Below are 144,179 nucleotides of genomic sequence, written 5' to 3' on the forward strand. Positions count from 1 at the left end.
TGATCCGTTGGTCCAAATATTTTAATACCCACCATATTTTATAGTCACATTTATTATTAAATATATTAAATTTTAAATGAAAATATATTATATAATAATATATTTTTAAAATGACAAATGTTTGAGAGTATAAACATGCGACTTTTATTTACTATATGTTTCATAAGTTTTGTTTTCCTTTTTGTCAAAATATTATGTTTTATATTTTTCTTACTTTCTTATGTTAGACTTAAATGTAGACAAGTTATATTCTATTTGTTATGTTTTCTATGTTAAATGATAAGATGTTATATTTTTAATTAATATTATTTGTGTGATTATTTTTATAATTAATTTTAATATTAAAACACTTTTATTTTATTTTATTAGTTAGTAAAAAATAAAAACGTTAAAAATATATTTTATATGATTAAAGTTAGAGTTGTGAGTTTATATAAATATATATATTTTAAAATGTTTCTTTTTTAAAATAAGAATATGAGAACAAATACTTATCATTTTTCATATAGCTTACAGAAAATGCATTTGCCCATTTCCGACATGCTTCTGTTAACTTTTAGCCCCAAAATACAAAATTTGGTTTGTGCAAAGTTAGAATTCAAAACAAGTAAAAATATAGAAGCGTGTTTTCTAGTGGGTTGGTTATAATCTGGACCTAGTCTCCCTCGTGGTCCATGCACAACATAGTTTCACACTTTCACTTGACTTTATTTTGCTGTACAAAACCATAAGTGGAATGGTTTCTTTTGTATTGAAAGAGTTATTTGCTAATTAAATAAAATAAAAAACTATAGAAAGTAATTTTAATTTTTTAAAAGATAGAAAGCAATTTTAAAAAATATAGGGAAGCATTATTAGATCTTTTTGAGTTTATCTTCTTTGCATGATTTATCTCACTGCAGGGAACTTTTATTATGTTCAAGATGCCTAGCTATTGGATCATAATTTTATCACGTCTGATAGATGTACTTGAATTGATTCTTTGATGACAAGTTATATGATGCCTTGCTCAAATCATCTATTTTAACGTACCATTTTTATTTTATTTTATTTATCTATTTTAGGATGGTCTTGGTGCTGGAGGAATAACAAGGTAATGGACTAATGGGAAACTGGGAAAGAAAGCTTGTTACCAAAAGCATATATACGAATTTTTACTACAGAATCTTGAGTTTTGGGGCCTTCCCATCGAATATGTTGTAAGCTGAAGAAGCAGTTAGGAGAATTGGGTGAAACTTGATTTTAACGTTGATGGTTGTTGGAAACCAAATCTTGATAGTATGAGAGCAGGCAATGCTATCAAAGATTAATTGTCAAGGAACATGGCTTATTAATTGGCTCTGATGGCCAAGGAGATGAAGCTTCATTTGAACTTACTATTGTTCATATTGCTCTTAAATTGGCTTGACACTAGGTGGATTGTAAATTAATTAGATGCTTAATTTGGATGTCATTTATATAAGAAATGCCCACCCTTTTTACATCTATCCAAAATACTCAGTAAAATTAGATCTATTTTACAAATGGAATGTGAAGTTTGTAAAATGATACGTGTTTTATTGCAGAACTATAAGTTGTATGTTCTGGATGTGAGTCTTATGATTTTTGTGAGGGTTGATTACCTCTTGTACCCTTTATCCTCTTTATAAATGCATTCTCTTTGCTGATAAAAAAAATTGTATTTCCAGATCGATCCGACTTATAAATTCGAGTTCACTCATTGCAGGTTGATGAAAATATAAAAGGAACATCGGTTTAAATTAGACACACCTACATGGTCGATTTTCTTAGTACTTTGTAATTTCTTCACTTTTCTTTATTTTCATTCGCCCACTGTGCAAAGAAATGCACGTATACATTAAGAACATTTTTGTGCTCTATATTGATTCCATTGTGATGCCTATACATTGACATCTTTATTAAGTGATTTAAAGAAAATTATATGCAAATATCGCTATATGAAATAGAACTTCGCTCAACTAGCCGTATCTAAAATCATACCTCCATAAAAGAATTATATTTGAAAATACAAATTAACATATTTAAAATCAAATTATCACCACAATATATATTTAAATTCAAGATTTTGTTTAAGAAAATCAAATTCAACATCATTTCCGACGAACGATTATTGATATCTAAATGTGTTTTACTTTTAGCTTCATGAATTGAGTTGAGTATAATATGCTGATAGAAAAAAGTTGAGGGTACAAAATACTAAACTTGCAATTTATAGGAGTATAGTTGTGATTTTATTTTTGAGCAAATAGTTACTTAGGACGACCACTTTTCAAAAAAGAAAAGTAAGGCACTTACCCGAATGATGCGTGCACCGTGCACAAGACCCATGCATGCCTTTTTCATTATCTCTTGCTTCCCAACCAAGCGAGACGTAAAGGCTACGTAGAACCAAACCAACCCTTCTTCCTTCATTTCTCACACAATATTTTAACTAACGCTTCAACGCACGACAATGGCAACTGTTTTGATGTCAAGCTACAAGAACCAATATTGGTTTAAAGTGGCATGCCTTGCTATATATATGCTACTTTTGGAAGTTAATGTTTGTTTTAATTAGTTAAAATGTGCAAAATAACTTGTATATATACTTGGAAGATTTCTACTCCACCGAACCCACTCATGTGGCATTTTCGATGGGTATTTTTGTTGGTTTTTCTTTTCGTTGTTTTAACAATTAATTAGTACACTACTTTAATACAAGCTGGGTGCAAAAAATATTCTAAACTCACGAACATAACCCACTGGCGGACGCCGCCATTTTGAACAATAATTTTGATTGAGTTTAATTAGGATTTATTGGGGGCAGGTGATTCAGTTTAGGATTCATCATTTATAACTAATCATATAATTCAATAATAATACTTGACATATTATATTATCCACGTCATTCTCTTTAGATAGTGTATGGGACAATGTTTTCAACTTCTTCAACATTTCATACACTGCCTAAATTTTAGACATCCTTAATTTTTTTAATCTAGGATATCCTCAACTAAAAATTAGATTATATCTTGAGACACTGAACAGTATTTCCTATAGCACATCAAAATATTTAATTTATTTTTTATAGATATTTGTAAAAAAATATCAATAATAGAGAGGAAAATTTCTCATTAAATATGTGTCTAGGTTTGGATAAAAGTAGTTACATGTGTAAATTTATGAATATAAACAGGTATAGATACTTTTTAGTATACTCGATCTATCACATACATATACGAATATTATTTAATATATTAAACTTAAAATAAAAAATATTATAGTTATACATTAATAAACAAAATGAGTAGATAACAAATTATAGTTTTTATACAGATAGTGTATTCTTGTTTCAAAACTCTATGTCCTAGCTATTGTCCTAATTTTGCCATTTAATTTTACCTCTTAATTTATATTCGTCTAATTTCAGAAGCAAATCGATAGTTTTTCAATCTAACCCCCTAATATTTTTATTATCACCCTTTGTTTTGTTAATTTTTCATAGTTAATTTTTCTGTTAAAATAGTATTTTTAGTTTATTACATTAATTAGTTTGTAAGAAAGAAAGTAAATTAAAAGAAAGTATATCTCATTAAATAGAAATTTGGGTATAGGGTAATGTATGAATATAAGTACTTATTTTCTTCGTAACTCATTGTCCATAGGCTCTTCGTTATGCGAAAAGAGACTGTTTCCGGAATATAAGTACTTATAAATACTCTTAACTATACATGAAAATGTATGATATCATGCACTACGTAAACTCCACGCATTATCATCCCTGAAATGTCTGGGATCCTTCATAAATCATAATCTTGACTATTATACTGATCAATAATTAATTATGAATGATGTACGTTATTGTCCTAAAGGACGACGCCATCTGAACCTTGATAAGTTTGCCTCCGTTTAAGAAAACCTACTCCATTTCCAAAAACCAGCAATCATCCACAGTTCAGCTGATGGTTGGTAGCTTACCAAGTTTCACTTTAGAAGACTTATAAAATGATAAAAAAAACAGAAGATGTACTCAAATTATGATATTATATCCAATAATTTATGATAATATGACCAAGCTTTGTTCCTACCATGGTTGTATGACAAGTGATGTAAATATCATACTAACCTATATATTATAATTACGAACAATATTGACTTTGAAAAAAAAAAGGAAGGTGGGGGGTGGGGGGGGGGGGGGGGGGGAAGCAAGAATGAAAAATATAGAAGTAATTAATTACACGACCAAGAAAAAGTATAATGGGAAACCTTTAATTCATTTAAGGTTAGTCAAGTTCTTGAGAGAGAAAAAAAAATACTATTTTAACAGAAAAATAGTACTGTAAATATTTTCGTCTTAACGTGCCAACAAATTATCAAGCACTCAATTATTTTACCATTTATTTTAAGCTCTAATTTTCACTACAAGTTAACCATTTATAACCCGTTTTTGAGAGCCACAAATTAATTCTTTTGTTTCTCTTCTGTTTTGTCATTTCTTCCACAAAAACGTGTATTACGGTAAAAACATATCAAAGAATTTTGTGAGAAATGCACAAGACTTGGTCGTCCTAATAATGCTTTCCAGTTCATGGCTGCGGTGTGGGCCTATTGCTCCAAACTTCAAACAACAATTATTGACCAAAACTCATAAAAGTGAAGTATTTAAGAGTTAATGACCAACTGAAAAACGGATTGATCCTTTCAGCCGAAACTTAATTTATGGACTCCTAGTGTGTGGCACACATGCCATATTTTAAGAAGAAAATAATAAAACTATAATTTAAATTGCAAAAAACAAGTAAATATAAAAATAAAATTTGAGTGTGAATCCTTTCAAATTCATTTTAAAAAAAGAGAGAAACGTTGTTTTGAACAATTTTGAGTGTTTTTTTAGTTGTATTTTATTAGTATTATTCTTATTTATTCGTTTATTATTATGCTTTACTCACCATTCCGAACAGCAACTCTAACTTCTTCTTCTTTTTTTTTTTTTTTGAGAAAGCTCTAACTATTTTCTTAAAAATAAATTGAAGATGAAAAATTACAAATGATTAAATCGATGTAACAAAGAAAAAAATGAATGATTAAATTGACCGTCTCAAACTGTTATGTAACACTTTTTCTATTAAGTGTTCTTTAATTTCCGCGTATATCTATCTGTTGTTTTCCTTTTTCGTTACACATGGATACGAAGATCTATTTTGTTTATTTATAGTGAATTCAACAATGCTTTATATTATCATCATCGTTGAAGTCTTGAAGAAAATTACAAGGCAGATGCCAGATGGCCCATTCTTATACATTGATGGTTAAAGTGTTCAGTTCAAAGAAACAATAAAGCCTATAAAAACAATTGTTCAAAGAAAAAAAAATATAAAAATATTTAATTAATTAAGTTTTTATCCCATAAAAAGTTGTGATTTTTTCATTGCGTGTCCTACTTTTTATTTTTTTTCCAACAAGTCGTTTATATAATATTTTTTTACCAAACGATTTTTCTGTTAAGAGTAGTTCCTTTATTCCTTATTTAATTTCTCTAAATACTATCACAAGTTTCTCATTTAGTTCCTCCAAATATTGTGATTTTCATTATTTGATTCCTCTAAAATGAGCAATACAACAAAATCTCACAATATTTAGACAGACTAACTGAAAAAACGAAAATATAAACTGAAAAACCATATGGTGACGAAAAATAATTTAAGGAGGACCCATTCAAAAGACATTAAAACGGGAAACTAAATAAAAATAATCACAATTTTTAAGAGATAAAAAAACTACTCTAATTATGTCGCTTTAAGACTTTTTTAATCAGACGCTTTGAGACTTTTTCCATTCGTATTAAAAATATAAGACGCTAAAATTAGAAAAAGCCAATTACGGGTGTTAGGTTTAATAGAAGAAGTTAATTTCACACAAAGTGACAATTTAATTATATTGTATCAATAAGTGGCATGATTCGAATGATATTAGATTCAATTTTTTTGAATAAGTCTCAGATTTAAATTTTAAGAATAAAAGAATATGACTTAAAAGAAAATTCCAAAAAAAACAATTAGTTAAATTTCAAGTAAAAATTAATTATCAATAAAATTAGTGATACTTCGGATAACCACAAAAAAAATAATCAAATTATTTCTAAAAATAATATTAATTGCACTGTTTCAGTTCTCATTGAGACATATACTTATATTAAATTTAATAGTACATGTTAACAAATACTCTATTTAATAATACCTTTTAACAGAAAAATTTAATTTATTTTTTAAAACTAGAGTATTTCTCAATTGAATCAAAGATTAATATTCAACTTTGAGGTCCTCGGATTCATTTGAAAGCTATTTTTTCTAATATATATTTTTCCATACTTGTAGATCTAAAAATTGAATGCATGAAGAACAAGATTATGAAAAAAAATAGGAACAAGATAATGATATTTTTATAATTCTTTAAAAAATAAAATATAATAATAAAAATATTTTTTTCAAAACAAATAGGTTTAAATTAAATTAACCCTCTCAAATAACTTGATAATGCTATACAAGAATGAAAATAGTTTGAGAGGGAAATATTTCAGTCCATTTTCCCCCATCTTTTATCTCTTAACTGTCCATGAAGTCATGGATAAAAATGTAATCTGTGTTCACTCTGCCGACCTCATATGTATAGTGATGGTGTAATCCCGAAGGAACTGATATACTTTTTGTGCATCATGATTTGTGAATTTTCTTTTTCTTCTTTGACCTTATGAAATACGAAGCAATAGCAGCAAAAGAAAAATTCGGCATTCAGTCCATCGAACCTTTTAGAAGTGTAGAATCTGTATTTGGAATTTAATCCCATCGTTATCGAAGGCTAGAGACTAGAGTAATTTCTTAGTAGTTAGTATACAACCTACGTAATAAAATTTGAATAAAAAAAATATATTTTTTTTTGGAATTTTTTATACGTATTGTTTAGTTTTCCATTTATAAACATTTATCATCGTTTTAGTAATTTTTTATGAAATTTTATAAATTTCGAAACTTTAATTTAGATAAGAAATAAACAAGTTTCAATATGTAATTAATAAAAAAAAAATCAATTTGTTACAACCATAATTCTTTCAGACAATCATTACTAAGTAAGTTTAAAGGTTCGGAACTACTTTTTTACTTTAAAAAATACCGGCAACAGCTTAGCAAACATGTACATGTAAAAAAGTTCTATTACATTTATTTATTTATGAAATGATTTTAAATCAAAAGAGATAAAAAATACTTTTCATATTTAAGACAAAATAATAAAAGAAATAAATTAATGACTACAATAATATTACTCTTAACATGTGCATGCGTGTGTTACCTAAATCCTATTATTAATATTTTTTATTATTAATTATTGGTATAACAATGTAAGATGATATTTTTAAAGCTACATTCGCGGGTGTGGACTTTTTTAAGGTACTAAGTATTTTATCCTCAAAATTGGATAAAATCATTATATCAGAAGGAAATATGTTGTTGAAAAAAGAGGCTCCATTAAAATGTTTAACCAATTTTTTTATAGCAGAAATTACTTATTAATTGATATTTTATACTAATATTATGATTAAAAAAAAGACAAAGAATGAGAGGATTTCTTTAGTGTTACTTAGCCTCTATTTAGTACATATCCAAATAAGCAAAAACTAATTTAATTAGAAAATCAGCTTCTTTTCTTAACTGAAGTCATATTAAATTCGTTTTCTATGCAGATTTCTCTCAATTGATAATAATAATATAATATTGTGTGTCCTTTTTTTTTTTCTTGTAACATAGGTTTCTCCCAATTTATAAGATAGATCTTTTGTGATTTATTATGTGAGGGAGGTTCGAGTAAAGTTAAAAATAGTAAGAATTTCAAGTAAGATATCACTAAAAAGAGCTTCTATATATTACACAAGTAAGTTATATATTTACAAAACAATCGTGTTATGGGCTTTAGGGAACATATAAAGAGTATGCCTAAACATTGAAAGTGTATAACTTTTTTTGAATTAAATACATTTCAAGCAACTTGGAATGATAGCCATGCCATTTTCTCAAACATATGCCCCCTAGTAAACTCCTAAATGTTTAAAGTTAAATATATAGATTTTCTATTGAGTTTCTTTCTTAAAGTTTCACCTTCACCAAATCTCATTTACTTTTGTTCCTCTGACCAGACCTGAATTAAACCCCATAATAATTCCCTTTACATGTGCCCACCAAAAAATCTAGGAATTAATTGCCAAGAACCGAAACAGGAGTGAAACACCTTATCGCCAAAAGACCAGCACTGGATGAAATTAACTAGAAAGAAATAGCTGTCTAGAATGAGGTCAGTCATTAGCAACATCATAGAAAGTTACATAGCTTCTCTAACAACTTGTTCGTTTTATGGTCTGAACATCCAGAACAACTTATGTTGTCAACATTCAAAGTCAATTAGGATATATGGGACCACATAAACCAAATGATCTTGGAAGCCAATAACGTATTTCTTCCTACATCGAACAAGTGCTACGTGATTTCCATATCTTATTAACATAAATTATTGGCTGCTGACAGCTTCTTGTTGCCCCCGTTTCCTAAATTCTCTTCTAAATATATCTACCTTATCTATCACCAAGTGGGGTGCATTAACTGTGAATGAAAAAAAAAAAAATTATGCGTTAGTAAAATAGTTTTATATTATAATTATAAATTATTATATATAAAAATTTATTCATTTTTATGATAATTATTTTTAAAATTGTATTAATGATAATTTTTTATTAGTTAATAATGTAAATATTTTACATTAATAATGCTGAGTCATTAACCTCGTATTTAATTTGATGCAAGTAGTTTGAAATACCAGGTTCCACCTCAATGGCAACAACGGTTTCTGTATTCTAATTTTCAAACGTAAGATCGCTCATCTGTATATTGTTTATTTTCAGTACTCCAGCAAAGTACATCGGGGAATAATTAAATAAATGCAATTTCCTTTCATGAATTTTAAAAGGTAGCAACTAGCAATGAAGTTTCAGTTAATTTAATGTCTCAAAATAGTAGCTAGCCAGTGTGTTTAGTCATGTCAATCGGGCTCAGCGAGCTTCAGCGCAGTAGGTACATCCCATATTCATCTTAATAGGCATGTTTTCATTGACATTTACTCTGTTGGTAAATACATGCCTCAAAATATTTATGGATATTTACTAACAGAATTTATATTTTATTATTTGGGGAAACGATTTTTGAACAAAAGTGGACAACAGGCTGTTCTCCATTTTGATTTTGGAATTGAATTTTTAATATGCACATAAGAAAGAAATAGAGATAATTATATATTAGTCTTAATTTTTTATGTTTAAATAATGAAATTGATAGTGTTAACATGCCTCATCTCTACTAGAAAGCATAACTCAAAATACTCTTTACAAAAAACTAAAGCGATATTCCTTACAAATGAATCAGACTTGACTACAAAATCAAACTTAGAAAAGAACGAATTAATGTTGAAATTTTGTAAGGAATATTTTACTCATATTTTGCCTAGACTGGGGTTTCTGAATAAAATTTGTGATAGCTTATAACTGATAACCTAAACATGAGATTCGTGGTAGCAGTGCATGTTCATAGTCATGTAGTAGTAAGATTTGCGATGGAGAGTGTATAGTGCAACTAACAATATATGAATCAAGGTTGACGGCTTGGCTTGGCATCTTTGGAACCGCTTGTTCCATGGTATCTAGAATTAGGTTTGATTTGATTTGGTGAAGAAACAAACTAGCCATCAGGATTATTATTGAAGAAGCTTCTCCGGTGTTGTTATTTTCATAAATCAATTAACTATTTCTAATTTCCATCACATGGATGGAGAGTCCCTTAATAAATGTTTTATAGCACAAGGGAGAAAAAACATTGAAATCAAAAGCAAGTCCCTTAATACCGTTTACATTACTTTAGAAAGATGGATAAGTATTACTAAGACTTTATAATATAAGCCGAAGTCCTGCACCAAATGACATAAGATAAATTTTATCGATTACCCTGGCCTACACGGGAGAAAAAAAAAAATACAATGATAATGAAATGAAATGTGTTAGGTTACTTTATAAAAGTCTTTCAAAAGAATTAGCCCCCAAACCTTTAAGCCTTGGTTTTGTAACACCTATAAAAGCAGAACCATCTAACTTGATTTTAGCATCAACTGATAAAGCTATCAAACTCACTTAGCCGGCACAAAAACAACTTAATAGAAAATGCCTTCCAAGAGGCTTCAATGGAGATCCTTAGTACTTGGTTGTTTCAAGGCCACCAAGAACCAATCCTTGGAATCTCCAAACATAGTTTCCAAGAAGTCATCTTCAAGTAGAATCTTCCTTTCTGATTTAAGCCTAAGCGATTATTCATCAGTTTCTATCATGAGTGATTTATCCAATTCTCTTGTGGGATCAAATCTTCGTATTTTCACCTACCAGGAGCTCTCAGAGGTTACACACAACTTCAGCAAATCCAACTATCTTGGGGAAGGTGGGTTTGGGAAGGTTTTTAAAGGGTTTATTGATGACAATCTTAAGCCTGGATTGAAAGCTCAGACTGTGGCAGTTAAGGCCTTAAACTTGGATGGAAAACAAGGCCATAGAGAGTGGTTGGTAAGAATATGCTGAACCCTTCAAATTTCAATATCACCATCCATATTAATTCCTGTCTTTCAAGTGATGAATTTGACTGATTCTTTTTTTTTTTTTGTACTACATAGGCTGAAGTAGTCTTTCTGGGACAATTGAAACATAGGCATCTGGTTAACTTAATTGGCTACTGCTGTGAAGATGAGCATAGGCTTCTTGTGTATGAATACATGGAGAGGGGCAATCTAGAGGAAAAGCTTTTCAAAGGTACATCATACATGCATGCCTTTGCTCTCATTATGAAAGAAAAAAGTGACACAAAACAACAGTTAAAACATTTTCTCTATACAATTTCCTCTTCAATGATTTCTTACAAAATGGTAACCCTTTTAAAATGCAGGTTACTTAGCAGCCTTGCCTTGGCTAACAAGAATCAAAATAGCAATTGGGGCCGCAAAGGGACTTATGTTTCTTCATGAAGAAGAGAAACCAGTCATATATAGAGATATCAAGGCCTCAAACATTCTATTGGACGCTGTAAGTCCTCATTAGCCTTTTTTGTTCACTCAATCTAAAAAGATTATTATTTGTTAACCAATTAAAATTTACACAAATTGACATATATACACCCATTTTCTTCAGGATTACAATGCCAAGCTCTCTGATTTCGGTTTAGCAATAGATGGACCAGAAAAAGACCAAACACACATAACAACTCGTGTGATGGGTACGCATGGTTATGCTGCCCCTGAGTACATCATGACAGGTATTGTATTCCATTTCAAACCAACCCCTTTAATTTCATTAATCAAAGCCAACGTTTTAAATTGCGGGCACATTGGGTCCAAAAACTTTGATGTTGCGGCTGAAATCATGATCACAGACCATTTTTTAAAACCTTGATCAAAATCTTCAATTAATCGATTATTCTTATGCCTTCTTTTTTTTCCCTTCATTAGGCCATTTGACAACAATGAGTGATGTATATAGCTTTGGAGTTGTTCTCCTAGAGCTCCTCACAGGAAAGAAGTCTGTGGACAAGAAAAGACCCACCAGAGAGCAGGATTTGGTGGAATGGGCAAGGCCTTTGTTGAAAGATTCCCATAAACTAGAAAGAATAATGGACACAAGACTTGAGGATCAGTACTCAACAGAAGGGGCTAGAAAATTTGCAGCCTTGGCTTATCAATGTCTTAGCCATCATGCAAAGGCTAGGCCCACCATGAGAACCGTGGTTAGGACCCTAGAGCCTCTATTGGAACTGAAAGATATCCCAGTTGGCCCATTTGTGTATGTGGTACCCAGTGAAGAAGAATCAACCAAAGTGAATGAAAAAGTAACAGAAAATGAGCATGTTGAGATCAACCAAGGTGAGTTAAAAAACAAAGAAAAAGAAGAAGAAGAAAAGGGAGACAAAAAAGAAAAGGGTCACCACCGGCAACGAAAAAGTCGTCGCAATAGACGTCGTGTTAAGCCACTGAGGTCTCTTACTGCTTACTCTGACACTGCTCTGTATAAAACTCTTGGTACAAATCTGTACTCTCCAAAACAATCACAATAAAGAGATGGACATGAACCAGTGTTTGCATGATTCATCTTCAATTCTTGGTGATAATACAATCATAGCTATAGATAGGGAGATTAAAAACTTTGGTCAAATTCCTTGTATATTTTTACCTTAAAGTTCCCGAATTAAACAACATGTAGATAATGTTTTCAACTTTAAACAGCCCCGTTAAAAATGTGGCGGATTTTTTTTAAAAATAAATAAATCACGTGACAATATTTAATTTGAGAACTTGATGGTAAAAATATAAGGAATTTGATGTTTTGTTATGTAAACACAAACATCATAGGAGAAGATAGGGAAATGTATTATTGTATGTCATACAGCTCAAAGTTTTTTTGTTTTTTGTGTAGTTTGATTTTGATGTTTTTTTTACAGAAATTCCAACATGTTTTTTTAAGGACTGATGTTACATGCACGAAAATTTGCCCACGTACTTCTTTAAATTATTCTAATTATACGCACATACATAAATATCTTAGGGAGCTTAAATTTAACACATATCACATTCACACAATTGTGTATAGTTTAGCTTTGTGGTGGAGTGAAGTTTAAAGATTTGTCAAGGTTTTCTAACTTATCGTAACAAATTTGGCCTTTCTAGCTCGTTGAGACTTAGGTCTGAAGCGAGTTAAACTTGAACTGTTTTTGGAATTTTCCACCTTGTTATTGAGAAATGTGTCCTTTCTAATGGTGCCTTAAGTTTGAAGCAAATGAAGATTAAAGAACATAATTGAGCCCTTTACTCTGTTTCTGGCATTTCCTTTTTCTTTCTTTCTTCTCACCCTAAAAAGTCATAAACGTTCATTTGAAAAACTAGTGATTTTGAAAGTGAAATGGGCCAAATTATTTTTAGACTTGATCCGTTTACTTCTGCGGCGTGTTGACAAATGGCTGTTTTTTTAAAACCAAACTTGTGTTGTGGATTAGATTTTTCCAAAACTGTGGCACCTATGTTGTAACGGATATAGATTCATTTTGCTACGCAGATGGTTTTGTATTTCATAATAATTTTTTAAACCACTTTCATTTTGCGTGTGGAGAATGAAGTAAGTAAAATTAATGACTAAAAAATCTTGTCCCGAAGTTGGTTGGTGATAACCATGAAGTGAACCAACCAGTTAAGGAGAAGTTTGGTGTCTGCTAACTGTTATGGTCAACGAATTTCCCAATTTATTAGAATGATAACAGAGGGTTAAATTACTGACAAAATGCGATTAAATTGTCTATGGATTAGATAAATTCGTTCAATTTATTTTTCCTACCACCTTAGTTGATATTAGAATTAATGAGTCAATCTTTTAACTTGGATAATTCGGTAATTGGCTTATCCGTATTCATTCAATGTTCTAGAATTGCAAGAAAACAATTTGATATCAAATCACTCAGAGTTACTCTTTCATTTGGGCTTATATTCATATCACCTTCCTTTACCAACCCCAACCAGCCAATAGTGGGGTTAATGAAAATCACTTGCGGTAAGGCTAAAATCACAAATTAAGAATCTCCAACTATCTTCCGGTGACATGTCAACAATCAAAATAAAGACTAATACTAATCGAATCTAATACCACTAGATAAATATTGGCTCTCAAATTCAACAAAATTTATGGCATTTTCTGGAATGTTGTCATTTACAACCCTCCAAATAACACCATTAAAAAAAAATCTGAAATTCTTTATTTGCTTTAAATAAGTACATGATAAAACACATTCTAGAGTGAAACTGTATAATAATAATAATAATAATAATATATACAAGCAGACATGAAGTTGGTGGTCCAGCAGCCATAAATCTGCAAGCTAAAATAAAATAAGTTTGAAAATTAAACAAGTATTTTGGATTGTTTATAAAAATCAATTTCCACTAACATTTATGAGATAATAAATCATTTTCAAATTGTTAACTTTCCTAAAACCAAATATTGATCACAGAATATGCAAATATCTGAAGTCATATGGAATGACATAATTGTTTTACTTGTTTGTTTGTAAGCCAAATTGTTTATATATATATATATATATATATATATATATATATATATATATATATATATATATATATATATATATATATATATATATATATATATATATATCAGTGTTTTTATATCAATATGTTGAAGCTGCATTGTTCAACGCAGCAGAACAAAGTTAGGCATCATGCCACTTAGACGAATCAAAATTCTTATAGATATAATTATCTAGTCTAGACTGCGTGTATTCTATTCAAAAGTTGCAAAGGAAGGAAGGCCACATATATGATTCAACATGGGAGAGAAAGAGTTCATTTAACAGGTAGCAATAGCCGATGGACTGAAAATGAAACTGTGACTTGAATATTTGTTGCCAATAAGTTGGACTAGAATGTGTGATCAATTCAATTATCCACCAATCTATATTAATATTGTAATGTAAATGCTAATCAAAATTTTACTTCATTCTTCCATATTTTCGTCTTTCTCCCTGGTGGTAGCTGAACAACACATCCACAATGGGAACAAATCCTGCAGTATATAGTATGTTATGATTACAATGCAGAGCTTTTCTTCCATTTGAGGAACAATTCATTTCACATTAATTTGATATTTTGTTACAGCAAAGAAATAGTGTACGAGTTAGGTAAAGCCCACAATTTTATATCCACAATCCATTCATAAGACAAAGCCTTACAGAAACATTTGGGGGGGACTGGCTTCTCAATTTATTATAATTTAATAGGAGTATGAGTTTCAAATATTAAGCTGCTTTTCCTCATTAAAATTCAATTTTTTCTTTCTTATTCATTTCTTTTCATGGTTTTCTTACATTTTTTTTCTTCACCCCTAGCTACTATCATTCTCATCCAAGACTCTGTCGGCATGTAATACTCGTTTATCATATGTGAATGAAACTCTAATTAGCCTAAAGAAACGTTCACATTATTTTAGAGTAACGCTATTAGGCACAAAATAGTTTCTAGTAAAAGTTGTTATAAATAAACAATGAGAACTCACCAGGTGTTGAATTAGCATTCCTCAGTGGTTAATGTTTTAATTGTAACTGTCAAAATAAAGAAATGCTAACTAAGGTTTCATTCTTGCGTAACAAAAATTAATAGAAACTTGGAGGTGAAGATAGGGCATTTTGTCAATGAATAAAATAATATTATACGTTAGCGTGACAGAATGTACATCTGAATGGGGGAACTTATTGACGGTTATCATCACCACCGCAGCATCAATTTTAACATTTTTCACACCTAGAAAACTATTAACCATATTATAATAAGAAAATTATATTTTAAACTAAATTGCTTAATAGATTTTCAAATTAGCTTACAATATTAAGTTGTTAGCACGTCAATGTCACATGCAAATGACGCATAATAGTTAATTTTCTTCTCGTGTTGGTTTTAAACATTAGAAACTAATGCTAATTATAACACATTTTAGCATTAAAATAAAATTTGGCAACGATAGAGTAAACAAGTTCTAATTGCGTTTGCACCTCATCTCATTTTCAAACACGACGTCATTAATTTTTCCATTCAAAGCACCAATACATAGGAAGAACCCCTCCATACCACAAAATTGTGTTCCCCGTTGGAGCTACCACATCAACAAATGTACTCATTACAGCAGCTAAACATGACAAAAGAAAAGGTAATAATACTATACCGTACGAAACCATTCTGTTCAAAGTAGTACCAGATCCTCATGTTCATATATTGTACATTATTCAATAAATGTTAAATTAAAAAAAAAAAAAAAAAAACATCAGAAGTGGCTACCTTATGCAGAGTTGGTGTGACACGAATTCATAGTTTCTAGCATTTTCAAAAAAGCTCTCAAATACTCCGAGTATAATAATATTCTCTACGATTGATATTTGATTATTTTTTTTTACAGTATAATCCAATGAGATGTGTTCACAGGTTTCACATGACAAATACTGAAACCATTCAAAATTCTTAATTGGAATATTTAACGTGATTATATATTTAAGATTTAAATTTATTTGAATTCTAGACCAATTAAATTAAAACAACCTGCCTTGATTGATTCAGCAAATTAAATTAATCATAATATTAAAACTTATTATTTATTATGTGTAATATATGAATATTTTCTAATTTTAATAAAATTTTAAAATATAGAATGAAAATAAAAAAATAAAGTTACAAGATAAATATATATAACTAATTCAAACAAATAAATATAAAATATAACTAGCTTAAGTTTTTTTAAAAAAAAGGAGTAATTTTTTAAATTTTGAAAAGAATCACTTTAAAAATACAAGTGACTGAGATTCGAAATAAGAAAAAGATATCATAATATAAAAAGGTTAAAAGTGTATAAACATAAAGTTTGAAGAATAAAAAGAAGTTTCGATACAAAACATTTTAAACAATTAATAATTTGAAAATCAAAATTAGTTTGTAATTCAGCTACAGTGTAATGAAGACGACTAACATTGACATGCACTCTGGTCGGGCAATACTCTGAATTATTGCAATCTTCACATCCTTTTCATTTTTTATCTCATTTCACACCTCCATTTATTTTAGATTTTATAGGAATTAGTTTCTGTGATAACTTTTTTAATAAATTATGAAAACTAATTTTCGTAACATAAAAATTAGTTCTCGTAAAAGAGTATTTTTGTCACAAAAATTAACAAAAAGGCGAGTACGAATAGCATGACCTTGCTATTTTGAATCTGATATACAAACAAGCCCGTCTGATCCAAATTGGACACCCGTAAGGCCAAGCCCGTCTCAGTGTCTCAACAGTGTAAGTGACTCCATTTAAAACTTAAAAGATTAGCTGGGCGTGGAGCTAGTATGAGCCTAGAAGAAAAACCATGCTTTTATATTTACACCTCTCCTTTTTTTTTTGTCAGAGATTATGGGTGTTTTTTCACCCAATGAGTTAGAGACTAATCTTGCTCTCAATGTATGATAGTCGTTGACCCAAGTGAAATTTATAGAATGTGAGAATCGAATACGAATTCTCCCATTAAATTAATCATTTTTCATATGTAAATATAGCATAATCTTATACAATTACGTCATTCATTTGGATTAAACCTCTCCTTATTAATAATAAATATATCTCCCATTTTTATATTATAATATACCTTACATAAAAATAATATAAACCCTATTTTCACACACATATCTTAATTGTTCTTTACATCTTATTTGTACACTTCATCATCATTCTTGGTATGTTTGTTTCATGAATTAAAAGTTTATTTATAAGAATGTAAGCATTCTCATGTTGGTTACAAGTTTTAAAAAATTATTCCTAATTATTGTTGATTCCTAGGAATGTCATAACTTGTAGGATGTCCATGGGTCGAATCCGACCCAATCCAATCATATAATTAACTTTTTAATTATATATAAATTAATTATTAAATATAAAATATATTAATTTTAGCTCACATGACTTATTAAATTAAATCATTTATGATTTTTTTAAGTTGTTGATTTTATCTCTGTCTTTATTTTGTTTATATTTTTTCATGTTAATAAAATACTTTATTTCTATCTAAAATAAAAATATCATATTAGCATTAAAATTATTAATTTTATTAGTCAATTATTATCACAATTTGGTCTTTTTTGAATATATTTAATTATTATATACTTATAAAACTTTATGCAAAAATAAATTATTATTCTACAAAAAATTATTTTTTACAAATAAAAAATATTTTTTAAACATTCAAATCCGATTAACCTAACCCCTTTATTATTATTAACTCAAATAAAAAATTATTTTTTACAAATAAAATTTAATTATTTTTTAAATAATTAAATTTACTATTCTCTCTTTTAAAATGAATTCACTTGGAGTTGATGTTTCTTTAATAGATGAATCTCTCTTGAAAGGGTGGCTAAACAAATAAATGTTGGAACTTTTCTCAACTTATCAAACCACTAATTTTAGCCAATAGATAATCAATCCATTCTTAAACTTTTTAATTATTTATTATCTAATTTTATAAAAAAATGTAAAATAGAAACATTTATATTTTAAATTCAATAATTAAAAAAAAACAAAGGAAGCAAAAGTTTACCATAATTCCATACATTAAATGCATAGTATGAATAAATGTGTTAAAATCCATTTTTCACTGGTGATAATTTGCAATTTACAAAATAAGGTAGCATAAAATTGTGATTTACTTTTCCATCAGTGATACTTTTATTTCCAGTAATATTCCGTAAGTGATAGATGCTTTGTTCAACACGTTTCAGTTTGTGGTGGCCACTTTCTTCAACACGGGGTGGTCATTGGTTTTCAAGGTATCATTATTTTCTTCGATGTCGTGGCTATCGCGTTTTAACTTTTAAGGTACCATTCAATTTGTGATATTTTTAATGTTATCGGAAATTATTTTTCAGAATATGTATATATTTGTTCTGGGAATTACTTTTTACGTTTGTTTCATAAAGTAATTTCGGGTAGCCTTATTTAATTTTCTTTTTTCTCGTTACTCAAGACAATGGCACATCTTTGATAGAAGCTTACTTTCAAATATTTTAATTTAGCATTTAAATCATTTTTCCCATTTTTGAATCCACACATGTGATGTGATGCATGCAGCAAATACGTTCAATTTCCATTATAAAAAGTGCTCTCGTTGAGTGGTAGAGGAAGAGAGGTGAGTGACAGGAAAGGTTGAGCAGAAAAATTGTTTCAAGAAAAATCTCAACGTAAATAATTTGAAATTGGAGATATTTAGAAGTATATATATCAATTAGGGTTAGGAGATGTATAATTATTATTTGCCAAAATCAGAATTAGGAACCCAAAGCAATGAGAGAGAAAACGGACCATTGTAGATAGGCCCATATATTAGTCATTTGTGGGAGAGTGTTGATCCTGGGTATCACATCAGACTACTTGAAAAAAAAAATTATTAAGTATTATGAGCACAATTTTGCCTTCAGAGAGTTCAGACAAATTTGCCTCAATTTTGCTACTCTTCGTACTGAAAGCACATGTGTTGTCAGCTACTTAAAAAAAGAACTACTTTAAAAGAAGTGATATTTTTTTCATAAGTAATCCCAATTAAACATATACCAATTTGCCTTGTGCATCTAAGCTTATAAATGGATGAAATTAACATGACTTAAATAATAATAATTGTGCCATCCTTTTCGGGCACGACAGTGAACAATGGTGGATCATAGTTCCTTGTGAGGGGGCCATGGCCCTCCTCCCCCGCCAAAATTTTACAAAATTTCTATATATATATATATATATATATATATATATATTAAAAAAAAATTATTTAAATATATATTAATAAGGTTTTTATAATATCTTTAAATATTCTTTAAAGTGCTTTATTCTTAAATTGTAACTGATTTTATTAAATTATTCAAAAAGTATATATACATAATTTTAATTTACAAATTACTAGTTATTAAAAGAGAAGAATTTATTATGCATATTTTGTCCATGAATTTTGTAACATTCTTGCAGTTTTTCTAAAAAAATATTTCTATCAATTGTTATAGTTTTAGAAAATATATTTTGTTTAAAAATTCAGAGAAACATTGGTTTTTATGCATTCTCATGCAAATATTGTTCTGCATATAAAAAAGACTGAATATTTCTTGAAAAATTTTCACACGATATTTATAAATATTTTTTTTTATTAATATCATAAATAAATAGTATAAAATTTGTAAAGTTGAGGAGTGTTATTAGTAAACTAAAAAATAGTTGATAGTTAAATAATAATAACATTAAATGCTTAAAATCGCCTATAAGAGATTATATCATCAAAATTATTGTATTTAATTTATATTGGGAGAAATGTCTTTTTAATTATATTTTTTTACCCCTCTAAATTTTTGTCTCAAGCTCTGCCACTGATAGTGGCATTGATGGGTAGGAAAAAGAAAAACAATAAATTAATCGAAAGAAATATGAAATGGAAATTAAGAATATAAGATCCTATATGTAAATGACCTAATCAGTAATTCTGTTGTGCATATATAAAGCAATGTTTTGACTAACAAAATTAGCCTGATTATGTGTAAATTTTTAAATCAATTACTTTCGAAATCTCAACCAAGATATAATTGTAAAAGACAGAGAAATTCTCATTTCATTTCTATTTCTAATGTTGGTGTGCAAAATGGTTGCGCTTCGCTTTGGCCAACTATTATTTGATTCATTATTAATTAATCCCCCCATCATTAACACTGAAAACCACCAGATCAATGAGTTTAAACTTTATTACATACTATTATTATACTAGTGAACTCCAGCATCATCATAACATTAAGATTATTCAAAATTTTCAATTCCTAACCTTATATATTTTGTGTCAAAAGCTTTGGACACAGGATGATTTTGAAGTGTAGGCTCCGCTCAACAACTTTCACAGGTGTTATCATAGGTACAATCAGTCCAAAAATCTCCTCCATATTATTCATGGAATGTGTCCATTTAAAGTAATGAAACATATTGGCCCTTCTACGCTTTAAGGCCATCATTATTAGGTGTCTAGGACACACATCCAGGCTGTTGATAGGATGCATTGAAGTGATTTATATCTTTGTCATTATTCAGCTCAAAATTTTAATATTCGTTACTTGATCTAAGAATAATTATGGAGGAGTCGTATTTAGTACCAAACCTTCTTGCACAATAGCATACATACACTTAGATTTGACGGAATACAAGGAGAGTTTGTTTTAAAATTCTAATCAATCAGCAGAGTTTCTGTGCCTTTTTACGAAAAAAATTTGGTATCACAAATGTCTAGCTAGTTGACGTCTTTATTTTTTTATCAAATCATATTATTTATTATATTTATATCTTTTTCCTCTTAGGTAATAGGTAAGATATGACATATAACATATATGAATGTCTATCTATCTTTTTCCTTGATTTAATTAAGATTCTGTAGTATATGTAGGATCAGATTGAGACCTGAGTTGTTGATTCGATCTTTACAAATGCATCACAAAAATAATCAGCTAACACTTTTGGTATTAAAAGTATGTCAGTAAACTGATAAATTATAATCAACGTGCAAGATGATCTTAGTTTGCAGTCATCTTTAAAGGATTTTGTTAAGTTAATAACCTTCTTTTTTTTTCACTCTTTCACTTTTTCCCGACCGTGATTTTTGTCTTTTCTTTGATTTTATTGGTGCCAAAGTAGAAGTTTTTAATGGAATCAATGAAAAATGTCGTCATACTGAATAGCATTACTCTGACACTGTATAATTCAGCAATATATTATGGACACTATTTTAGAATAATTTGTGCTAATTCAACTTTCTTTAATTCACGACCAAGTTAAAAATTTAACCGCGTCAATATCAACGAGAGAGAAAAGCCTATTATGGCTCAAGGTGACAACACATCTTGTGGGGTGAATTTAGATCTCATTTTCAGAGAACACATATTTGAACAGGAAGAATGAGCTCAAGTGTTTAGTCCTAGACATAAGATTAGTGGCCCAAAGTATATCTTGATACCCAAAAGTTGTAGTAATTAACCAAAAAGGAAAAGAAGAGAAAAGCATGTTTCTGCCAGAGAGAAAATGGTCACATTAAAATACTTTCGCTTGCACATTTGCCATGCATTGGTTACCACGAGTCCCTATCACCACAACATCTTTTTTTTTTCTCTCTTTCTAACATTGTTATGAAAAGAGAGAAAAATTTATTGCAATCCAGTGTGACAAACATAAGCTCACTCAAGACCCATTATCCCTACAACAATCTTATTAGAGAGAAACGCTTTGTGCAAAGGCACTGCTCAGAGAGAATAAAGATGGTATGGAAGCCTAGGCTCCACAACAGTTTCCAGTGGTAGTTTCTTAGGTGTAGAGAGCCCAAAAATCTCATCCATATTCAAATCCTCCTTCCTCACATTATCAGGCAATCTCCAGTTAAATCCATGCAACAAATTGGCCAAACTTGCTTGAATGACCTTAAGGCCAAGAGGGTACCCAGGGCACATCCTTCTCCCAGCACCAAATGGCAATAGCTCATAGTCATGCCCCTTCACATCAATCTCCTTATTAAGAAACCTCTCTGGTTGGAACTCATTAGGGTTGTCCCAAATTGAAGGGTCTCTCCCAATAGTCCACACATTCACAAGCACTTGTGTCCCTTTGGGGATGTCATACCCTCCAAGATTGCAGTCCTCTCTGGCTAGTCTTGGAACCAACATTGGTGCCACTGGGTGCAGCCTCATTGCTTCCTTGACAATGGCATTAACATAAGGCAAATTCACAATGTCCTTCTCTTCAACCCATCTCTCTCTACCTATCACCCTGTCTAGCTCCTCTGTTGCCTTCTTGAAAATCTCTGGCCTTCTCAATAGCTCTGAGATTGCCCATTCCACTGTTACAGCTGAACTCTCAGTCCCACCTGCTATTAGGTCCTGATTAATTGACACAATTGTGAAGTGGGTCAGAAAATGTTAATAATTAATCAGCCAAATCTCAAAATATTAAATGTGTGGTAATGGGTAAAGAGAGATGCCACAAGAGTTCAAAATGAGAAATGATAAATATTGTTAGATTAGACTGATATTCTTAAAATAATAATAATAATAAGAGACGGAATTTCCATACCAGAAAATGATTAGACTGAGATAAGTTGACCCACAACGAAGAGATAATGTGATATTTGTTGGAACCTAACAAGTAGCAAGCAAAACTGGCTGGGTGTACTTTGAAATTCACTACTCTTAAGTCATTGATTAGTGATAGTGAAAGCAGTACTCGGTTGATGAAAAATAAATTTCAAACCGCAGTCCGGAGTAATGATATAAGGGGGAAGACTGTTAGCTACTAAAACATTTTTTTTAACAATTTTTTCAATATATTTTCTTTTATCAATTAGAAATTTTGAATTTTCAAAAAATTTGAAATGAAATTTATTAATTGAAAAATGGGACCACATATTTAATAAAACATACTTAAATTTTATTCGATAAAAAAGAGTACAGTACATCAGAAAAAGAATTATCGATCGTTTTATGAAGATGTTTTTAATATGATGAATACATCAAATTCTATTTGAAAGCTTTTAAGTCCCATATATGGATTCCACTTGAGACGTGTAGAGTAAACATGACCATTTCAACTTGCTGTTATTTCCACGAAAATGCGTGCACGTTGTATCATGGATATATAATGACCAAACATATCCAGATATTGTGCATCGATTGGACGATCGGCTAACAAGATAATATAACCTAATCTAGCTTGCTATAGAAAGGTTACCTGTCTACCCCTTTATTAAAATAATAATCTTTCTTAAAGAAAACCAAGAGTATGTACTACATAGACGTAGTTAATGTTTTAAAAATCTTCTATCGCATCAGCACAACATATTTTTTTATATAAAAATGCACAAAATAATTCTATTAGAAGACAAAATAAAGTTTAAGAAATGTGATAAGTAATGGATTTAATTGATAATGTAATAAAATAAGAAGAAAGAGATAACGAAAAAATAAAATTATTATTTTGATTTTAAAAAAATTATTGTGAAAATATAAACATTCATAAAATATAGTAATTTCAGATCTTAAACAGTAAAGTAATTATTTGGAATAACACCGAAAGCAAAAATGAAAATGATTGGTAAGTTGGAAGTAGTGCAGTACCTGTGTAAAAGCCTTAACTCCATGCCTCTCGAGCTTGACCTCAAGAGTAGGATCCTCGGCAAGTTGCAAAAGAACATCAACCATGTCCTTTGCCACGTAATCCTTAATCCCTTTCTTCCTCTCAATATGTTCATCCAGGACGTGCTCCATGAACATATCAAACTTCTTGCTCAAAGTCTTCATCCTCTTTATGTAACCCTGCAAGTCCAAGAAATCAATCCAAGGAATAAAGTCCCCAATGTTATACACCCCATTAAGCAAAAACAACTCATCAAGCATCTTCTTGAACTCATCAGGCGAAACGACAGCGTTTTGGGATTCTTCAAGGTACTTTTTTCCCAACACCATGCGGCTGATAACGTTGAGGCTAAGGCTGGAAAGGTGGTCTTTTAGTAAAATTGTTTTGTTGGCGGAATTGAAGAGTTCGTTAAGAAGGCAACGAAGCTCTTGTTTTCTAATGTATTCGTATTCTTGGAGGCGTTTAGCGCTGAATAATTCCATTAGGCACATTCTACGGGCCTGGCGCCAGTATGGGCCGTACTGGGACCAAGTGATGTCCGAGTAGTTGTAGGTTGTGTATTTGCCCGCCGCGAACTTCGGCCTGCCGGCGAGGGTGGCGTCGTGGGTTTTGAGGACGGCCTTGGCAATTTCAACGGACGAGCCCACCACCACGGAGCTCGACCCGAACCATACGTGCATGATGGGCCCGTATTTTTTGCTAAGCGTGTGGATCGACCGATGTGGAAGGGACCCAATTAAGTTTAGGTTGCCTATGATGGGCCAGGGCTTTGGGCCTGGGGGGAGGTTGTATCGGCGGCGGCGGAGACCGCGGAGGAAGAGGAGAAGGAGGGCGGCAAAGGCTGCCAAACATGTGGCTGCGCTTGGAACCCAATTGGGAGATGATGCCAATTCTGTTGCCATTTTTGTCAAGTTTGAAGTGAGGAAAGAACTTTGATTGTGAGATGAAAGATTGTGTTGGTGAGTGGGCTATTTATGTAGCAAAGATGCCAATGGCAGACAACTAGTAGTTGAACTTATGGTCCTACATGGGGTTCTTTCTTTCTACTACATTCCGTGAAACATGCATAGGTAGGGTATCTTTATCTTTTTTTACATTAATTCTGTAAGATTTCGTAGACTATTATTTTAACAAAGCTCTAACACTCTAATTTCTACTGTGCTATTGTTTAATATGATAATGATGTATGAAATATTTATTAGTTGTTTACTTAAATAAAATAAACAAAAGCATAAGAAGTATATATCAAAGCAAGTACGAATATCCATTAAAGTCAGTACGTACTATAATAACTTGATGTTTAGTTCCAAAAAAAATAATAATAATAACTTGACGTTGGCTCTCTCATTTGTTCGCCACTCTTTCTTGTAATAACTAATAACTTGTAATTATAATATTCTGACATTACCTTTAACTAAATTTTTTTTTTATAAATGTTAATTGAGTGTATTAATTAGTTGCCAATGGGTGAGTATATCGGCACTCCATTTGTTGTTGATCTACAATTGTTATTAACAGATTCAAATTATAATTTCTTAAGTTAATATTATTTCAATGATTTTTATTAAAAAAATTGAATTAAATGTATTGTAGCAATTTCTCGCACCCCTTAATTTCTGTCTCTTTTTTAAGGGGCATTTGGTACAAGGATATATATATATATATATATATATATATATATTCAGTTTCACTTTATATATTAATTTACTATTATGCTGTTCATTTTGATTGAATATTTATATTTATATTTATTTTCAAAAGCTTATGTTGCTTTTATTTTATTCCAAATAGTACTAGTGATAGAAACAACAACTTCCTCCTGCACGTGATTACACCGAAGTTTTTTTTTTACTTATGACAAATATTATACTTCTTTCTCGGTTCTCACAAAGGCACACAGTCACTTCTTTCCCCAGCACTCACACTAAAAAAAAAATAAATTAAAATACAACATAAAAATTCTTCAGATATTATAATAACAAGTTATTTGTGAAGAATTTTATTATCTGTATATATATTGAAGTTTTTTATTATCTCTTATCCAATTTTTAAATGAGCCAGTACGCACAACGTCCAATATGGGAGTGGTAACTGGGAAGAGTCCACATTCAAGATGAACCTAATACTTTATTTTATTTTATTTTTGTAAGCAACCAATCTGTTTCTAAGAAGGTTTTATTGAATTTCCCGAAGACTCAAACCAACTCTAGAGTCAACATTTTGATATGATGCCACCTACAAGCTAAAGTACTCTAAATAGTGCATGGATAAATAGTTTAATTGGTAGTATTTGGATTCACGTTAAATTTTTTTAATTAGGTTTAAATATGGTTTTTTTTTCTTGTAAGTTAGTAATTTTTTTTAAAACTGTAAGTTAATTTTATCTAATTTTTGTTCGTATAAATTTAACCTCTTTAATTTTAATTTTTATAAGATATTTCATTTATTGTTAGTCTTTATAAGTTTATATTTTTTCAATTTTTATCATTATAAATGCAAACCTATGGGTCTATAACTAAAATTAAAGGAATCAAAATTGAAAAATAAAAATTTATAGGAACTAAAAATAATTAAACAAAATATCTTATAAGGACCAAAATTTAAAAAAAAAATACCAACTTACAGAGACTATAATTAGAAAAATAAAATAAAAGTGTTAATATATTTAATCCTTTTAATTACGTTGAAATATTAATTAACGTGGTTAGTTTACCATTTATATGAAACATTTATTCATAGATTCACGTTCAATGTTAAAAACAGCACAAAAACTACTTCACGGAGCTTCCAAATGATGCACGTCTAAGCAGCTATGTATATGATGCGTATCCAAACATATACAAATATTTGATTATACGTTTTGAAATTAATTATATAGTCTGCATTAGATAAGAAAATTATATTGATTTTTTCTATTAAATTGTTTTCAGAATAAAAGCATCCAAATAAATCGCATCATTTAAAAATTAATTTTTAACCAAAATCAAATTTATAAAATGATTTTATTCAAAATCTTTTTTTGTAAAACTGAAACAGGCACTTAATCTTTCAGTCTATTGGGTGGAACGTTGTTGCTTTAATTTTATTTTATGAAACATGCTAATTTTAAAAAAATAATTTTTATTCATTAAATTTAGCAATTCTCTTTTCCAGTATTTTTTAATGAAAAGATTTTTCTTATTATTTTATTAACATATGTGTTTTTAGACTACTCGTTAACAAAGTTCTTATTTAGTTAGTTAAATGCAAACAGTTATCAATTTAAGAGGAGGTTGTAAGAATGAAAATTTATATGAATGTAAATTTAATACTAAAATATCTGGAAAGGTTTTATGATTTTATCGGTTTACAAGCACGTTCTTAGAAAAGGGATAAAACTATGGTTGTTAAACAAACACTATCATTGACTACTTGACTCCTTTTGCCTTTTTAAAAAGCAATAATGGACATATAATTGAGTATTTTGCTTAAAGAATATTACTGTGGGCCGCGCGTTCATATAAGTGTTTATGTGAAATTTCATTATTGACTTCAAAAGGAGGTAAAGACTATGGGAAACCAAAAAATGTGAGAAATACTTATCTACCATGAAATTAAGGTCCATGGGTTCGGGCTTGAAAGAGTTTTTTTTTTTCATAAATAATCCAGTGCATGTATCCCATGGTTGATCTTACCTATCTTAATCATTAATTGTAGAATGTTCATATCTAACGGACCACATCATTCTCTCATTCATTTCTTAAGACTCTCACATGGTGTGGAAGTAGTTTTGCTTTCCTACCCTAGTCTTCCTCTGAAAAGGAATCTTACTAAGTTAATGTCCACCGTCAATGATATTGGTTCCATGATATGAGTTGCACATTTCTAGTAAACATTATACTCCCTCTTTCTCGAAATATTAGTGTATAAATTATGAGAAACAATTATACAATTTTACATGGTTGTTCAGTAATAAATCATCATATATATAATAACTTTCTTGTTGATTTTAATAATAATTATCTTAAATATTATATAAATAGTATTTTGTGATTAGATGATAATGTAAAACTATTTTATTTAATCATTTTGAGGAAAGTATTTACTCATAAATTAATTCTAACATTTTTTAAACACTCATGATAGAGACAATAAATTCAAAGGATTGATGCAATGATATAAGGTCATATTGCATTCACATGTAGTATAAATGTATCTATTATTTTTTTTTCAGAATTAACAAAAAGGATCATGAAGCAAGAAAAGTTTAAAAAGGATGTGAAAAAATTATTATAATTTTTTGAAATTATCTAATGTGACTATGTTAGACTTGTTCCACTACAAAGAGTCCCTTAATTAGATTCATTAGAGATATATTTTTTGTCCCTATAAAATTATTAATATTCAAATTTAGTTATCATAAAAAAATTTATTTGTTTTTCATCTTTATAAAATTATAATGTATTACTTTTTAAAAAAGCATAAACCATGTAGGCCTAGTCTCATAATAAAGGGAATTGTGTGGGTTATGGTCTTGTAGAGCCCCTCATTAGGAGGATAAGGCCTGCTAGGGCCATTATGGAGGGCCAAGTAAGCGACTCTAGAATAGAGGATCATTTTGATGACTCTAAGCATACTTTTTAAAACTTCACGGTCACTAAATTAATGATCAAAATTGGTGAATTATTAATTGATCCGAATCATCCAATATTAAATATAATAATATAAATAGTAAAATATTATAAATATATAATATAGTATTAAAATATGATATAAATTGTAAAGTAATATAAATATATATTACAACATTAAATATAATAATACAAATAGAAAAGTAACATAAATATATTTTATAGTGTTAAATATAATAATATAGACAGTAAAGTAAAATAAGTATATTTTATGGTGTTAAATATAATAATATAAATGGTAAATTAATATATATGTATATGTTTTATATAATTTTTATGGTTATTTTTATATTAACTAGTAAACATAGCTTAGTGGTTGTGTCTGCCTACACATCATGTTTTTATCATTCATTCATAATTACCGTGGGTCCACGTGCTACTTCCTTGCCTTAGGTTAATATATATATAATAAATATTAAATATGCCGCCTAAATGGTAATATTTTAGATTGGCTTATTCGAATTTTCAAACACTGGCTCTAAGTACAAGTGTAGAATTAAAGCTTTTTTTTTCGGATGTTGCTATTTTCACGGGAAATTTTTGCTATTCCCACCCGCACCGGTTTTTAAAACAGGTAAAAAGATGCATTGATGGACATTTTCTTTCGGCCTCCTCTCAGACTTGGTTGTGGCTTTGGGCCGTGTACCTCTAAAAAAGGCTTAGGGCTGATGTTCATATTGTAAAAAAATATATTATTATTATTTATTTATACATATATAATAGTTACTTTTTAAAAGTTGTACTCAAAATGATTTGTAATTAGTTAAAAAAAAAGAAAGAGGAAAGGGAAGCATGGTTCACATAGTAAAAGGAAAGATGAAAGTGAATTTGTGTTCAATTTCTTATTGTAAAATTCTCTTGAACCAAAAAATTAATTTTTAATCTAATGAGTTAAGATATATGTTTGATCCCTTATCCAAAATAAAAAAAAAAGATAATATAATAAAATGAACAAATCCTATTAAATATCTATATAAAATAATTTTATACTTGATGGAGTATTTGGATAAATTCTTTATTTCTTATCTATAATTTTGGTATAATTATTTATTTAATCTAGAGTGAAATAATATATAAAATGAGATTAGGTTTTATAAAAATAATATATCAGTATTTTTTTTAGAGGAAATAAATTTATGACATTTCATTGATGACGTTGTTCACAATACAAACCGAAATATAATGAAATTCAGAAGGGAAAGGGTAAAATCTTAAAGCCCTAATCAAGCTATAAGCAACAAAATTAATTTGTCTCTTTAACAATTCACCCTAGAGTTTGAAATATAAAACTTTTCTATTCTACATTTATTTATAATCACATGAAAATCTGACAACCCTTTAGAATAGATATTGAAAGTGTCAACAACTTTTTTGCAATCCGTCTCGAAGAGAACATTTGAAAAGCCAACATCTTTAATCCACAATATAAACAGATGGAGAGCTCGTGCAGTTCGTGCTTCGGCTTCTATATATTAGTATTAATATTAAGTATAACTAAATTATAAAATAAAAAATATATACATAGTATTAAGGTATATTTTAAAATAAATAGAGAAATGTTACTACCACTCTCTATGATTGTTTAAATTTTCTTTGGGACATATAAGTTAAAATTTATTAGGAATTGCCGATTTTATTGGATTATACTAATGTTATTGTCATTATAATACATATTTATTGTGAACGTTTTAAAATTATGATAATAAACAAAAAATTACCATAATTAAAAAAAAATTCTATAGAATTTAATAACTGATTGTCATAATATATAAAATTAAATTTTCGTAATTTAAGATTTAATGATTTAATTCAGAATATTGTAATGACCTTAATTTTTGTATTTAATAATTATGTATATAAATAATTAAAAAAATAAGTAATTGATAAATATTTAGAAGAAAAAGAATCCATATATAAGTAATTAATAAATTAGCAAAAAAAGACAATAAATAATAGATAGAAGATTTTTTTTGAAGGGTATAATAGATAGAAGATAATAGATAATAGATTAATATTAATATATTATCATGTCATGTGTTAAACTTTGAGGAGATGTACCTAAGTGTCATATTCGTCCCAAGATATGTTTGTTCCTGTTATTTTGTTTATGCAGCAAGACTCTTGATGTAAACCTTCAGTTGAAGGCTTGAAGCAATACAATTAGTTTTTCATTTCCTGAAAATTCAGCGGTGTTTTATCTTGAATCCGTGAGTGTGTGTTTACTCTTTTTTTTTTTAATGACCCATTTCCAAAGTATCTCTTTTATTCTTTATAGTTAAGAACTTGAAAAGTTTAATCTTGAAGTTTATATTTTAATTTTTAAAAAGTTCTTGCCGTTGTTAAAATTTTAACAGTAATTTTTTTTTTGAAAAAATTAGAATTTGAACTTCAAAAATTAAAAAATATATTTATTAACTATAAAGACTAAAAATGATAAATTTAAAAATTATAATGATTATTAAATAGATAACTAAACTTTTTTTTTTTTGGAAATCTACACGTCTTTCACATAAAGAACAAAGTGAATAACAACCGAAAAGCACCCTCCTTCAACCAACGTTAATTTCTTCACGAGAAAGAGAAAGAAGCTAAAGAAGAGGATGGGAGTGCATATTCATCCTTTTATTTGTTCCTCGTCATCATTCTCTTGTACTCTTCGAACCTGATTCTTGGACTTGTTTCAATTTGGCTTTCAGGAGTCAAGATTATGATGATAAGAACAAATAAAGTTCCATTTGACAAAGATATCTGCAGCAGGTTTGGTTTAGTGCATTGCCACGGTACGTGTTCTTGTGTCATCTCTTTCAGACATTTTATGGTGGCTTAGTATAATTTCCAGATAACAACTCTTAAATATTATGATAGGATTTTAATTCTTGACATAATTAGTGGATAACCAGTCTCTTAAGCATCAAGAAAGGATTTTAATTCTTGCTCATGTACGTGGAAAAAGTTTTATTGAAAGATACCAACTAAGGGTTTAATCTTTGAATACCAACTAAGGGATACTCTTGGTCTATGATGCACATATATGATTATTTAAAAACTATCGGATATATATATCATATACGGTTCATAAATATGATTATTTAAAAAATATATAAAGTACGATACGTATAAGTTACCTATTTAGAACTGTATAAAAAAACGTAAAAGTAACATTTTAAATATATAATTACAATTTTGCAAACCCAAATTAAAAACGTATTTCTTAAACATTAGTAAAAGCAAAAAAGTTATAACTCATTATCATCATAAATTACTTTCTATTATTTAATACAGGAATCTCCTTTCTTTCTTGAAATTATTCATAAAGAGAATAATTTTTACTTTGGTTCATTATGGGACAATGATTCTATGTTTATACATTATACATGTGTTTTATATAGTTATATTGGATTTTCATAAAATACTTGAAAAGTTTAGATATTTTATCGATGCGTATCCAAAGAGTATTGAACATGTAAAACAATTGAATTATTGATTTTTTGTATAGGTTTGAATACTTCACGAAAGTATCCAAGAATATCGATATCAAATACGTGTCTGATTCGGATATGCGACACAAGTTGAAATATCGATACTTCATAGCTCTTAGTACACAGTACACACACAAAATCTTTACTTGGCATGATTTTTTCGTTATTGATATTGATTTAGTTCGACTATTCCAATGGGAGGGCAACTGGGGTTACACTTTACACGATGTATGTGCAGATACAGACTGTGGCATGATCAATTTACTTTCAATCTTGAAATCCTGAGACTCATGTTTAGGTGTTTATCTCGTGAATTTTTACATGGAAAAACAATATTATTCAAAAACAGAATGAGTGGAAAGTCTTTTAATTTGTGAAGGAAAAAGAATCAAAATGGTGTTGCTAAGTGGCATAATGAGAAAACCTTCTTTTAATATATATATATTATATAATAAATAATAGATAAAAGATAAAAGATAATAGATAATATGTATAATAAATAGATGTACAATAGCTTAATATAAATATAATATCATCAAGACTTTTGTATATTAACCTTCAATACAATTAGTTTTTCATTTCCTGGAAATTCAGTGGTACCTGTTCTTAGAAATCTACACGTCTTTCCCGTAAACAACAAAGTGAATAACAACCGAAACGCATGCACCCTTCTTCAACAAACTTTAATTTCTTCACGGGAAAGAGAAAGAAGCTAAAGAATATATAGGGGAGGAGTGTACATTCACACCTTATTTGTTCCTCGTCATCATCATTTTGAATTCCTCAGAACTTGATTCTTGGACTTGTTTCAATTTGGCTTTGAGGAGTTAAAATGATGATGACGGAATAAAGTTCCATTTGACAAAGACATCTGCAGCAGGTTTGGGTTAGTGCATTGCCACGGTACGTTCTTTTGTCCTCTCTTTCATAGTTAGAATTACTTTTTAAGTTTTCATGGTTAACAGAATTAACATAATTGGCAGATAAGTAGTCTTTTAGATAGGATATTAATAACTGGTCTCTTCAGCATAATGATATTGATTTAGTTCGACTATTCCAATTAGTAAGTGGCGTCTGTAATATTGATTCCCATGCATGCTAGCTGCATCAGAATTGTGGCTACTATATATCTTGACGTAAATGATATCTAAGTTCGTCTTGACTGCCTTCATTGCGTAGCAAGCTTTTTCTCTTGGTTTATGTTATTGCGTTTCCATCTTTTTTTTTAACCAGAGACATGTATGCAGATTATGATATTTTATGTGTCGCTGCTGCTGAAACCATGTTGGTGCATTATTTTGCTCTTAATTTGGAGATGGTGATGGCATTTGTTTGTTGGTGCGGCACATTAATGATTTAGGTATTTTCAGATGAATCATGATCCATTGATATGCTGTTGTCTTTTTGGAAAAAAATATATTGCATGTAATTGGACAGAATTAGGCGCTTCTCTTTTTGGGCTATTATATTACATGTATTAAAAAAGTGGTTTTTTTAAGAAAATATGTTATTTGAATATTTTTAATCAAATTGATTTAGTAAAACATCACAATTTTCAAACTAAATTTGACCCAACTCAGATGCTCCACCATAATTTTAACTCCAATCCAGACACACACACTTACTTATATCTCTTGTGAGACAACTTAATTCCATATTATGATATCAAAATTATACAAATCCTAATAGAATCTGTCTCTGAATGGCTCGCTTAGGATGATTTAATTTATCTAATTGATAACTTTATTTCATACTAAAATATGCAAATATTTGCAACGATGAAAAAAAGAACTACATAATAGTGCAAAAGAAAACTATAAATTGTGATAATAACTTTATAAACAGTCACACATCCTCCAACCCCACCAAACTCATTTTCATATACAGTCTATACAGCCCTAGGTTACCAATATATACTATAACAACTTATTAAATCTAGGTACAAAATGGGCATCCACTGAGAGTCACTGTCCATGGTAGTAAATAGTAAGCCAACCATTACATATATATTAATGCGTATCAAAATGTGGGAGTGACTCCCTTATTTATTAGTTTAGTATAGTTATGTGGACACACTATTGGGCACCCCTCTGCATGTAACGCCAGGTTCAGAGCTAGGAGCAAGCAACTCATATGGCAACACCCCTGCACCACAACGGTTCCTTAGAGTCCGATCAAGGTTCCTGCTATCAATGACCTTCTCTATCTGTCGAACCTTGGCGGAGAAATCGTAGAACGCCTCGACGATCTCGGCGTCTCCAGACCAAATTGAAGGTTGTTGCCTCTCCCCCAAGTACTCCTCATCAGGTGAGTGAGTGGAGAGTGTGTCAACCACAGCCATGAACTTTGTGGCTTGCAGCAAGCTAGGCAATGCATTCAGAAAATACTTCTGAGGGTCAGCATGGAAACTTGCATATTCTGGATCACCCTCTTCTGGTATTAACCTTCTCATCAGTGGTGGACGATTAGGCACATAGCCACCATAAGGGTACTGGCCAAAGTTGAGAGCAGCATGTTGTGCAGATGCATTCCAAATCAATGTGGAAAGAATGGACACAAGATCCTCACTATTGTTCAATGTTGGCCACCAACTTTCATGCCTGAGATCAGCATGGCCTACATTGATTGACTCAGAGTACCAAGATTGTAACTCTTTGTCATTGCATATAAGGCTTGAGTGAGGGTAGTAATGGTTCACATAGGTTCGAACCCAGTCTTCTATTGCAGACCAGATTAGTATTCCATCAGCTGCATAAGGGTAGTCTTCCAATATGAGCTTTAGACCATGTGGCTGTGTTGGGTCAGGTACGGCCATTCCCCTGCAATGTCATAAGAGAATATCTTTTGTTAGATTTCGTTGCAATTTGCATACACCAAATAAAGCAAACACCATGGCATGATAAGGAAAAAAATTGGTCACTTTTCAAAAAGTAAAGGCCACATTGGTAAAAGTAACTAACAATCTAAGACCTTTATAGAGTGTTTGAAATGTATAATTTCACTACTGAGGTAATTTTTCATGTCCAAAACGTGCCTCCAATCAAACTTGATGTTTGGTTACTGTTAAGTAAAATTGGTTCTGCCTCAAAAACTTCAGTTTGACTAGAAATAATAAAAAGAAGTTTTAGGTTAGGTTGAAAATTTTACATTAGGTTTCATGACTAATTTGCTTTCAATGTAATAGCATCCACATATAAATCATGTCACTTGAAAATAATTTTTTATCAAAATCAAATTTGTAAACTTAGTCTAAGTCTGGATAACAAGTATCCTAATAGAGCAATGATCATAGAACTACAGTGTGCTTAGTTTCACTTCAAACTCTAGACACGGGCATCAAATATGTAAAAAAAAGAAAAGAAAAGAGAATTTATATAGAGTAGAAAGCTTTTATTAAGAATCACATTAATAACACGTTTTAATAAAATCTTCTTAAACAGTGCACAAAGGACACCGACCGTTAAGGTCTCTTTCATTTATAAGTCAAATTGTAAACAGTAACAAAAAAATCTAAGATATTTTGGTTACCTGCGGATGAGATCTGCAGGGAGGCTATCCATGTCAAAGCGCCAAAAGTTCTTGTAGGCAGCAGAACTAATCTCCATGGCATAGCGACCAGGAGTAAAGCAATTTTCAATGATTCCATCAGCATTGATCAAACTCTGTCTAGCCAAGGCATTGATCTCCAAGGTGTACCTCATGTGGGGGTCCAACAACTTGAAAATTGGATGCATAGCACTTAATTGCCTATGAGCCGCCAATATAAATGGTTCCAAGTTGGCATGTGTACGTAACCTATACACAATTTAGCAAAGAAAACAAATTCAATTCACTAACTAGATAATAATTCTAAGCTTGTAGTATTATTTGTGGAGTTTAATGACTACAAACGGTTAAATAACTTGAAATAACCATTATATTTTATGGCTTTTGATTGTGATGAATGATAATATAAATAAGTTGAGTCTTTGTTTACCAATGGTTAACAAGTTGGTGCACCCCAGCATCATTGGAGCAAACATGGGCCTTGGCAAGCTGCCACATCCAATTAGTAGTAGCATCAACAGGAGGTGTAACCACGCGCTTTGACCGGGAATTAGGTCCAGCATGAGGGAGGCTAAGTTCTATAGCCACAGGCTTGAGAGTGCCACGTGGTGTCAAGAAAAAGATGGTGCGTGTGGCATATGATTTCCTACCATCAAGGGCATTGATCCCTTCTAAGAAAGGTAGATATATATCATGATAATCAATCATAAACAGCTTATTTTCGTTTATTGCCTGCCCAATTAAGAAAAATCAAAGAGTTTAATACAAGTTGGTAATTAAAATATGGTTAGTGATTGAAATTATGAAAAGTATTGATGGATACCTCTTGGACAGTCATGCCATTGAGTTGATTCAAAATATGTTCTTCTTTAAGAGCAGACTCTTGGGGGCCATAAATTTCTGGGTCTAGTTTGCTAACTGGTGGGAAAACTTGAAGCTTCTCAATGTTAACAGGGTTAACTCCTGCTATTGCTTGGCGGGCAAATTCGTCATCTCGCAACCACGCAAATTTGTCCTCTGCACGTTAGACACGTGAGATCATTAGTTCAACAAAAAAGTAAATAAATAAACAAAGCTACCAACTACCGAGTTGAGTTTAAAATAATAGTAGCAATTATAAAATACTATACCCACATGTGAAGCATTTAAATTAATAATTTGATGTAGGTTTGGCTATAGTTTTTTTTTTCATGTAGTTTAATATTAACTAGTTGAAGAACCCGTAAAGCGCACACAGAAAATGAATATGGACAACCTATCTGTGTTTGAACTAACAAATTTTTTCTAAGGTGAAAATCAACTGACAAACATTAAAAGCCAAATGCCACGTTCTAGTGGTCCACTTGCTAGTGATTTTACCATGTCATGTTATATTAAATACTGAAGGGTGAAGCAATAGTATTATTAAAATCCAATTCTTATTGACCCCACCACTAGGTTTGTGTTTGAATTAACTTATCACGTGTTGCTTCAAAAATCATACTTGGAATTTCATAAGAAAAAAGTATTTTTAAGCAAAACTAAACATGCACAAATACAAATTAACCCACAGGAAAGAAGAAGAAAATATCTCTTTGATCATTAGTATCGGATTCCAACATATTTCATTTCTAGTTGAATGTTCAAAAAGAAAACCCAAATAAATAGTTTATCTTCAAAATCTTTCTAGCACGAGGACAATCATAATAAAAAAAGATCATCTAAAGAAATCAGCATACAGAATTGTGTAGCCAAATTATTAGTAAAAGTAAAAATTAAAAACAAGAACAAAAGTAAGTATACTCACTGGAAATGATCTTAGGAGTGTCATACTTAAGAAGACCCTGGCTGGACTCTTGGATTTTGCTGACAAATGGAATTTTCTTCAACACGTCATCTTGCAACCCCCACCCCAACTTTATGAGCAACCCTTCACTGTAAAGGCCATCAACATCTGAGAATTCATTGAAGTCTTGGTTGCTAGAAGAAAGGCTAGCCTTAAGACCTGGGATCAAGTTATGCAGCACTGCCTTGAGCCTCTTCACAGTGAATGTGTTCTGCTTAGACTCCTCAAAACGTTCATCTCTTGGCACATACATAGGCAATGGCTTCTCCACACGACTCTCTGCGTACATATCTGCACCATCCAATCAAATACCCTTTAGTTACATACTTACAATTATAACCTATAGTTACATGTTACATTAAATTCATAAAAAAAAATTCAAATTCTTACATAAAATTAAAATGGATAAGTACTAAAATAGTACTAATTCTAATCATATTAACTCTTTGAGGGGTAACATGGAAATTTTTGTAGTAAATTATTAGTACTTGTTTCCTTTCCTATTACCTGTATCACTTGGTTCGCGGCCAGTACGACACCGTCTTGGGTATGGATACATATCTGATCCTCCAAGATTTGGCCTGGCAAGTTCAATTCCTTTATCTGGATTTCCCAAATCATTGTATATATCATAGTCATATATTCTGTCAGATAAGTTTCTAACTCCTTTGCCATCACCTCTGAGATTTCTCAGCTCTTTCTCCCTCAATAATCTAAGCCCAGCAGGTGTATCCCCGGGTAAATATGGCTGTTCAAATAAATCACACACACAAGAATAAACAAATTTTAGAGTCTATTTTGGTCTACAAAAAACAAAGCTAATAGATCATAATTATTGCATATTAGCTAAAAAGAATATACTCCCCCTATCTCTTTTATTAGACTATTAAGTTGTGTCATAATAAGTTAATTAACATTTTAGTTATCATAAAAACTATTAATGAATTTTCTATTATACTCATTATGTCCTTATCTCTGATCTCTTGTATTAGTAAATTTATAAAAAAAAAAAAAAAAAACTACTTAGTTATGCATTGATGTTGTTTTGCAACAATTAAAATTAAAATGTAATTAAAAAATCTAAACCATCAATTAAAAGGAGGGAGTGGGATAATACATACTACTATCACAAACCACATAGTGGATGTATTCAATTGGATTGATGTAGTAATTGATGGGTCAATTCAAAGATACTTGGCCCATGCATACAAGCACAGGCATCACTCAATGGTTTTCCCACTTTAACGTTAATGGAACAGCTTTTTCTTTTATTGAGAAAATTATACTATCATGCACTGGCATTGGCATTGAAAAAATAAATGAAATTCATTATTTTTTTTAAGGTAAAATGAATTTTCGACTTTGTTGGCCCTCAGAAGATTCTCCAAACAAAAATAAGTATTGCTTTGACTTTATTGTTCGGGCCAAAATAAAACAGAAAACAAATATTGTCGCTTGGGTGTACAGTGTACACTATAATTATTAATTTTTTGGGGCCATGCTATTAAGACAGGAAAAATAAAATAAAACAAAATAATAATAATTTAATTAAAATGAACAAGAATTCAGGGAAGATTACCTTATTGGAAAAGAAAATCCTCTTTCCAGGAAGATCTTTTCTTGATTGTACCCATGAATTGCAGGGGAAATGAACTGGTCCACTTGCAAATCCTTCAATGGTTATGCTATCCAAGAAGAACTCTTTCTGGTGTTTGTTTGTCACAGTAATAGCTCCTGGCTCCCCAAAACTAGAGTCAATTATGAATTCAGCCGTGTAATTAACTCTCTCTGCCTTAAGATTGGACTTCTTTGACCAATCCTTCAGCACTGCTTCATTACTTTTCTTTGCAGATTTGGTCTCTACAGAACAAAAAAGATACCAAAGGATTTCATTCAGTTCATAACCATTCATCAACAAGTAAACTTAAATCCATTCCAATTAAAACAATTAAGTTTTTTTTTATATATACATAAAAAGAGTAGAAGTGAGAATTATTTGGGTGATCTTATATGTAGTTGATTGCAGTATACCAAAACAACGAACTTTTTCAGAAGGTGAGGGGGAAAAAAGTGACTTTAGAAGAAATCAAAACCACTTGTGGCACACCCTTTTAAGAGAAATAAATATTTGGTGGGTTGAGATGATGGCTTTGGAAAGGAAGTAGTTTTTCATATGAGAAAGTCTTACTTGGATCAATCTCAGTGCTAACAAGTTCAAGGACAACATTCCTTCCAATCCTGTCAGTAAGAGCATCAATATGCTTCACGATGGTCTCTTTGAAATCCTCTTTGATCTTGTTCCTCACTGTGATCACAGCTCTAACCTTGAATTTCACTGGTTTTTCTGTGGACACAGAAGAAGAAGAAGAAGAAGAGGATGAAGATGATGATGATGAAGGAGAAGAAGAAGAACCCTTCATCAAATCCTCACTTATAGCTGCCACAGGAAACTTTGCAGCTCTCTTCACCCTCACAACTCTCTTGTTCTCCAAAGGAACTAAGAACCGAGTTTGGTTGAGAAGTGATGAAGGGGAAGAAGAAGGAACAAACATGGACCTCTCTAGCAATGAAGAACCCAAGATTTGTTTTGTAAGGGCCATACTCTTATTCTGTTCCAAAAAATCTTCACCCTCTTTGAGTTTTGTTTTGTGTGTGTGTGTGTGTGTTTTCTCTCTATAGAAGGGTGATCTTGCTCTCTCTGAGGGAATGGAATGGAAATAGATTTGTGAGAGAAGGGTAGTGGCGTGTCGGTTGAAATGGAATTAGCTGGCTATGATTTCTTTTATACAGTTGAGAGAAGGAAAAAGGAAGATTAAATAAAGGTTGCAATGGGCAAGCATGAATCTCACTTCACCGTCCACATTTTTTCCCTTCTTTTTTTCTTTTCCAAACCTGATAACTAGTATTCATTTGCTTAATATGGTGTTCATGATAACATTTTGGAGCACCATTAAAACATTAGTAATTATATATTTTAATTATTTGGTGAACATAGTTATATATAACCGTATAATACCTTAACGCGGGAATAAATAAAAATTCGCTTAGTAAATTAAATACAATAAGATTCTTATTTGGTGTCTGTAAAATTATTTAACATTGGGACTGCAAATAAATTAAATTATAATTACATTAGATTATTTTTATTTTTTAATCATCAATAATTGTCGACAAAAGATTGAAGTTTGTTGGAAAACCTTGGTAACTCAAACCTTACAAAAAAATATTTAACGTTGATGATTTAATTTTAAAATATAACAATTAATAATTGGGGACTGATTTATTAAACATTTAAAAATTGAAATAAACAAGTTTTAATATATGTAATTAGTAAATTTTAAAATTATAATGTTTATATAAAAAAAATAGAATATACAAGTATTATTATTCAAAAAGGTAATAAGGGTCACGGCCCGCCTAATTCCTTTAATTTATATATATGTCTTCGATAACAATTATTCTTCATGTTAGCAAGTATGTTTAAATTATTTATTCAAAATAAATAAAAGTATATTTTGAATATCTTAAATAGTATTATTTATCAAATATTTAAAATGATATTATATTCTCTTATAGTATTTCTACATTAACACTATAGTCAATATATTATAGAAAAATATAGAACAAAAGCTAAATATATATAATATTTAAAAATATAGAAAATGATATTTATTTTTTTCAATAATAAGCATAAAATAATTTGATATCCTCAAATTTAATTTTTCAAAAATAATTTATAATAGCATTAATTTTTAATTAGCCGGGAATTATGGATTTTGTGGCTCTGACTATTATTATTGTTCACTTAAAAAAAAAAAAAAGGGGGCTGGTGAGTCAAACTGGAAACTGGGGTATTGGTGGTTTCCAAGTGAAAAACGCGGTTTGAGAGAAGCAACACGGAAAGCGGGTTTATTTCACGTTGTGTTGTGTCAAAATGGTAATTGTGACCCTCTCTTCTTGACTAATGACCAGGATCTTGAATTCCGCATTTCAGACTGACTAATAAACGCAGCAGAGATAGATTCATGGCCGGTACACCAGTCAACCTCCAAAATAGATTCCCTCATGTTAACATCAAACTTGTCTTCAAATTCTATACTACTACTATTACAACTTGTTATTTATTTTTCTTCAAATATATATTATTTTTGTCATGATAAGAGATTATAAGTGTTTTCAATTCATTAAATCAAAAATTAATTTCGCTAACAACATATGATTATCCCCGTAAGTCAAGAAAATTTTGTACCAACATGAATTTTCTCTCCAATTATGTCGTATATGTGAATCCAACGGAATTTTATTTTACTTTCTTAATCCTTTGAGTTAAATTTTAAACATACATCTTAAAGTTTGGACTTAGTTAATTAATTGCATTTTAATCTCTTCGGTACTCTCTAGTTCCTTTTCTAGTGTGAGACTTTTTAAGAAAAAAAACCTGTCTGTCTACCTATCAAATTTAAAGTTCAAGATAATATTTTTTTTTTATCAATGTTATTCTTCCTAATTAATTTACACTTTTATCATGAAAGTGAAAGTGAAAAAAAAAAACTATTGTGAGTAGAACTATTTTTTTTTCTCTTTTCTGATTTGGTACGTAGTTGCAACATTTGGCGGATGATAAGAGATATCATATTTTTGGAACGTGATGTTCATTCCATTTCCATCTTAATTAATTGCGATAGGGATGGTGGCACCTTGGCATATTCAGCTTGTTTCAATATTTGTAGCAGCAGGAAATGGGGCTCTTCAGTATTTTATCAACAACACCTTATTCAAGAATAAATCACAAGGTTCCAAAAGGAAACAGTAATCAATTTCCCAGTTTGTTTGAGGCACTATGTTACTGTGCTTATTACTACAAGGATATATATTTATTTTTTTCATCACATCAAATTTTCTCTTATTCAAAAATACTGTTCTACATATACAATTTTTCAGCACATAATTGAACTAATCTTGCTTGTGGTGTTGCTACGATTAGTTACTAGTCATAGGTCCCTTGATAGCTATGCTTACTTTCACATACAACCTCAATTGATAGATTATTGTGCTCAGTACTGTAGTCTGTAGCATAGTATGCACTATCATGCAATATCTATGCTTTGTTTGCACGGATGCTCCTTGCCTCCCATTGCAATCACATCATCAATTCAAACATGTAAAATTGAAAATATGGAAATTGGATACTCTATCTTTCCATTTTTTTTCAATTGGATGTTTCTTTCTTTTTATTTCATAATAATTGTTGTGTAAGAATAATAAATTAATTTATCTCATAATAATTATTATTTTAATTTTTTAATGTAAAATTAATTATTATTTTTTATTTATATCTCTTATAATACTAACCATATAGGTTAAAATAACAAAAAATGAATTAATGATGATAAAGATTAATTTTGTAAAATTAATATTCTTTTTCAATTATTTATTAATTTTTTATTTGTGTAAAACAATTTAAGATGACAACTATAATGAAACAGTGAAAGTATCATTTTAGAAAGAGAAGAATTAATAATACAACTTTTAATATATTATTATTAATTAAGATTTATTAGAATTATAAAATTATGAGTAAAATTTAATAAATATAAAAACATATATGTAGAATGTAGAACCTCTTAAATGCTTAACACTAATACTTCAATAGTTCAAATCCCTAACAATAGTTTTGCATGCGTAAAACATACCAAAGCAAGAGTATCTTGCTGCATAATTAGTAACATTGAGGTTTCATTCAAATAAAAAATAAAAAATAGTAGCATACAGATTGAGTTTCAAATATCATTCCATAATGACTTATTTTAAAGATTTTTTATTTTAATCATACCATAAAATCAACATAAAGGATAATCGAAAATTAAGCGTTGATAAAGACTCTGGAAAAAAAGCATACATTGAAGAATGTTAGAAACTAATTATGATGAAACTTAGAGCTTGGATTCAGTTGTGATTAAGTACTTCAATTCTTAATTTTCATATAATTACACAAATGTCTACCAATAGCCGTTTATTTTTAGAAACCAGTATATACACACACTTTGGAAGACAAAACACACACACAAACGCGCGTGGGTGTTTAAAATTAATTAATTTTCAAATGTGTAATATCCACGATAAGAAAATCTTAATAAAAAGGAAACTCACTTATGTATTTAAAAAAAATGAAAAAATACATGATAGCTCTAACTATGAATTTGGTTATTGATAATGATAGGGGGAGATCTAAACCAAGAACCATAATTGAAATCACAAAAATATCGAGAGAGAAAGAAAAAAAAAAAAACAGCGAAACAAAATCTAATTTTCCAAGTGGCGGCATTCGAGAGTTTCGTCTCTCATGTTTTATAAACATCCAAGGAACTCAAGACATTCTTCAAGAATGGCTTAGAATGGTTATAGAACGGGCAAAAAAAAAACAAGAAAAATGAATTTGGAACGCACGTATAATGTCTATCTATCAATAGATTCCTTCCCAATGCAGAAACTTTAGGACAAGATATATTGAGCCTATAAGAAGATGACTTAAGACAAGCTACAAATTGCAGGCTTCAAAGTTAGTATAGGCATGGTCAAGTTAAAATTAGGCACACAACAAGGCCATATTAAGAGTCCAAAATGCTCATTTCCTTTATATTTCCATTTTCCACACAAGCTCTTAATATTATCAATCTTGTAACAAAAATAAGGGAAATTGAATGAAAACACAATAAACTAATTTAATGATCGACGTCATGTAGCTGAGGTTTTTGAGCAGCAAAGCAAGCATTTTCTCCATATGAAATTTCCTGCTTTCCTTCTTCTTGGCCTTGTTATCTCATAAAACACTCTTCCAGTTCAATAAGAAATTCTGCGGATAAGGATACCATATATGATATCTCTTGAGCAGTCAACAGCAGCCAAAGGATCACGCTTACAAGGCTAAAGTTTTCCAAATTCTACTTTTTAAGGAAACCCAATATATTATTGGAATTAATGCTACTTGTAACTCGCATTTGTTCCAAAATATGAGTAGTATTATTGTTCTTTCCTACCTAATTAGGTCCAATTAATGAAGTGACCGGAATTGTTTTTTCTTTGATAGGAAAATGTTAAAGGTTAGTTTTGTTTTAATGTTAGCAAGAAAGATTTGAACTCATAATTTTTTTTTAACTATTAGATCAACGTTATAATTTCAAGTGATTAAAATTGTTAGTTTGTAGATATTGTATTAATAATTAATGGATTGATAATTGATATGTAAACTAAACTCTTACATATTCCTTGAAATCGGTCATTCTAATTCTTAATTTACTTTGTAAAGCATTCATTTATTTATTTTTTAAAACATCATTCACTTTTTTTTTCTTTACCTCTTTTCTCCTTTATTAAAAACTAAAACAAATGACTTTTACAAAATCAGAGATTAAATGCAATTTTGAAATAAAAAATTAAAGATTAATGTAAGTAATGATTTAATAAAAATCGGCATTAATTCATTTACGCACATCTGTGCTTGTCTATATGAGTTAATTAAGTTGATGATTAGAATTGATTTCATTCAAATATGATATTGGGAGTTTAACAAGTTTTCACGTATATATGCTTCAATTCTTTCATGCTCATCGCATGCAGTTGTGGGAGGACATTTCCCCTTTTATACCATTCTGATATTACTTTTCATTAGTTAACCACAATTAGTTAATTATATACTTTACTTTGAAATACAAACGAAGACCGCCAAACTTTTAATAAAAGAAACACTAGAATTCCTTTTTTATACTTAACGTGCATTGGAAATTAAAGTGCCATTTCAGCATTTGCATTCCATGAAATCCTAAACAGGTAATTGCTTAGGCGAATGAAGCTGCTTAACGGATAAGTTTATTAGGAAAAAAATAATGATTCATTTACAATGATTTTATATTTAATTAATAGGACAGCTATCTTTTTTTAATATAGAAAATAGGATAGTTTTCATTAATAATAACGAATTTTTTTTCCAATAAGATAGGAATGAGAATGATACAGTAAGAATCAAAATTCTAATTAACTTGATTAAGTTTATCAACAATTTATACAATATTATTTTATATTAAATAATTAAATTTCTTGTTCCACACAATTTACATTAATTTTTTTTTTGTTTTAATCCTTCACCGAAAGAAAAGCTTCATTGGTTTCTTTATTAATCTGGGTTAAGCCAACTAAACTCATCTAAGGGAATAAAGTTCTCTCGTAACACCTTTTTTGTTTTTTCATTCATTCCAATTTGAGACTTTATTTAAAGAAAAAGCTACTTATTATGTAAACCAACATACAGGTGTTGGCACAAGTACCCTTCGTTGATCATAGGATACGAAATCACGTCAACTAAGTAATATTTAGCAGTAACTATTCCTTAACTAATTAGGACTGAAAAGTAACATATTTTTCAAAAAAATGTAGTGAAAAGTAATTAATTAATCATTTTATATATAAAAATATTCTTTACTAATTAATCATTTATATTATTTGATTAACCATTTCTCCAAATTTGCATGCCTAATTTTCATGATGACTTTTCATAAGATCATAGAAGGCACAAGAAAGTTCTTGTAGCAGCAAGACCCAAGCAACGAAAAAGGAAAATAGTAACATATAATTATAATTATATGTTTTATACTTTGATACTTATAGCAATGATCAATTAACCTAATTAAAGTCAATGTCCACAAACGATTGAGGACTAATCAGGACCAGACTATCGTGTATTTCTTTGAGCAGATGATGTTGGGCACTTGGGCCCAATACGACAGTGCTAAGTATCTTGAAATTATATTATCAAATTGAATATGTCATTGGTATATAAACCGTAGTCATCCAAATTTGATACATAAGAACAAAATCAACGTTTTAGTATGCGACACAAGTGTTTGCAATGAGAGCGCAACATCTGGGAAGAAAAGAAAGAAAAAAGAAGATTGATACCAGAGGAATTTCAAAATACCTGTTGCATTTGTTTATATATTTATGACCGTTGAATTTCATCAAATTAAAATACGAAACCATGTACTAAAGTCTTGACTATTAGTTTCAACTTTCTACATAGTCATTGAGAATTTGAGATGGCTATATCTATAGTTAAGTTGTTTGACATTTCAAAGCAAAGAGTCTCATGAGTACGGGAATTGAGAAACGGAAGTTGGTTTGTTTCACATTGAATGTTGGGATATAAATGGCCTTTTTTTGGTAGGTATAGATTCCAACTCCAATAAAGCGAATAAATCAAGGTCACCGAAAGAAAAACCATAGAAAAAATAAAACAACCAGGACTGGGAATTTGTTAACACGCGAAACTATAGTCCTATCTCATATGTCAAATTATAAAAATGGTCATAATAACAGAATTTAAAATTTAATGAGGATCTACTAACAATATAAAATAATTATAATTATTAATCAATTACAAATTTTTATTGATAAAAGTTAACATTTTTTTATTGCTAAAAATAAAAAACAATATCAACAAAAGATTTATAATAATTTATACAACCAAACTTTATCATATATGATAACTATTCTTATAATATATTCTTAATTTTTTAAGGTATAAGTAATGTTTTTCTAAGAGAAGGTACAAGTGATATTAGTTGTACTTTTGTTACACTCACCTTTAAAAGTATAGGTAATATTTTTTTGACTGATTTTTTAAAATATAATTTATAAAATATTTGTTTCGAAAATATTTTTAAAAACAACATCAATAAAAGATTTATAATAATTTACACATTCGGTTCAATCAAGTGAATCAAACTTTATCATATATGATGATAATTCTTATAGTATATTCTTAATTGTTTTTAAAGTATAAGTAATGTTTTTGCATAGAAGGTATAAGTGATATTAATTAGTTGTATTTTTTATACACTTGCCTTTAAAAGTATAGGTGATATTTTGACAATGATTTTTTAAAACATTCACATTTAATGTAGCTCTTGATTTGAATGCTTTTAAAAAAAAATAAGAGTTAATATATGTTTGTTTAAAATTTAGAAAACATTTTTTTCTGAGATTCAAAACTGAAAACAACAAATCAACTATTCCAACCTTTTATAGAGAAGTGAAAACGTAGTAGCACTTCGAGTATTTTTTTTTATTTTCGATACACATTTTTAAAATCTTAAAAATTTAAAAATAAAAACAGAAAATAAACACTCAAACTAAATATCACCTAAACGATGCATTCAAACAAATATGTCAAATTACGAAGATAATCAAATGCAATGGATTAACGCATAAATTCATCTACATGAAAAGCTTTCCAGCAACATAGTAGCATGATCAAGAGCCCATACTCCAGATATTCTTCAACATGTGAATCAATATTCATCAGTACTAGATATTTGTATGTGTGAATCAATATTCGCCTAATCTATCGTGGTAATAGCATTAGGTGATTCATCAACAAAAACTGGAATGGTAACAACCATTCTTGATAATATAGGTATGTGATAACTCTTCATTGAATGTGAATAAATTATAGTGATTAATAAGAAATGCTAGTGTGCAAGTTAACTTAATCATGACAGAGTCGTAGTTTACTAGCCCCTTGTGTGATGACTGCAAGAATCACACCCCATTACAGGTGTAGCTACTCTAAAACTTTAAGTCCAACAAACAATGAAATGATTACCGTCTGTCTCGTTGAAGTTGATATCCATTAAAAATTTCATTATGAAAATTCTAATTTCTCTACTTTGGGTAGGACCGAGACTACACAAGATGTGTGAAATATTATATAAAACACTTGTTTTTTACATCCCTATATGCTAAGTCACATTTCCCATTCTTTCAGGATACAACCAGGGTTGACCTCATCTAATATACATTGTACTTTTTTTTCACACAATTAAAATAAGAGTAACAATAATAGCAAATCAAAGCAACGTCACACCATCAGGTGTCTCTTCACATTTGTTATTAGTCTCTCAATATCTAAATAAGTATGCATCTAGCAATTAACGAAGATTAGTGATTATTGCAGATCTTGAAGCAAGGTACGTACATTCAAGTTTTTGTATTCAATTTTGTTTTTTATCACCGAAAATTATTTTTTGGAACAACAACATATAACAATTTCAAAAAGTGGTATTCAAAACTGTGTATTTTCTTAAAACATAGTTCCAAAAGTTAATTTTTGAAATTGATATATGTTATTTTATAAATGAAATATATAATTGACAATAAAAGATATAAAGAGTAGGGAGGGCTGTACTTAGTAAACAAAGAGGTGCAAATAACACATTGTTTTTATGAAATGAAATTCTCAAAATTTACGACATTATAAGTTATTGCAACTTTGATTAAAAGTTAAAAAATTAATTTTTTTCACTAATGATTTAATATTTATAAATTATGAAACTTGTTAACTTTTTTAAGAATGAATTATATATATTTTGCTTCTTGAGACATAGGAGTGTTTAACTTTAATGGAAGTTATATATATTGAATGGGTTTTATTTAGTACATTCACTTCTTGCTTTTTGTTTTCACTCTCTAGTTAGAGATGTTATGGATTTTTTTCCCATTTAGTCTGTATTGTAATTTATTTTTTTCGGGATTCAGACTCTCCACAGCAAAAAAAAAAAAAAATAGAATGGAAGTTATATATGTTGAGGAAGAAGAGAAAACAATGGAATTGTTACTTTCGTAAATTATGAACATGCATGTGCATTGAGTTTTCAAGTCGAAAACATATAACTAGCTATATAATACCTAATGCATATTTAACCATGTCCTGTTATTCAAGTTATTGAATTTACTTAAAACGAGTTGAAATTAGTTCATTTAAGTCCTAAAAGTATTGGTATCTTCTTGACGTTAGAGAGAGTGTGTTTTAATCTTAACATGCTAAATAAGTAGAATGACAATAATCTGAACCAACAATCTTACAAATCACATCTCACGTCCCAGATCCTAATTTAGCCCCATAATTTATTAGAAGTCCTTCATGCACCTGTGAATGATATTCTTCCGAGTACACTTGCAGGAATAAGCCAACAAAAAATTACGAAGAGACTTATATCCATAACCTGTGAATGATGTGTTTCCACGACACCACCCGAGTATAATTCAAATGGATTAATATATTGACATTAGTGAGAGGATAAGCCACAAAAAAAGCATGAAAAATTCAAATGTCCACAATTTTTCAGCAAAGTCATCTAGGTGCACAACTTAATTTATATCAATCAGATGAGAGAAATATGTGTATTGTGTTTTAATCTCAACATGATAAACATGCCAAACCACAATAATCTGAACCAATGACCTTAAAAGTGACATCTCATTCAACCCCAGAAATTATTATATAGAAGCCCTTCATCAACTTCATCGAAGTCGTTATTTTGTAGTTTGCACAGTAAAAGAAAAATTAACAAAGAGACTAAATCTAATAAACCATTGAAAGATGTGTCTCCAAAGCAATTCAAACGCGCAATGAGTATCCCACCGACCGCTCCACTAACTTTCCATTTTTTTTCATAAAATAAATTAAAAATAATTTTATTTAAAAATAAATAGAATTTTAAAAAAAATAATGAGATTTTTGTAATTAAAAAAATAATAAAAAATAATTTTATTAATTAAAATAATAGTTTTAAAGTAAATAAAATAAGTATATGTTCTTAGGAAATAAAAAGGAAATTTTATTTATTTATTTAGTAGGAAGTAAAATAAAGTTTTTTTTATAATATAATAAAATAAAATAAAAATAAAGTAAATAATAGGTTGAAAGTATCATAAATATAAATAGAAATATATTATGTCAGTTTTACATGTAGATAAGGTTTTTAGGTTCTCTCTTTCTCTTAAATTCATTTTTTCTTCTCCCTCTCTCAAACTCTTTTCTTCTTTCAGCATATACTCAAATATGTTCCCGTAAAACTATGATTGCGGATTCATTAATCATTGGATCATCGTGAAACTTAAACACCAGGTTCGAAACTCATTTTCGCACATCTCCACTGTTGCGATTTACGAAATAATGTTTATGGTGAAAGAAATATCTCTCGCACAAAGCTCTCTTTTCTCGCAAATCATTTTCGCATATCCCTACTGTTGGGATTTTTGAAATAATGTTTGTGGAGAGATAAATGTCCCTCGCACAGAGACAGTGAAATGGAGACTCTAATCCCTTCTCTTTCTCTCTAACGCTTGGAAATCCTAGCAGTGCAATCAAAGAAAAAACTTGATGAATCTTAGGGAACCGCTAGAGACGTCATTTTCCCTGTCGAACTACACATGTGAGCCCGCTTAGAGGTCAGGGATGAGTTTATCGCAATTGGAGTTTATCGCAATTGTACAAATACATCTCACGCAATAAGTGGTGGAATTACGTAAGTTTCATTTATATAATATGTATATCTATGTTGTTCTTTTTCTCTCTATTAATTAGGAATGTGATAACTCACTTTCTATGTGTTATTTGTATTTGGATCCTATGATAATCTCAAACTTTGTATTCGTGAGAGCAGATGATTAAATGGATAGTTATGGAGAACCTCATGCTAGAGGATGCTGAAACACAATGTTTTGATAGGAGGTGACATTGAAACATGAATTTCTGTATTATTTGCATGATATTTTGAAAATGTTACTTTATGTTATTTCATTGCTTAACTTGTTTTCTTTTATATAAAAAAAATTGAATGGCCTTGTTTTGGGACCAAAGATATTTTCATACCTTTATTTAATAAGATTTTAATTTAGTGATTAACGAGAATATGAACATTTTATCCACGTAAGTTATTTTATGTTTATTGAATAAAATTATTTTTCAATTAATTCTGTAATTTCATGTATGATATTATATAAATATTTATGTCAGGATAAAGGATGTCAGAACTCCAAATAAAATAAGTTGGACTCCTCAGAACATGACTTCCATAAAAAAAAGAATTAATTATTTTTTAAAAATAATAGTAAATGAAACTTTTTTATTATAATAAATATTTTAAATGTTTTTTATCTTTAACTTTTTATTAGATATTGGTAGACATGCAAGAAAACTTTTTTTAGTAGTGAAACTAGCTCAAAACTTTTCCTAAGAATCAAATAAACTAATTCTAACACACAATAATCAAGACAAATTGTAAAGAACGTTTTGAGTTAATAATAATTTTTGTGTTTGAATCTTAAAAATATAGCATCTGTTTGGAAATGCATTCACATATTAACGTTAAGTGGATAAAAGATGCAAAAGTTACAACTGATAATTTTTATCTAAAGGTGAAAAATCACATCAAATATATTTTCTGATGTGTAATCCAACACATTGATATATAATTGTGTTAACATAAAAAATATATGTATTCATTTTAATAATTGTTTAAGAGACTAATCTAAATAAGATGAATCAAACTTACATTATATTGTACCGAGTTATTAATGGACTTCTTTGCTTTGAAAGCTGAATATTGGAATATGAATGTGGGCGTTAGGCCGTAGGCGCTTGTCATTCTTCATTTTAGTTAAATTCGAATAATAATTTGATTAACGAGAGTACAACTCTATTTATCAAAATTCGAAACGGGCTCATGTCAAGATAGACGTGACTAAGATGAATTTCTAGACTTGCTTGTTGCCTAACAAATTAACTTTACAGAAAAGTTTGTGTCAGAAGATAGAAAGTAATTACAATGAAAAAGGATGACCCCAACGTAAGAAAAATCGACTTTCAACTTCAAAACAAAATTTATTATCCCTTTACAATCTAACTCAAAAATGACATGCATGCGTCATATCCAACGAATCAGTAAACTGCAAAACATGCCAAAGGCCAACAACTTAGCCTTCAAGAATGACAACACAAGGGGATGACCAACCTGATTTTGCGAAAACAAATTCACCAAAATGGTCCCTAATGCAAATACGTATAGTACAGTGAAGCATTAGGGATGATGATCCATTGCTATTCGCTGCCATTGTTGGCTTTGTCCATTATTAAATACGTATAGTACAGTGGCGCATATGATGATGTTAAATTTTTCATTATTTTCCCTATTTTTAAGGCCTCCTTACTGTGTAGTACTATTATATTCTATATTGTATGATAATACTGTACCCCAAAAAAATATATTATATGATAATAATGTGAATCCTTGGATTGTATTTCTAAAAAAAAATCAATACATTTCATTTTTTGGCGGTGCGGTTTTCAAGAGCTGATTAAGGCCAGGGAGGTACATTCGAAAACAAATCAGATTTGGGAGGTACATATGGAAGGAAAGTGAAAAAGAAATCAAAGAAGTTACTATTAAACTACTTAAAATTGTCGACAAGCCACCCAAAAAAACTAATTTATATTTTTTCTTATATCTTTTTCACTACCTACCAATGGTCCGACTAGTCTCTATATAACTTTGCATAAATCTTTCTCTATAACTAACTCTACATATGGCACAAATCAAAGAAATTTTTTTGGGTAGCTTATTGAAAGTTTTACTTCTTTTTTTTTAAGTTCTTCCTTTTCTCTCCATCCTTAAACCTTTTCTTTTCAACTGCTAAGTTAATTTTGTATCTACTTAAGTTTTACTCTATAGAATCCATGTACATTGAGATTGAGAAAGATTTATGTAAAACTTTCAACTAAGCCACCCAAAAAACTAATTTATATATTTTCTTTTCTTGACTAATTATATTGTTTTAGCAGATAAACGTTAGCGATATATTCTTTATTGTGTACACTCTCTTAAAAACATTTTTTTGATAATAATACTTATAATGTGTTATTAATTACATGATGTTGGATTATCACTTAATTTATATTTTCGACTAATCTTTATATGTCAAGTGTTATTATTTTTTAAAATAAAAAAAATTATTATACAGAAACTAGTCAGACCATTGGTGGGTAGTGATTCAGCCATTCATGACTATATTTAATAATTCATCGTGGCAAACAGGCCTAAACAAATACGGTTGGCTTATACTCTCTTATTGCAATTCTTAAGTTAAACGTCACGTTTCTTCTCCGAATATGTAATTTTCCACAGTCAAAGAGAATAAGTTGAACAATATATCACAATATCAGATTCCATTATTTCTTTTTTTGGGGAATATTATACCTTAACGGCACGACTGTGTGAAGCATCGATTTTGCTGCATATGTTGAGCTACTGAGCTGGAGGAAATATTCATATGGACGAAATTTTCCAAAATTAGAATGTAGATAGATACCGTCGTTTTGTAATTTTGTATGTAAATAAATACGACAAAGAAATCAATATGCGCATAATTGTCATTGAGCTAGGTGTTATAAAAAAAAATGTTTTGAAAAGAACTATAATTAATGTGATATATATTGCAGGTTATGTGCGGCAAAGTTAGTTCCTTCAATCCGCTTCTAACCCGTCGATGATAGAGTGAGGTAGTTTAACCTGTTAAGGAAAATAAGTTTAAAAACATAACATACTACATGCTGAATTATAGGTTAGTCCATGAAACAAACTAAAATAATTAAATGAAAGTGAGTTATATATAAAATGACAGGCTAATTCATCACATCGTCTCAAAAAATAAAAAATATATTAAAAATGTCAATTAATCCAACATTACATAAAAAAACATTAAAAATTAGTAAGATATAGATTAAACTCCAATAAGTTACAGCTAAAACCTAATATTAGATTTTTTTTTAAAAGAATAACTAGCAAGTCAACCCGTATTAAAGTAACTCATCTTAAAGATGATGAGTTTACTGGTTGAGCAGGCCCAAATGAACCGAGTTTTTACATGCAATAGATCAACTCACCCCACCAAAACATATAATTTCGTTAATTTTTACATGAATTTTTTATGACGCCATTATTTTTATGATTTATTTGGGTGGGAAGTATTTGCTACTAAAAATAAAGGACTAGATAAAAAAAAAATAGAAGCGTTTATTTATTTTCTTTCTTTTTCTCTTGAATGATGGACTGAATAGTAAGAGAAAATTGTTTAATTATATATTTTTTTTTATCTTCATGTAAGGCAATATTTTTCAAAGTACAATACACCAGAAACAAATGTTATTAAGTGACCTTAGATATTGGTTAAACAACTAAAATATTTTCTCCTAAATGGTGGAAAGATTTTTATTAAGCCGCATAAAATTGTTTTCGTCATAACTTTTTTTACACTCTTCTATTATCTTTATAATAAATATTTTTTTTCTTTTAACTTTTTTACACTCTTCTATTTTTTTTCTTCTGATGGAAATTCAAACCTCAATATGTTACCTTAGAAGAACCATCAATCAACCTTTAACCGTTTAATTATACTTTTAATTTTAGTATTTTAATGACATTTTTTATCCATAAAAAATAAAAACATATACTAAAAAATTTACAATAAATCACACGTCGTACACAATTAAACTGAGTGAAACCTCGTTGATGTTTTAACATTTCACAATGTCTTCAATTGCCATGATGATTTAGTTCATTGTCTTTTTTATATTACGAGAAATTGCAAACAAAAGCGACCAATGCAGATACAATTGCAATGTGAACATTGAAAAGTCCTTCATGTTGTAGCCAAAATTATAGCTGCGAATCAATTTTTTAAAACTTGATACTTAATCATTTATATTTAGTATTATAAATTTTTAATCATTTAAATTATGTAAGTTATCGCAAAAATCTATTTAATTAACATAAAAATTGTGATGTATCATTTATTCAAATCATAAACCTGCATTATTTTTATTGACTATATATACGGGAAAGGAGAAGGTAAAGAGAAAACAAAATTAACTATAAATTGCTCGTAAAAAAAATTAACTGTAAGTTAATTATACATTAAATTATGGAGAAACAATAGTCTATTAAAAAAGTTATTTGTTTTTTTAAAATATTTTCTTATATTAAGCAGCGTAATTATCTACTCATCTTTTCACTTTTTTCTCATTCTATTTTCTTCCTCAATCCATCAAAATGTCACGGATTTTTCATAAATTGTCACACATGTAATAAAAATGTCAATACGTACATAGTAACAAATGACAGAGTTATACTCCCCAGCCTAAAGAAAACTTGTTATATGACAATAAATTAACTAGTTAATAACTGTAAAAGTAAGTTTAGACTTTAGACGCTGGACTTACAAAACAGATGCAATTAATACACCATTTACTATAATTAATTAACAAGTTACTCCTCTTCTTCATTCCTTAAAATATTTTCCAGTAAGAATATTAATTCTTCAATCAGGATTAGCGTTCCCCAGATCTTAGAAAGCGTAAAGTGAAGCTCCAAAATCTGAACTATATATATACTAGTATGTAATCAAGACGAAGAGACATACATACGTATATACATATCTCGCTAGCCATTCATCATCTCCCACAAAGATAATGTGACAAATTATAATTAGTTGGCTAGTGTTTCTATATAAACGACTTCAACTTAATTACATAAAGACGCAACCTAATAATTTTCGTTTCCCTGTAAATAACCCCATTAATTACAAGTTCGTCAAAAACCAAACCATCAATAAAAGAGGGAGAGGGGAAGAAAAAAATAAAATTTTCATAGAGTAAAACAAATGGAAGGATATAAGGAACTTGGGTTGAGTCTCCTTATACTTTATCTTCCAATATAATTACATATATAAAAGAACATAGCGAGAAAAAAGAAAAAAAAAAAGTTAATTTACATGAAGATGGTTCTGGGGCGATGATCTGATCCAAAGCGAGAAGGGTAGGTAGACAAGTTAACCCCAACGGGGATTGCAAAAGTGCTTTCCATGAAAAGACGTTGCTGAAAGGTTTCAATGGTGGACCCAGCTTCGACCAGATCCTTAACGATGTTTCGGTACTGTTCCTTAAGCCTCTTCAGCATGCGAACATATTGCAACTTTAGCCACCTTAAACGCATCCTCCGAAACATCCTAAGTATCCCCGAAATTCGCCGCCGTGGCTTCTTCCCGCCTAGCCGCACCGTCTGCACCTTCCTCCGCCGGAGCAGTGGGACCCTCCGCCGGAGCTGCCACGGAAACATCGAGGGTTGGTGTTGATTTGGTTCTTGGTGATCCACAGCCATGGTAAGAGCATGTAGATGAAGAGAATAAGGGAGAGAAAGCGCAGAAGTTAAGTTACGATTTTTTACAACACAAAAGGTGTTTATAAATGGGAACCATAAAATTTGTACTACCCGGTGATGTGAGTGACATTGATAGACTCAAGGGTTGACGTAAATAATACCAACGCATCTTTGGGGAAACCAAAGTTATTCAAAGCAGTACTTTCATAAACTCATTATTTTATTACTAAAATGAAAAATTGTTACTAATATTTGAGTAATAATAGAATTTGTCATTACAATTTACACCTACTTTTTTTTTGTGTGCGTGTAAATCATTACAGTACATGCATTTATAACAAAAAGAACAAAATAAACAAAATTTCATGAATCTGGTTATCAATCCATCAAATATTTTTCTTATGTAACAGCATATGTCAATTTATTTATTTATTTTTATATACGGGTTTTGGGGAAGATCGAGGTTAATGATCGATTGTAAGTTTAATAATGAAAGAGGGTCACGCAAGTTTTAATTTAAGGACTTATAATAATTGAGGCATCGACGAATAATGGCCAGCAGGATTTGCCATGTTGCTATAAACAAAAATTGAACAGGAAATAAATAAGTTGTGGCATTTTAAGATTAAGACATATAAACTTCAATGATAACTTATAATAATACTTACAAATAACATTAGACATGCTGGGCTAGTTAGTAGAAGTCATTTTCAAAGGTCTTATAATCTTATCTAAGCCAATCCTTATTGTCGATTACTTTAAATACTGCTTACGTTTTTGCATGCTTAAAAGAACTTTATATTTGTAAAAGACGAGCATGTTTTGTGAAGTCATTAGGAATATGTACTTATTGATGAAGAATTTGATTATTTAATACGAGATGAAAATCATTGACTAAACTGGTGCATGTTTAACTAATTTACCCGCTTCAGAATCATTGAATAGCATGTGTATATAGATGATCTTAAAGAAGCCTTTGCTTGTGACTGTAGCATTTCTAGTTTTGGGGTGGTGGTAAGGGTAGGGGGGTGGGTATGGCAGACACCATAGCAAGAAGCGGAGAAAGGTATTGGCGTTTTGGGTTTGGGATTTGGAAGGACGTTAGAGTATAGTGTAGAGGGTGCACATGGCCACTAAATTTTTTCTTGCGTGTAACAGGTTGCATAAACACAAGCAGGTGGCGTGCATAGTCTTGTCACATGGATGTCGCTTCCATTGCGCAACATCCTAATAATAGGATGACTTAATTCTAGCTGCATTCTGCATGTTTTATCATGTTATTTTATTTCTATCAAATGCGCGTCACACCTTTTTTTCATCTAACAATTCTTTTAAAAAGAAACTATTTCTCTTCAAAACATTTTTACGGTGATACATTCTTTTTTTTAAAAAAAATACTCAAATAAAATTTCAAAAATACATCTATGATATAAAAAACATGTAAATATGTCTAAAGTATAGTATATATTGTTAGTTAGTAATTAATGTGTTAAAATCAATATTGGATCGTTTAAATAATATTTATCTTTCCAGATTAATTAATCCTTTCTTCTTATGAACGGAAGGTTTAAGATAAAAAAATATCGTTAATTAAATTCAAATAGATAATGAGTTAGTAATAAAAAAAAAATAGCTAATGAGTTTTTTTTGGACTTTCTCAATTATTAAATTCAAATCATTAATTAGTACTTAATATTTAAAAACAATATAACAAGTTAGCATAAAATAAACCTTTAGAAATATTGTTTAAAAATGACTTAATATTGACTTATGTAAATATTAATTTAGAATATTTATTACAATACAAAACATTTTAATCAAGTCATAATTTTCATATTAAAAATTAATTATACTATTTATAACATATCTTAATTAATTAATATTTTAAAGTTCAGTAGTTGCGTATTTAAAATAGTTTAAAAGGGTATGTCAAAAACCAAAAGTATGTTTCTTATTCATTTTTGTCCGAGAGTGTGTTTAAACTTTAAAGGCTGAGTCAATTGCTTATCTTATTGAAACCTAGATTATTTTGGTCCAAGAGAGGGCCTACGTGGGTCCAGAGAAGTCCACAAAGGATCCCTGTTCAAACGAATGGGAAGGGAAAGGGGAAATAGGAACGGGCCAGAACATTATCTAGAGATAAAAACTCAGTCTCCAACCATCTTTGTAATGTCTATGATTTCTATTTTGCTTCTCGCCTATAATGTTTGGATAAAATTTTGAGTGACATGAATTTTGTGAAGTAACTAGTATTAACTTTTGCATCAAAATAAGAGTTGGACGTGAAAATCAAACAATTCGGGCGTTTCCAACACCATTCCAAACGCGCATATAGTTGATATTTAATTAGGTGAGCATCCTTTGCAATTCCTATAAACACATCAGCAGCATGTTTGTTTCTTGTTTCCAAATCTACATGTTCTTAGGGCAGACAATACTGTGTGGGAGTTTCATAGGCATGGTCCCTAGCTACTCCCTAGAATCCAGAGTTTGATACAGTAGTAGTAACTGACACCTTGTAAATTTTCCTATCTCACTCATTGATCTTAAGCTCAACTCCAATTAGACTTTGTTCTTTCACTTTATATCATATAAGCAATTCATGTAACAATTTACAGATTATTGGAGAGTAATTAATAATGGTAGTGTATTTGGATTAGGTCCACTTTACACATGGACAAAAACAAAATCATTTTTCTCATAATCAATTCCAATTTCAAAGCAATAAATAGTTATTTTCACTTTTATTTTTATTTTTTATCATGATTTTAGAAGTCAAAATTAATTTTGGTAGTGTTAACTCGTTGGTAAATGTACCAATTTGTCATAAGCAATAAAGTTAAAATGAAAGTCCAAGGAGAGATTTGTTTATACTTAAGTGATGCAAACTCAATTATTAAGCAATTAAAAGACAAAGAAAAGATAAAGAATGGTAAGTGTAAAAATTAGAGTAAAGGAAAAAGAAAAAGATAACAAGAAAAATAAACAATAATTTAAATACAAAAAGATGAAGTGAGAATGTGATAATGTTGGGACCTAACATGCCAAAATTACTTGTAATGTAATGTTAATAATTTTCTCTATCTAATGAAATTCATGTTTCCACCAACATCTACCAAGATACTCTATCTTTAGTTTCTTTCCCGCACAAAAAGTTTAGTTTATTTATCCTTTTTCCCCAAATTTCTTTATAGAGATAAAAATAAAAAATCGCATTAAGATAAGATATGCAAAATTTGTGCAAAACAAATATCAATCTATTTCTAGCAATGAATTATTTAAATACTCTTCTCCAGTTCTTTAGACAATAATCATTTTTCAATACATTACCCTCTAAACATAATATGGATGATCAAACTATAATAAACATAAAGCATAAAGAAGAATAATAGAAACAAGATTGAATTAAATAGATAATGAAATAGAATTATATTACAAGAATTTGACCTACTAGGCTCCCAACAAGGGGGAGCCATGAGGAATGTTACACTTCAAAGACGAATATGGATAGAAGATGGGGTTGGATGACTGAGAAAGAAAGGGAGAAATGATTAAAGAATGAGGGTTTCTCCTAAGGGATATGTTTAAGCTCTTTGAGACTCAGTGTGTCTTTCCTTTCTGCTTCCTCCTCCTTATATAGGTTTCATGTAGATTACTTTTCATGCTGACTTCGCATGCCTTTGGACTTCAATGTGAGCTTTCTTTGCGCCAGGCCTGAATTGTGCGCCAAGCGAGTTGTTCAATTATTTCAATTTTTCTTCAAGATTTTTTTCTTTCAATTTTTGCACCAATTTTTCTTTAAAGTATTTGAAATCTTCTTTTTTTGACTTCAGTTAATCAAAATTGCAAAGATGTTAATTTCTTCGTTATTTCATTAAAAATAATAGCAAAGTGAAGAAATTACACTCATTATTAGTCAAAATTGACTATCAAATTAACTCATATTTCACAGTTATCAAGTAGCTATTCAAATATACTAAAAATAATAATGAGAAAATATTTGTAGAAATAAGTCAACCACTTAAATTAATCTAATACTTTGTAGAATTAGTCTTTGATTCTTAATCAAAGATACTCAAGTTCAAAAAAAAAAAAACAATAATGAATTGTTCAACAAAATGATTGTTTTTTATTTTATTTTTTTGGGTTAGATTTGTATTTTAGTGCTATATGAAATGCTTTTCACTATTCTAGAACTCTACTATGGAGTTCATTTTTTTTAACTCGAGTATCCTTCAATCGAGAGTTGATAACTAATCTCTTAATATAGTGAGATCTCCATTCAAGGAGTTGACATCTGTCAGCATGTGTTTTTTCATACATACCACGCACTCATTAGAGATTGAATTGCATTAATCATCAACTTCAATGAATTGCATTAATCATCAAAGGAATTCTATAGTAAGTTAGTAGGATAGTCTCTAAGAACACAACTTATTTATTTCATGATCAATTTTTGTTTATAGCAACATGACAATTCCTGCTTAACGATGCTGCTACATGAATTAAGCACCGGTTCTTCTTATCCTGCTAAGCACCGGAGCCTATTTTATATAGTGCTTAACAGTTAACACTTATGAGCCCAGTAAACAGTTTTTAATAATATAACGTTTATATAATAAAAACGGTAAAAGTAAGAGCTGTTGGAGGATAAGAAATGGTTAAATGTTATACGTAGTAAATTTTAAAAATTTACTGGATTGGAGGAACGAATTATTTGAATTATAAAAAGTAAACATAAATGATGTGTGCATTCATTTTAAAATCGTAAAAAAAAAAAGGTTGCTAAACTGGAGATGAAGACCCTTTTTTCCCAATGCTGAAATCCCGTTGTCTATGCTTGCGTCAATAATTTTGTTTGTCACTAAGTTGTGAAAGGAAGTCTTATCTTGTCATAGGACCTTTGGTTGAAATTATTGAACCCAATTGTGAATTTTCACCATTGAAAGACCAGTACACTCCCCTAGGTACATGATCACTTCTCTGTTCGTTGGGGCTAGCTTTTGATAGAACAAGTTCAAAACTGTTAGGAAGAAGTTTGACTGCAAAATGTACATTACGTGTCAGGATCATGTACAGTTTATTTTTAAATTGTTCTGGTCCTTGAATTAAGCTTAACCATATATCAATTTCTTTAAGAAAATTAATTTTAACCATTGAATGTATAAGTTATTATAACTCCTTGTCGTGCAGTTTTATTTTAAAAAGCAAAAATTCGTATAATAGTTAGCGTGTATCATATTAATCACAGATCAGAGATGTGGTGCATGGGAAGACCTGGCAAGAAAAATAATACATATGTACTACATTTTTTCATATAAGAAATGAAAGAAAGAGAGAAAAGAAGAGACAAAAAGTAAAAAATACTGTAAGTGATGTTATGGGATAATGAAAACAATGTACTTATAACTATTGTAGACATACTTGGTGATCGAGTTCTTGCAATTATGTAAGATGGAGACATGCACATTCGATACACTAGTCCAATCCAATTGATATACAGTTGGATAGACAGAAAAAGAACCAAACCAAACAGAAAAGAATTGTTGATACGGAAAATAATGACCACACTATTATACAACAAGGTTCTCGTTGAAATCCTGTATTGGTGTTATCCAAGCACATCTTTCTGTGAGCTCGTGACCCTGTCTGTTTACTTTGTCTACTACCCGAAAATTTGACTATGAAACCTGCATTCTTCTTGTCCTGACATTTAATACCCTTTTACATTCGAAAATTGCATTTTCCTTATATAAGTATATGGTAAAAATATCGTTCCTTCCATCCAGATTCCAGAATATGCCATAAAATGCATCACAGAATTCACATGAGCCAAGTTAATTTGCACATAACCTGCAACTCACATAACAAAGGCACTGATGATATAAATAAATGAATGATAAGAAAGAGAATAGCAAATATAACTACGAATATTATGCATAAGAAAAAGGTATTTAACCACGAGTATCATCGCAATTTTTTACCTTAATTTAGTCAAAAAGTACAGCTTACGAATTATAATAATTGCTTATAGAATCGTTACCAACAAAAAATTGCTTATAGAAGTAATTAAAAAGCGAGTACAGTGTACCGGTGTATGTTTTTATTATTTTTTTATAAAATCTGTCAGAAAGAGAAAATAAAAAATATACTACCACTAAAAATTTTCTAACAAGAACTGAATTAAAATATGGCCTTTGGCTTGGAGTCACATGAGGGACAATCTTTTTGCATGACACATCTGACATAGTAATAGTATCTAAACAAAAATTTCAGATCCTCTCCAGTTATGTTCTTTAAACTGCATGGGATCTTGGCCCTTAAAACGTTGAGTTTGTTTTTATGAAAAAGTTATCAATGACAATAGCTGTATACTGTTAACAGGGGCAGTTGGATCCAAACAGTACCTGACGCCAAAGAATCCATATTTGTAAACAAATTATAACAGGGTACAAAAAATATGGGTAAAATGTTAAGACGTACCAGCAAGGTTGGACATTTTAAACAGTAGTATAACTGTGTTAATTGGTTGACGAGAGAATATAATTGTACAAACTTGCATCTACGTGTACTCGTGCGAGCCAGTAATAGCCATTTACATAATATATGTATATTGTTGCAAACAATAATTTAAGTCAAATTACCTATTCAATTTTAGCTCCAAATCACCTGACACCTTAATTTACATACTATATATATGTAGATTGTTGTAATTATTTTTTTTATGATAAATATATTGTTAGAAACTCCCATTGTGGTCATAATTTTCCAATCTAAATTGCGACCTATCGGAGTTAGCTATAGTGTTTCGAGAAGGATTGCCTATATAAAAGAAATACTACCTCCAGTCTTGAACAGAGAAAAAACAAAACAAAACAAAAACCACTTTGCACAAAGTTTGGGAAAGCGAATAAGTGAGCTATCTTATGCACACACACTTAGTTTCGTAAATGCTCAATTTTATCTCCGTTACACGATTTAAGCTGTTTCCCCCTCTCAATCTCAATTCACAAACGCACGCACTAAAGTGAAAGTGGTACTACTACTATTACTACTAGTATTTCATACTGGTTACTTCCAACTTGTTACTTTGCTTTGTCACCAGAATGAGTGCTCACCAAAAAGAAAAAACATAACGCACCAACGGTGAACTTGCTCTGGCTCACCTCCTTCACCTTTGTTATTTACGTATGTATATTAAATATTGGTCTGCAAATATTAATTTCTCAATAAATTTTGTCAATAATTTCATTTAGGTATGACAATGTTAAAAGAATTTCTAACACTAACTATTACCGTTACTATTACTGTCTCATGTGAAAGAGACATGTGACTTATATAGGAATTAATAAATAATCAAAGACTAAATTATAATTGAATTAAATAGGAGAAGTTTTTAGAGATAACTACTTGATGAAAGTAGTGATTATAAAGGAGGTATTACTAATGTGAAATAAGGTCTCTTTCCTGATAGAAAAGTGTTTTTTCTAACACACACTTACGTAAAGAGACAAAAAGAATAATTAAGAAAGTCAAATCTTATTTATCCTTCTTTCAAGGAATTAAAGTGGCTGAAGAAAAATTTCATTATGAAAAAAGATACACATTGTTTATCTATTATTCGTGAGAATTATATATTTCAATATCATATTGATTTCCTATAATTGTTAATCTAAAAAACCATTAAAATTTACAATTGTCACTTAAAAAAATGATTTGACAAGCCTTCCATGAGTCCTTAACATCTCTTGAACAAGTTTTTGGATGCATTATTTTGTAATTGCGGTCTGTTATTTTGGTAAACTTTGTACAACTAACTCATGAAGAACTTCAGTTGCAGTAATGTAATGGAATGCGATACAGTTTGAATCTATCTGTTATTGCACATGTATTATATATATTATTCTGTTATATTTCACTATTTGGATTAGTTCATTGAATAATTTGAATGCTGATATCGTTTTTTAAAATGCAAAAAAAAAAAAAAAAAAAAAAAAAAACCTGTTTTATAATTAAAATAATGAAAATTTACTTAAATTAGATCTTCTATGTTTTCCATTAATTAGTTCATGTACCAACATTGTTAACTTCTTCAAAGTTTTGGGATAATTTGTAAAATTGTTAAGCTTTCCTTTTCGAAGATCACAAATCACATGATTGCAAGTCTTCCAAGAGTGCTTCAAGTGTACTTGTTAAGCCCTCCTTTTGTAAGATCTACTAGTATATCATTGATTGCAAGTCATTTTTGTAAAATAAAAAATAGTACAAGCACATGCGGTTTTATAGTAAAGGATTTAGTATACATTGGTGAATAAAAAACAAACAATCAGATTTTGGATTAAATTTAGATAGCTAAGCTTTTTGTTGATTTGTAAGGTCATCTAAGCACACAAATCATTAGCCTTTCTCAAAGATACCAAGGTAGCAGTAATAGGAACAAGCAGACTACAATAACATAAACCAGGAAGAATGGGAAAAGCTGTGACTAATGAAGACTCTGTTGCCCCTACACCATATGAATGAAGGAATATGAAAGGTATTACAACTTAGGACTTTGATTCATTCTGTCATTAAAATTAATCAAAATTTGAGCTGGGCTGTCAATGGATATGAATTTTGATGAATACCAGAGATCTCTATAAGATCTTGTTGTGATAGCTTTGGAGTAGAAATAAGGCTATTAGAATAAGAGCATGTTTGGTTTACCATCCAACTTGCTGTCTATGTATTTGAAGACAAAATCCAACGACAGTATGTGGACATAGATATGAGGACATCCAACATGCACTAACATTGTGACAATATGAGGACATATTCTTCAACGACAGTGCTCATAGCCTTGGAGTTTGAAAAATAACACCATATACATCTTGTTTACCATGACATACCCTTACATATCGCATGAGGCATGTGTTGTGTGTTTTTAATTTTAACATGATAAATACGTAGAACCACAATAATCTGAACCAACAATCTTACAAATCACATCTCATGTCACAGATCCTAATTTAGCCCCATAATTTATTAGAAGCCCTCCCATCAACTACTTCAAAGTTGTTCCGAGCACACTTGCAAGAAACAGCATACCAATAACGTATTTTAGTAGTTTTTCAAATAAGGCAATAAGCTTACAGATAATTACAAGAGACTTAAATAAATCTATAACCTGTGAATGATGTGTTCCACAGAAACACCCGAATGCAACTCAAATGGATGATGAGAGTCCACGGCTCCATCAGGCACCAATTGACATCAGTGAGAGATACGCCACAAAAGGCATGAAAAATTCAAATGTCCTTAGTATTACGGACTGCCATATACATATTTTCAGCAAATTCATCTAGGTGCAATGCTGTCATATTGATCTCGTTCAGCATGACATACCCTTTATATCAGTCAAATGAGACATGTATAGTGTGTTTTAATCTCAACATGATAAACATACCAAACCACAACAATCTGATCCAACTACCTTAAAAATCACAACATCTCATTCCCGCAAATTATTAGAAGCCCTTCATCAACTACCTGGAAGTACGTGGTTATTTTGTAGTTTGTACAATAAGCCAACATGATAAAAATTACAAAGAGACTAAATCCAATAATCCATAACCTGAGAAAGACGTCGTCTCCACAGCAATTCATTCAAACGGACGATGAGTATGCACCGCTCCAAGTAACAGCAATTGGACTCCTCACAACATGACTTCCATCAGTCCACTCAATGGAGCCAAAACTCTCAGAGCCATCCAACTTAACTCTACTAAACGTGACCTCAAACGCCTGTGTCTTGTTTTCGGCACTGAACACAATCGTGCTGGGAGACACACCAACACCAACACCAGGTGGAGGATTGACCTTAACAGTGTAAACAGCATCAACCTCGCTTCCCACATTAGTAACAACCCGTTTATTCTTGACCAAATCACCTTCCCCACCCAACTTCACCGCGAAAGAAGGGTAATTCAAGTCACCGGGACTCGCCAACTTCCCAGTCCTCCCCACTTTCCCTTCACAAACACTTTCAGCAGCAGGCTCTCTAGTGAAAACCGCAATCTGATTAGCATCATACCCAACAGAACACAAGAACGCCACATAGTCACCAGTGTCCAAATCATAAACCAAGCCAGGGTTAATAGCCCTATTGGGATCAACATGTCCAGCACCATGAATAAACGGATTTGACTCCTTCCCACTTCCAAGATCCTTAATGCTCCCCCCAGAATTATCCACATTATAAGCCGTGGTCATCAATGCAGACTTAATCGCCGCAGGTGACCACTCAGGATAAGCCTTCCTAAGCAACGCAGCAATGCCGCTCGCATGAGGACACGACATAGAAGTACCCGAAATTATGTTAAACTCGACCCTCCTAGGATCAATGTCCAAATCCGTGGGCCCCACACGCCCAGTCCACCCTGCTAAGATATTAACCCCCGGAGCAATAACATCAGGCTTCAGAATCTGCGATGTAAGATGGTTGGGTCCACGGCTAGAAAAGGAAGCAACTTGAGGAGCAGAAGGTTCTGAACCACCAATCACAGTTCCTCTGAACTCAATCGTTGCTGTTGGGTACTGACTCAGCTTTATATACTCCTTAATCTTATCCCCAGCGGCTTGACCCACCATAGTAGCTGCTAAAAGATGCGCATCTGCAAGAAGCTCTTCACCGTTGGCTTCAGTGTTGGCCATAATCATTCCCAACCCACCAGCAAGTTTCACTGCACTTCCCTTTTCAACTCTAGCATTCCCTCCTCTGTCACAAACAACAATTTTTCCTTGCACTTTGGAAGATTCTAGAGATCCCATGTAACAGTACCTGCTTCCACAATCCTTAGCGTAAACCAATGGAAGCTTAAAATCAGGTAATTTTTCGCCGTAATACAAAGACACCCCACCGAAGACTCTTCCGTCTCCGAGGATCACGTCTGCCGGAAACTCTCTGTCGACGGTGGAAGCTCCGACGGTTAAAATCCACGGTGCTATGTTAACAGCGGTGGAAGGACCAGGTCCTGAGTTTCCGGCGGAGCACGAGACGAGAACGTTGTGTCTGGCAGCGCCGAACGCTCCCACGGCGATTGAGTCACGGTAGTACTGGGGCGCGTAGCCGGACGCGCCGACGGAGAGCGAGATGACGTGGACGCCGTCGGAGACAGCCTCGTCCATGGCGGCGAGGATGTCAGAGTCGAAGCAACCTAGCTTCCAGCAGATCTTATAGGCTGCGATTCTTGCTTTCGTAGCCATTCCTCTGGCTTCGCCCTGCGCATAGTGGAAGAGGCTTGCGTTGGAGACGACGGCGCCTGCGGCGGTGGAGGCGGTGTGCGTGCCGTGGCCTTCGGTGTCGCGTGGCGATTTCGATTCCTGAGATTCGTCGATTGGTCTTTCGAGGTAGGATTCGTAGCCTTTGTAGAAGGCTTTGGCGCCGATGATTTTGTTGTTGCAGAGGGAGGAAGGGAAGTCGGGTGAGGATTGGCAGGAGCCTTTCCATGAGGAGGAGGAGGAGATTGGGGAGAGGTTTTCGTCGGAGAAGCTCTTGAGCTCCGGCCAGATTCCGGTGTCGAGGACGCCGACTATTACGTCGTCGGCGTAGTCGGAGTTGGGCCAGAGGCCAAAGGAGTCGGCGAGGCCGAGGAAGCGCGGGGTGTGGGTGGTGTGGGGATGGCGGATTTGGTCGGGGAGGAGGGCGAGGACGGAGGGGTGGCGGCGGAGGAGGGAGGCTTGGGAGGGGCTGAGGCGGACGGAGAAGCCGGCGGCGGCGGAGGAGTAGGTGTAGAGGGGGGTGGCGGGGGGTGAGGAGGGAGGGAGGGAGCGGAGGATAGAGGAGTACCAGGTTTTGTGTGAGGTGAAGAGACTGGGCTTCTGGGATTGCGCCACGTGGATGATGTAGGTTCGTGGAGCGTCGTCCGATGAGGATGAGGAAGCAGAGAAACACAAGGACAGGAATAAGAACAAGAGTGAGAATGGAGAAGCCATAATAATGATATTAGTGTTGGGTTCCTTCACTATTGGAGGGATGGTTAATAATGACCTAGTTTCGTGTTCATTGGTTGATCCAGATACAACAAGAATTCTGGAAGCTGAACAAGAGATACTATTCATGTAATAAGGGTATGCTTCACAGTGGGTCCCAGCCAGTATCCAATAATTGAGTGTTTCTCATCTTTTCCTAGCAATAGACCAATAAAAACAATGTTTTTTTGTATTTTACTACAAAAGGTTCTGTACAGGAAGGATGGGTAGGGTATGACATGAAAAAGATCATTTGGATCTGTATATTTATTTATTTATTCTCAAATATTAATGGTTAGAATTTAGAATGATAGTTATATTATCAAAGAGTATGTGATTATTTATTTATTTTTTTCTTTCAACCATTTAATTTATCTTATATTTTTATTTGTTAATCAATTTGTATTATTTGACCATGGATATTGGGTATTGATATTATCTCTTTCAATATTTTTTATTTTCTTGTAAAATAAAAAATAAATCCATCTAAAACTCAAATTTGGTAATTAATATGGATTTTTTACGTTAGGTTATATTTTATGGCTAGAATTTCTGCAAAAAGAAATATTTTATGGCTAGACTAATGCACTGCTGGGCTAGTGGACCGTTTTAGAGTTTTTTTTTATGAAACAATGTCTAATCTAATCAACTTTTTTAACACTATCATTTCTATGTGAATATTTTAAAATGTGACGTCAGATCTTGCAGATTTTATGTATAAAAGAAAGATCTTGCGTATGAGGTGAGTGATATGAATTTTTAAAATATCCAGATCGAAGTTATCAAGGTCGGGAATTATTAAAAAAGATTAAAACATCACGTTTGAGGCACACGAGCAATGCGTGTTCAAATATTTTACCTAGACTACTAATAAGATTATAAGAAATTGCACAAATAATATAAAATAAAAATTAATAAACTATTCTCTACATAACAAGTATCACAGACTAACAAATTAAAATACAACTCAGATGAAATAAGAAATCATTTCCCAAACATCGAAAAGTGAATTTAAAAAGAAAGAATTTTGTTACCGTTGGATTTATAATTTTAATTTTTAGAATATAATTTTAATTGAGATTGATAAATATTACTAGAATATTAATATTCGGTGTATTTCAAAGAAATACATATTCAGTTTGATACAATATATCAAGAGTTTGAATTAAAATCAAACTATAATTACAATTATAATAATTTATAAAAGAAAAGTTATATATAAAAAGTTAAAATCAAGTAAAGATTTCTAATCTATGTGAAGTGGCATGTTATTCAAGGCGTGGCGTGTTTAAGAAATAATTCATTTATTTAAATTATGTGTTCATATTCTTTTATAATATTTTTTGTGTGTGATTGGATTTTTTCTTATCATAAAAAAGAAGAAATATTACTAGTTTATAAAACATTGTTGCCAGTTATACTCTGCCAGTTTAAAAAGTTTTACAAAGGTTATAATTCTTTTCTAATTCTCAGTCACAGAACACTTGTTGATTTTTATCAAATGCAACCCAAGACCATTTGTTAGCTAAGAAGGAAAATGATGATGGATATTGCCATCATTCCCTTATAAACTATGTTTTTCACTTGAGCTTTATGATAGTTCTTTAGTTATTGATAACGTGTGTACGACAACAGTTCTTCACACAATGAGAACGAGGGTTCACAGGAAAAAGCACACTCTAGCAACAATTTTGAGCACAGGATCTTGATGCACTCTTCAAGCAGCAGCAGCAGCAGCCACAACAGTGACAACACTTGGAGTTTGATGAAGAACAGCAGTCCCAACAACAACCTTTTGCTGTTTTCTTATGCAGCAGGCAACTGTTGGAGCAGCAAACCCGTGGAAGACTGAGAAAAATAAAAGAAAGTTAACGTCCTCGTTATTCATTTGTCGTGTCGATACTTGCACAACATTGTGTCTTCTTTTTATTTATTCATATAAAGTGAACTCAGATAATAGATAGCTTTTAATAAGTTGCCCATATTCACATTGTTTCATTTAATTAATTGAATTAGACCTTTTAATACATTGTGTCTTTTTAAATAGATTTTGTGATGGTTCAAAATTTATACTAAATTTTACCATCAACTTGATTTTGGAATAACAACCTATGAACATAGAGATATTTTTAAGTAGGCACAAACCTAACATCTCATTTTAATTTAGACACAACTATTAGATAATTAACTAGTAAATTTTAAATAAAATGTTCATCATTTGTTAATTTGGATTTGAGTTCCTTAAGGATATCGTATAATTAGTTTCATTTGATAAGATTTGATTTTATGAAAATTTTATAAATTGAAACATTCAAATTTTCTTATTATTCTTTTGTTTATGTAAATAAAATAAAACATATAGTCAACTTACTTACAAACGAGAAATTTTAAAAATATACTTTTATGTATTTTTATTTTTTAAAAATATTTTGTATTATAACTCAACTTTTTATTAAGAGAGACCAACAAAGGAATTATCAAATTTCAGACTATTTCTTCATGAAAGTTATAATATCATGATAGGAACTGACAATTTCAAACCTAAATTATATAAATAATTTAAATTATTTATATTGCTGTCGTATTAGAAAAGAAAAAAAAAAACTGCTCATGTTCCATTGCTATGTCTTTCTTTAATTAGACATGATAATTATTAGGTATGTTTGCAGCAATATATCCAAGGCATATGTATAAAGTTCGGAGAGTTAGTTAGGTATTATAAAAAATAATATTAAATAAATTTAAATTTGTTAAAATTGTTAATAAAATAATATGTAAATAAAAGACAAAGATAAAGATTGTAGGGAGATGTCAAATGTAGAAAAATAAAAAAGAGGAGAATTATGTTTTAATAGCACACAAAAATAATCATGTTTTAATTCGTTAAAACAAACAAAAAATATTAAGAGATTAATTTTTTTATTCTATTCTTGAGAATTGAGTCTCGTATAAATTTCTATTAATGATACAAAATATATTAAAATACAGGTTTTTTAAAACACATGCCCCTTCATGTTTCGGTTTCCTTCAGCTGTTAAAAGAGAGGAAGTACTAATACTGTTGTTTAGAAATGACTCCATTGAATTATGCATCATGAATTTTAGAAATGGAAGGAAGTGAAAGAACATATCAAAATGAAAAAAAGGGTAAAAAGACAAAGTAGTGTACCTGATCATCTGCCTCCTGAAGTGATGGGATTTAGAGACTGTCTGTTTTCTTCTGTATCAGATACAATGATTTATTATTTATCTGAGATTTGTAACAAAAAATAATAATCTAGAAATTAAATGGAGAAAGCTGAAGACTCATACGTGGGTGTGAAGGGATCTGAAACAGAGTCTACAAAGGCATCAAGCCTGTTAAGGAAAACGTTAACTTCAAATTAGAATATAAAATACTTTAATACAAATATGATTTGTATTTTATTTTTCAATAAACCTTGGAATCGGATATAATAATGTAGACAATAGTGAAGATGGGAGCCTTACTCTTTGCAGCATCTAGAAGCAGGGTTAAGGCCTTCAAGTGATTTTAATTCCTCCTAGGAACAATATACATGACACAGGTGATATTTATAACATTGAAAACATATTTAAACCAACTTGTTATAAACACAAACAGAAGCTCAAATTTCCATTAAGAAATCAAAACACTAGTGCCACACATTATGTGATGACTGATGAGGATTATACAGTTACCATCTCATGAGTATCACTATCACTCTGTAGTGAAATTAAACGTTACTCCTTCATACAAATAAGTCACCAGCTTATGTTTAAAAACAATTTTCTAGTTAACTAAAACAATGCGCCTATAACGGTTGCTTAAAAATTTAGCAAGGAAAACAACTATGGTTTCAATTTCTCTAAATCACGAAGAGCCATGTGACAATGAAGCCTCGCCTTTATTGTAGTAATAACTTAACATATTTCAAATCCGAAGCACATGATTAGCATAAATTTCACATAACAAAATGGTTAAATAATTTGGTTTATTGTAACGCATTAAATTAAAAGCGACATCGTACAATACGTAGACTTTTTTTTTATATGAAAACAATAGGTAGACTCGGGAGTTTAAAAACTAAATTTAATACGAACAATAGAAATCCTCTGCATCCACCAAATTAATTAAACAGATTCCATCCAAAAAAAACTTCTCATTTCAGTATCAAAAACACGTGGAATGTGATTATGTAGTTATTAAAACAGAGCTTTCATAATGCATGATCGATGCTTTAAAAAACAGTGTAGCTCATTCTTTCTCAAACTACATAACAAGGATCTTTTTCCCCCGAATATACATAAAAAATTAATTAAATACCAAAACATACATATTTTTCATTATTGATCAAAACATACACATTTATTATTCAGTGTCATTAAAAGAACCCGAATTTACAGTGTTTTTTCAAAAAAAAAATTCAAAAACCGATTGAGAATTTGAATCCCTTCAACCCAAAATCTGAACGTCAATTTTTTAAGAAAAATTAATTTTTTAAAAGATTTAAAAATAATATAAATAGAGAAAATTAATAAAATTAAAAAATATTATGATATAATTTTTTAATCATCATGTACTTAAATAAATTAGAAACTTAAGACATTTAAACATATTATGAATTTTTCTAAAGTTTAATTTTTGTTTTGTTGGTGATTTTTTTTCCTTAGGTATATTAAGTAAAAAAATAAGAAAATTAATTAATAGTCTTAAAATAAATTAAAAAGAAAATGATTTAAAAAATTAAATTGATTAAAAACAGATTGAATAAATAGTTACCACATCAACGAAAGACAGAGACATATATGTAGAGTTCTACAAAGACCGGTTAGGATTTTATTATGATTGTTAGTCATTATATGAAAGACTACAATTATGTGTTAGGATTTTATTATGATTGTTAGTCACTATATGAAAGACTACAATTATGTGTTAATATAAAAGATCACAATTATATGTTAATTCAGTTATGAGAAATAAAAAAAAATCAATCAAAATCAATAAAAAGACAAACTAATATGAATAAGAAAAAAAGAAGTCAATCAAAATCTGCAGGGTAAGAAGTCATTAAAAAATATGTATTGTTGTAAAAGTTTTAATCAAGCAAATTAATTTTCTTTTATTTATTATCAATGTATTTAATTTTACATTATATATAATTTTAAAAAAATTCTTCAATGAAAGTGTTTTTAACTATTTTTTTAACTTTATTTTTCTCTTTAATATATTCTCTAATTTTATTATTTTACATTAATTTTTTTATTTATATTATTTTTAAATCTTAAAAAATTATTTTTTCTTAAAATTAAAAAAAAATTACGTTGAGAATTGGAGGAACCGAATTCTCAAACGGGATTTTGAAATTTTTTTTGAAAAAACACAGTAAATTCGTGTTCTCGAAACTGAATTTATACAGTAAATAATAAACATATATATATATATATATATATATATATATATATCGGTAAATAATTGAGGATATGTATGTTTTCGTATTTAATTAATTTTTATGTATGTTTGGGAAAAAAAATTCACATAACAACAGTCTGAGACTCTGAGTCTTTTTATCTTACACAAAAGTAAACAGTTTGGAGAAGATAGCAAAAGAGAAAAACAAAAGAATAAGAAGGAACATTTTGGAGACAGGAATTTACACAAAGCGATAAAAAGTTTAAAAAAAAGTGTTCTTAGATGTACCTGAAGCAAACCAATCTCTCTCTCCAAAACCTGAATCTTAACCATTTGCTTCCGCTTCCCATGAAAATCAACTAAGCCCGGCAATGGTGATTTGGGTCTCATCACTTGCTCCATTGAACTGCTCAAAGAGGTTGTTGTTAAGTTGTAGCCACCACCATCCATTTCTAGTTTCTACCACAATGAACAAACGAAGCAGAGGTTATAGAGCAAGAGCATTGAAAAAAAAAAAAGATAGAAAGAAAGAACGTGAGAAAAATGAAACTAGAAGGTTCATTTCTCTAAAGTGGAAAGTTATAAACTGGAGAAATGGGGTTGGCTTGTACTTGCACAGAATCAGTTCAACGCATGGTGGTTTGAAAATTTCTTTGGCATTTATTGCGCAACACGAAGTCACATTGGCAGAGAAAGGGACATAGAGAAACAGGGGAGGGGGGGAGAGTAGGAGAGATGGCATGTGGCAGGGCACACGTGACTGTCACGAAGGAAAGTTCAAACTGAAAAAGAAAGGGTTTTTCAGTGTTCAGATTTGTTTTGCCGAAAAAGGGCTTGGAAATTCTAAGAATAGTGGGACAAATAGTCAAATAGTGAGTGAATAATCAAAAGGGTAAAAGTGTTATTTTGAGATGAAGTGATTACAGAGATGCTCTGCAGGATCGAGGTTGCTCAAAGATCTAATTAGACAAGACCTTCTTTCGAGCCATGAAAGAGGTTGTCTTCCCAGCACAGCGCAGGATAGCAGTTTGCGCGGAGGCAATGTAACGTGCACCGAAAGTTGATTGGTCCACAAGCGGGTTTGTGTAGTCAATGCTGGACACAAAATCTTATGAATCTTCTCTTAAACTAAAATAGAAGTATTTTTGTACCCAAAAAACAATAGAAATATTTAATAGATACCTCAATGCTATTTAATGGAGTATTTAGAAAGAGAAAGTGAAAGTAGAAAGTATGCATACCATAAGATGACAAAGATATAAAAAAATGTTAGTGGAATATTTGATATACAAAAGTGTAAATATAAAAAGAGGTTTGAATAGTGATATATTCAAACATAATGGATTGAAGAGACATGGATCGGTTGAGTGAGTGATTCAATTGCTTGGTGACAATGAAGCTTCATGGTTATCCATCAAATGACAACCTTTAAACACTCTTAACGTTCAAGTAAATTAAGTGTTCAATTAGAAAGTATAGAAACTCTTAGTAGTATACCTTGATGGGAAAAGTCCCTAGGGTTATCTAATGATCCAAGAGTGGAGCATAGCATGTTTTTTTAACTTTATAAATTAAAAGTGTAAAAAAAAATTATCCAGACAATCATGCATAAAAATTAAACTCTTTTATTTAATTAATCTTCTTATATGTACCAAAAAACTTCCTCTTCTTATATATTTATATAATTATCTCACGATATATTAACATAAAAGAATTGATTTTTTTTAAGAACTGTAAACGAACAAACTAAATAAAATTATCTTTCTATAACAATTCAAATAAAATAATTAGTATATGAAATAGTTACATTATATAAACATAGAAAAATACGTGGTTAAATATAAAAAGAATTAGAGATATAGGCCGTGTTAGTCAATTCACTTGATATACGGTCGAATTGTTTAGAAGTTATCCAACCAATCTTTAAACTTTCTTTTTTAATGAAGAACACATATTTTAATAAAGAAATGTTATTTAGATTAATTTAAACATACATCTCAATTATTTTCAACAATTAAAATGGGAAAAATCCATACAAAGTTAACAGAGTTTGCATGTATTTCAGATCATGATATCGATTCAATTGACTATACTATAGAATTGTATCAGTGGTCAAAATAAGTAACATTAGTAGTAGGGGTGATGTCATCGTATCAAGGGACAGGTGTTGACGATGATGGTGAAAGAAGGAATGACATGTAACACGGCTAATAGCCTAATAGATTACTATATTAAAAAAAAAAAAGTTAACAAGTTTTTGACACGGATAATGCAGTAAACAGACGGAAGTGGATTCAAATGCACAAAATTTACACCCATAAATTTTATATTTTCATAATTAAAATTGAATAATATATATGATATGAAAATCATTTAAACCGTTGGATCATGAATTTTTCTATGGGAGGGTAATTCTACTGTATGTAACACGAAAGTTTCTCAACAGGTCTCAGACAGACAAGAGACAGCTGCACGATGGATAGAGAGGAGCAGTAAAGAAAATGCATAAGAAACATGGTTAATACAATAGGGCAAAAATGCTGAGCACAGTTCCTACAAAAAGTACACTCTAAAATAAGTTGATAGAGGTTTCATGGATTTCATATATAGCAGGGTCAATCAATGAATAGAGTTTACAATAAAAAGGTATCATCAGGCTTGTCAGGAAATACATGAAAAGGAAAGCACAATAAAAATTACGAATAACTACCCAATTAAAATTATGATATTGGTATGTACGTAAATGTGTACGTCTAATGTTTATATAATACCAAGAATATAACAAACACAATAGATTGTTAGACTGCTGAAATACCAAAGGCCCTAAAGGAAAGTCATCAATATTCAATTATGTTCAGTAAGTGGTATCCTTAGGATGTACAACAATGGCGTTTTCAGCCAATAGAGCAGTAATTTATCCCTGCTATATGGAGATCATTTTTTTCTTCCCTGAGTTTCTTTTGTCCCATATATCAGCTATCTGCGTGACAAAAATTATAGCAGATGGAGCAAAGAGATGCAGAAAACATGCTCATTTTGATTTAGATCTATTGCAATAAACTCAACTTAAACCAGCAATTGTTATAAACCTCATAGCAGTGCACATCCTGAAAGAAAGAAATATCACATAGAGGGAGATGAGACCCATTCCTAATATTCTGTTAGGATGCATGTTGTTCCGAGGTAAAACAATAAGTGCCCATAACAGTCCTGTGATCAGAAATCCCATGGTGTAAAATAAGCTAGTGTCTTCAGGCACCACATACAAAGAGGGTTTCTTTGACCAAGCCCCAAGCAGCAACGAGATCCCCAAGCCAATAAGTGTGTTGAACATAGGACCTGCATAGCATCCAGATAAGGCAATCTGAACTCCATCTTCTCCATCCAATGCTAATGCAATATTTGACATCAAATCTCCCATTGAATTTCCCCATGCTAATACAGTTAACCCCAAGATGGATGGGTTGATTCCAAAAATAACACCAAACGCTACCAATAGAGCCACAAGCTCATTTGCTATTATGTAGAACCACACTATGCTCATGATGAATCCTCCAAGAACCCATGGAAGCAAAAACTGAGGTGGTGGACGATCAGACACTGTGTATTTATATGCAAGAATACCAAATGTGCATCCAAGAGAAACACCAACACAATAAGAAAGTATAACACCCTGATTACTCACATTATCTTGGGTGCTACACAAAATGGCTAGGAGAATAGGAGCTAATGAAGCACTAGCCACAGCATAAGGCTTTGACCATACTTCCTCATGAACCATTGGAATTGTTAGCCTCCTAGGAATTGCCAGTGGGATCTCCATCATCAGAAAAAGTTTTGATACAGTGAACGAAGTCTTGGTGTTTTCCATGGACCCATCACTCCATCCCCATGGAGGCCTTTCATCATCCAAAAAATTGATCTTACTTGCATGGTTTGAATATATAGCCACATTTGAAGACCACATCCACTGTGGCAATGATGGAGGGAGGCGTGGAGGATCGCTCTCGGTGTCTTCAAGCAAAGAGCTATAGATCGAAGTATCCTCTTCCAAACCTAGGGAGAACACACTTCCCCGAACAGGAAGCAATGGTGTGACAGCATCCAATTTCAACCTCCATGCATGTTTCCTCAATATCTCACTGGCAGCAACAATGAATGCATACACAACATAAATCAACACAAAACCAATGGCCACCCCAACGCCCACCTTCCCAACAAACAAAATCAAAAGCAGCGAAACAAGAGTCACAAGAAAGAAACTCACATCCCTTATAAAGCATCTCCGATCAATTCCAATCTCCTTATCCGCAACACACAGAGAAACAGTTCCAGCAACAATAGTGGTAACAAAAAGAGCACCACCCAACACACTGTTAAGCCCTACATCACCACTTTCAGCACCCACAAAGGCAGCTATGCTAGCAAACACATCAGGTGCTCCATTCCCAAGTGGAAGCAGCACAACCCCAGCCACAGTTGGAGGCAATTTCAAGAGCCTTGAGAGATGCTCAAGAGAAGGGCAAAAGTAATCTGCAGCAGTGTTCCCCAAGAGATAAAACAATGCAGCAAGCCACACACCCAACACTAAATAACCAAACACACTAAAACCCTGACATGTACAATAGAAAAACTTCAAGTAATCGAGATACCCATCAGACGAACACTGTGGATTAACTTTTAAGAATTCACAGGGGCTAGCATAACCCTCATGTTGAACCAAGCCATTGCATAATCCAGAACTACTTACGCCTAAACCATTGTCACCAGCTACACCTGAAGTGTTGGCGCTGATTTCAACCATTCGACGGTGAATCACGGAAGACCCATCTCTAAAAATCGCATTTTGAGGCAACCCATGATTCGGAAAATACGAGGATTGCCTGAGAATCGGGTTGTGGATGATGTCTTCCCGGTTGTAAAAGAAGAAAAACACAACCATAGCACACAAAGCATTGAAAACCCCGTGAAACTTTCTACGTTTTGCACCAAACAAAGCATTTGGCGCTTTCATCTCCAATATTACTATCCTTGGAAGGAGTTTGGGGTCCCAATTACTCAAATTCAGAGACGGAAAATTGTCTAGGGTTTCGGTTTCTAGAAAGGGAAATGAAACCCGGGAGTGGGAATTGAGACAAAATTGGAAGCAGAATTTGAAGGGGGGAAGATTACATTCCAGAGAAGTGGAGTGGGAATTAAAGAATATTGGAGCTTACCCGATGATCTGAAGAAGCAGAAGAGTGAGGATTCAGAAAGGTACGCGTTTGGGGGGTTTCTACGCAGTTAAATCTTTGAAATGTACACGGAGATTATGATTGTTATTGCCTTATTGGACAATTTCAGTAAATTAAAATGATCTTTTCATAATCTACACCTGACAATGAGATATATTATGTTTGATAAGATAATTTAATTTTTTATTAATCAAAAAGTTTGTTGGACTACTTAATAAACATTTATAGTTTCTTAATATTTGTTTCATTAGTTAAAATTACGGGGGTTGGATAAAATAAAAATAACATGATATGATAAAAATATAAATCATAGGATAATTTTTTTTTATCATGTACATACGAATAATATATAAGACAAGTCAAATAATATAAATTTATTAAAATATCTCATTAATTATCTTAATATAATTGATATTAAATTGAATGAGTGTATTGAAATAAAGAGAGATATGGGAATAAAAATATTGGGAGATTCCTTTTAAAATGATTGAGTTAATTAGTTAATTATTATTTAAATTAAATGTGAACTAAAAATATTTGTTATATTTAATACAAACATTTTTAATCAATCAAACATATCTTCTCTCAATATTTTTTAAAATGTTAGTTTATTGTTTTTAATATTTTTTATTTTTAAAATATTTATCCAATTTATTATTATTATTTTTAAGTAAATCATGATTTTATTATTTTTTATTTTTTATTTTTAAACTATTTCAACAACCAGTCTTATTTAACATTTATAATTTAATAAGATAATTTTCTTTTTAACTTTTAGCTACTAGTTGATTTTCCAGCTCATTTTACTTTAAAATAACCTAAAATACTAAAATACTCCCCTAAAATTGTTTCTTGGGTGATTAGCTCTCTACGATCAATTTTCATGTTGATTTGATGGAGATTTTTTAAGCTTTATTTTTAAGGCTTAAATACTTTATCATCTATATAAATATTTGTTTTATGTTTTCGGTTTTTAGAATTTTTTATTTTAGTTTTTAATAATTTGTATGTATAATTTTTAATCATTAGTCTTTATAAAATTGTAATTCTTTTTTGACAGGAATAAAATTGTAAATGTTTAATATCAGACTTTATATTATAAGATATTCATTTTAGTCATTATTGATGAAAAATATTAGAACTATTGTAATCCATTGTTTGATGTATGCTCTTTTGTTCTGGACTTGAATTCAGTCTCTTATGGCTATTATCTTGTAACAATTACCATATAGATCAAGACTGTCAGTCCATCCTCTATTGTTCAATTGAATATATATCGAATTATACGTCATGTAGCATGATTTGCAAATCATTCCAAACTCATTTTTAATGATTTCAAACACAATACCTAAAATGACACATAGTAAGAACTATATTAAATGGGGAAAACAAGATATTTGTTAGCTAATATAACATCAACCTAATAATACCTTTTCTAAATATAACAAGGATTTTAATCGTATAAAAAAAAGACGTGCTTCACCTGTAAAGAGACTTCTATATTCACCTCTTTTTTTTCTGAATGACATCTATATTCAGCTAACACATTAAGAAATGCTACCAACACAAATTTTATTTTTAATATATAAAATATTAAGGTAAATAAATTATGTCTCAGTTTAAAGTAGAAGAATTATCCTATACTAACGAGAAAATTCTTATATATAAGTCAAGTGTGACTAACAAAAATTTAGAACTAACCACTTATATTTTTTGAAAAAAATAAATCATGTGATGACTCATACATTAATATTCTCATATTCAATGTCTCAAAATAAAAATAGCTCCATTTTGATCCTACCATAAACACCCCCCACCTACCATAACCTCAATGTTTAACTCACATTCTTTGGGACTTTCTATATCTACTACTTTTTTGTTGAGCGCTTCCGCTTCCACGCTAGTCCCCACATTCAAAGCCTCGATGATCGCCGCACAAAGAATGGTGCGGACCAACTACTTCTATGGCGGAGTCAACGGCACGACCACCCCTCCCCACCAGATTAAGGTTTAAAATTGAGATTTAAAGAATAATAAAGATATAATAAAAATAAGATTTTGGTAGAATTTAAAGAATACTAATAATAAGATGAAAATAAGACTAATAAACATAAATATAAGATAAGTGTTTATCATTTTTATATTTCTCGTCAATCATCTTAATTCTTAATTAATATTTTATTAAAAAATATATAATATATCTTTGGAGCTATGAGTCATTTTTAAAATAAATATATGTAATTTCAGAAAAATCCAGAAAGCATAATGGGTTTACTTCTTTAGTAAAAATGGAGGTGTAAATAGCAAGAGCCTAAAATTAAACCTAGGCTCAGGCCCAACCTTATCCTTACTCTCCGGCCTCATATCGTTTGGAGCGAAATGTATCAACTCTCATTTCATTTTCAAGCCCTGATTTTGATAAGATTACTATTTGGCAAATATGATATCTTGTCCTTTATTTTGTTTTTAATTAAATTCTTTTTTTCATCGCATAAAACTTATTTATTTTAAAAAAAAACACTTTCTTATTCATATAATGATATTCTATCTTAATGGCGTGGTTTCTCTAAACCAACAAAGTTAAGACAGAATTATGAATAAAGCATGCTATATAAAAAAATGTCAAACGATGAACTTGAGATAAAATAATTAAAATACAAAATTAAAATAAAACTAGAGACCAAAATAAGAAAGGCAATTTTACAAGTATACTCATATAAAAGTTGACATGTCATGTATAAGACTAAGTAGGTAATGGTGTACGGTTAATAGCAACGGATCCCTATATCTTTTTCCGAATTGATTGGTGTAAGCAAAAGACACCAACAATTAAAGTAAGATTATGGCATATCATATTAGTACAGATATTATCATTTTCTTCATCCTGTTTAACTCTCATCTCAAGTCAATAGATTGGTTTGTTTTGTTTCCATGCCATTCTGAGCTGAGCCTGAGTGCAAGTTAATCTCAAGAATTCTCTAGAATTCCACAAGAGACAAAGTCAAAATTGGTTGTCTACATGCACTTTCTGGTAAAATTTCTTTGTAGATTCTACGGCATAACCGCAGGCCTAATTCTGATAAGAACATACTCGTTCACACCCTACAATCACGGGAAACCATTATTATTGTCATTGATGACCTAATTTTGCAACTTAATAATTGCCTACTTAGTTTTGAACAACATATAAAATAATTCTTACATATGACAAAGAAATGAATGGTTCATGAGGCTATTAATTTAATTTTAATCAGCCCATTAAATTAATTTCATGAGCTAATCATCCTTAATTAGTGTGCATGGAGCAATGTGAAGGGGTACCCTTTTAAGTTTTAACTTATTCAAGAATTAGATAAACTACTTTCCCGGAAAGGGGAAAAAGAAACACAACTGATGGGAGAGTTTGGATGCTTGTTGGGGATTGTTTAGGCTTTTTTTTCTCTCTCTCTGGAGGAAACTACCAAACCCTTTTCAAAGAATAAGACAGTCAATTTTTTTGATATTATATTAATTATCATTCTAGCTGGCGAGAACATCCACTAACATATTGTTCCAAGTACACCAATATTGACAAGAGTAATACAGCCATTGGTCTCAATTGTTAACTGTGTGGTAGCCTCTCATTGCAACGTAAGACATCCAGGTTGCAAGTGAAAGTGGAGAACCTAATTATTTTGAGTTAATTTTTATATATGATCATTTATACGATCAATGATTTTTTTTTTTGAAAAAATGTAAATTATATTAAACCAAAATGATACAACAATAAACGGGACATATCTCGCAGCTAAAGTCTCCCTAATACAAGAAGGTCTATATCAAGATGTTAAAACAAATACAGTAGGTGTGCTTGTCTATATATAAGAAACTTAATCTTGCTCATAACCTCTATTACAGAAAATTGATAATCTTTAAAAATCAGTTTGTTCCTAGACAGCCAAATGCAGTAGACTGTAGTTGTTATAGCTAGACAATGAAATTTTCCTTGAACACTTGATGTGGATCTGTCCCTAATTAAATACTCAGTAATGCGCTGCAAAGAAGTGAAACGCCTGCGGAAAGGAACCAAATCACGAATGTGAGCCCAAACTTGGAGAGATTTTCTGTAAGAAAAGAACAAATGAGCATTTGACTCAGCCTCATTTGAACATAAACGACAGAGGGAACCCTTGTTCAAAAAAGCAGCTTTATCAAGAGTAAGCAGCCGATTCCTTTTAGCAGTCATAGAATGAAAGACATCTTAGGGGGGTTGCTGGGTTCCGTATAACAAAACACCAACTAACAGTAGCCTTGACACCTCTAATGTATTCATAGACTTTGCAAACAATCAATTATTCATTGGTGCTCTATGATTGAATCCTCTTTTTAGTTTCTTCGTTCTTTGAATATAATAAATTATTTATAGGATCAATGCTTTTTAATATAATTATTATAAGACTATACAAACTTATCATGCATAAAAATATTTTACCCTTCAAATGCATTTAAATTAAATTCTTTTAATTTACCTTTTCTTTTAATTTGAATTTAGCTTGTTCACAAGTTTTTATTTTGAACAAAATGTAACATTGTATTTTGTTAAATAAAGCTTAACAAACGTCCAAGCTTCTACAAGAGAGAAGCACATTCGTTACAGAAGCCAACAAAGTGCCAGATGTGATTAGATAATTCATAGGAACCTTTCAAACAGCAAGAGATGACTACACTTCTTCAGGAGTATAATGTTATTTTACATGACAAAGTTTTAGTTCAGGACACATAAGTAGTAACATGATGATATGTTCATCGAAAATTGGAGTCATTTGGACCTAAGTGGGGGCTGCTGCAGTAGTGCAGATCATCATCATAGAAACAAAACCAAGTTCCACCTGACACGTCAGTCCTTGTGTTCCAGAATGTTCTCTGTCTACCAGAATCACACAACAGCAATCCTCTCTGGCATTCGTTTTGTAGTGCTTATTTGATAAACACTCATAGTCATAAACAGTTTCATATATCGTAACATACATTTTAATACACAATTTATTTTTTAGTTAAATCTGTTTTATTTTTTAATCACTTGTAATAGTTCAAGAATAATTTTACTAAAATGTAAATAAAACTAGTGCTTAGTTGTCATCACACTGATTTGTGGCGCCAGAAAGATCTAAAGGGAGCACAGTGAAAGAAAATCACAAATGGATGAGACCATCCAACTACTTTGCATTCCTAAGGCATAATAATCATTCCTTTGGCCCTTGGTCCCTCTCTGTACAATACTAGCCACCCCATCTACTTTTGTTTCCATGTCACGGTTGTATTTACAGCTTGTTACCATTTTATAGGGAAAACGGTATATTCAATGCTGAGGTGCCATAAAGAGAACAAAAGTTAAAACAATTTTGATTAAGTTTGTCACACATGGCAAGGGAGGTCTATAGAATTGGTCAATGAAATGGAAGTATTAGTAATTTTTATGCAGCCGCGATTTGCTCCTTCCGTATTTTAAGAATATATATATCGATAAGAGTGATGAAATACAAATATAAAATAAAGTTTTACATCAGATAAAAATAAAAAAATCTAAAATTATATAAATATAAATAAAACTCATAAATTTAAATATAAAGATTTTAAATTAAAATGTGTCCATTTGTGTGTATAAATTTTCTTGTGTTTACTCCGCAGGACAAAGGATCACTATTTTATGCAAAACTCAACACACAGAATATCAGCTTAGCTTCAGGTTTCCAAACACTAGAGATATTCACGACTACTTCAACTTCCAGCCACCCAAGCCTTTTTCAGTGGCTTGTCTTGTGTAATTGAGTCAAAATTATAATCAATGTTAGAAGCTGCATTTGTGCATTGCACTAAAAGTAGACCAGTCAATTTTAAATTTCATCAATGATTAGTTTTTTAAGCCAGTTTGGAGAAGTAGAACTCAATTATTGGTGTCTTTATTTTTCTTTTTCACTTTAAATAGCCCCAAATGATTCCAATTAATCAATTTGAGTACAGACAAGATTAGTTGAACTCCATGATCAAATTTTGAGACTTTGCAGAGTTCAACAACAGGGGCAGCATTGTCCCATCTTCTCTTCAGTTGCACCAATTGTGAAACGTGACATGTTTGTCTTCAGTTATGAACATATTTTTCTTATTTCAAACAAATAAATGGAATAGAAAACAAGGTAACTGGTCTGAGTGAAGCAAAATTCTTGACCAAATTATGTTCAAATTTTCTAACAAACAGATTGAAAGTTCTGTACTGGACAAAACTACAATTGAACATCTAAACTTTTGCAGCTTATATTTTTCTGTCCTTATTTATGCTTCCTGCTTCCATTTTTATCCAACTAAATACACAAGTATTCCCTTCATCACAACCCTTCAGAGAGAGTAGGGAAGCAGCTCTCAGATCTTGTAAGCACAGAACCATGAATTTTTGTGAGAGTCTTGGTTGGACTATTTGGTGTGGACCTTACTCTAGGAGAATCCAAAGTCCTTCTAAGAATCTGTCTCATGGCTGATATCAAGTGCACTGTCGGATTTGGAGGAGGCCCTGATGCCTTGAACTTTTTGCAGAAGTTCATGTGCTTAGCCATTGCTTCTTCTGTGCAAACAAGTCTCTCAGACCTCACAATTTCATCCTTAACAGCCTCAGCACACAACCCACAAACCCATTTTCCAAAGTACCTCTCTCTGATTCTTTCTATATAGGCTGGGGTGCACTCTTCTGTTAGTCCACAACAGTCACATACAGCAAATTCAACTTCACTTTGTGCAACTAGTATGCTAGCTGCTGCTGATTGAGTTTCTGGTGCCGATATCATCATAGGGTCAATGATCATAGGAGCAGACATTGCCAACCACCCTGTCATGAAACCATCAACACCCAACAAGTTAATATCATTCTGTTAATATTTGACATATGAAAAAAACTTCAAAGGATATGCTTCAATAGGCATTCATACATAAATACATACATACGTACATCCACAAGGTTTTCACAAGATCAGTAAACCTATTGGTTCTTTTATTAAACCAATGAAGAAATCAAGAAAAAGAAAAAAAAAATTCAAGCAAGCTCTTTTCCCTTCTGAGTTTATGACAAAGCTTATCATTTTGCTGAATGTAATAAAAGCAAGGAAAATTATATGAATAAGACCAGGGAAATTGAAAAAAAGACATGATAAAGTTGTACAAGCAAACAACAATTGAGGATGAAATATGACGAGGATTATTACCAGCAGAAGCAGATGAAAATGAATCAAATCAACAGTTTGTGAAAAAAAATTCTCTAATTCTGCTTGCTGGGTAGGTATTCTTCTCTTCTTCTTATCTCTCCTTCTCCCACTCTCCTTCCTCAATTTTTTCTTCGGGGAACAATATCTCAGACATGAAAACCATTTCAAAGAAACTTAAAACAAAACTACACCTTTTGCTTTCTTCAAACCTCCTTCAAAGAATCAAACAAAGTTTTCTCTTTTTTTTTTAGGAGAGAAAAAAAAAGATAATTTTGAAGAAACCCAAATCTTATGTGAGCAAACAAAGGGATTTTATTTGGCTTCTGCACGGGATCTGCACTACTTGGCTATATATGAATTGTAGGGAAGTTGAGAGAGGGAAAGAGAAAGGCACTTTCTAGAGAGAGAAAAAAAAAGAGGTGAGAGAAAGAACATCAATGATTGAGGCTTTAAGGAGGTGGACTATGGTATAATCCACGTCGACAAAATTTTTATTAAATGTGTGAATGTTTGGCCATTGATGATTGGATTGCCAGCTAAGCATTACGATATCGTGAGTCTCTTCTTACCCAATATGTGTTGGTTTCGACTTTCAAAAAATAATTATTCACACACTTATATAATATAAATATTATTCACAAGAGTGATTAATCTTAAACAAATACTATTAATAAAATCAAGTCATTAAATATAAATAATTAATATATTAAAATTAAAATTAAATCGTTATGATGATATTTGAGTTTAATTATTAACAAAATTTAAACTTTATTTATTTTTTATTGAATTCTAAACTAATTAAAGATTTATTTTTTATGAACTAAATAATTAAGAAAAAAAATACTACTAACTAAGAGTTATTGAAAAAAAAACAAATAATTGGGAGCATCTATTTTAATAGGTTGAACATGATAGGTAAATTATTGGATATCCTACATATTTTCTATTCCTATATTCTTACAAATATAAAATATGAATAAAAAAAGAGACTAAAAGTGTTGAATCAAATTTTTGAGCAAAATATACTTTACACTTGTAACACGTCAAAAAAGAAGTTAAATTATTAATAGACAAAAACTTTCAACTATTTATATATTTTAAATCTCAATCATTCACTGCGTTTTTTTATAATTTATTTTTCAAATCTAAAACACATAGTAATTTCTTCATTAAAAACCAAATAGAACTTTTTCTATTGTTTTAATGCTTATAAAAGTAGTTTGTAAGAATAAATAACAAATGACGGAAATAAAGTAAATAAATGGTTGTATTTTTTGTTTCATTGGTAGTTCAGTTCTGACTAAATAGAATGGATTGTTTGCAAATTGGGTAAATATAAAGGATTAATGGAGATGAAATTAAAGTTTAAATTGTTCATTTGCAATAAAAGGTAGATTTTTAAGACAGATTAAAATGAAATTAAATTCTAAGATGTCTATTATAAAATAGATAAAATTTAAAGACAGTTTGAAAAGAAAAAAGAAAAGGCGTTTGTTTATGAAAGAGACAAATGCCATGAGAATTAAGCTTTTTCTGAAGGCATGTTTTTCTCATGGATGAAATGTTCTTCAATCAGATCGTTGGTGGTGTGAATTCGCTATTTGGACAGACTCAAAATGTTCTGTGACAATTGAAGGGAGATCATTTTTATTACCTCTTTTCTTTAAGAAAGTATTTCTTATACGCGTCAACATAAATATAAAAATATAAGTAGTTATACAGTATTCAATATGATATTAATTATTTTTAATGATAGAAGTCTATTAATTTTTGCACGTCATAATATTTTTTTTCTCTTTTATGAAGCAATACCTAAGTGACGCGTGAAATGTAAATCATGTAAGGAAGGTACAGCTTGCAAGATTACCTCATAAAGTAGCTTCTTAATTTGAATTACAGCTTGTATTTATTTGTACCATTACCTGCCGACTAGTACTGATTAGGTCAACATACCAGATATTAAACAATTTATACTCATTATAAAAAAAAATTAAACAAATTATACTTGACCTTTTTGCATTTTTTTGGGGGGTTTTGTGAAGGCGTTTTTATTTATTTATTATTTATGGTATTGGTAGGTAGATATGAGCACATACTTTGGAGTTTGGAGATCACAAAAACAAATACCCATTGGCTCAATTAATATGAATTTTATTGTTTTATGTCCCTTTAACCAGATAATAATAGGTGATGCGAAAATTTTTAATTGAACAATAGAGACGACGATGAACTGTATCAATTTTGTATTCTTATCAAGCTAGATCATTCTTTTCTTCTCCCAGAGGATTTGATATTCGTAAGTTACTCAGTATTATATAAATATAATTAAATATTAATTTAATTCTTAATGTTTGACTATTTATTATCTTAATTATTTATATTAAAATTTGTAAAATTTAAATAATATTATGGATATAGTTAATTTAATAATTTATATATATGTATTTAAAATATTTATAACATTAATCATCGAAGTAATAATAAAAAAATTAAATAAATATAAAATGTTATAAATATATATAGTTTATATCATAAAGAACTTTCAGTCCTATAAAATATATATTTTGGGATGTTAGATGTAACAATTATAAGGTTCACCTAAAAAATAAAAGTAATTTGGTTTTTCTCATTGAGTGGTAATATATCACGTACTTATAATTTGCTTGATAATTAAAACGTACACTCATCATTTTATGTTTATGGTGTGCGTGCGCACACTGAAATTATGATGTATGAATTTCTCGTGCCCTTTTATCAATAAATATATTTGTTTAGCGATCGAAAAAAAAAATAGCAGTAGCAAAGTTCTTAAGCTTGTGATAACAATATCATCCACTCTTAAAAAGAAATTTAATCTATATATGACTGGGATTGATTTAGCGTATCTTGATAATGTTGGACAAGATTGAATCAATATGCTACTAAGGGGACTTATAATACACTTTACTTTTGCAAAAATACAAGGTACACATAAAGGAAAGGGAAGGGAGAATTATTCTTGTGGCTAATTATGTCAAGGTTCTCCATATATGGCGTATCTAGCGAGGTATTCTGATTCCAAAGTGTGACAACTCTAAAGTCCAAGCACATATGCTTGATATGCATGCACACATGTCGAACAAAACCCTAAATAATGTTCACTTTTTTTCTTCTGAAAAGAGTTGGTTTTGTTTTTATTAGATGAAAGATAATTATAGTAATAACACAACAAGAGAACGTAGATCATATATATGAATGAGGGGGCAATATTGGACAGGTCAAATTTCCACGCCTTTAATAATTGGTTGGGTTGGGTTTGTTTGCAAACGCAGTGCTTCCTACGCAACCACTTGTTTCATGGACCCACTTCCATTTCTCATTATTAAAGATATCAAAAGCTAACGCAAGCAAACCAATAGGGGCACCAATGGAATTGGCCGGGTGTGAGTTTTTAGGAGGTTGGTAAAAATAGCTTTTCAATGGAATTCATTTTGTATAAAATTGATTTTTAAATAATATAATTTATGTTTGAATGTTTTAATATCAAAATACCAATAGTAATACATTTGATCGAGTCTTCTACTCATATTATATGCGACTTTATTGGATTTTCAAATTTCTTATGTTGACAAGTAATACGTAAATTTCACTATAAATCATAATCTTCAATGAGATTAGTAGTTTTGTTCTGACCATACAAGGGGCATATATATATATTCTTCTAATCCAAATTTTTTGTATTAAAAATAAAAAATACAAGGAGAGACTCGAGAGAGAGAAATGGAGAAAGATATATATTATATAATATATATACCTTATTGGCAATTAATTCCTCATGCATCTGAATTCCATTATGAAAAGAAATCCTCACCCCCACAAGGTCACAGTCAAACCCCAAATTGAAGTAGGTTCTGTACTGAAAAACAGCAATTTAATGAGTGGACCAAACATTGCCATGCCAATGAAATTAAAGAGGTGTTACTGTGTGACATATAATTGCTATTGCACTAAAGCAGCGGTTGTGATAAGGACTTGCACTTGGACACTGTGACACCCCCTTTGCCCCTTGTGCTAAAATATGTTGCTATTGAGGGACAAACCCACCTTGGAATTGTTCTAGTTATGTGGAGCTCTCATTTTCCACCAAACAGCCGCAGATATATATGCCACGCTGCTCTAATATGCATTTATTTTGTGGTCTGGGAACATCTAACATACTTCACAACTTCACATGGTCAGGACAACCCCCTAATTTCATACCAATATAGGGCATGTGAACCCATGCATCCTTCTTGTCTAGATCTTATTCAATGCTTACATGTATGTTTTTTTACACGTCTTCTATATATGTAGATCCATTTTAGTTCATTTCTTCATTTTTTTACCTCAAAAAACAGTTACTTTTTAGTTGTTAGTGTGTGAATGACCAAAGATGGGTTATACATGTGTAATATATTTGGTCACATATATAGACTAGAAATTATTATATGTTTTCCCTGTATATATACGCTTAATTTGGTTTAGATCAACTGAAACCAAATTTGCTCTTGGCTTTCAAGAGATAATGACTATGGCAATTGGCAAATATAGTATGCAGTTAATGCTGTAATTGATGAATGGGAATTAATTTAATAGTAGTATCATCATGTCCTACGCTACACACTTATCATGTGTATGCTTAATTGATTGATCGTATCAAAATGAAAGTGATTAAACCAAAAGTAATAGTTATAAATTATTAATGTATACTTCCCCGATTTTGGTATATGCTTCAAATGTCAATGATATATAGTTTATTTTCCTTTCTGTTCAATTATATATTTTTTCCCATCTATCAACATAGGACTCAAGATGAAGATTGTATGAAAGGTTTTTGTTCAATCATTTTTATAATACTGTGTTTTTAGATAATATGAGTAAAACGTACTGTAAATAATAGGAAGGAACAATGCTGTACGAGAAAGAAGATAAAAGATAAAAAAGGATCGGTTCTTCTCGTAATTAAATAAACTAAATAAATAGTTCTTTTAAATCAAAATTATTAAACCGTTTGAAAAACATCATAAAAAGTAATAGATGGAAAGGGTAGAGACAAAAAAACCACATGAGCCTACTCTTTTCAATCTCTGAATCTACTAGTATATTATGATCAAATGTACCTCTTATTCAAACTTAGCCCAAATTTTAATTACTCAATGCGATTTGAACTTTAAATTTTGGTTAGATATTTCCTACATGAGCCGTCATAGCTAGTGACTCACATTAGGTTGGGTAGTTTATTTTGTCAACTCTATTGTAAATTAAAATACGCAATTTACTTTTTTTTCTCTTTCATAATTAGACAAATTCAATATTCTCTATATTATCTCATTTGGATGTATATTTCACATACTATCACACAGTCAACAAAATTTCTCAACTATCACCCTTTGTATAAATAGTTTATTATATGAACAAATTTAAAATATAATTTATATACTCAAATATGTTTACCTGTTATAAATTTAATTGTAATATAATTTATATATTTTTAAAAATATTTATTTGTTATAAATTTAAATCATATAAAAATAAATATTTATAGTGTGCAGCGCTTAACTAAAATACTTAGTATACAATGATAAAAAAAATACTTAGTATATTATAACTTTAAATACTCTCCATTTAAAAAAATATATATTAAAAATTCAATATCTAAATAATTTAATTTAAGTATACTTGTCATATAAATATTTTTATATTATCATTCAATCATTAATATTAATTTTTGTAATAATTACATTAAAATTCATATTTAAAGTAATTTTTAATTCATCGACGGTGTATGAAATTAAATTTTCATTTCTATTTTTTTAATATATAAACATATTTGCTTGATTTAAAATTAATCTTTCTTTTTCTGCCCTTCTCTTTGCTTATAATACTCGACTTTCAAACATATCGTTTAGAGAATTGAAGAGCCACTAAAAATTTGGCAATAAAAGTTGGTCAGTGAAAATTATGAATTGTAGAAAGAACTTAAATATATATATATATATATAAAGAGAAAAAATAAATTATATCAGTATAATTTTAATAATTATTATATCTTTTTTATAACTTTTAGCTAAATAATATTTTTTTAAAATTTATTGATAAGATGAAAAGTTTATTTCAGGTGGATCACATATATTAAAAGTTATAACTTGCGCACACAAAGTGACAGGGTGATTCTTTATGGAAGACTATTGTCTTTGTAGGACGTGAAGTTGCATATGCTTTGTCCTTTCCCTTTTGTGCTCTCTTCCCTATTTGGCCAAAGCTATCCATCCGGCTGGAGAAAGGGAAAAGTTATCATTTGTGGTTTTCCTTTCTAAACACTATAATATCTCAACACGTCTAACAATAATATAGGAAATTAAAATATCTAAATTCATCTTTGATTAAATCATTCATCGAAAGAAAAATGTCAATATCACAAGAAAATGCCAATATCATAAACTCGAAAAAACTTCTATTATGAAATTATATATAATTACCTGAAATGGAGAGTACATATAAAAGTTATTTGATTTTTAAAACTAATAACTCAAATATGTTTCGCCGGGTGGATTCAGATGCTTGGTTTAGAAATGAGTCTCGTAACAAATTTGGATTTAGAAAAACACCAAATGAAATAATAACTAACAGAATCACATGATCACCAATTATTGGTATTGTTATTTTAGCCTTCCTTATTGTAGCATTTGATTGTTACTTTAAAGTGTTAAAAAAGGAAAAAAAAAATCCAATGCGTAAATCAATGACGAGATTTCATCTTAGAGTCTTAATCGAGATTGAATATGTAATTATATTAAATACTCGAAAATTTTGTCAGTTGTAATTTTATTTGGCTCCATAATGATTATTTTCTTGAACATGTAGTTGCATTAACTATTTAGTAAAAATTTATCACTCATAATAATCTTATTTTGTTATTCAACTAGAAAAAGATTATTTCTAGGAAAGGATATTTATAATCTATTAATATAAATTTTAAGTGCAGATTAGATAAACTGAACAGCAAAGAAGAAAAATACTAAATGATTATTATGACAAATGAAAAATTATACAATTTTTAATTGATATGTTAATTTGTGATATATATGTAGTAATGTAGGTCGTGGATGAGTGCATGATTTTTTGTATTTTTCCTCATGAAGAAGAAGCTCAATCACATGGAAGTAGAGTGTGGAAGAGAAAGATGATAATTATGGTGACAGCAGAAACGATAGCGATATCTACAATACTCCTATTGTACGCTTTCCTTCATGTTTGTGTCATAAAATGGAGGACCTCTATTTAAGAGAAAGATATAAGAATAATTTCTTGATATTTTTATTTTCTCGTTCCAAAATTTGGAAGCATTAAATGGACGGTATCATTAATAGTAGATGCTCGACCACTACTAAGTCCTCTACTGATATATATACTAGTATATTGTATATGTACTTCATTTTTCATATATATATATATATGATAGCTTCACATTAATTCTGAAATGGTTGAATGTGTGTTCGCATAAAAAAGTACGTAGTTGAGACATTGTTTTCTAAATGTAAAATCAGTTTAAGAACCTGATGTTATCATTTTCCATGTCCTATGAACTAGTTCTTTTCGATGATAAAGTAGTGGAAATGGTTTATTAAGATTTCAACCAAAATAATTCTATATCAATCAATACACTGTCCACTTCACTTTTAGAACGATTTAATAAATTTTAATTTTGTTCCAATAATTACAGTTTAAAAATATTAATACACAATTATATAAATTTCCATATTTATCCTTAATTTGGCGGGAAAATTTTGAACACTATAATTTTTTTCAGAATTTTTTCGATTGTATCTTTCAATAAAAAATTAATAAAATTTCGGTGAATGACTTTTTTTTTTTTAATAAAATTAGATTGATCATTAAAATCATTAACGTTTTCTTAACCTTTATGTCAAAACTTGGACACTGGCAATTTTGTCGCAAGTTGGCTCAAGGTGGACCTTTTCTCCAATGTGTTTAATTAGTCCAAATTAATTAGAAGAATTCTTTCAAGTTTTGATGTGTGGACGTGACACGGTTAAATGCCACAAACTTTGCTTTCATTTGATAACCACACCCTTCAGCTCAAATATATGCCATTCGTAATCGTGAACACAGTTTATTGGAAAAATGAAAGGTTTCGGATTTTACTCTCATGGATATTTTGTTTACGATTTATCAAATGTTAATGATTAATCTTATAAGAAATATTTGAAAGTTATGTTTTCATGAAATATATCAACATCTAGTAGATATTTGACATTTATTATTTGAATACTGTTAAAGGCGATTTGTTTCTAGACATAAGAATACAGTACTTTTTTAGGAATGATAATATTGCTGTTTTTTAGGGATAAAGAATGATATATTGTTAGAAATACTACAATCAAGAATTTCACTTTTGGATAAATTTGAAATTATGTGTATTTAACATATAATAAATTTGAGAATATTTTTAATATCTGTTTAGTTCAGCAAAAAAATTACAAATAGTATAAAAAATGCGGTAGTTCTTATGGATATTTTTTAAATGTTTATCATTTGATAAATTTGATTTGTTTTCTCCTGATAAAAATATGATGTAATTAAGTTCCTTTGATAAAGATATAATCTTCAGAAGATATTGAAGATAATTATTGAATCAAAGTTTCTCTTGTATTAAGAGTCTTCTATTTACTTGTACAATTAGTGAATAAAATAACATGTAAGTAGCTTCTTCATTTCTATTTGTATCATTTCATAACTCGTTATCAACATGGTTAAGTCTTTAACGATTTAACAATTTGTTCTTTTTCTTTTCAATTATAAGCTTCGACCAACTACAGGATAAATTCGATCAACATTAAAATTTTATCAAGTGCGTTTTCATAACTTTTATCAATTCAATTTATGCCTCAATTTTTTTTCTGATGACTTTCTTCATAGTTTTTTTCTAGTATGAATATATATTTTATCCATTTGAGATTTTATTGTTGATCATTATTGGCAAAAGTATTTTATCTCATTGAATTTGCTAATTTTGATAAATTCTTAAAAGAATTATACTTTCAACACAAAATAATTTTCCTTAGTTAGGAGTATTGTTTAAATCAATAATTGTGTTGCAGTTTCCGAAGAACTAAATCAATAGCTCTAAAGTTTTTGACATGAAATTGCAACTAATTTATGAGGTCCACTTAGTCAAATATTACTACTGCGTGTGAACTGCATCTGCAGCTATTATGAAGTTCATTATAGCAGAACTTTCTAGAATTGCATTGATCATTATCTCGTTTTACTATCAACCAATAAATTTTTGTTGCTTAAACGGCCATTCAAGTTTCAATGCTCAATGCTCAAAAGCGATTGGGGCTGTGGTAGGGGTCACGTTTGAAAATCTTTGGTAAGTAATCTGTCAGTCCAAACTCTCAAGATATTTTGAGTAAAAAAATTTCAAGACTGAATGAATGCACTTGTTGACTCACCTGGTCCAACCCCAACCATTCTGTTACGCACTCCAACCATTCCCACCAAACTTATAATGATTATGGGGAAACTAGCACGTTTAACAAATCAAAATAATTGGATGTAAGATACATAGAGTACACCAAACATTCAATTCACAAAGGCACTAATTCAGCAAAATATTTCTTCATTCAAATTACCACGTATCATTTTAACCTTTTACTGATCAGTTTGCCACATTATTACTATTTACATACAACTTGGATTTGGGGAAGCATTTACAATTACTTTTCCCCGGCCAGCAGCATCAAGAGTATCCAGAGATGATGAGAGGACTCCATTTGATCATCAAAGTGATCATCCGTATATTAGGTGGCTGTAATCAGCTTCCTTTGGGCTCCTTATTGCAGCATAAAACAAAAACTGTAGTTCCTATGAGACTTGTTCCGAGATCAATGGGACAAAAAACACCCAATGACACACAGTATGGCACAAACATAAATCTAATTTTATCTGTATTTGACTATAGCACTACCTCTTGTGTATTGTGACCCTCAGTAGATTCTTCCTCGAATTCTTTTATTAGCCTTTCAATCTGCCTTCTATAAACTGGCATGAAGTGATCACTGATCATTCTCTGTGAAAGTCTGAGTTTACTATACAGAGATCTTGAAGTTAGAAAAATCCCAATCTTAGTCTCATTTAGCTCACTACTCTCTGAACTTGCAGAGGTTCGGCTACCATCACTTTCATGCTCGGCAGCGTCAGAGTGGAGTGTAACAATGTGCATTATCTTTCCCGGAGGGAAAAATCTGTGGATTTCTTTCATTTTTGGTGCAGAGCTCCGGGTTTGCCCTACTTCCTCTGCTATGGCTGCTTCCTCTTCCCTTATCTCCTTTGCAACATCAGTCTCCTCACCTTCAAGTCCATCATACAGCTCATGCTCCAGTTGATGCCACAACTCCACTTCACTCATCTGATCCTCATATCTGTCACTGTCCATCATGTTCAGACTGTCATCATGATCAACATCCACCTCAGTATCTGAACTACTTTCATTGCCACATTCAATCTCAGAAGACCACTCTTCTATAGATGAAGATACAGGAAGGTTCATATTCTTTGCATTAATTGCCTTTGTGGGAGAACCAAGAAGTGGATCGGAACTTTCAATGTTGGTAGAGGAAGAAGAAGTAGGGGAATTTCCCCCATCTCTGGAGTAATGAGCACTCATGGCTCTTCGACGAGGTCCCATGCATGACCAAGAGGACAAATTAAGGTTTGGACGTGCCCATGCTGCTTGAGCCATACTCTTGGCCCTCTTCATCACAACCTGCAGTTTTTCAGAAGTCAGACATGGAGTAGAAGAAGTAGCACTAGTACTTCTTGCATGATCAGATTGAACACATCAGCCCCCAATCTTAGAAGAGAACTAACAAGATTAATACAATTTTCCAAAGTTAGGCTTATGATCACAAGCATAATAAATAATACTTACTTTTTTTACAACTGGATTGCAAGTTTGCAACACTAATAAATTTTGTTTGACACAAGAAAGACAACCAAACAAAAAGACTTTTCTTTTTAATTTCCAACAATGGATAGTTTATTGTGCCCTGCTTTCAGAGACAATACATAGTTGCATGATAAACAGAAGGTGAACCTATAACAGAGGGTAAAAGTACCTGAGTACCATTAGAAACTGGCTGCAAAATGGCCCCAGCCCCAGCAACTTTTGCTCTAGCAGTGGCAATCGATGGGAGGCGAGAACCTAATGCTGAAGCTGAACGATAGACAGTACTGAGTATTCTTGTTTGCTCAATTTGATTCCTCAAGTCATTTATCCATGCTGATGCTGTCACCTGAAAATTGGAAAAGTTAATTTAATACAAAAATGAGGCAGAATATCTAAAATGAAATTTATGAACTGCAAACATATTCATCTTGCAAATGGCATTTTAGCAAGTTTATTGGTTTATCCAAGTCCCAATAAGGTAAGCAAACCAAAATCAGAAACATAGTGAATTTCTGTGAAGGAATTTAACTTCATGAGAGAGTAATGTTGAATCTCTATAACCATGTGAGAGTAGGGACATTTATAAGACTGCTTTCTAAAACATCCCACAATTCCTTTAATACAGTTTGGAGAACCTAAAATAGTTCATGACCATAAGTAAGTCTTAAATCCACCAAATGATGTCCTCTACCTTGACTGCAAGTCCTAATTACTTAAATTACACTCTCCCCCAGTGAATCTCCCACAAATATCATCAATATTGGTCAATAAATCAAGACTACAACAACATTTTCCAATACGAAATGCAAAGGATCACAACCTCAGAACGCAAGTCATCTACAGAAGCAGCTGAGAATGTAGGCACCAAATCAGCTCCATTTATAATAGAAGTAATAAAACTATCACCTGACTCTGCCAACTCCCATGTCATACAAGCAGCTGCAAGAGTAACAAGATGTCAGGTTCAGAAGACTCGGTTGTGTGAACCAGTATTAGTCCCAAAGTGCTCTAGGATTACTACCCTTTCACTTTGAAAACAAAAATGCAGAATCATATTGACACAAAGAATACAATAATATATATAACGAAGACTGACCTGGAGCAAATGTAACGCACGTGGTTACGGACAGTTCCTTTCTCTCTCTCAACACATAAGTTAGAATTGCGGCAGTTCCTCCACCCAAAGAGTGCCCTACAATCTAAGTAAAACACTTTTAAAAAGTAGTCCAGAAAAGTAAAGAAACATCAACTAACTATTTATTTAAACCTTATGATTATTCAATATAGAATGACAAAAGCCAGAAAAGAGAAATTAAGTAGCCAAACAGAATATTTACAAACTAAATGATTTCCAGATCTAATAGAACTTTTGTTGTCAAATTCAAGATTAACGAAAATAAGGAAGAAAACCATGATGACTACAATCTACTAGCTATGCATGCTTGATCACAATATTTTTAAAAAATGATATTATGGTCTAATAGGGAAGTGTTTAAAAGGATTATTTAGTCAAAGGGCAGGGGATATTATAAAAGAAACATTTTTACCTTAACTTTATAGTCAGGGTAGTGGCCAAGTGCTTCAAGGAGACAAGGAGTTGCGAGCTTTGCAATCCATCGAGCAGCAGCAACCATTCCACAATGTGCATAACCTAAAACCAAATCACTGACACCCCCCTGATTAACAACAGTGTGATGAAATGGTACCACATTTCCAGTAACAGCTGTTAAAGTATCCTTGATACTATGCGTGCCACGAATCAATAACAAAAGGCATCCCATCTCATGATCAGCTATTATTGTAAAAGCTGGTTTCAAAATCTGCATGACAAATGAACAGACAAATTTAAACATACATTATCTTTACGAAATGAATACAGCTTACTGAAATGGTAGCAAGTATTACTTATTCATCTGATTCAATTGAGCCAGCTCACACCCCTCCAAAAAAAGAAAGGAAGAAAACTCACAAAAATGTTCTAAAAGTGAAGCAAAGAGAAAACATCTATTATCAATTTTTGATCCCATATTTTATCAGCCTAAAACAGCATCCTCTGTTGCTTTCAGCCTTCCATCCCTCCTCGAAAGGAATGTATGTTAATAACTATCAATGACTTAGTCAACACAGTACAGATATTGAATTATTATCAACTTTTCCTGAAATTTAAACAAGACTTACTCCTGCTTTTGCTTCTCGAAGGAGAACGTTTTCTTCGGTGTAGCCAGTTTCTTCTAAAAACAAGGGAAAGGGCTTCTTTGAAAAGTGCCAACACAATGTCAACAAGTTTAAGAGATACTTAAGTTCAGCAGTAATTTCAGATCCTTTCAGCTGCACACTGTCCTTACCACAAAATTCACTGCCCACATGATAGTTTCCCTGCAAAGTAAAATTTACAAACTCAGTCAAACTTAAATAAATAAAATAAAAAGGAAGCATCAAAACCACAAACTACATTTTTCATGTTAACTACAGATAATGTTCTGTGAGTATCAATAGTCCAGTCTCTTAGGGTTCATTTGGATTAGACAGTAAAAAATTTACTTTAGAATTTTGAATTTGCCTAGATATTGTACAGTAGAACTACTTTTTTAATTATAATTGTTGGGATACATTTGCAAAACTACAGGGTCCAACTTGGCAATTTATTTTCGAGTATTGCTGACCTTGTTTGAAAAACCAGTAGGTCTTAGTTCTTACTCAAAATCAATTTTCTTGGCTGCAAAAGCTACTGCTTGGTTACTTCCATAGAATTCATTCCTAATACAAATCAATTCTAAACATCTTAACCAAACAACAAATACTGTAAACATTTATTTTGGACTGGCCGGATTGATTTTATATGGCACAAAATCTAAACAAATATGGCATTAATGTCCAACCATAAGCATTGAAAAAGAAGATACATGATTATTATACTCAAACTGCAGCTTAATATGAACAAATTAAACTGGCACAAAACTAATATTACAGAGAAACTTCTCATCTACTTATGTAGAGCTGAGATGAAGAAATTCAGTAGTCCAGGATGTCATGAAACTGATCTACCTTAAAAAATCTTAATATATGATTTAAACCAAGATCAAATATAAGGTAGCACAGGTCATGTGAACAATCTTGTGAGGATTCATTTTGTAGAAAATAGTCTGATTTCTAAGCTACCTTAGCCATATTACTCTCCTAGAAAGTATAAACAGAAATCATATCATGTAAATCATAAAATCCAAGAATAATCTAATATGTCAACTTCAAAGTGATAATGATTAACAGGTAACAACAGAAGTTCAAATATCGCATGTCATGATCCCAAACCACTGTTGTGATGTTGAGAAGGCATAAAAAGCAAAACAAAAACAACACCCATGAAAAGAGAAGAAAAAAGAGCCTATCACATGTAAGGAACATTTCAGAGATAATATAAATTATAACTGCTCTCCAAATGTGGGATTATTTCTTTGATGACCATAATTTTTTTTATTGAGATGGAAAGCATTAAATTGGTCTTCCAACCATTTAATCATCAACAATTTTATTTACACATGAAAAAGTTCACCTAACTCACATAACTTCAGTGACCATTGTCCATTTTTCTCTCTCTTTATTTCTCTCTCTTTCATTCATCAATGTCAGTGATGAGCAATCCTTTAGGTGAATTATGTGAGTTGCACATTGAGTGCAGGTTGCAACTACCATTTCAGATCAATTATAGTTCTACCTAAAAATAGGCACCTGCTTTCATACTAATGCTGATTCTGGGCCTGTTTGGGTAAGCTTCTTTAGAAGCACTTCTAAGAGAAAAAAACAAGAAGAAAATAATTAGATGAGTTTCTCCATAAGTTAAAATGAATTCTCCATTAACTAATTTGTAGAAGCTCTCTCATATAGCTTCTCTAAAAGATGAGAGTACATCTACAAATAAGCTAATGATTAGCTAATTTTAGCTTATGGAAAAGTTTATTTCATTTTTTCCTTTTTCTCCTATAAGTGCTTCTAGAGAAGCTTACCCAAAAAGACCCTCTATATTCTACTTACTACTTAAATGTGCCCAAAGTTACAGATAGATAAACAAAACGACACAGCTTTCCTGCATTTTCAGTTGCTTCAAATCAGGGCACCGACAAAGAACCAAAATCTACTCATTGTCATTACCTGCCGCTTTAGAAGAAAACTGATACCAAACGCCAAATCCCCAATTGGCCATTTCCCAAGTGTCTCCGAATAAGTGAACCTGAGAGTTTCTGACAATGTAGAAATTGTCTCCAACCATGTTGCAGGGGCTTGGATTAACCGATGAGAAACACGGCCAATACCTAATGGCGTATCAGCTGGCGGATCACTCCCATTTTCTTCATCAATTACATCGTGAGTCTGCAATTTCCGATTCAATGTGTAGTACAAAAGGGCAGCTGCACCTGCTGCAGTAGCCATGGTTGCAGTTGCCATGATACTATCCCTATAACAAAAAAAAACAAATAAAACTTCATCAGAAAAGGATTCATAACAGAAAACAGTGATACAGTTTCCAAATACAAGCCAACTTCAAATCCTTTATTTTCTATTTATCCATCCGTGATCAAATCAAAAGAAACAAACCAAAACAGTGATTTTCATATGAATCATCAACTATGGAACGCAAATTACGATAAGAGAACATAACAAACCAAAAAAAATCAAAACTGGACGTAAATTTTTGGGCTTTTCTAGTTCGGTCAGAAGGAAATTTCCTGGTTGCCATGCAACTAGAATTTTAAAACATCAATTCATTCGATTGATCAATAAGAAAAAAAAATCAGAAGAATAACGATCAAATGAATTAAGAGAACAAATAAAAAATGAGAGCAACCTGAAGAACATGAAGACACACCGAAACCCAAAACCCTAAAACTCCCAAATCAGAGAGAGAAAAAAAAATGATAAAAATAGAGAAAACTCTAAATGTGGAAAGAATGAACCTGAATAACGTGATTTTGGAGGAATTTGAAGGCGAAAAAAATTAGATTGGTTACGAAGGAACCATAGATTGTACCGAAGCCTCTTAATTCTTACGAAGTCTGTTTTTATTCTGTTACATAATGATAATTTAACAACAATAAGCTTCGCGCAGTTTTCTTTGAACCTGGACGAAGCAACCAGAAATTAAGAATAGTTTTATTTATTTATTAATATAATGTGTGTAAAAGACACGCGGCGCGTGGAGATGGAGTGAAAACAGACCACGTCAATGTAGTGTAAGATCATAAGTTACACCACGAAATTGACCCATTAATGCTGGGTTTCTGAAATTTGTTTTTTTAGTTTTGATTTAGTGTCTTAACAAATTGGTAGTTCAAATTGTTATTAGAGGACCTGCTCAAAATATTGTTTCATGTTATTGCATGCACTGTTGCCTTAGTGTCCGTTTGATTTAGTATAAAAGTTAGCAATGGCTTTACAACATGCATATCATCAACCAATTCAGAATAAAAAAACTTTAAAAACTACATTAAAACGTATATTTTTACTAGAGTTTAATTTTTAATGTACTGTTACTCTAAAAAAAATTATACTGTCAATTAATTAAAAAGATTATCTTATACTAGTATTTAATTTTTTATTTAATAACAATGTAATTTTCTTTTACATTTTGTGTATTTCAATCAAATTATTTAAGTATGAGAGTAATTTTTTTAATAGTAATGGTATATGTTCAGCTCAAGAGAAAGAATAGAAAAATAAACACTAATAATACACAAACTAGCATTTTAGCACACAATAATTTACATAATATTTTTTATTTATCTTCCTCTATCATAATATTTATTGTGGTTCATACTTCTCTTTCTTTTGGTTGAGATATCCTCCAATTCAGTCAGTCTATTTTGAATTAAAATTATATATATCTTCAATCACAACTTCACAACTCAAATTAAATCCTAAACTTTTGTTAAGAGACTCAAGTTTTGGTAAAATTTGTAATTTCAGTAATAAATTTCAAACTCAAAACTTGAGTAAATAAAAATTAGTAGGTATGGTGTACAGGGCATGGAACCTTCGGTTACCACACTCAGCGGTGAGGGTTCCATAGACTGAATGGAAGAAACTGCACACTACCCCTTGGGCCAGCACGTTGGGCCGAAGAGAAGAAACAACTATTGGGCTTAACTTCCTTCATGACATAGTGCACAAAGCGATTAGTAAAACTTTCTAAAACTAAAAACACCACGTTTCATCCCAATTTTGGCTGGAGTTATACATAGGTGGTGCTGTATTTCTTCTTATTTCAAGCATGAGCATGTGCTTAGGAAAATGTTTGCTAGACACTATCTGTTATCCAACATCTAGAGAGAGTAAAAAAAAAGAGAAAATTATAGGTATTTAAGGATTTATAATGTGATAGGAAGAGAGGAATAAAAGGTAATAATAGAGTGTTTAAAGTAAAATATGGTTATGCAACTCTATAACATATGTCTTTGAGCTATATTTCAAATGCTCGTGGGAATGTTTTCTGCTCAAGTACATGCATGTGATCGAGTTTTACATTTTCAGATGGTGTCAGACTTTGGATTTAGCCAAAGAGATCAGATAAGATTTTAGCCAGTAATGTAAAGAATTGGTCAATGCCTTCTGAATTTAGAAAGAAGGTACTAGTTATCATAAACAAAAAAAAAAAGACAAACTTGAATGACAACAAGGCAGTTTGCATGATACATGATTGTACGTAGCTTCTGTTCCAGTGCCATAATCCAAGAATTGGTCAAAGACTTTAAGCTCAATTTAGAAAAGCTACTATAAATTATCATAACAGAAATAGACCAACAAACTTAAAGGAATGTTTGATAAAGGATAAATTTTTTGTTTCCTAGTAATTATAGGTTAAAAACTTGGTTTTTTATATATTTGGTATGTCTAGAATAATAATATTTGATTTTTTTGATTTAAAAATATATATAATATATTTTATATAAATAATAATAGTAATTTAATATTAAATAATGGGTTCACAGGTCAACGGATTTGTGGATCAAAATTCATAATGGAACTCAAAAATCTATAAATTTGAATGGATTGATTCACGTTAAATCAAACAAACAAAATATCCAACTAAATTGTATGGTTCATATAATCTATTAGTTATATAGACTCCTAGTTATAATATATTAAATAATAATTGTCTTTCTCTTTCCAAGAAGACCTGTTTTCTTATTAAATTAAAAAGAGAAGATTTAAATTCCATACTGCATACTTGGGATTTTAGAAACATGACAAAAGAATGGGAACTTATTTAACATGTTTTCATTGGATCCTTTGGTCATCAATTAAAATTCCATACTGCATACTTAGGATTTTAGAAACATGACAAAAGAATGGGAACTTATTTAATTAACATGTTTTCATTGGATCCTTTGGTCATCCAATTGATGTTGGCTTTGAATGACTGCATTCCTATAAGTACATGCATGACAGAATTTTACATGTGTGTCCAAAAGATAAAGATATCAGATCTTGAAGCATCATGTGAAGAATTTAGTAATGTACTTGGCACTTACTTAATTCACCCATAGGTAAGTACAGAGGAATTTTGTCTTTGAAATAATTGTAGTTTTTGTTATCCTGTAACTACTACACATGTACTTTGGTAACTTTTTTTTCTAACACCCAATAAAAAGTTACTAATTGACTTCTTTAACAACATTTGCTAAGTATCATTTATTAAAAATGTTGCAATAGATGAATTTTAACCTGTGAATTTTGAGGGAGTGAAGACAAACCTAAATAGAGTATAGATTCATCTAGGTTTGTTTCAAATACAAATAGATGAATTCACATTTTTGTTTCCACTCCCTCAAATCCAATTTAGGTTTTTTCCTCAAAATTTATCTATGCTCTTTTTTTTTTATCACCATGACACGTTTATATATTCTAGTATTTTAGCCTGTACATTACATAAAAAAATATTTATTTTATACAACTAAAATTTATAATTTATAATATAAACTATATTATAATTAAAACTTGTAATAAATAAATATTTTTAACATATAAATTATACTTTAGATACATCATAAATAATTTATATTATGATGTATTATTATTGTTAAATATTGATAGTTTCTTTTAAAAATATTCAGATTAAAGTTTGAACTAAGATTTTGAAAATGACAAATTCAGAGATAAGAAGTTTTCTTTTGGACAGAAACACAATTAACTGATTTCATTTATCACCAAACTTTTTCAATACATGATGTCACATGATAAGAAGTGCAGAGACTAGGTAGGAACAGTGCAACTCTAGCAAGCCCACTAGTTACACCATTAACTTGTGTCATTGCAAATATAACTAAAAATGATGTATTTAGGTTTAACAAACTTCCACACCTACGAGTAATCTGACCCAACTTCGAGTTATATATCCACTAATGGACTTTTGATTTTGTCAAGAGTAAAGTTAAACTATAAACATAAGACCATATTTTAAATGCATGTTACGAGTATATTTGAATTTTGAAAATAATATATATAATTGATTTTTGATATTTGATTACCACTTATTAAATTGTGAATTTAATTTCTTAAAGAAATTAAGTTAATGTTAAAAGCAATAGAAATTTTCAGGATAGTCACTTCTTGACACACGCCTTGAAATGAAAGTAGCTGCCCTGTGTGGCATGCATACTCTTGTAGAAAATAAAAAACTAAAACAACTTCAAAATACTTTGACTTTCTAATTTTAAAAATTAAAATTTAGATATTAATTTTAAAAATTATTTTTCAAACAAGATTTTTTTGCATTTTAATAAAAAAAAGGAAAGAACAAACTTTAAATATGTAGGGGTAAAATCTACTTTCTTCTTTTTTGGGGTCGGTGAACTAAAATCTAATAAATCAGATCTATGATTTGATTGCAAGGTTGGGCTATTTGGCCTACTCTTTCGCTTTTTGTTGCTTGAATTGAATTAATGCTAATGTGGGCCTGTCAATGATGCAAATTTCAGACCTTCTTTGCTTAATATTAGGATTGCCATTAATTTGGACTAGAATGCTACAGATGAGTTTATAAAATTTATTATTAGCTTAGCATCATGATTGTAATAATGCGTATTTATATTATATTTTTTTCATGTTTAGTTGGTAAAATTTCGAATGATGGCATATAATCAATTCCTAGCTCATTTTCCATGAACTCAAATAATAAAATAAAAAAAACTAACTAAATTTGGATCTAATAAAAGTCTTAGTACTCCCCTATAAAGTGACAAGTTTTGAATTTTTATTAGTGAGGTATTTACATTTAGGAGGAAATAGGTCAAGAAGAAAGAAGTGGAATGAAAAATAGGAGAAAAGAGAAAATAAGTAGAAATAAAATGAATTTTTAAAAAGTTTGAATTGAGAAAAATTGAGAAGAACTATCAGAGAGAGAAAGTTAAGTTATCTTTTTCTTATTTGGTTATATCGTTTGACATTAGAATTATATAAGGTAAAACTTTTACATTTTCCTACGTAAAATCTCTCCCTTTAGAGAAGATTTTTATTTTTATTTATGTCAACCCCAATATTATTCTTTTCACTTTCTCTCCACCTTTTTTTTTGTCTCTTTTTTTATACGTATTTTTTTGTCTCTTCAGAATAGGAGAAATGGACGTTTATTACTTTACTTTTCCCCCTCACTACTTCTCTCTTCCCTTAGTCCCCTAAATTATTCCAAACAAATAAAAAATTAATATTTGATTATGTTTTAAGGAAAAATATTTGTATGAAATATATTTGAAAAAGGTGAATTTTCTGAAAATGAATTTAGAATCTAAATTTGAATGTATCCGTGTCGATATTAAGGTTTTTGACCAACACAAATGGAGACGTTTTTCTGTAAATTGAGGAAGCAAAAATGTTATTTCTGTTTCCTGCTTTTGTTTTTCATAATAATAAATTTATATCTGTGAAATATATGAAAAATATTCTTATTTTAAATTTAATCATAAAAAAATTAATATCTAAAAAATATACTAAAAACATTTTATTTTTTACTGTTAGAATGAAATAAATGTATAAACATATTTTTAAATTCAGTTTAAATTATAAAAATACGGTTATAAAAGTTTGAATTATAAATTTTTTTAAATGTGTGATTTGAATATTCATCCGATCATCTTGAATAAAATTAGAATGAATTGGAAATAATTAAAATTGAATATTTATTAGTTGGGTTCATAATGCAAATACTGCTCAATTACATATTTTTGCATTAATTAACTATAATAAAATTTTCAAATTAATGAATTTTAATTTTCCTGAATTATAACAAAATCGCATAATATAAAAAAACCTTTTTTACCGCTTCACTATTCAATTTTTCATTTATTTATATTATTTTTGAAATCTCATTAATTTTCAGATTTTTTTTTGCTGAATTTAAAAATTTCAACATTAAATTTCATAATAACAGAAGGAAATTCTAGATAACATAATCATGTCTCACTCTCATCTGAATGCTATAATTAGAGGGTTATTAGTATCACACGTAGGTTTTTTCATCCCATATACTACAACTCGATCTATTGATATATTAAAGTGTCTTTATAAGTGTTTATATATTACTTGGATATTAAAGTGTTTTATAAGTATTTATGTTTTTATATTCTGTTAAACTAATATCTTATACCAAATTTGTCATGAATTCAGGTGGATTTGAACTCAAATTTTTAAGAAAGGTTTCAAATTCAAATTTTAGAGATAAAAAAATATGATTGAGAAATGAAATTTTATATTAGTTATATTTTTTATGGAGATTAATTATCAATAAAATAAATGAATATTTCATATTAATAATATAATAATTATATAATAAAAAACTAATATCATTACCATCATTTTTACATGATGTGTGTCTTTACCCAACCTAATATAGTTTCAAAAACTGTCATTTTTCCCCCTAATTCTTTCACGTCAATTTAGCACTTGAAGAAAAACACGCACTTCATTTCTAGTCTACCATGACAATCTCTATCTGTTTTCTAATATGAAGACTTCATTTACATTACCTTCATCATATACAGCCTGAAAGTCATGTAGGCCCTCCAAGGCATGGCAGTTCTGATTTTCTGTTGAAAACTGTTTCTTCTACGATCTATAGAGTAAACGAATGAAAATGAAAATTAAAAATATATACATGCACTTGAAGTGACACGTTGCTTTTAATTTATTTTCTACCTTTGATCATAATGAAATCAATTAAGTATGGTGGGTAGCATTTTACATCACTGCAATGGGACACATCATTGAAGTGCAGGGACCAGTGTGACTTTATTGCTCAATTAAACTCTTATAAACGTGGTCCGCTGAATTGATTTGGTGCTCTTAGATAATACTTACAGTACTTTGAATTGTGGGGATTTGTAGGTCCCTCACTTGGAAGGAAATGATCTTCTTCTTCTTTTTTACGTGTTTTCCTTCTTGTCCTTTAAAAAATATATAGATACCCAAAATAAAATTTAATTGGAGAGAAAAATAATATAGTTTTTAAGAGAATTGAAAGAAGAGAATATTTTAATCTCGTGTCATTTTAATGTTTGAAATATACATGAAAGTGCACACAAAAAGGGACAAATGATTTTTTATCCTTGGCCCCATTGATGTATCCCATTGCAGGGGTGTGGAACTTATTGTGTATTTCTTGAATTCTACAGATTTTGGTGTCAGAAAAAACAACTGGGTGGGTAGGGTTTTTACTTCAACGGTTCGACCCAGCAAGGAACTTTTTCAATAAAGAACAAAAAGTGCTTATCTCATGGCATGGTTTCACACTCTTGTGTAGTGTAAACTTTTTCTGTTAAACTTGGTTCTTTTCAAAAGTGAGTTATGCATTTTAATCAAACAATAGCTAATTATAATTATTGATAAATTAATAATTAAAAGTTTGGTTCTATATTCTCGCTAATTGGAAGAGATATTCACGTTTAATGTCTGCTCATATTTTAAATAAGATTATCGTTAAATGAAGAGATGCATGATAAATAAAAAAATGATTATATGCATAAAACATAAAAAAATATTTAATTTTTTAAATTAATAATTTTCATTTTATTTATAATTTTAAAGAATACATTTATCATTAGGAACCAAAAGGAAAAAGAAAAAGAAAACCAAATCCCAGCTTTCTCTTGTGCCTCCTGACACGTTGCTATATTTGTCTAATCGCAATTATAGGTGTGGAAGACACGGACAGTGTTGTGGCTATTTTGAAAAATGAAATATTTATTAACAACTAGTCAACATTTTCTCATAAAATTTTATCTATTTTCTTTTTTATTGTTCATAGGAATTATTGTTGAAAGTATAATTTGTAATTAAAAAAAAAGAAATAAATTTGAGAAATAAATAGATAAATTTAAAAATAAAAATAAAGATTTATATTAGCTTGTATAAGTTTGAGAAGTAATAAAATGAAAATTACTAAATAACCAAGGGCGGATTTGCACACATAAATGACATGATATAATCAAAGCAAGAAACTCATCATTTATGTTGTGAAGTCCTATTTTGACAGTTTTTTTTGTTTTACCGTGGAATGTCTAATTGTCTTAAGGTTCTCTCTATAGTTGTAAACCTTAGAAGTGTCAATATAAGACAAACTAATCTATTAATGAATTAATAAACTTTGTTTACTTTCTCATTTCTATTAGGTCAACTCGTTATTATAATATCTTGATAAGGGACGGACCTACGTTGTTGAAATCAGAAGCAATTGCATCCACAATTTTTATTTTTTTTAATATAATATAAATGTATAATTATTATTTGTAATATAGTAAAAAAGTGAATTCATAATATAAATATTACTTCCACAAATTCATATATAAAAATATTGTTCTACAACTTAAAATTTATGTTGAGATATTCATATGTGAAGAAATTATATATATATATATATATATATATATATATATATATATATATTAGTTGTAAATTGTAATATCACATGCTATGATGAGCAGCCTTTCTTACGAAATCACGAGAATAACATCTCTTTACTACTTACTGGGCCTAACCTACTAATAATATCATTAAATGTCGAATGACAAGTAACTACTGCCAAGGTTTTACGATGCTCAAAAAATAAATTTCATACTTTGCCATTAAAATTTCATGATGAAATAAGTGACTATATTTTAACAATTTATTTTAGAGTTTATTAACATATATCTACTCTATTTACATGCTACTCTTGTGAATAGGTACATCTACTTATTCGATCTTTTAGAAAGATTATTTAAAAAATATATAATTAAAATTTCTTATATTTTATCTAAAGTGTAAATTGTTAACAATATACATTTTCTAAAAAAAATGGATGCACATTAACAAATTCAAAGTAAAACACCGTAGAATAAGTAAAAATTAAATCATTAGATCATATTTAATTAAAACCCTTTTACATGCTATGAATAATGTTATTTTTTGTTGTATCTATTCATACGGCTACTGCTTTCTAAAGAGTCTCTTTCTCTTATATTTGAAAAAAAAAAATCAGAAAATCTTCCCAACCAAAATGCAGGTATATTTCACAATTTGGAAAAAAATTCTAATTGTTAAATAAAACAAGGACATGAAAAATTAAGTTTACAAATTTTAATACAAAAAATACCCACTTAAATATATTTACATCATTTATAATTTGATATTTAAAAACCTGAAATCATGTTTGTATAATAGTAACGAGAGTCCTAAATTCGATGTCAGATCAGCCACAAAGAAATATGATAGGGGACCACCCTATACGTGATTAATTTAGTCGCATTGCTTTCATTTTCCTTCTAACACCAGAAACAATGTACCTTACACAAAGAGAACTTCACTTCACAACCCTAACAAAACAATAATGGCTCCACTTAAATGCAAATGTTTCCACTTTCGACTAATCAATCCCTTAAATTTGCGATATCACTTAGGATTCTTTTCACACCAAGTAAGTTGAATAAATATTATTACATGTCAAAACTCCACCCACGAAAAACTTTTCGGGCCTGTGATCCATTGACTTCTAATTAGAAAATAAAAGACAATTTTCTTTTTGATTAAAAAAGGAGTATTATTTTTTCCTCGACAAAATAATTAAGAATATATATTGAAAAAGTGTATAAGGAATGCCCGTGGAATTACAAACAGAAGCTGAAAGTGCAGTGCCCTAAAACCCATTGCTATTGATAATGGTTAGTTAATATTTGTGCGAACGTATTACAAATATTTAATAACCACCGAAACAGGAACTGAACCTATGGAAAGTACAAAAGATGATTACACATGACATTCAATTAAAGTGATTAATTAAGTGCCTCTATTTAAATATTAGTGACTATTTAAAACAAATAACTATATGGGAAAACTAAATAAATTTTCCCCAATAGTACATTTTAAGTAGGGGTGGGTAAGTGGGTTGGTTCGTTCCGCGTAAGGCCCGCTCACATTATTGACAGCAGATTGGGTCAGTCCATCTCGCATTCTTATATGGACCTAATAAATTGATCCGTCTCCGTCCTGCAGACCCCGCGTGTCAAACTGACCTAATTTTAAAAGAATTTCAATTTCAATACAAATGCAACATAATCAAATTAAGTTCAACACAAATGCAAATAAAATATCAACCATTAATCAATTGCATCAATAAAATAAATAATGTCTTAACAAAAGAAAATTCAAGCAATAAATCTAAAATATGAAACTTAAACATCTCTAACAACAAATAATTTCATATTTGAAGTAGTTTGAGCCTTCTCCATCTTCACATCTTCATATTCTTTTCCTAAAACTCAAAGCGATAATAAATATTCGAATCAACTCAAGTTAAGTGATTAAAAGACAACAATTATTAAACATTATTTACCTTGCTCATCAAATCTTAGTAACCAATTTTTAATACATATAAGGCTTGCACATTGTCACCAAAAAGCCTAGTTCGATATTTGTCAAGCACCCGCGAACCAATACTAAATGTCGATTTGGAAACCATAGTTGTAATTTAGATGCTCAAAATATCATAAGACAACAATGAAAGATCTGGATTAAACGAGATTCTTAAGGTGTTGTAGTTTGTGAGATTCTCAAACCATAGATTAAGCGGACTTATGGGCAACCCGCGGACCCCGTGGGTCAAACTCGCACAGTCCGTTGATTAAGCGGGACGGGCCTTAAAATAATACATGATCATGAACTATTTAAAAAAATTGGTCCACTACCCGTGTGGACCGCAGATCCTGCATACCAGTGCATGGACCTGAACCTATTTATCCACCCCTAATTGTAAGTTTAATCAAATTTTTAAGTAAAAATATATCAAAAGTAACTAAAAATTATTTCTGTGATCCACATTTAAGTTATGTGTATGAATTTAAAAACATTAATTATAAAATTTTCACTAAAAAATAATCATCAATAAAATTGGTGAATATATTAGAAAGAATTTGTTTAAACTAAAAAAAACTTTAAAATAGTCATTTTTTAAAAATATTTTTAAATAAACAAATAATATTTACTTTTTCAAAAAAAAACTTCTTATTTTAAATAAAAATAATTTAAATAACACATCATAAAAATAAACATCTACTTATTTTATTAAAAAAACATTTGCATATTGTAACCGAAGTACTTCATTTAATTACTAGGGCCTTCAAGGCATACAGTACCCAAAGTACTTCATTTAATTACTAGGGCCTTCAATCACCAATTAATAGTATATAGTATACAGCACGGTCAACAAAATTTACTGGTGATCCTTAGCTTATCTTTTAATAAAAGTTTAGCATATGATTATGCTTGGCTTCTTGTGACTGACCATAACAAAAGCTGAGGACAAGTGGGACCATCGATTAAATAATTTCTTGACTATATGGCTATTTAAATAGTAAATTATTCAAATATAATATACTAAGAAAAAGAAGAGGACTCTGACTCTAGTGAACATCCTCTAAAAGAAGCAAATTAGAGATTCTCATTAATTTTTTATTATGTATTTATCCTTCAAATTCTTTGTTTCAATTTCGAGCACGACGCACGTGGTAGGCATTTCATTTTCATGTTTGTTAATGCGACATGGCTTCAGTATGAGCTTTAAACCTGCATAGCAGTCGTTAAGAAATCAGAATATATCAATCAAAAAATATTGTTGGGTGGTATTTAAAAAAATTATATTTAACTGTAGTACGTATCATTTTCATTTTTAAAATAATCATTATTAATAATAAATCGATTGTACATCCTTATAATATTTTGTCTTATTTTATTTGTAATGACAGCAGTAGTTACCTAGCAAAATTATTTTGTTGATAATTTTAATTATATGTTATTTTATATAAAAGTATTTAATCAATTAATCTGGATATACACACTTACGTCATTTTCCTTCCCAGTCACTTTTGTCAATTTTTGTCGTTAGTGGTTCGCTTGGTTGTAGTAAACAACTATTCCTTTAAAAGAACGAAATTGGTTTAAACTCTCATGTTGCCATCTAGTAAAATTTTAAAAACCTTTATAATTTAATATTTTTTAAAAATATGAAATAATTATCAGACTTTGTTTTTAAACATTACCATTTTAGATATTTTGAGTAAGGGGCATTTAAAGTAAACATGTTTTAAGTATAAAAGTATATGCTTATATTTTCTAATAACTAAAAATTATGTTATTGAATCACAAATATTTAATAAAATTATCTATAAAAATAGTTAGAAAATAAAAATTACATAAATAAACATAAAATTTTACCATAAATAAAAAATTTAAAAAAATTCTAATTCAAGAACAAAAAGAAAAAAAATATATAACAGCTAAAATTATCATTAAAAAAATATTACTTCAAGTGATATTTCAAAAAATATTAAAAAATCTTAATTTATTCGATAGTCAAATAAAATTTTTAGTTAATAAAAAAACTAAAAATTTACTTAAATAAATTACCAAACACACTCTTTCAAATTTCAAGATATTAATTCAATAGCAAAGTTAAGTCATATGCTAAACTTCTTCGCCCTAAAATAAATTTGATTAAAATTTAATATTTCCTTTTTATAATTGGTAAACCACGTATTAATTCAATCAAACAAGAAGTTAAATTTATGAATTTAATTTATATAAACTGTAAGCGAAAAATCGTTTTACATATACATATAATAAAATTTAATTATTTTACTATGTTATCTGATTCATTTATTATGTGATAACAAAGTGATTTCCTTTTAGATTTCTTTGTTTTAGTAATCAAATGAACTTTATGACGAAATTTAAACTACTCATTAGCTCAGCATCTTATCTTATTCAAAAAAAATAAAGCGTCTGTCACTAACGTGGCACACTGCTATGGCAACTAACCCTTATATTATTGATGATTATTTTTTTTATGTATATGACTAATTTTACTATTATTAATTATTAATATTAGTATTGTGATAAATAAGAAAATAAAATTGGTCAGGGTCCAGTGCGTGTCACACGAGTGGGGTACGATACGAGATAGAGTTACCTCTTCTTCTTCCTCTTCATTCTTTTCCTTTTTATTCTTCTTCTTTAGCTGTTTCTCAAAACCCTCATCATCACGTTCACGTTCCCGTTCCTTTTAATGCCTTTTCGTACACCATAACCTTCTCTCATCCAAAACTTCCAATCTCTCTCTCTCTCTCTTTCTCTAATATCTTTCACAACTTGCCGGAAAATTCTCGCCGGCGGCGGCGATGGCCGACTATTTCTCCGGCTCCGTCGAATTCGGACTCAACCTCTCGAAGCGAATATACTACGGTAAAGGATCGGCTCCGTCGCCGGCGCCGGCGATGTCGCGGTCCCTGTCGAAGTCGCCGGAGGGATACCTCCCGACGGCGCCGATGTGCTACGCGGTGATATCGGATCCGGAGAAGGTGGAGAATCCGGACATTCGGAGCTACCAGCCGTATGTGCTCGGTCAGTGCGAGCCTCCGGCGCTGATACCGCTGGAGCTTCACGGCGTCGCCATGGAAGTTGAGTGTTCTTTGGACACGGCGTTCGTAACGGTCACCGGAAAGTGGCGCGTGCATTGCGTGACCGCAAGTAGTACGTGTGACTGCCAGGTTGCCATACCTATAGGTGAAGAGGTAAATAAATGCTCAACTGTAGTATGAATTCCAATTATCATGCATATTTTAATTTTCTTAATTTTAAGCTTTTTTTAGTTATTTAAATACAAAATAAGCTGATCGAAATATACTTTATATAATTCTTTTGAGTTTATATGTTGCCAACTAATAATCGTCAATATAAATTTTAAGATAATCATCATAAAAATTTATAAATTTACAATATATAATTATTTATCATTTATAATTAAATGATAGAGTAAAAACTCTGTATATTATCATTATATATACTATTTTCTATTCACCAAAAAAAAAAATGTATTCTTGGTTTCATTTTGATGAAAAAAAGTAAAAAAAAAAATGGCGGTAAAAGGGATACGCGTATGTATCTGAATGCATATAAAGAGTAAAAAAGAAGGTTGTGTGTAATTGTGCATGTGTTTAGATTATTTAAAGAGAGTTGTTAAGGCCTAAACTGGTTATTTGTTGGAAAGTAATAGCGGGTTTGAAATTAATGATAAAGACTATGTTGAGGAAAGATTTTTTTATTTTTAAACCTTTAAACGTCGGTCTCCAAAAAAGTAAAAGCATTTGTATGTTCATGGCCCAAACAAAAAAGTGAAAACAAGGGAATAATACGAGAGAAGTGTTTGGTTTGTTTTTAGCCTTTTTTTAGTTATTATATTTTCATTAATAATTATAAAGTAATTTTACTTTTTATTTATTGTTTTGAAAAAATCTGCGAGAGAAGTAAATGCGTTCGTTATTTTCTTCACAAAAATTTGAAAGTTACTAATTTAATGTGATTTTTTTCTCCTGTAATACATTTTCAGTAGGTAACAATTGAAAAATATCAATTTGATTTAATTTTGTGAAGGAGATTGTGAAAATAATATTTTATTTCATAATATTAATAAAATATAAAAATAAATTGTTTTAAATTATTAATAAATATACAAATTTAATTTCATGCACTGACATGTTTAAGCTTTTATATTGTTATCAAATCATATATATATATATATATATATATATATATATATTAATTATGAAATATAATAAATTTATTAATTTTTTATAATAATTACCCTAAATGTTATGCTGATAATAAATTCTCATTAGTTGACAATATAAAAACTTTCACACTAGCAATCCGTGATAACTAGACTCTCTCTCTCTCTCTCTCTCTCTCTCTCTCTCTATATATATATATATATATATATATATATATAAGCTTAAAGTAAAAAATAACAAATCAAACACCCAAGAAATAAAATAAAAAATAGTAATATCTTTGTAATAATAAAAAATAAAAGTAGAAAAGAAAAAGACTCGGATAGTTGAACGCCTAAATGGTGTTATAAATTAGTTTATAAGCCATGTTGTTGTTTTTTAATAAAGCCATGTTGTTGTTTTTTAATAAAGCCATGTTTTTTTTTCTCACGATGACTAAAAGAGGAAAATATCCCAATCATTGGATTATGCATGCATGTTAAAAACATTCAAACATAAAAGATTAAAAGTCATTTAGCTACGTAGAAAAAAAAGAGTCATTTAGCACAATTTGTTGAGCTAGATTCTGTTGAGCTAGATTCGTGAATGTTGTAACTTTGTGGTACTATTAGAGATAAAAAAAATTGATCTTTTTGAGTGATCATATGTTTTAAATAACTTCTTATTTAGATTGAATCTCTTATGTTACATTCATATAATATTGGGCTAACAGTATCATCTTTCCCTCACAATGATGTTAACTATGTTAACATCCCTCTTGATTGGAAAATTATACGTACTTTCCTATCTTTCTTTATATATATATATATATATATATATATATATATATATATATATATATATATTATTTTACACGTTGAGACATGTTTTTAGAAAGCTACACATAAATTCCTAATTTTAGGATACGAACCATGCACATAGTATTTTTTAAAATTAATAAAATAAGGAAAATGCAAGGAAGTTAGGTAAAATGTTTATAGTTAATAAAAATGTAATTAACATTATTTTTTTAAAAAAATTATTTTAAGGAATATCAATATAACTATCCGTATAATATTTTACATTATTTAATACTTGGTGTGAAACAAAATAGAATACTTTTTGTTTAGTGAAAACATATTTTTCTACATGTTTACCTCTAAAAAAACCATTAACCTTATCATGTATGAGAGTTTGTAATTGGATTATTATGTGAAAGACTTTTACCCTTTTGGTGTATGTATTATTTATTTATTTTGCAATGGATAATTTTCTATAAAAGATGTTTTAAGCTGAAAATAGTTTTCAGGAAAATGTTTTTACCAATGAAAAGATATTTATTTGTCAAGTTATTTTGGTAAGATCAAAAGGAAGTGAAGTTTTCAAGAGAATACGTGATGTATCCACTATCCTGGTAAGTTTTAGACTATGGTTCTTTGTAACAAAGCCAAAGGTTACTAAGGACTTGTTTCAATACACTTTTAAAAACAGTTTTTAGTTTTCAAAAAATAAAAGATACAAAAAACTTTATTTGCATTTTTGGTAAGTGTTTCTTTGCTTATCATAATAAGAGGCGCTGGTGAGTATACACTTCTCTGAAGAATTACAGAACAAAAAGGCAAAATTTTAAAGAATAATGCTTGGCAATGCACATGTTTACTCCATAAACAATAGGATATTATGCATAAGATCAATTTGGTAAGGATAGATGAGGATGGAGAAAATTCATTTTGTGTTTTGCTTAGTTGACATTCATTCTGACTAGCAATTTCCACATGATTGAGAAGAGGATTGATTGTATGGATGGATCAGACTTAAAATGGAGTTTTTACAAACTAGAAGTGCTTTTGAAGCATGTCCCACCATTTCTAGTGGATGATACTGCACTCAGCTCTACAGCTCATTCTTGTTATCTGGAGTAGTGAAGCAGAGAGGAAGGTTGCTAGTACTCATGATTTACGTCAAAGATGATTAATTGTTAATTAATTATAATTATAATTAGCAGACATCATTTGTTTAGACAACATGAATATGTGTTGCGTGACTTGTGTCCACTCTGCCATCCTAACAATCTGTTGAAGTTGGGTTTTCAGTGTTGAGAATGTAATCATCAAGATGCACTTGTGTTTATTAAGTTGCATTTCTTAGTCGGTCTTGTTACATCATTAATATTGTCATGATGATGGACAACCTAGAATGTTTTGTTATTAGTTTATGTCACGATGCTCGATGAAATTGCATGCCAATTTTTTCTGTAACTTCATATGCAGTTTGTTTCATGAGTTCTCAAGTTATTATGATGTGGCTAACAGGGTTCACTTCTAGGTCTAGAGGTTGATGGTTCTGGAAGATCTTATCATACTGAATTGATCTCTCTGAAAGATGAAAAGGATAAGAATAAAGTGGCCAAAGCTAAAGACGGATACTTTTTGAAAAGCCATATATACACCGTTAAGATTCCACAGGTTATTATTACATAGCAAAACATAACTTCATTGTTAATACTTGATAGTTATTAATGTGCACATCCTATTTATTAGAGAAATTATTTTTGTCTTGCAGTTTAGGGGAGGCTCCGTCTTCTCAATTAAGATCAGATGGTCACAGAAAATATTATTTCATGATGGCCAGTTATCTCTCTGTGTCCCTTTCAGCTTTCCCTCATACGTCAACCCTGCTGGAAGAAATATTTCTAAGAAAGAGAAGATATTTTTGAAAGTTAATTCCGGTGCTACAACGGAAGTGTTATGCAAAACCACCAGCCATCCTTTTAAGGTAAAATCTATTGCGCTATTACAAAGTTCAGTTTGGCCTCCATTAGACTTGAACTAAACATTATCTTTACGACTTTCCAGGAACTACTGCGCCAAGCTGGCAAATTAAATTTATCATATGAAGCAGAAGTGCTAACATGGTCAAGTACAGACTTAAGTTTTTCGTACTCTGTAAGACCTAGAAGCATAGAGTTCTACTAAAATTATTTTTAATTCAATTTCATACAAGCAACAAGGAGTGGATTCTGAAGTCTGAACCATAGACATTCAGAATCAGACCGAGTATTATCTGTGCCATAATAAAATTTTATTAACTTAATGATCTGGCGCTTTTACGCAGGTTTCTTCAAATGACATATTTGGAGCTGTTCTCTTGCAATCTCCATTCCTGCGTGATTTTGACGAAAGAGAGATATTTTGCTTGTATCTTTACCCGGGAAACAGCCCGGATAGAAAGGTTTGTTGCAATATTATGATATGCCAATTTTTTCTAAAAATTACTTGTGATTGCTTTAACACGGAATAGCTAGATCAGGTTGTATGTATACATGCTACATGAATGCATCAAATGGTTATCTTGCACATTGCACGTGAGCTTTCTTTATTTCTCTTCCTCATATATGAACAAATAAGACGGATCTGCCTGTTCTTTGCTAAAGTTTTAACTGAGCAAGAATAATTTCATCTAGAAGTAATTAGAAACATATTGCACTTGGAAAATTGCCAAGGAACAAAACTAGTTCAAAAGAAGATAGAAATATTATATAGTTAGCATTGCACAGGTGTATGCCTGTTTCGAATCTTCAATCATGCCGCCTTTACTTTTCAAGCGCATTTATAATGGAGGATTCTGTCGCTTGATAGGTTTTTAAAAAGGATGTGGTGTTTGTAGTAGATATAAGCGCAAGTATGAAGGGAACTCCTCTTGATAACACAAAGAATTCCCTACTGACATCACTCTCTCAACTAAATGCACAAGATACATTTAACATTATAGCTTTCAATGGGGCGGTCTACTTATTTTCATCATCAATGGAAAGAGCTACAGAGGAAGCAATTTTAAATGCTACCACGTGGGTTGACACCAATTTTATTGCTAATGGTGACACTAATATCATGCTTCCCTTAACACAGGTAATTGTTATTTGTTGAAATTTTCAATGTGATGCGCAAAATATTGTTCTCTTTTTTCATGGCTTGTTAATTAAGACTTTTCTGCTATTTTTGTTTTCTCAATTCAATTGCACTAATGAAAGTATTATTACGTCTAAAGAGGAGATGTAAAGCCTAAGGCCACTATTTTGTTATCTTATTAGCTCTTTGATTTTATTATTTATACATCAAATTTGTTGGAGTGACAAGTGATAGTGAATAAGTCTTGCATTGAACAGGAATAAGTTGAGTAATATATAAGTGGGAATGACTCATATCTAACATTGTTAGATTTTGGATTGGATGCAGTGTTAAATTCACTCGTGTTATTTGTATGAGACAAAAATGAGCTCATTCTTATTTACTTTGTATTCTCCCATTTGTCTTGGAGTCTACCTGGCTTTTTTATGGGTAAAGTCTACAACCTTATCTTTAGTACATTGCACTTTGAGTCTTTGGGAGTTTTCTAGGATTAACAATATCACATGCCTTATCTGACTTCAGGACTTGGTATCGGTGTTTGATTTGCTTGTAATGTTAAACGTAAAGATAAGAAGGTAGATTTGTTGCTGGTATGATATACTTACCTTTTAATGACAGCACATTCTATGCGGTGTTTAATAACTTGTATCCCGTGCAAAACTTTTGGATGCTGAATCCTAAATATGTACATATTGTGATACGAGTTTTTTTTATTTAATATTCTGCTCTATCTTAGGCAATGAAGCTACTTGAGAAATCAACTGATTCGGTTCCTCTTATTTTTCTCGTTACCGATGGGGCTGTTGAGGATGAGAGAGATATATGCAATTTTGTGAAAAGCTATGTCTCAAGTGGGCAATCGTTTCGAACACCTCGCATATATACTTTTGGCATAGGCAAGAATTCTAGCTTCCTCTTCTATTTATACTCTTCAGAAAATAGTTTCCGGGATATTATTAATTGGCAATGTTCGTTTGACACTTCAACCTTTGATAAGAGTTTTACTTCAGCTAATGTTTTAAGTCGCCAAAAATGTGTTTTTGTGTGTGTGAAAGCTAAAAATATTTTGAAACTTAATTTAGGCATGTTTTAAACCGAAGAAACGAATGTTTTGACATGCTTCTTAAATTGTCAAGACGAGAGTGTTACAAAATAGTTTCCACTTTGTTCAAGAATAAAGTAAATCAAGAGTGTACGTACCCATATTGACAAGGTCTTGGGTTTGACTCTACCGGTGGACTTTCATCCACCGGTCATCTATAAGTACCATTAGTGTTTGGCAAAGCCCTGAGCTTGGAATGGGTTTACCTCCCATCCACCCAAACTTTTTCTAACAAAAACTTTTTTTTTTATCCTTTAAGGAATTGTGTATTTGTCAATTAGCAATTATTGGGCTTGTGACTATTATGATGTTGTCAGTCTGAATATAGAAGCTTCTATTTATCAATACTTCATATTGGCATACTATTCAACATATATTTATTTATTATTAGTCTCTTTATTTGTTGCAACACTTTTATTTTTTAGTAATATTTCTGTTTCGTAATTTGAAAATTTCAGGTTTATATTGTAATCACTACTTCCTGCAAATGCTAGCACAAATTGGGAGGGGCCACTATGATTCTGCTCATGATTTAGGTCAGTTTCTTTCCTTGCCCAGTCAACCTAAGATCACAACTTGAAGTTAGCGCAAATTTGAGGCTTAATTTTTTTTTTAAAAAAAATGTTTCATAATATGATTCTGCTCCATCGTACATATTTGAAGTTTTATTAATCTATCTATCTTTTTTTTTTTTTTTTTTATCTATCTTGTCTTAGATTCAATTGACTTTAGAATGCAAAGACTATTCAGTTCAGCTTCATCAGTTATGGTAGCTGATATAACAATCAAAAGTTTAGAAGGTCTTGATTCACTTGAGGTACGTATCCAAGAACGTTTTATCCTTAATTATAACTGAAAAAGCGCTCTAATGATATATCATATATAGCTTACTTAAAGATCATATTTACATGTTACATTACATCTTTTTTATGTTTAAACTATATTCTGATTGTTGCAGTTATTCCCAACTCATATACAAGACATATCATTTGAAAGTCCCTTGATCTTATCAGGAAGATACAGTGGAACTTTTCCTGAATTAGTTAAAGTCACTGGTACTTTGGCAGATATGACTAACTTCGTAGTAGACCTTAAAGTGAAAAGAGAAAAGGATATGCAGCTCAGTAATGTAATATCTCACTCCTAAGACTTACCACGTATTCATCATACCTGGTTGTGATTTATCCCATCTTAGCAAATGGGAACTGAATATTACCATGCAACTCAACTCATATGCATAGCTCCTCCTACATAGTATTATATCACCATAAATATTCAATGCTGTGCTGCTGTTACGTTGGCTTCACTATCTACTTCCATTGCTCACACAACACTTTACTTTGGTTGGGTAGGCAGTCGATGCATTAAGTGGATGGTCTTTTAGTCATTCTTTCACAAACCTATGTCGCATCTACATCTTTGCTTCAATTCTTAAACCCTTGAGACATTTATAAGTCAAAAGACTCAACATATACTGGTTCTGTATTATAGGTTTCTTCCTTGGACATGTGGTATCTATATCTCATATCATTGCGAATAAAATTTTTTCTAGTCACAGAATCATTTGAAATGCAAATCCTTTGAATAGGGTGATTGCTGAATGCACACTCGGCTATATGATTTGATATAAATTTTGGAATTCTCTGCAGGTCCTTTCAAAGAGACATATAGATCAGGTCACTGCTCAAGCCTGGTTGTTAAAAAGTAAAGAGCTGGAGGAGAAGGTTTGTCTATTATGCATTTTTGTGCATATTGAATTTCCTCTTGAAAGAGAAAAAGAAACTAAAAAAAGGTGAAAATGGAATATTTAAGGAGACCAGTTTACATTAAGACAGAAAGAGTTGAAGGAAAACGGGGCTGGAGAGTGCTGGACTGAAAAATGTTGTTTTGGAGAAAACGTGTCTGCTATCTAAGTGTGATATATTGTTAATGTTAAAATAAAAATTTGATCCTTGATGTCATTTTTTCTTTTGGATCCTACATGAAAATATTCTATATTTTAGTTCCAAGATTTGAAAATGTTTACGAATTGATCCATATTTATTGCTGAAGTTATAACAGTATTAGGTTTTGCTAAGTTGACAAACTTTTGTCCTATATGATAACTTAAGAACCAACACAATTAAGAGTTTGTCAACTCAGCAAAATCTAGCACTATTATAACTTTGATTATTGGTAAGGATCAATTCCATAACATTTTTTAATGTAGGAACCGAAATGTAAACTTTATTGTAGGAACCTAATTGGAAAATGTGTGAAGTATAAGAACCAATTTTTTATTTTAACCTATTATTAAATAGAAGTCTTTGCTCTACTTTTAAAATCAGCAAATAAGCTGGGATAAATATGGATTTTCACTTTAATCTAGTTTTATTTTCATATTCTTTCAATTGTTTATGGTATATTTTGTGTTTTGCTGCACCACTCATCTATAACCAAATGCCAAACTGCTCTCTAATAGGTCACTAAAATGAGCATTCAAAATAAAGTCCCGTCAGAGTATACCTGCATGAACATTGTTCTTGTACAGAGTGATGAAGGGAAGAAGGCACCTGAACAATTTCTGTTGCAAAAGGTAGACCTTTGTCTTGGATTTAAGAAAAATAAGGGCAAATTTTACCTTCATCTACTTCGAAAATTATCTGAATAGTTCTATTTTCCCTTTGCACAACCTGTCTGAATACCTATGTTCCTACAAAACAGGCGTACAACAAACTTAGCTTCCAGAAGTTGGAACTCAACAACCAGAACTTATTCCTTGGAGGGTTGAATCTTGGATTTGGTGACTTGAAAGCAACTGCTGAGAACTTGCCACCAGCTATAAAAGAAGCAAAACCACCTGAAGGACTACTGGGGAAGGCTGCTTCCAATTGTTGTGGTCGATTGGCTGATACCTGTTGTGGCATGTGTCTGTTGCAGACTTGCACTTTTGTGAATGACCAGTGCACCATCGTTTGCACTCAGATATGTGCAGCCCTGGCCTGTTTTGAGTTAATCAAATGCTGTGTTGAGCTCTGTGACTGTGATTGCTTGCAGTGAAATAAAGTTGTATGTTTGAGTTAAACATAGAAAAACTGTATGATGATACAAATTGTTAACAATGTATATATTATTGTATAAGCTCTTAGTGCTATGATGCTTACAGCTTATACTTGCTTATATTGCCTCTGTTCCTCGTCTAAAATAGGAGAAATGGAGAAAATAATTTGATCAAAATTGATTTTACTATTTTATTTCCCGATGCCCTTGTGTTTTCTTTTCATTTTACTTGTAAAGCCGGAATTGCTTCTTCAAAGCAGGCTCGAGGGCCACTGTTTCGGAATTATTTCAGACTAGACATAAAAGGATCATCCTAGGCCGATAACTAAATCAAAATTCACTTACGGCATGAAATCATCATAACGTTAGAACCATCGTTACCGCTCAACTAAAAGCATTGGACCTCTAATGCGAATAACACGATTCAATACAAAGAGACATTCTTAACTTATTTTCTCTACTCTCTCTTCTCAGAATCACATACCTTTTGTATCTTGTGACAATATCCATAACAAAGAGCAATTGTATAAATCTTACTGTTGTTACCTAATCTGCGAAGCAAAATCTATTACATTTCAAAGGGAAGGAAATTAGTAAAGATCACTGTAGACAACAAAACACTCTTTCCAAATATTTAATAGAATTGCAAAGAATGAAATGTGTTTTAGTGTTAGATAAAGAAGAGTTTAAATAAAAACATTTAAGGAACTTGAATATATTTATCAGAAATAATGTTTAATTATAAAACAAGATATAATCCATTAAAAAATTATAATTTTAATGAAGCTATCATGAATTTATGATTATAATTTTTTTTAATAATCTTAAATAGCTAAAAATTATTTTATCCCATGTATTATAATGCAATTCGAAATCCATATGTATCTGATACGATAGAAAAACATTTTCACATGCAACAAAGACTAAAAATAAAAAGAAATTTCCCATGATGTATTGGTTTTGACTTTTGGTCCGAGGCAAGTCTTTTTTTTTTTTTTTTTTTTTTTTTTTTTCTATTTTCGCTCTAGAGTCGGAGGGAAGTCTTTGTTCTTCACTTCTCCAGTTGCGGCTGCTACTTACTTCCACTTCATAAAATAACACGCACTGTACGAGGTATCTAACTCTGTCTGAACGCTCACAAATCTAGCATGTTTTATTGGTGCCATTCAGAATCAGAATAAGATAAATAACAAATGAAAAAAAAAACAACTCTTGCTTACCACATTTGAGTTTGAGCAAGGATGGATGATGGAATTCAAAACAATTATTAAGCAGCATGGAAAACTCCTTATTCTCCCCTTTAGTTTTCTCACTCTTTTATAGATTATAGTTCTTGTGATTGTTGTTGCCTTGTTGGTTCAGTGGGTTTCAAATATTTTGGATTGAGTAATCAGTGAACTTAGTTAATTAGTTAAGAAATATAACATTAGGATTTCCTTAAATTGCAAATGGAGGGGGGGATTTTCTGCCCCTGGTCTAATTATAAGCATAAGATTTTTATGTAAAATATCTTTTGTTTCCATGTCTATAAATTTAATCTTTTTGGTAACTGAATGTGGGAAAGGAATAACTAAGCAACTTTTGGTTTCTTGGTTCGTGTAAAATTGTAAATTTATAATTCTGAATTTCTTTTTTCACCTTCTCCCTGGTTTGCATTAACTGATAGCTTTTAGAAATTTGTCTAATAATGTTTGTTGCATTGCACGCATCAGATCAAGGCCTTGTTTATATAAACTTCTCCATGAGTATTTATAGGAAAGGAAAATAGGAAATGAATATCCATAAGCTAAAATCAACTTATCTACCTTAGCTTTTGGAAAAGTTAAATGAAAAAAGAGCTTCTATAAAAGATAAATGCATAGGTTGATTTTAGTTTATGCAGAAGGCACAATTCATTTTACCTTTTTTATTTTCTTCTCCTGTGAGTGCTTATGGAGAAGTTAATCCAAACAGAGCCTAATAACACTCGAGTAGGAATTATTACAGCAATGGTAATTGATCTTGATGATGGACAGTTATGCATGTTTTGCATATATCAAATTATTGATGTTTCATATGTTCATTGCACGAGCTAACTGTTTCCAGATTTAGAGGTTGTCTCTCTCTCTCTCTCTCTCTCTCTCTCTCTCTCTCTATATATATATATATATATATATATATATACACATACATCTCTGTGTATGTAATTTCAGATTGATGTTCTTAAAAGTGGACAGATAATGAAAAATAATGATAACTAAATCCACCTTGTGATTTTTTCAAAAGTTGCAGTTCTTCTACCCATGGAAGTTTGGAAACGGAGAAAACTTTAGCGATTATAAAACCAGACGGATTGCTTGGTAACTACACAGATGATATCAAGAGAACAATTGTAGAATATGGTTTCAGAATTTAAAAGGAAAAAGATGGTTCAACTTGATGAGGCCACTGTGAAATTTTTTTATGCTGAGCACTCTTCAAAAAGCTTCTTTTCAAGCCTTATAAAATACATGACAAGGTATGATGTACCCCTTTCCCATGCAATGATTGCCTTGATGTATGATGATGGTATATAATGTTTCCTTGCTGTTATGTCCACCTCATTATATTGATGTTTGTTGTATTGCTTAATTGCAAGACCCACTTTTACTCAGTTTTATTTTCTTGGTAATGGTAAATTTTTTTCAATTTTGGGGCTCAATGATATTTATTTCATTATTTTCCTTTTATCACTATAATTTTTATTCATTCAATACAGCGTTACTTGCAGTTGGTCAAGATGGAGGCCAAATTCAGTTAAGTTTCATTATTATATAGCTGACTTTTTAACTTATGCATGTCAGAAAAATTGAAGTTGCTGCAAATAGGATGGACGACATTAAGGGGAAATGGTACTATGCAATACAGGATTACCCTAAGTGATGATTCCTTTTAAATGGATTAAGAACACATGCTGTAAAGCATAATCTATAACTAATTAACTACAAATCACATGGAGAAGTTGGGAAATTGTACCTATCCTTTTTCTTGTTTTAAGTCAGTATAGAAGAAACTCGAGGGTTTTTTCTCCTTGCTGTGTACTTGATTGAGGAAATTCTCCTTTACACTACTGTGGCCGTTAATGGTTTATCACTGTGATTTCTGCTTACCACTGATCATTTTAATCATATTTGACATTAACTTTTCTTTCTGCATGCTTTCTAATCTTTTATTATCCTAAATCTACTCTTCTGCTTCTTCAAAATGATTATCAGTGGACCAGTGTTAGTTATGGTCTTGGAGAAGGATAATGCTATTGCTGATTGGCGTGCTTTAATGGGCCCTACTGATGCAAGCAAGGCTAAGATTACTCACCCTCACAGGTCTTACAATGTTACTAATTGCATTACATTACACTTGTGAACATTATAACTTGTTCACAACTTCTGTAGAATTGAACCCCTAGACTCTGTCATTGTGGGTGGCCAAATTTATTTTGATGTTCATGACATCTGTTAATTTGCTCTATAGTGAACTAGTTACTATATTGTGCAGTATCAGAGCAAAATCTGGATTGGATGTGGAAAAGAATTGTGTTCATGGTTCAGACTCTCCCAAGTCTGCGCAAAGAGAGATACCATTTTTCTTCAAAGAGCTCTCTGCAGGTCAATAATTTTCCTTCTACTTCTAAGCAAAAATAAACAAAGTATTCACTCTTTAGTCTTTAGGCACTAGCTTTGTATATAATCAGATGCATTTTTGCAATATACATCAATTGACTCCTAGATTCCACATGGACAAACAGGGAATATAGAATTCTTCTTAGGGTGAAAGGAATTACTTATCAATTCAAATGCTGGATGCATGAAGATAAATTTCCTTTATGGATAGTGATAGAATAAGGGGAAGATAGTTGTCTTTTCAAAAGAAAATGGAAGAAAGGGCATCGGCATCTTGACATACCCATCAACTTGCTAGTATAAACATCTTTCTTAAAACTTAGCAACTAAGCAAGATGGTTCTGTTCCAAAATCCAATGATCATATTCATAACCTCTTTATTCATTCCCTCAAAATGCATGATAATTGCTGCAAAGCTCTTTACTTTTGCCTCTCCAAATCTTTTGACAGATGTGATTGCAGAGCATGATGAATTGTAGCTGCTACAAGTTTGAAGCACAAACACAACTTTATTTGTATTTTTTGTGAGGGTCGCTACAGTTAATTGTAGCATGATGAATTATACAAGGGAAATGCTTGTTTATTGGAGAGAAAAAAATTGTATGAAATGGCACCAAAATTATCTATTCAACTTTTTGTCCGATCACTTTATATATTTTCAATACTACACTCATGTTCTTCTTAATTTTTCAACCGCCTTTGCTTTCGTGTTGAAAACATTACTATTCTTTCTTTCACTGTGATACTTTTAGATATGACTTAAATATTCCTTAACTTTATGTCTATTTAAATGGTTTATATATTTTGACAGCTTATAATAAGTTTTTAGTTTTTACATTTTTATCATAAGCTTTGTACACGATAGATGTATTATTTTATTTATCAAACATTTTTAATATATAAATTATATCTTATATTATAGTGAATAATTTAAATTGTCATATATTATTTTTAAGCATTAGCAATTTAAAAAATATTGAAATTTAATTTAGAGATAAAGATAAAAAAAATTATAAACTAAAAGAAATAGTTAGTTAAAGAAAATAAGACATACAAATGAAGATAAAATAATTGAAGTTTGAGACGAGTGAGAGAATTTTTTTAGCTAATTTGCAGGAGTACTGGAATAGTGCGTAAAAATACATGTTTGTATTTTTGTAAGTGATAAAATATAATGATATGTGCTTATTTATTTAATAAAATTTGTAGAATTGCTAGATTAATTGGAGGTATAAGGTTCTTAAATTATAAAAAATAAATAAGTGATGTGTATAATGTAACCCATTTAAGAAGTGAGTTGTTAGGCATGTGGAAGCTCGCTCTGAGGGATTAACAGTTCACATAAGACTATTAAAGATGATATCATGGTGGTAGAGACTAAATTGATAACATTTTCATGTATAAAAATCAATTTATAAAAAAACAAATTAAGAATGTGTTAAAATATGTATTAAGCCTAACAAAATATATATATGAGAGATCCTGAAGTAAATACATATGAGAGAATGTTGATTGCCAAACAAGGTCCTAATTCAAGGGCAGGTATGGAGGATCATATGTTTTCGAGAAGAAAGCTTACAAGGGGTCACAATTTGATTACTTTGATGCTCACAATTCGCGGATATGTGCTTGTATGTTGCAAGATAACGAATAAACATTTGCTTACTGTTTGAAAATTATGTATGAAAGTTATTTACATAGTCAAACTATGATGATCACTACTTGCCTGGTGGATACATGTCCACGACTTCAACAGTTGAACCCATCACTTTTTTTTTTTCTTTGCATAGGGAAAGCTGCATGGGTTTCCAGAATTGGCAAGCCCTCTTGTAGGTCACTCTACTTTGGTATCCATTGCCACATCCCATGCATCTAGTAGATTCAATACCCACGTGGCCCTCCTTCTAGTGGGGGCTACTTCTTTAGGTTAATTTAAACTAAAGTTGTATCTTGGTGTAAGTGATTTTTAATTTATATGCTTGGTTAAGGTGATTCTTTTAAGCGTTTGTCCCTTCCATGCATCTCGAGGAATATATTCTACATTCTACACAAGTTATTTTAACTCAATAATGTTATGACGTAGTCGGTGACATACAACTTGTTTTAAATTAAATGATAGTATTGTATATAGACACTAATGCAGATATTTGTCAGTAAAATTTTGAGGTGATCGACATTGTTTGTGGAACGGTTAATATATTTATATTATTAAAGAATTATAATTCAACAACTTTACACATTAATATTTCCGAATTAAGAAAATTTTGTATACAATATAATGAAATGTACGTACGTGTTGGATAAAACCATATTGAATAAAAGAAGAAAAGTACATAATCGCCAGCAAAAGCATGATTATATATATATATATATATATAGACACACACACCCTTATTTTCTTTCCCTTGAACTTATTCTACCAAATAGCTAGCAATGAGCTACTTTAACAAATACTAGTACATTGTATACGATGAAATTTAAATGATTTGAACGGACAACTTTAATGATATTCCTAGGAGCAATATGTAATAATTTTGGAGCTAATCTAACCAAACTGCATTGAGGCTGGGCAGAGATACACGTGCTTTAGTACGGGGTTTGTGGTTAGGGATGCCATGCACATTTTTGCATATAGGTTTTGTAAGAGTTGTGCTCACCAATCAGAAAGGTTTAGATTAACTAAAACCCCTTGGCATTTGTACCGTAGCTATTTTATTATGGTATATATCCTGCAATGTAATACCAACAGCACAGATAATTTAACCGAGGAAAATGTTTTTATGCTTCATTTGATTATCATGGGTTGGTTAATTAATACACTTAATTGCTATATAGCAGTATAGTTTATTTTTTTTAGTTTTTTCTCAACAGAATAAATTTGTTGAAGCATGGTCATGGGGTCATGCCAGAGTACCGCAGGTGACGGAACGTTTCCCCCATAATGAAATAAGATCTTATCAAATAATGAAATAACTAAGAAAAATCGCATATTCTTATTTCCCTTTATTTCTGTTATTTTATTCACTAATCAATGATAGCTTGTTGGAGTCTACAATCTAACCAGTTTAAAGGTTAGCCTAGTCTAGCCTATTTAAGAAAAAGCCTATGTCCAAACTTTTTTAGCAGTGTTTTTAATTAAGTAGGTCAAGTTGCATGTGCTTTTAGGAAAATATATTAGAATAATTTTTTAATAAAATACTAATATATAATACTACATAAGAAATATTTATTTCTTAATTATAAGAGACATGAACTCATTTTATTTAGTATGTAAAAATCATGAAATGTAATAAATTTTATTAATTCTCGTAAAGTTAAAAAAAACATTAATTTTAGTGACAAATTAATTTACACGTAATTTTTATTCGTTACTAAAATTTTGCTAACGCTAATATTAGTGAAGAAAATTGCATTTTTCACTAATAAATTATTTTCTCTTAGCGGGTTGTGAGGTTTTTTATTTTATCTTTTTTTTTCTTGAACTTTAGAAACGATACATATCTGAAAACAAAAATCTTTCAAGAATCCAAAATTAAAAAGAAAATTAAAACCAACAGTTAAATTGCCTTAAACCTATGTATAAAAAACTGCCTTAAACATAACAATAAATGTACAAAGTTTTACTAATAATTAAAAAGTTAATAATATTCTTAATTAGTTTTACTAATAATTATAAAGTTAATAATATTCTTAATTAGTTATATCACCATTTTTTTACTAGCTATTTCATAAAGCCATTGAAATACTTGAACAAATAACTATAAAAGATTAACAGAAAACAAATTAACACATGTTTAGCAATATAGTGTGACGTATATTAATTACGCAATACAATAATTGAATGAAATTTACTTGTAATATGAATCCCAATCTCACTTAACAGCAATAGAAAATTTTAACTGCTGCATGGAAACTGTTTGTTAATGTTTACAAACACTTCTTTAGCTGGGAGTATTTAGTTTGAGAAAAAGGGACAAAATAAAATAATTATTGAAAGAGAATGATAAGAGGAAAGAGAAAGTACAATTAGTCAACACTGGTCCCTTTCGTACACGCGTTGATCCGACAGAAGCTGATGGGAATAGCGCTATTTCTGTGCATGTCCTTCCTAATCCTTTTCTAACCTAGAATTAAGTCAAAACAAATAGGATTTTCAAATGCTTAATAATAACCTTAAAATTTTAATGTTAGTAATAAGCTATTTTCTAGTATTTTTTATTTCTATGAAATATTAGTTAAAAAAATTTAAAATGCATATATAATTATGTAAGTGCGTATCCATTGCTCTAAAAATAAATGAAAAACAATTCGTGTTGTGTGTGCTGTTATGAGGACACTGTCAAGTGCCAGTCTTATCAAGAGTTTAGGATATTTTCACTCTGTCGTTAATAATATTTGACAATTTTGCTGTCAAGTTCAACAAAAGGTTTTTTTTTTGGAGTAATTGAAGTTAAAACATATTTATGAGTGTGTTAATTTGATGGAAAAATGAAGAGATTTTTTTATAAAAAAAGTACGGTGAAAAATCGTTGTAAATTAATATTACTTACATATAAAATTAGACAAGTTATTATGAGCGTGTTAATTTGGATAACTAGTCAAAACTCAGTTTCACATTATTTATGAGTTTGGATGATTTTTAAGATTCCAAAATATATTTTGTAATAAGTAAAATAGATTTTGGATATAAGACATGTGGAATTGATTCTATCAAAATTTTCTGTTAAATTCTTTCACAATTAATTGTTACAAACACACTATGATACAAGATTTTGCGGAAACATAAGAAGAGGAACAGAGTTTTTAAGTAAAGAACCATAAAAAAAAAAAAAAAGAGAGAGAGAAAAACAGGAGCAAAAGGTGCAGATATGTAGATACATCAAACTATAGAAGGAAGCAGTGTTCAAGCTAATATGGACAAGGTGCCATTATACTGTGATTGTCTGAAGGAATATATTATAGCACTTTTTACATATGTCACAGGTCATATCTTTGGAACAATCGATGTTGTACATTACTTCCAAGTTCCAACCTTGTAATTTTAGTAGTGCATTCAATGTGCTAAGCCTAAAAGCTCTAGGCTCTAGCACAAGTTGATTGGGGCAGGTGAAATCCAGGAATTGGTCTGGTAAGTGTGAGACATTTCCATGCAAGTGTTGGTGGTCTTCCTCATTCTCTGAGTTGTTTTTCTCGGCTGCCCATACCTCGTTTGCACTAAGATTAAATCAATTGTCCATGTGTGCCACAGGATCCTACACTTAATTTCATCAACAAAACTACAATAGTCTTTTTCCTTTTGTTTTTTTTCCTGACTAATCACAAAGCACAATAGTGAATTGCTAAGGAAAATAGTTCCTTTTATACACACTCTTTGAACAAGATTAGCCTTTCAAGTTCCAAGACACATGCCCTTTGCATATCAAGTTAGCAAAATAACTATTAGGGGAAAATATCAGATTTAGGCACAAATGTTACCATATTAATGGTTGCTAGTACATTTGTGATATGCAACTAGATCGACATGGCCAAGACTATGTGCGCAATTGTAGCTTGGTGGTACGAACTTTAGTAATATTCTAGTCTAGTGGGACTTAGGAACCTAAATAATTGTAGTGATATTGTACTAAGTTAGGAATTCCCTATATCTTTTGCTGATATATGTATGCTTCTTTAGTTTAGCTTCCTTTAGATCACCATAAGATTCATATACAGTATTTGTGATCATGCTACAACCTTGCTTTCAATCTATCAATTTTATGATTCTGAATCCGTTCTCCATTAAGTGATGGCACACCATCAAATTATAATATGCTTAAGCATTTAATTGATCTTTTGATGGTGTCCTTCATGAATCTACTATAAAAGTAGTGTAGAGATTGTCTCCGTCTCTCTCTCCAATCCTATGAAGATCAGCATTTCTGTGATCTAATGGTGAAAACCATGACACGCAATATCCTAATCAGTAATAACCGGCAAAATTTCCTCAACCATGTGTTGTTGTTTATGAAGGAAGAGAACTCAAACGAGTTACGAAGTAATAATGGAAATATATTAGAGAGAATGTCTTTTATGCTATATACATACATATATTTCAGGGGGAGATAAGGGTACAAAATAAATAATAATAATTTAACAATAGAATGAACAAATGAAGGCGAGGGGAAGTATTTGGTCAAAAATGGAGACACGTATTGGAAAGGAAGTAATGGTAAGACAATAAGGTCATGTTTGGGGACTTGCATACAGAAGAAAAATCTAGCTACCCTCAATTAGGCCATGAAATTCATCAAAATCTCATATTAAATTTTCTAATCCCAAAGCTCAACCCTCATTGGTTTTCAAGATCTGTTCACAAGGAACTTTACTAGTTACTAGTTAAAAAGTACCTCCATTACCTTTGACACACCTGGCACCTTTCTCTCTCTCTCATTGTCAGTATCATCCAACCATCATTACTACCTTTTCTCCTCACATTATATATTTATTGCTACTCCTAGCTAGTACTTTCAGCTCATGCACTCTAAGCTCATTCATCCCCCCCTATCTTTTAGCCTTAGTCCTTCCACAATGAAGGTAAGTCTTCTCATTGTGCTACCAAGTATGTGTGAGAGTCAGAGATTGTTATCTTAATTTTAGTGTTGGACAAGTGTTTCTGTGATATAATCTGAATGTTTTTTGTCACTTGCAGTTCCTCAGCTGGATGCAAAATAAACTTGGTGGAAAACAAGACAACAGAAAACCAAATACACATACTACTAATACTACTACATGTAAGTCTTTTATACTATTCAGTCAATTAGTTTTCCTTGTGTCAATGCATGATGTTTCTAGAACCAATAAGATGCAAGAATTCACTCATTGTCTGATACACTTAAAAACACACTTGCTTCTCACTGAAGGAAGGGTGACTTAAGTCGAAACATATAGAGAAAGACAGGGAGAAGACATGTTTATATGTTCAGCATATTTACATTTTTGTTTGGGAGAAAGACTCTCTCTCTCTCAAACTTCATTTTCTTTTTTCATAGTTTCCAATCAAACTACATAAAAAAAATAAACTTTATATCAAAGGTGTCTCGTATGTGGGGATATTAAGAACTTGAAAATGTTATATTGGTTGGTGTGTGTGTGTGTGTATAGTGTATATATATATATAACAATTATTTATATCTTTAAGATTGAAGAATAATTTTAGTAGTTTTTTAAATGTTAAAACTTAAAAAAGAGTTAATTTATATAGTTTTTTTTTCTTCAACTTTTGTTTGATAAGCAAAACCCACTATCTGCTAACAAGTTGGCACCCTAGTAGTTGTAACTTGATCCGAGCTAAACTTAGCTAATGGTATTTACAAACTTTCAGTTGAATAACATTAATCCTTTCCTTGGGAATCTTATAATAAATATTTTCCTTTGCTCAGATCTTGCAAAACAAGAGCCTAGAGAAGAATTCAGCGATTGGCCTCATGGTTTACTAGCAATTGGAACATTTGGAAATAAGAGTGAAATCAAAGAAGACTTAGACGACCAAAATACACAAGAGGATCCATCTTCATCAGAGGAAATAGCAGACTTCACTCCTGAAGAAATTGGGAATCTACAGAAGGAGTTAACTAAACTCCTGAGACGAAAACCCAATGTGGAAAAGGAAATTTCTGAGCTCCCTCTGGACAGATTTCTTAACTGCCCTTCAAGCTTGGAGGTTGATAGGAGAATCAGTAATGCACTATGCAGTGAATCAGAAGATAAGGAAGAAGATATTGAGAAGACACTGAGTGTGATAATTGATAAATGCAAAGACATTTGTGCAGATAAAAGAAAGAAAGCAATTGGGAAGAAATCCATTTCTTTCCTTCTGAAGAAGATATTTGTTTGTAGAAGTGGATTTGCTCCAACACCTAGCCTAAGAGATACCCTTCAAGAGTCAAGAATGGAGAAGGTACCCTTTTGTTTTTCTGATAACCTTTCATTTTCCTAACTAGGTGGAGAAATTATTGTATGGTATGAGATCACCACGTGTTCATGATTCAAGTCAATCTCCATGTGACAAGTGGTCGAGTTTTTCAAGTTATGAGAGAGTTAATAAAACTTCGTCATGTATCACATAGAAATTGACCAGAGCTATAGGCATGTGGAGGTCTGGTCTCGGACCATAGATTAATTTCTAGACTAGGTGCTATTCCAGTTTCTCTGTGCTTTAGCTTTTACTCACCTGTGATATATAAAATATACAGCTTTTGAGGACAATGCTTCACAAGAAAATTTACACCCAAAACTCTTCTCGGTCACCGTTGGTGAAGAAGGGCATAGAGGATAAGAAGATGACAAGGAAGAGGAATGAGGATGAATCAGATGAGAGAAATGGTGATGGCTGTAAATGGGTCAAGACTGATTCTGAATGTAAGTTGCATTTTGACAAATGCCACATCTTAATGAAAACCATGGTAGAAATAAAAACCCTGACTTAAGTTGCTATGATTAATCATATCTTTTTTTTTTTTTTTTCGTGCAGATATTGTTCTAGAGATATAAATCTTCCTTCTTATTTTTACTAGCTCTTTTAGTAGCTGTTCAGGTAATCATTAATTCATATATATATAAGTAGCAGTATCATAGTATGTCAATCTCATAATACTAAAATTTGAAAATTGAGTAATTGACAATTTGCTTTTTTCACCTCAGAGTCAAGCAAGAAGCCAAAGATATATATGTAGATGATGATGGAGGGTAGAGACTAGAGAGTGGAGGTCACATTTTTTAAATGAAGTTTATCTGTGATATGAACCAAGAAATGAGTGGTGCATACTGCAGAGCAGCATCTCTGTTTTGTTAATGCTGCTTCCAGTTATTTTTTCATGGTTGTGTCTGCGAACGCGGAACAACTCATGTTGTGGAAAATCATACAATGAATTATGAATTTCTGATCTGCAATGGCAAAGCTAGACATTTTGTACGCTGTACACAATTTTCATCCCTTTTTTTACTCCACTTTGTAACATGCTCTCCTTGTAACATGTTGGGAATTAATGAATAATACTTATTTTTATACATAGATTTGATGTTGTTAGTTGTTACATCACTAATAGCCTGTTTGAATTCACGTTTATTTTGTTGATTCTGAATCTTTAGGAAGAGTAGGATTCCCATTCAATGTGTGAAAGTGCAGTTCACACAAACCAAATACGCTCCAAGTCATCTAATATATTATAATACTACTTTTTTAATAAATAAGAAAATTGATAGAAAAAATAACATAAGAAAACAAAGAAATTTAATCTAAAAGCTATCCATTATATGACTACGAGACAAGATATAAAAAGAATAAATAATATATGTACTCATAGTGTAAAAAAAATATAATCATTAAATCACATATTTTGATAATTTTTATAATAAAATTTAATAAATATGCATTATGTGTATAATTTTCACAATGTTTAGTTTCAAATAATTAGAAATTATGTTTAGTATAAATTCTAATCTAGAACTACAAATTTATTAATTAAAGTTTAATAATTAAACAATTTTAATATCTCATTGTGTTAGTTTATTGGGTCACTATCTTACAACATAATTGATCACAAATTAAAAATTATATTATATTATCAATATTTTTTTTCTCATCAACGATAGTATAATAAATACCAAATTAAATTTGTTGATAAATAATATATCCACTAATAATATAATTTTTAAAAATATTATCATTTAAATACATACCATCCTATATAATAAATTTATTAATTTTTAATATATTTATACTAAACATATAATTTAAGAACTTTTACCCTCATGCCAATTAAACTTTAAAAATATTAAATATATCATATTGAATATTTCTTAAAAATAAATATTAAATTAAATATAGAGTAAATATTTCTTCATATATTTTATAGTCAAGAATAATAGAATAATATCAAAATATGATACGAACATGATAATTTTTAACATTATCTAATATTTTGGGTATATCAAATAATTATATAATATAGACTTAAATATATTTTTAGTCACATAAGTTAATGTTTTTTTATTTTTGATTTTTGTAAGTTTGTTTTTTAAATTTTAGTCTTTATAAGTTTGTATATTTTTAATTTTGATGTTTATAAAATATTTTTTTCATTTTTAATTTATGTAAATTTGTATTTTTTCAATTTTGATTTATGTAAGGATAAATTTATGTGAGATTGAAAAACATTAGAATCTTATAAAAATAAAAATTAAAAAAATATAAACTTTCAAGGTCCAAAAATAAACAAGATATCCTATAGAAATTAAAATTAAAAAAATAACTTACAAAACACAAAAAATTAAAAAAAAAATATTAACTTAAATAAAAAAAACATATTTAAACTGATAATATAATACTATAAATTATGTATCATATCTTATTACCACAATAAAACAATAACAAATTACACAAAGATAATTACAAATATGTATTCTAACACTATATATTAAAAAAAATCCTAACACTATCATATCTTTTCTACATTAAAGTTAAACTTATTGTCAATTATCAATTACGTTTTATTCATATTGTTTTTTTTCAATAATAATGCATTAACCAAAATAAAATAAGTGTGGTATTGTTTTGTTTTGATTTGAGTGAACACACACCTACGAACAAACCCAACCCCGAATGGCACAGAAGCAGCACCTCCTTCTGGATCTATCCCAAATCTCAATCTCCAAACCCTAGAACATTCAACTCTCCCCCGTTCCCTTTCAAAAACCTTCCCTTTCCACTCTTCCGCCGCGATTCGATCTCCGGGCTGCCTTCCTTTCCGCGATTTCGATCTGAAACTCGAGGTTGCGGAATTCGGAAATTGACATTGAAGTGTTCAATTGGCACTGTCAATGCCATTGGTGTGGTTTGTGAAGAATTTTTCTGTGGTTTTTTGATACCGGAAAAACACAATGTCTTGGGCAGGCCCTGAGGATATTTACCTTTCTACTTCACTTGCCAGCTATCTTGACAGTGAGCCCTCTCTCTCTCTCTCTCTCTCTCTCTCTCTCTCTCTCTCTCATATTGCTATACACTTAAAAATTCAATAATTTGTGAGAAAGGTTGAACACTTGAGATAATTTTTATTCAGTAGTGCATATCTTCTTCTTTTTTTTGTTCTTACATTCATTGTGTAAAGGGTAATTTTTAAGGCCTAAATGTTGTGGACTTTTTTTGTTGGAAAGGAGCAAGTTATGGAGGGGGAGATTTTTTCATTTTTTTTTAATTATCAACTTGTGTTTTGTATTTTTGTGGAAGCTGGTGATTCAATTTTCATTGGGAATTCTAGGTTGGGGTGTTATGTGTGCTTGACTGCTGTTTTTAGTCATTATTATTATGTTGGGAGTGAAGGGAAGGGACACGATTTCGACTGATAGTTGATGCCTAGTGTGTATGTTTGTCACGAGCTATGTTTACCAAAGCAAAAAAATTTATGCTTCCAACATGTCATCAGGGAATTTAGTAGTGACAAGTAGCTTAAATGTGATTGTGAAGTGATAATATTTAGCCGCTGAATGTATGAAAAGTAAAAAAAATGGTAATAATATGGGGAATATGATTAGCTTGATAGCCTAGAGCATGGAAACGAATAGTCATGCTTGGTATCTGATGTAAACCTATGAGATAATTTTTATAACATGTATGGTAAGAAGGGACATCCCAATGTTTGACCTCCTTTATTTCCTTCAATTTGGATTTTGTGTATCATTGTTATCCACCACTCTACATAGTGTTATTCTTCCTCAATTCTACTGTAATATCCAGTATCCATTGGTAATGCCAGAAAACTATAGTCGTTCCTGCAAAACTGAACGCATAAGAATATTGTTACTTTGCTTTTAAATTATAATATGTGATTGAATAGTTTTGATGTTACTTTGCTTTTTGCATATTTATCATACAAGTCTTTGTGAGGGATTTGTGCTAGATATTGTTCAAATGCAGTGAAAATCAGTTGGGTGTGGTAAATTATTCTGAGTTTTCATTGAAGGTGAAGCTGATTTTGTATTTCATACAAATTTTTGTGGCCTGACGCTAATTATTTGTTGTAGAGAAACTTCTTGTATTGCTGAGAGATGGTAGAAAGCTCATGGGAACACTTCGCTCTTTTGATCAATTTGGTAACAACTTCTCCTTAAATTATGTAAAGTTTTGACATGCTATAGGTTGAGTTTCTAAAATTTCCCATCTATAATATGCAGCTAATGCAGTTCTTGAGGGTGCTTGTGAGAGGGTTATTGTTGGTGATCTATACTGTGACATCCCTTTAGGTCTTTATGTGATCCGGGGGGAAAATGTTGTTCTAATTGGTGAGCTGGTAAGATTACTGGTCATTATCCTTTGCATCAAAAAATATTATCTACTTTTCAATCTCTGTTTTACAATCACGTGTCTTTCAACTTTTAGGACTTGGAGAGGGAGGAACTTCCCGAACATATGACACGTGTTTCTACCGCAGAAATCAAGAGGGTAAATATTCCTAAATTGTTTCTTTATTTAATTGATTTTCTTTGTGTCTAATTTCTAATTCTGTCTCCTTACTTTCCCCTCACATTAGTAAATATAATGCTATGTTGTGACCTGGACATTCATTGTCAAATGTCAAGGCACCCACCATTGTTGTAATTTCATTGCATTTATATATAAAGTGTGTGGGAATGAAACAGATTTTGTGTTTTTGTTTCTGATATCTATTAATCATTTGTTAAGTAACCTTGGCTGGAGAAATAATGGCAAATTACATGTGATGAGCATGAAAAAGTGGAAAGACTAAGGCTTCATCTGGATGGGCCAATAATAAATACTTACATATGTTCTTTGCTCTGCCTACCAAATTCTAGCCCATTTAGTTAGTAAGGATGTCCTTGAAATTTTCCTTTTTTTGTGGATGGTTGTGGCATGATAAGATAGCATATAGCTATTGTATTCATTTTAGCTTCTCCAACTAACTGATTTTGGCTTATGCATAAGTTAATAGAAAAGCTTCATTCAGTTTATCTCATTTTCTCTGCCTATCAGTGTGTTTAATGAGAAATTTATCCAGACAAAACTTGTATCATTTACTGACATATTTGGTCCATTGCTTTTCTGCTATGATTTGGAATTAGTTGTCTATGTATTTAAGCAATAAGTCAATTTTGTAGACTTGTGAAATTTTCTGTTTTAAACTGGAACTGTGATTTTGTAGGCACAGAAAGCAGAAAGGGAAGCTTCAGATCTGAAAGGGACTATGAGGAAAAGAATGGAATTCCTTGACTTTGACTAATCAACCCTCACTCATCCTTCACCTCCCCGTCCGCAAATATTATAGCGGCTGTTCTTCAGATATTTCGTTTTGTTTTTCTCTGCTTATTGTTGCCTTTCATGGGAGGGTTGAATGTTCTTGAATTGTCTTTTGTAATATTAGCCGCAGGAATCAATACTATCATTCATTTGCTTTTAAAAAAATTGCCAATTAATATAGCTTGTTTTCAATTCGTAAACGACATTCTGATTAGGGGATGATAGGCTTCAAGTTGTGCAAAATAGTTATGTTTTAAACTCAATGTTTTTGCAACCTTGCATTCAACGGAGCTATATAATGCTATGTTTAACCGTGAAGTACTCTAATTACATCCTTTCGCTATAAATGGAGTGTTTAGCATGAGAATTGTTTTCAGACTTCCATTTAGCTTGTAAAATAGGATAAATGATTATTTTATATAATTAAAGTTTATAATATATAAATTATATTATAATTAAAATTTATAATAATTAATTATTGAATATATAAAATATTACAAATTATGATCATGTAATTTTTAACTCATTTTTTTAAAATTATTAAAATTTAGTTTAGAAATAAAGATAAAAAAAAAAAGATACGTGAAAAGTAATAAGAGGTGCAGATTTTTAAAACTGCTTTCATTGATATAAAAATAAAAAATAACCACGTTGAAGAATAATTTCTAAAGTTTCTAAAAATACTTTCATTCAACATAATTATTTTAATTTATATAAAAGTATTTGAACATCGAGAATGATATCTTAGTAACAGAGAAATGTAGATATGAATAAAATTTCAAATTTATTCATATCTATGGGAGAAAGATAAATAAAATATTTAGGAAAAAAATTGAAACTTTGTGATTTTATTGAGACATGAGAAAATATAGTAATATCAATTATATGCCCTCTAACTCTAATTTATCAAAGTAGAAGGATAAAAGATTGTCCTCCAAACAAAATCTATAAAATATATTTTCTATTTGTCTATCTATGGTAGATGTACATAAATATTTCACACAAAGCTCAATCTTCAACGATGATTTTACAGAAATGGGTTGGGAAAATTTAACGTTTGAAACAAAATTAATCGCAGACATCTTTTAGAGTAGATATCAAATTCTTCTCTAATCTAAGGAAGTAATGTCATGCCTATCAAGTGTAATCTATTCACAATCCATCATCCGTTGCAGTTGCCCTTTCCTGGCTCATTGTTCTTCATCCAACTTCTTTCCATTCAACCTTGACTTTGCTTTCCTCAACAGTCTGTTTGAAGCTTCAATTTTCTTAAACCCATTTGCATCCTCCAAATCAAATGAATTAAGAAAAACAAAATTTTTCTTCATTGGTGTATTAAAATGCATTTCCTTCGTCATCATAGTCTGCAATAGACAATATAATTATTGATTAGAATGATCAAATTACAAACAGACCAGTAATGCAATTAGCCTCGTGTAATTGATACATATCCCTTCTCTAATTGTTTTCGACACATGAAAAAGTTGCTTCAAATCTTCATGTTTCACACCACAAGCACTCGAACCTGCAATTAAAAAAAAAATAGAAAACACATTTAAAAACGATAACTGAACAACAATCTAAATCTAAGTTTGAAATTCACTCAAATAAAAAAATAGAAAATTCCATAATTATCAGACCTCTAATAAGAGTTGAGAGAAATTCTGCCCATTCTCTTTAATTGAGGAGATACTTCCACATCATTAATTGTAGCTCCCTGAACTCAAATGGTGTGCCATCTTCTTGTAGCTTGTGCTGATCATGTTTTCATTGCCCTTTATGCTTTAATCAGTTGTCATTGTGATTTCTTCACCTCTATGGATTTCTATGGGCTTCCCTTCATTTAAAAACCTTGTTCTGATCTCTCTACCCTGCCATGTTTCAAACACATAAACACGTAACCACAGTGCAATGTGTATCAATACGGTATCCAGAAATGTATATAACCTCTTTAATATCTGAAAATATATAATTCTCTTAGATCAATCATATTTAAACTTTATTTCTTTTTCATAAAAAGGCTAAAATTAATAAAATGTCACATTTTCAGGCATAAAATATGTACCTTTAAACGCCTTTTATAACAACCAGTGGAAAGACAGGCACTTATGTGTATGTCTGACCGCATTTTTTATTTTTTGGAATTGAATTTGTTTTACAGCGTAATTAATGTAATATTTTATCAGTGTAACTGACATGAGAAATTGAGAATTGGAATAGAATAGGGAGGTAATTTGCAATACCAATTAAAAAGTTAAAAGGTTTTAAAAAAATGTCACTGAATTTGTGCAACAAGACAGACGACAGATTAAACCACAAACTGTTGGCACGTAAGATGCATACCAAGAAGAAGTAACCTCCAAAAGAACATTAACAAGAAAAAGAACTTGACCAAGAACCACAACATAAAACAAAAGAACACATTTATAAAAAATAAAAAAAGGTAATATAATCCAATCTAAGAACAATTTTCTGACACACAACACAAGGAATATAGGTTCATGGCAGCGTCAAGATCCTACAAACTCTTGTTTAACAAATTAGCGTTATCTATAGCTTGAAATCCAAACAATTTTGTCCGTGCAATTTATGTGCTTAATTCGTTAGACAAATCATTATGGAAGATCAACTTTTGGTGGTTGAAACTTTGAAATAAAATATGCTGTTAAAATACACATTGTGATGTATAATGAATAAATAAGTAAAGAGAATATAATTAATATACCATCTAATTTGTCTCCGGAAGGATGTTCAGACTCAGCAAAAAGATGTGGAATTCACCGGGGGGAAAAAAGAACAAGATGATTTGGAAGAGTGAAGTGGAGTAAAACGTGAGACAATGCCCTTATATACAA

The 144,179-nt window shown here is 30.5% G+C and overlaps 13 protein-coding genes across 20 annotated transcripts; 5 read left to right on the top strand and 8 right to left on the bottom strand.

Annotated features, from left to right (window-relative positions):
- The first annotated feature begins 10,162 nt into the window (after positions 1-10,162).
- LOC114418180 (putative receptor-like protein kinase At1g72540) lies at positions 10,163-12,560 on the top strand. The gene is made up of 5 exons (XM_028383401.1): positions 10,163-10,642; positions 10,750-10,885; positions 11,019-11,155; positions 11,261-11,384; positions 11,578-12,560. Exons 1-5 carry the CDS (start codon positions 10,250-10,252, stop codon positions 12,177-12,179), a joined length of 1,392 nt encoding a protein of 463 aa, XP_028239202.1. The 5' UTR covers positions 10,163-10,249; the 3' UTR covers positions 12,180-12,560.
- Positions 12,561-21,573: 9,013 nt separating this feature from the next.
- Positions 21,574-24,787, bottom strand: LOC114418181 (cytochrome P450 71A1-like). Its single transcript, XM_028383402.1, has 2 exons — positions 23,830-24,787; positions 21,574-22,596 (listed from the first exon to the last, which is right to left on the bottom strand). Exons 1-2 carry the CDS (start codon positions 24,748-24,750, stop codon positions 21,967-21,969), a joined length of 1,551 nt encoding a protein of 516 aa, XP_028239203.1. The 5' UTR covers positions 24,751-24,787; the 3' UTR covers positions 21,574-21,966.
- Positions 24,788-33,793: 9,006 nt separating this feature from the next.
- Positions 33,794-40,272, bottom strand: LOC114418183 (linoleate 13S-lipoxygenase 3-1, chloroplastic-like). The gene is made up of 8 exons (XM_028383405.1): positions 39,557-40,272; positions 38,948-39,228; positions 37,876-38,116; positions 37,330-37,659; positions 36,367-36,560; positions 35,974-36,275; positions 35,526-35,792; positions 33,794-34,816 (listed from the first exon to the last, which is right to left on the bottom strand). Exons 1-8 carry the CDS (start codon positions 39,966-39,968, stop codon positions 34,060-34,062), a joined length of 2,784 nt encoding a protein of 927 aa, XP_028239206.1. The 5' UTR covers positions 39,969-40,272; the 3' UTR covers positions 33,794-34,059.
- A 15,460-nt stretch (positions 40,273-55,732) lies between these two features.
- Positions 55,733-56,573, bottom strand: LOC114419009. The gene has a single exon (XM_028384583.1). The coding sequence runs from the start codon at positions 56,415-56,417 to the stop codon at positions 56,028-56,030; it is 390 nt and encodes a 129-aa protein (XP_028240384.1). The 5' UTR covers positions 56,418-56,573; the 3' UTR covers positions 55,733-56,027.
- Positions 56,574-65,267: 8,694 nt separating this feature from the next.
- LOC114418185 (subtilisin-like protease SBT1.4) lies at positions 65,268-68,485 on the bottom strand. Of its 2 annotated transcripts, none has more exons than XM_028383406.1 (2): positions 66,031-68,485; positions 65,268-65,945 (listed from the first exon to the last, which is right to left on the bottom strand). In XM_028383406.1, exon 1 carries the CDS (start codon positions 68,388-68,390, stop codon positions 66,063-66,065), a length of 2,328 nt encoding a protein of 775 aa, XP_028239207.1. In that variant the 5' UTR covers positions 68,391-68,485; the 3' UTR covers positions 65,268-65,945; positions 66,031-66,062. The 2 variants fall into 2 exon arrangements, 1 of the variants encoding a protein (XP_028239207.1); XR_003667997.1 differs by having other exon boundaries at positions 65,288-65,485; positions 65,584-68,485.
- Positions 68,486-69,899: 1,414 nt separating this feature from the next.
- LOC114419038 (guanine nucleotide-binding protein subunit gamma 3-like) lies at positions 69,900-74,923 on the bottom strand. Of its 3 annotated transcripts, none has more exons than XM_028384623.1 (6): positions 74,760-74,923; positions 74,124-74,294; positions 71,915-71,967; positions 71,738-71,782; positions 71,595-71,645; positions 69,900-70,274 (listed from the first exon to the last, which is right to left on the bottom strand). In XM_028384623.1, the coding sequence occupies exons 2-6, from the start codon at positions 74,283-74,285 to the stop codon at positions 70,106-70,108; spliced, it is 480 nt and encodes a 159-aa protein (XP_028240424.1). In that variant the 5' UTR covers positions 74,286-74,294; positions 74,760-74,923; the 3' UTR covers positions 69,900-70,105. The 3 variants fall into 3 exon arrangements, with proteins under 3 accessions (XP_028240424.1, XP_028240425.1, XP_028240423.1); XM_028384624.1 differs by lacking the exon at positions 74,760-74,923 and adding an exon at positions 74,447-74,712 and having other exon boundaries at positions 71,595-71,642; XM_028384622.1 differs by lacking the exon at positions 74,760-74,923 and adding an exon at positions 74,447-74,687.
- A 1,626-nt stretch (positions 74,924-76,549) lies between these two features.
- Positions 76,550-79,178, bottom strand: LOC114418186 (cation/calcium exchanger 4-like). The gene has a single exon (XM_028383407.1). It carries the CDS (start codon positions 78,847-78,849, stop codon positions 76,897-76,899), a length of 1,953 nt encoding a protein of 650 aa, XP_028239208.1. The 5' UTR covers positions 78,850-79,178; the 3' UTR covers positions 76,550-76,896.
- Positions 79,179-85,163: 5,985 nt separating this feature from the next.
- LOC114418187 lies at positions 85,164-86,724 on the bottom strand. 2 transcript variants are annotated; one of them, XM_028383409.1, is made up of 2 exons: positions 86,299-86,724; positions 85,164-85,947 (listed from the first exon to the last, which is right to left on the bottom strand). In XM_028383409.1, exon 2 carries the CDS (start codon positions 85,930-85,932, stop codon positions 85,432-85,434), a length of 501 nt encoding a protein of 166 aa, XP_028239210.1. In that variant the 5' UTR covers positions 85,933-85,947; positions 86,299-86,724; the 3' UTR covers positions 85,164-85,431. The 2 variants fall into 2 exon arrangements, with proteins under 2 accessions (XP_028239210.1, XP_028239211.1); XM_028383410.1 differs by having other exon boundaries at positions 85,164-85,925; positions 86,299-86,722.
- A 9,186-nt stretch (positions 86,725-95,910) lies between these two features.
- Positions 95,911-102,405, bottom strand: LOC114418188. 2 transcript variants are annotated; one of them, XM_028383412.1, is made up of 8 exons: positions 102,241-102,405; positions 101,438-101,741; positions 99,470-99,667; positions 98,839-99,111; positions 98,388-98,490; positions 98,112-98,230; positions 97,461-97,637; positions 95,911-97,108 (listed from the first exon to the last, which is right to left on the bottom strand). In XM_028383412.1, exons 2-8 carry the CDS (start codon positions 101,729-101,731, stop codon positions 96,299-96,301), a joined length of 1,974 nt encoding a protein of 657 aa, XP_028239213.1. In that variant the 5' UTR covers positions 101,732-101,741; positions 102,241-102,405; the 3' UTR covers positions 95,911-96,298. The 2 variants fall into 2 exon arrangements, with proteins under 2 accessions (XP_028239213.1, XP_028239212.1); XM_028383411.1 differs by lacking the exon at positions 102,241-102,405 and adding an exon at positions 102,132-102,223.
- Positions 102,406-114,736: 12,331 nt separating this feature from the next.
- On the top strand, positions 114,737-124,597 carry LOC114418189. Of its 2 annotated transcripts, XM_028383413.1 has the most exons (13): positions 114,737-115,374; positions 118,662-118,814; positions 118,912-119,124; positions 119,205-119,294; positions 119,464-119,580; positions 119,988-120,257; positions 120,994-121,153; positions 121,818-121,895; positions 122,076-122,176; positions 122,318-122,488; positions 123,009-123,083; positions 123,821-123,934; positions 124,063-124,597. In XM_028383413.1, exons 1-13 carry the CDS (start codon positions 114,982-114,984, stop codon positions 124,396-124,398), a joined length of 2,271 nt encoding a protein of 756 aa, XP_028239214.1. In that variant the 5' UTR covers positions 114,737-114,981; the 3' UTR covers positions 124,399-124,597. The 2 variants fall into 2 exon arrangements, with proteins under 2 accessions (XP_028239214.1, XP_028239215.1); XM_028383414.1 differs by lacking the exon at positions 122,318-122,488.
- Positions 124,598-125,410: 813 nt separating this feature from the next.
- On the top strand, positions 125,411-128,729 carry LOC114417730 (probable nucleoside diphosphate kinase 5). Its single transcript, XM_028382806.1, has 5 exons — positions 125,411-125,511; positions 126,664-126,895; positions 127,632-127,739; positions 127,912-128,021; positions 128,487-128,729. The coding sequence occupies exons 2-5, from the start codon at positions 126,777-126,779 to the stop codon at positions 128,513-128,515; spliced, it is 366 nt and encodes a 121-aa protein (XP_028238607.1). The 5' UTR covers positions 125,411-125,511; positions 126,664-126,776; the 3' UTR covers positions 128,516-128,729.
- A 5,771-nt stretch (positions 128,730-134,500) lies between these two features.
- Positions 134,501-137,085, top strand: LOC114417729. Of its 2 annotated transcripts, XM_028382805.1 has the most exons (6): positions 134,501-134,609; positions 134,725-134,806; positions 135,455-135,972; positions 136,268-136,433; positions 136,546-136,608; positions 136,716-137,085. In XM_028382805.1, exons 1-5 carry the CDS (start codon positions 134,550-134,552, stop codon positions 136,563-136,565), a joined length of 846 nt encoding a protein of 281 aa, XP_028238606.1. In that variant the 5' UTR covers positions 134,501-134,549; the 3' UTR covers positions 136,566-136,608; positions 136,716-137,085. The 2 variants fall into 2 exon arrangements, with proteins under 2 accessions (XP_028238606.1, XP_028238605.1); XM_028382804.1 differs by lacking the exons at positions 136,546-136,608; positions 136,716-137,085 and having other exon boundaries at positions 136,268-136,531.
- Positions 137,086-138,625: 1,540 nt separating this feature from the next.
- On the top strand, positions 138,626-141,605 carry LOC114418190 (sm-like protein LSM1B). Its single transcript, XM_028383415.1, has 5 exons — positions 138,626-139,014; positions 140,094-140,162; positions 140,244-140,359; positions 140,449-140,511; positions 141,230-141,605. Exons 1-5 carry the CDS (start codon positions 138,954-138,956, stop codon positions 141,305-141,307), a joined length of 387 nt encoding a protein of 128 aa, XP_028239216.1. The 5' UTR covers positions 138,626-138,953; the 3' UTR covers positions 141,308-141,605.
- The last annotated feature ends 2,574 nt before the right edge of the window (positions 141,606-144,179 follow it).

Source organism: Glycine soja, chromosome 7 (assembly GCF_004193775.1).
Source record: "Glycine soja cultivar W05 chromosome 7, ASM419377v2, whole genome shotgun sequence".
Classification (NCBI taxonomy): domain Eukaryota; kingdom Viridiplantae; phylum Streptophyta; class Magnoliopsida; order Fabales; family Fabaceae; genus Glycine; species Glycine soja.

Bases quoted from the DNA above. Each gene is read 5' to 3' on its own strand.
- LOC114418185 (XM_028383406.1), bottom strand. From the start codon at position 68,390: ATGGCTTCTCCATTCTCACTCTTGTTCTTATTCCTGTCCTTGTGTTTC.
- LOC114419038 (XM_028384623.1), bottom strand. From the start codon at position 74,285: ATGGATGGTGGTGGCTACAACTTAACAACAACCTCTTTGAGCAGTTCA. The intron at 71,968-74,123 runs GTACATCTAAGA...TATTGTTCCTAG, and splicing joins GAGAGATTGGTTTGCTTCAG to GAGGAATTAAAATCACTTGA. The intron at 71,646-71,737 runs GTATGAGTCTTC...TATCTGATACAG, and splicing joins TCAGATCCCTTCACACCCAC to AAGAAAACAGACAGTCTCTA.
- LOC114418180 (XM_028383401.1), top strand. From the start codon at position 10,250: ATGCCTTCCAAGAGGCTTCAATGGAGATCCTTAGTACTTGGTTGTTTC. The intron at 10,643-10,749 runs GTAAGAATATGC...TGTACTACATAG, and splicing joins AAGGCCATAGAGAGTGGTTG to GCTGAAGTAGTCTTTCTGGG. The intron at 11,385-11,577 runs GTATTGTATTCC...TCCCTTCATTAG, and splicing joins CCCTGAGTACATCATGACAG to GCCATTTGACAACAATGAGT.
- LOC114417729 (XM_028382804.1), top strand. From the start codon at position 134,550: ATGCACTCTAAGCTCATTCATCCCCCCCTATCTTTTAGCCTTAGTCCT. The intron at 134,610-134,724 runs GTAAGTCTTCTC...TGTCACTTGCAG, and splicing joins TTAGTCCTTCCACAATGAAG to TTCCTCAGCTGGATGCAAAA. The intron at 134,807-135,454 runs GTAAGTCTTTTA...TCCTTTGCTCAG, and splicing joins TACTACTAATACTACTACAT to ATCTTGCAAAACAAGAGCCT.
- LOC114418189 (XM_028383413.1), top strand. From the start codon at position 114,982: ATGGCCGACTATTTCTCCGGCTCCGTCGAATTCGGACTCAACCTCTCG. The intron at 119,125-119,204 runs GTAAAATCTATT...ACGACTTTCCAG, and splicing joins CCACCAGCCATCCTTTTAAG to GAACTACTGCGCCAAGCTGG. The intron at 119,581-119,987 runs GTTTGTTGCAAT...GTCGCTTGATAG, and splicing joins GAAACAGCCCGGATAGAAAG to GTTTTTAAAAAGGATGTGGT.
- LOC114418181 (XM_028383402.1), bottom strand. From the start codon at position 24,750: ATGGCAACAGAATTGGCATCATCTCCCAATTGGGTTCCAAGCGCAGCC. The intron at 22,597-23,829 runs GTACTGCACTAC...TCAATTAATCAG, and splicing joins GAGTTAAGGCTTTTACACAG to GACCTAATAGCAGGTGGGAC.
- LOC114418188 (XM_028383411.1), bottom strand. The intron at 98,491-98,838 runs GTAAAAATGTTT...TGTTTTACTTAG, and splicing joins ACCCTGACTATAAAGTTAAG to ATTGTAGGGCACTCTTTGGG. The intron at 97,109-97,460 runs GTACTTTTACCC...GAAAAACTGCAG, and splicing joins CAGTTTCTAATGGTACTCAG to GTTGTGATGAAGAGGGCCAA.
- LOC114418183 (XM_028383405.1), bottom strand. From the start codon at position 39,968: ATGGCCCTTACAAAACAAATCTTGGGTTCTTCATTGCTAGAGAGGTCC. The intron at 39,229-39,556 runs GTAAGACTTTCT...TTTGTTCTGTAG, and splicing joins TAGCACTGAGATTGATCCAA to AGACCAAATCTGCAAAGAAA. The intron at 36,276-36,366 runs GTATCCATCAAT...TTAATTGGGCAG, and splicing joins ATGGCATGACTGTCCAAGAG to GCAATAAACGAAAATAAGCT.
- LOC114418190 (XM_028383415.1), top strand. From the start codon at position 138,954: ATGTCTTGGGCAGGCCCTGAGGATATTTACCTTTCTACTTCACTTGCC. The intron at 139,015-140,093 runs GTGAGCCCTCTC...TATTTGTTGTAG, and splicing joins ACTTGCCAGCTATCTTGACA to AGAAACTTCTTGTATTGCTG. The intron at 140,360-140,448 runs GTAAGATTACTG...TTCAACTTTTAG, and splicing joins TTGTTCTAATTGGTGAGCTG to GACTTGGAGAGGGAGGAACT.
- LOC114417730 (XM_028382806.1), top strand. From the start codon at position 126,777: ATGGTTTCAGAATTTAAAAGGAAAAAGATGGTTCAACTTGATGAGGCC. The intron at 127,740-127,911 runs GTCTTACAATGT...TATATTGTGCAG, and splicing joins AAGATTACTCACCCTCACAG to TATCAGAGCAAAATCTGGAT. The intron at 128,022-128,486 runs GTCAATAATTTT...ATCTTTTGACAG, and splicing joins CTTCAAAGAGCTCTCTGCAG to ATGTGATTGCAGAGCATGAT.
- LOC114418187 (XM_028383409.1), bottom strand. From the start codon at position 85,932: ATGACAGGGTGGTTGGCAATGTCTGCTCCTATGATCATTGACCCTATG.
- LOC114418186 (XM_028383407.1), bottom strand. From the start codon at position 78,849: ATGAAAGCGCCAAATGCTTTGTTTGGTGCAAAACGTAGAAAGTTTCAC.
- LOC114419009 (XM_028384583.1), bottom strand. From the start codon at position 56,417: ATGGCTGTGGATCACCAAGAACCAAATCAACACCAACCCTCGATGTTT.